At 41.1% G+C, this 144,179-nt stretch overlaps 1 protein-coding gene across 3 annotated transcripts; it reads right to left on the reverse strand.

The window, feature by feature from the left end:
- Positions 1–1,947: 1,947 nt before the first annotated feature.
- EPS8 (EGFR pathway substrate 8, signaling adaptor) lies at positions 1,948–64,442 on the reverse strand (the record flags this gene model as incomplete). 3 transcript variants are annotated; one of them, XM_080706609.1, is made up of 21 exons in its annotated part: positions 1,948–2,061; positions 3,775–3,904; positions 5,159–5,339; positions 12,606–12,831; positions 22,359–22,502; positions 23,815–23,923; positions 28,875–29,008; positions 33,769–33,952; positions 36,523–36,671; positions 39,806–39,880; positions 40,252–40,340; positions 42,381–42,507; positions 45,314–45,387; positions 47,634–47,770; positions 48,345–48,427; positions 51,760–51,909; positions 52,037–52,198; positions 53,371–53,438; positions 54,583–54,633; positions 63,167–63,243; positions 64,375–64,442. In XM_080706609.1, the coding sequence occupies 21 exons, from the start codon at positions 64,431–64,433 to the stop codon at positions 1,948–1,950; spliced, it is 2,523 nt and encodes an 840-aa protein (XP_080562735.1). The 3 variants fall into 3 exon arrangements, with proteins under 3 accessions (XP_080562735.1, XP_080562733.1, XP_080562734.1); XM_080706607.1 differs by lacking the exon at positions 54,583–54,633 and adding an exon at positions 21,168–21,203 and having other exon boundaries at positions 64,375–64,433; XM_080706608.1 differs by lacking the exon at positions 54,583–54,633 and having other exon boundaries at positions 64,375–64,433.
- Positions 64,443–144,179: the final 79,737 nt, after the last annotated feature.

Raw genomic sequence — 144,179 nt, forward strand, 5'->3', positions numbered from 1 at the left:
TGTTTTCTTAATGTTTTAATCTTGTTTTCTTTTATCTTTATGGTTTCCATGAATTTCAATAAGAGTTCAGCTATAGATACATGTTAGAACATATGAAACGTAAAAGATCTTAACTAATTCTTTTTTATCTTTCCCATGCTTGCTCCATTCTATTCAAAGGGTGGTATGATGGAGAGACAGAAATGAAAGATGAAAGATTCCCAGATCCTTCATGTTCTGGGGAAACTGAGCTTCTGGGAAGCAAAATCTCCTCATCTATAAAACTACAACTCACAGGCTGGGTGTGGTGACACATGCCTGTAATTCCAGTACTTGGGAGGCTGAGATAGGACGATCACAAGTTTGGGGCCAGCCTCAGCAACTTAGTGAGACCCTGCTTCCAAGTAAAAACACAAAATATAGCTAAGGGATGTAGCTCAGAGGTAGAATGCCTTTGGGTTCTATCCCCAGTAACACACACACACACACACACACACACACACACACACACACAACTCCCGGAATTATTATAGAGAGCTAGTGGTTTGTGGAAGCTCTCAGCAAACACAAGTATGATGTGAATAAGTTTTCACTACTGTTACCAGCTGTGACCTGATGGTAGAAGGAGATGGTGAAGAGAGAGGTGGAGAGAGGGAGGCCATAAAGAAAGAAACACCAAGCGAGCCCCTTCTCCCTACTCAAAAGCTTGCTTGGAAACAAGCTATTGTGTTTAGTTAACCTCTGCTTTCCCTGTTCCACTCAATCCTCATCCTCAGGCGACATCCAAAGATCCTTTTTGCCAATGAGACGGAAGCCATTTGTTAACATACAGCAAATACTGTTTATTGCAGACTCTCCAGCTGACTCGTGAAAAAGGCACTATGAAAAATTAATGACCGTAGATAATCTCTCTAAATGAATTTATGTTATAATATACAACATTCTTACATAACATCTGCTTTATATATGTGAAATAATATAACATTTAATGACAAAAATCGTGTTTCCAAAAATAACATTTGTTGAAGGTTAGGTTATCTTTCTTATCTTCATCTAGAATCTTTCACAAGATTAAAGTACATGTAAATTAGGTGTTTTTTTTTTAATTACCAGAAAGACTTGACACAGATAAACACATAAAATGGCCCCGATATCCTTTTCATTATCCATGTTAATATTCAGAAATGAGGCCTTCATTAAGCAAACACGGCAATGCACACCAAGTGCACGCTACTCCCTTTGACAGACTCTGAGTGTACATGACCTCTTTCCCCCTTGTGCTTTCTTATATAGAAGAACACAGTATACGTACACATAATAAGCAGAATATAAACTAAATCAAAATGCCAGCTGCCCAAGGAATTGCGGTCAACACAGCCATGAAAAGCAAAACGTCTTGGGAAACGCGCCATGACATCACATTTGTATGTCCGAGGCCTGACGTTACTAAAAGTTGATTCAAATTAATTTTTTTTAAAAAGGTTGGCATTTAGAACTTTAAATAAGTCTAGCGTCCTATCACTGAGCTTGTCAGAGGAGAGACCTAAGAGAGCAGAGGCCAGCCTCAGAGGGAATGGCAGACACCAGAGTCACAAGAAAACGGACACCGCGGAGACTTGGAATCACGGACAACATCTTAGGAAACTCCAAGATTTTGTTAGAGTGAATAAATTAACCACTGGCCAAAATATAATTCCTACTTATACAATGAAACGGGGATGAAATCATCTACTTTGATAATGTAGGAAAAATTATTCCCAAAGGTCAAAATAATTCCAGTGTAAAGTCTGTCAGTGTTAAGAGAAAGAAGGGGCCCAGAAGCAAGTCCTCTGCTAACTCAGGTCACTTTTTTTTATGGCGATAAATTATGTACACCAAGAAAAAGATATCTGACATTCCCTTCAAGGCTTCTTAAAACAAAGCATGTTGGACTGATGCCGAGAGTAATGGAGTTTCGACACAAACAAGTCAGTGGCTGCTTCCTTCGTCAAAAGATTCCACTCCTGAGTCACTGGCGGCAGCACTGATTTTTTCCTGTCGTCGTCGCATAATTTCTTGCAACTCGGAGCAGCCATTGCTGTCCTGAAAAATAACCATGGTTGAGACAAGATGGTTACCGGCTTGTATCAGTTGTGGGTTATGTAATCGACTGGTTCAGGGTAAAAGTCGGCTGTGGTTTTCTTCTAGTATTTCTTTTGGGGAAAAAAATTCCCTTCATAAAAGTGAATCTTCTGGAGTTCACCTGCATGTCACATTAATCACTGTTAATTTTATTTATTTATTTTTTTTTGCGGTACTGGGGATAGAACCTAGGGGCACTCTACCTCTGAGCTACACCCCCAGCCCTATTTTTTTTCCTTTATTTTAAAACAGGGTCTCCCTGAGTTGCAAAGGGCCTCACTAAGTAGCTGAGGCTGTCCTCGAATCGCGATCTTCCTGTCTTAGCCTCCCGAATGCTGGGATTCCAAGCGTGCGCCACCACGGCCGGCTTGAGCAGATTTTAAAGAAGGCTAAGTAGGGGTCTCAGAACATGTTTCCCTCTGTACAGTTCTGAGGTGCTATGATTATGCAGCCTTCCTTGTTTTCCAGTCCTACTTCTAATCCCTGTGTATCATTCTCTCTCATCAACTGAGGCCTCTGGCTACACAAGTGAGAAACGCAAAAGAGAAACAAGATTCAAGAGCAGGGCGAGGTGGGAGGTGGTCAGCCTGGCCTGGATTTATATGCAGGGGATAGAAGTGACAGCAAATGGCCGTGAAAGGACGTTCTAGAAGGAAAGAGTTTGAAATCTTAGGAATATAGAATTTTCTAGCACACCCTTGGGAGGGAATTTATAATCTCTTAACAAAATTCAAAAGGACAACGGTAACAAAACTCCTCGAGAAAAGACGCACTTCTTATTCACACTCAACATATAAAAAGCAATCACCAAACTCTAATTCACAACTCCCCAATCAATGTTGTAGAAAAAAAGTTCCAAGGAAAATATAATTTCTCTCAACTGAGAATGGATACAGCCTTCTAGGCATGAAGCTATTTTCACCCAGTTATTTAACACTTGAATTTTTATACCTACTAGAGATAATTATGCATCAATTTAATATCCATTTATTTGAGTCCAAGTATAATTTTCAGGAAACTATTAAGAGCTGAGATGTAACAACTGAAAACCTCCCTTACGGAGCCTATTTTAGGAAGTGCTGGATGCGAGCAGTTTAAGCATCCAATCTAGGTGACACCTGCTCTCTATTTTATACAGAGAACTATGATTAAATAGTTACTATCTAGGGTTCTCTGTTTCCAAAGATCTCTACCTAAGACTGCCACCTCTGCTTATTTAGAGACATAACCAGGCTTAAGACCCATATTCAGAGTTTTAAGATGTTATAAGTTACCAGGACCTCCAAACTAAATATCAGAAACACCTAAAAAGATTTCTGGTCTCTTGAGACATTTACCAACTCAGATGTGGATTTCCTTGATTTGGGAAAAATTAAAATTTCTATAGCAGTAGTTCATGCAACTCAATGTGGACGACATGCTTTCTGTAAAATATTCAAAAGTAAACACTCTAGTCTTGTTATGTGAACACTTGTAAGAATATCCTTGCCAATGCTCATTGCTGTTCTACAGAGGAATGTAGAAAAGTGGTCTGGTTTAATGGTGCTCTGGAAGGAAGGGAAACAGGCCAATATGGACACGTATATTGTTTGCAGAGCTTTCAATCTACAGTGTGCATTCTTTTTTCTTCTTGACTAAAGCAGAATCACGGCACCTTAGGTTGGTAAGTCTTACCTCTAGTGCAGCTTTCTGGACAGTGATTTGGCTAAAGACTCTGGCCCCTTCAGGACACACGGTCCTCAGTTCCTCTTTATTGAGAGAGAAAAGTTGTGCACCGTTTAATACGCCAAGACTATTGACAGTCCTGAAAAACAAAATTAAAAAATGAGAGCATTAAAACTATTGCTTGGGAAAAGGCAAAAGAGACCAAATTTTGTTTCTGCTAGTCACTTGTTTTCTTAAGTGTGCCCTGCATGGGCACTCTTACTAAACGCTGCTAAACGCTGAGCTGGACAATGAGGAGGCCTTCGTCATCATGACCTACAAGGTCACGGCTCTACAAGGTGACTTGTTCTGAAGAATGGAAGGGATCTAGCTGGGCTTACTATCATCATTCATGTGAATTCCCTGAAATCTGGTGTTTTGTGTGAGAAATAGATAGCTTCCATGTAATGCTATGCCAGTGGATTAACCATTATTCATTGTTCAATCGTGGTGGGTCAATGAGTTTATAATATGCCCAAGTTTCTGGAATATATATTATTCAGACAGTGGATGGTACCAACTACACATAAAATGTTTATAGACTTTGATAAATAAGTAGGACCTTTATCATGGGTTTACTAAAGGAAAAGCTCTATTAAGATTATAAGTGATGACAGGTAAAGTTACCTGGATTTTATTTGCTTGGGACACCATATCCTATAGTGGCAGCAAAGCTCATACTATATGTCCTGCATGGTCTGAGAAGTCCCACTAAGACCTCAGTCCTGCCCTGTGCAACCTGGGAGACTATGTAATGGAAGAGAAAGAAAAATACCAGTCTAAACAGCTGCTGATAGCTGCTTAAGGGATCACTGATGACAGATGCTATCAACTAGAAAACAGAGTAGCATCCCATAATAGTTTTTTCTGAGTCTTCCATATATATATATATATATATATATATATATAGTGTGTGTGTGTGGTCCTAAGGACATTCTATCTCTGAGCTACACCCCTAGCCCTATTTTTTATTCTTTATTTTGAAATAGGATCTCACTACATTGTATAGGGCTGCGAACCTGAGATCCTCCTGTCTCAGACTCCCAAGTACTGGGGTTACAAGTGTGCGCCACCGACTCCAGTTTATACATATATTTGTATATAATACATATATTATATATATGTGTGTGTGTGTGTATATATATATATATAGTGTGTGTGTGTGTGTGTGTGTGTGTGTGCGCGCGCACGTGTGCGTTTGAACTGTGAATCACTACTTATTTTCTGAGTATAAAACAAAGACGGCAGTCTGGGCTCGGCTACTTTGTTAAGAGTCATCTGGGATGTGTAAGTACCCAACCAAAAGCCAGGCACTTCCCGCACTGAACTACGGAGGGGCCACAGCCGGACTTACACAGGGTTGAACCCCTTCGACTGGAGCCACGTCTTCACCTCCTCGGGCGTGGAGTCGTAGGTGATGTTGACAACTGGCAGGTTCTGCCGTGGCACGTGAAACTTCTTCTGGGCGGCGCTCCGGCCGATGGTCAGCCTGTGGATGAGCTCGTCCTGCACTTCCTCCATCTGGGATTTCCTTCCTGGGCACCAACAGAGAGGACGCCATGTTTAAAAGGCTCTGTGTCCCTCTCTCTCTAGAACGCCAATCCTCATGGCGCTCTGAACCAACAGGGCTCTCTAAGTTGCTCCAGGGTTCTCGGCATCTTCCCTCACTTTTATCCTGACCCAGTATAAACTCCACGATCAGTTACTTAGACGATGCCCAGGCCACCTCTTCTCTTTTCACTGCACCACTTTGACAAAGCCTCCGCCCGGGGTGGGTCTACCATCCTCTGGACTCTGTGCTGCGTCACCAGCTGTGAGACGATGCCCGCGGTCACTCCATGTTGACTTCATGGCTACGCTCCCCGGTACATCTATGTTCATCCTCCCAGATAACTACATTTCCCTAGATCAGCAGTTATCAACTGTGGACATGTTTGACTCCAGGGACATTCATCTCTGTCTAGAAATACTTATGCTTGTCCCTGCCATGGGCGGTGAAGGGGGAAGGCAACAGCTGCCATGCAGAGGCAGAGACCAAGGTACGGGCAAAGTTCTAGGAGGCCCAGGCCAGCCTCCCTTTGCAGGGATTAAGCCAGCCTCACTGGCCAGGAGGGCCAGGCTGAAAGAGACTGGACCACACGTAGCTGCCCGCTGCCTCAGCCAAATGGTCACTGTCTTCCACTTTCTCTGCAAACCTCCAACCCCTATTCCCCAACCCTCACAATCTCACTAAGTCATTTCTGAAGACAATAAGGGAGTTGGGAGAGACCTGCCAGAGACCCCACATGCTCTCCTTCCTACTAGCACTTCCTAAGTGCTCTGCCTTCCGGCCTACGGCTTTATAGAGAGACAATCTGCTTCTACGCCCTCAAGGCTAGTCCTCCACTTGTGCACCAGACCCAGACCTATCAAACACTTCCACGGTCATTCCTCCTCTACTGCGAACTGATCCCGAGTTACCAATGGGCCCCCTTATGAGTCCTTTCATCGACATACAAATATGTTATTTTTTAGCTATTTTTTTTCTAATCATCAGATTGCCCCTTTCTTAGCAGGCTGCCTACCAGCCCCCATCCATTTCTCTACTCGCATGGAAGCAAAACTCTAGGAGTCGCTGTCTCCACGAGCTAACTCCTACTATCCTGTTCTGTTAGGTTCTTTGCAATTCATTTCTTCTGCCTTTCTCTCTCGACTTCCCTTTGTTAAGCTCCAGTGGCCAACCCCTTCCTAGCCCCAAATCTCGTTTAACCCATCGGCAATGTTTGAAGCAAGAGGTACCACTTTCTTCTTGGGCCCTTCTGTGGCCGGTGCTCACACCACTAACTGTTCTCCTGCCTCCCTGGCCGATGGTGACGCGCTCCAGGACACGGACTGCGGGCTACTTCTTGGGCCGTGCACACTCTCCATCGGTAATTCCTGCGTGTTTTTCCACGGCTATGTAATTCCCCAAAGTACTTACCACCTTCTAATCTTCCCCATCAATGCTACTGTTTATCTGAGTCTTTTTACTAAAATACAAGCCTCGGGACTAAAATAATCTTCTGATTTGTTTGCCTTCTACACCCCCAGTAATTGGAACAACTTAGTGACTCAATGAATACTCATCAAATAAGTGAGTGAATGAGTCATTCTCCTGAAAGGTTCACTGAGAGAGTCCTTGAAAACCATCCTGTACAAACCCCTTAAATACTCACAGAGGAAAAGGGAGGCCAAGCGCAGAAATGACACGTCAAGGTCACAATATCAGCTGGAAACAGAACTGACTAGAAGCGCTGCTCTGAGCTTCAGCGAGGGCTGCTTTATGGTCAGAGCGCCTCGGCCACCTGTGAGTAACTCACCGACTCCGTTCCCCTGGCTAGCTTGTGTTGATGGGAAAGGTGCCCATGCCAGCACACCAGTGTGAGGAAATTGGGAACGAAAGTACGGGACGAGGAGTATTGTGTGTGTGCGTATGCTGAAAAACTTGTGTACGCGTACCTAGGTTCGTTATCTGCTTACTGTTTTCAAGAATTAAGAACAGAGAACTGATATAGGAACCCAATTAACTAATGAACTTGGCAAATGACATGGACCCTAAGGGAGCTTTTTATGACCATTATGATGTTGTAGTTACTTCCTCTCTCCTCTTCCTCCCCTTCCTTCCTTCCTTCCTTCCTTCCTTCCTTCCTTCCTTCCTCTTTTTCTTCTTATTTTTCTCTTTCCCTCACCCCTCCATCCCTTTCTTCCTTCATTATTTCTTTCCAGGAAAAGTGTTTTAGAAATTGTTTCATGGCCCTGGAAAATAAATGAAAGTGTGATATAACCAAATAATGTTATATCAACATGTATATATATATTTTTTCGGTATTGGGGATGGAACCCAGGGGCATTCTACCTCCGAGCTACGCCTCCAGCCCTATTTTTTATTCTTTATTTTGAAACAGGGTCTCACTGAATTGCAAAGGGCCTCACTAAGTAGGCTGAGGCTGTCCTCGAACAGTGATCCTCCTGTCTCAGCCTCCCAAATGCTGGGATTACAAGCGTGCACCACCATACCTGGCATCAACATAATTTTTTAGTGCCTCGAGTATTTAGAAAACCTTTTGAAGAAAAAAGGAGAGGGGAGGATGAGAGAGAGAGAGAGAGAGAGAGAGAGAGAGAGAGAGAGAGAGAGAGGGAGAGAAGGCACAGGAGCTAGCGAGAATGAGAGAGAATATTATTTTTGATGGTCACATTTAGGTGACATACTTTTGCACGGCATTAGCTAAGTCCCTTAAATCACCACATCACACTTCCATACAGCACATGAGTTTGTTCACCTCAGAGGAGGAGGAAAGAAAAAGTGTCACCATGCAAAAGGATCTGCTTTCTTATCCACCGACTTAGCTACACTCCTCCAGAGCGCACCCGTCCACACCATAGTCTTCTTCCAGGAAATACAGAAACCTCTTTGTAATTTGCTCCCGGCTTTTGGTTTCTATTTTCATTGTGCCAGGTTGTAATAAACCAAATGAACTTCACACTTCTTTCTAAAATGACTGTCCTGATGGAAGAAGATTGAATTCAACTAAAAGGACCAACATTTCAGAAAAGATGGAAGAAATGTAAAGAGACCAAAAGTGTTGGTCTCTTCAAAAGGGGTCAGAGCAGAAGCTTTCTGGAACTTTCTGGAACTTTCTGGAACTTTCAGGATTCTGTGATCAGCCAGTGTGAGTGGCTTGAGTGACCCCTGGCTCCGGCAGCTCTTCTAGGTAACACATGGTAACGCCCGGGACAATAATGTGTTTGAAAAACAAGCCTGGTGCTTCTTGTCCTCGCATGGCTATTTGATGAAGTTTTTATGAATATTAAATTTCTAATTTCTTCCCTTTTTTTGTCTCTGTAAGAAGTTTGGACAATAAGCAGAGAATGTTTGTTGCACAGACAGATACTTTGAGAGAAATCTGGCTCTCAACAAATACATATTTAAACAGTTCTATCTGATTGTAGAAGTTGGTTATGAAGCTCTGCTGTTCATTCAGAAAACAATTCCTTCCCCCAAAAAACGCTATCAAGAAATAAACTGGTTTATTAAAAGAAACAGAAACCCAGCATGGTGGCACACACCTGTAATCTCCGTACTTGGGAGTGTGAGACAGGAGGACTGCAGGTTCGAGGACAGCCTCAACAATACAGCAAAACTCTCAGCAACCTAGCCAGACCCTATTTCCAAAAAATAAAATAAAACAAAACAAAATAAAACGGGGTGGGGGTATGGCTCAGAAGGTAGACTATTCTTGGGCTCAATCTCCAGTACCACACACCAAAAATGTTATTTAATGTCAAATACATTAATTTAATGCCAAAAGTATGCTATGCTTTTGAGATACCTTGAAAAGCAACTTAACATAAGCAGTTGCAAACTTCTATTATTTTAAGAAAGCAAATATGTGTGTTGTTTTGGGGCACAATGTTTATATTTTAGAAATCAGTGCCGCCCTTCTTCTTATGAAAAGCGGGCCGGAAGATGCTGAGTCACAATTATCAGGAGAATTCCCTATCTTCACAAGTATTCCGACTATGCCCCTTTCCCACCAGGTCATTCTTAGTTTCTGAGCGGAGGACAAAGAACGCGCTGTTCCAGCCCACGTACTGTCCCGCAGGGGGACTGGCTGCTGGTGAACTCTGCCCCAGGCTTGGAAACAAGAGGGCCTTGGGGTCAGCGAGGACCGTGTTGACGTATCAGGAGAGAAGCAGTGTGAGCTGGTGGGAAAAATAAGGGAGCCATTGCTTTTAGAGGAAGATTTCCTTAGGGAAAACAAGGGAAACATTTATAAAACTTCCTCATCTAAAAACTATTTCTTTGGTGTCTCTTTATAAAGTAAAATTTTATAAAAGTTTAGCAGCACATTTTATTTTCTGATCATTACACACACACACACACACACACACACACACACACACACACACACCTCATAGGTACACAGTTGTTTCTGCTGAAAAGAGTTACTTTACTTTTCCAAAATTTCATTTTTTCCTTTAGCTTTCTGATAAAGAAAAGATGTGAACAAGAGGATCGTTTTAATCAGCTATATCTTGAGAAGAAAAAGTAATGTATGAACATAGGCTTGTTGCCATGCCCGGCGGGGCATGCCTGTGATCCCAATACTTGGGAGGGTGAGACAGGAGAATTGCAGCCTCAAGGCCGGCCTCGGCAACGTACGGAGAGCCTTGGAGATTTAGAGAGAGCTGTTTAGAGAGGGTGTCATCCGTAGGAAGACGGGGGGGGGGGGGACCTGGAGAACACTACGGTAAGTGAGATTAGCCAGTCACAAGAAGTGAGGATCGAGGGAAGGGGAGGGAATGGGATGGGGACTGGATGAGGGCTAATTGGATGATGTGTGCTTGTATATATCCTCTCAAGTCTTATATTCCAATGTGATATATGATTACAATGCACCAATAAAAATAAATTTTAAAAAAAGTGAGGGTCAGATGCTTTCTCTCATATGCAGAAGCGAGGGGAGTAACCGAGCTACCAGAGAAACTTTGGAAAATGGAGGAGAAACCACAGCAAAGTAGAGACGGGGTTTGGGGGGCGAGGAGAGGGAGAATTAATGAAGGAAGCACAGCCACTGATGTTAGCACAGAGGTGAGAATATGGAGAGGGGAGGGGGGAAGCCAGGGGAAGATTCACCAAGGGCTGCGTGCATATATGTCCCTATCGCTACACACTCCACTCTCATGTGAGACTATAGTGCACCAATAAAAGTATAACTAGAGAGAGAACATAAGAAAAATTAAAATAAAAAAAACGTGGCTTGTGGCGTAGTTTGAAGGTAGAATGCCACCGGGTTCAATCCGCAGTGTCACCAAAAATCAACAAAATAAGTAGACCTATACTTTTGTATTTAAGCAGAATTTCTAGAAAAGTTAAATAAGTAAGTTTTAGCGTCTTCTCTATTGAAAATGGTTTTACCCCATTAAGAATGATCACACCTGAGTGGATGTGGCTCTAACTTACTGAGATGGAAAAGCGAGTGGGCTGAAAATGAGGGAAAGATGCAAGAATTTAGATCTGAACTTGTATCTCCGGCAGCAAATCTCAGCTCCAAAGATAACAGTTCGATCCAAGCATCTCCATGTCTGAGAGGAGGTTTGGTATGAAGGCCGAGTTGGGATCACTCCGTCTTCAATAATATAAATAGCATTCAATGAAATGGAAGTAGATTGATGATTTACAGTAGAGAACGTTTGTATGGATAAAAGAAAACCCCCTATCAGCAGAAAGACAGATGCCCATTCTAGACAGACAGACAAACAGAACAAATACACAAACACACACTCATTCTTTACGCGCTTTATCATAATGAAGATGTATGAAATATCTTCCTGGTTTTGGGATTCTAAGTTTCTTTTAATAAATATAGGCAAAGCAAAATGATTTCAGAACTTTAAAAACATACTTTGAACATTAAAATTAAACAGATATGCGATATGCTATAAGGCAATGCAAAAATGATCTTAGACCTACCTTCAGATATATTTCAAAATGTCGATCCTGCTCTTTCTTTCCAATGCTAACAAAGATATCCAAAACTGGCCAGTATCTTCTCTGCCAGTTTGTTTAGTTATTAATTTTATTTTTGGCACTGAGAATTATTTGTTTTTTGGTTTGGGTTTTTTTTTTTTTTTGTAGTACTGGGGTTCCTGGAAGCCCTTCCACCTCCGGGCTACACTCCCAGACCTATTTTATATCTTTTATTTGGAAACAGGGTCTTTTAAGCCAGCGCACTGACTTTGAACCTGCGCGATCCTCCTGTCTCCGCCTCCCAAGCGTGGGGATGACAAGCGTGAGCCACCACGCCCGGCCTTGGCACTGAGAATTGAACCCAAGACGTTCTACCTTTGAGCTACACCCCCAGCCCTTCTTAATTTTTATTTTGAAATATGATTTTGCTAAGTTTCTGAGAATATTACTAAATTACTGAGCTGGGTTCGAACCTGCGATTCTGCTATCTCGGCCTCCCAAGTAATGGGATTTCAGGCGTGTGCCACATGCCAGGCTCTGTCAGTTGATTTAAATATAGTTTTCATAGAAACCATTCTTATCGAAAAAAATCAAATTTCCATTAATGAAGATAAGAAGTTAAAGTCTAAACCCACGAACTCGATTTTGGGGGGTAAATCTGAGGTCATTGGCATGCCAGGTGATCCTAGGCAGCTGGTATGATCGTGTGTGCATCTGAGAATAGAAAAGAGGAGAAAGACTACGACTGCCGTGATGGTAATGGAGAAATCAATGGCGACCCCAGCGAGTGCTTACTGACCACTCCTAAAGCATCATACATTGCATTGGATCACAATCAATTGGGTTTTCAATCTCCACATTACTAATAAATAATTCCATTTAGGGGTGACACTGTGTGCTGGGGGATGTTGCTGAATCTTCTTGTCCCATTCCCGCTGGATGCCAGCCGAGCGCCCCAGGACTGAAACCAAACTGTGTCTGTGGACAATGCCCCATGCCCCCAGGAGAGGGACAGGAAGGCTGGAACCACTGGAAATATATATGTTATCTCATTAAATCTTCACACACCCTATAAAGCAGATCCCAGATGCTTAGCTATTCAAATTCCAGTGTGTCTGACTTCTAGAGACTTCACTCAATGTATGTGTAGAAATACATACATCAGAGAGCAGAGAGAATTTCCTGTTTCTTGGGCTTTGGTAGAAGATGAGAAATTAGGAAGAAATCTCTGCTATCGATAAAGTACCACGCAAGTATGAAGAGCTAGTGTTTGTAGTTAACGATATCTACTCCCACAGGCTCATGCACTTACGGTCCACCGGGAGCTGTTTGTGTCTCTGGCTGTCTCGCAGGATGCTGCCGCCGCTCTCACTAGAGCTGCTGTTCTGACGTGTCACACTTGCGGGGACCTTGGGCAGGGGCACGGGCGCTGGCATGGAAGGCGGCTGGGGGACAGGAACGACGGGAGCCGGCGTCGGAGGAGGTGAGGGAGCAGAAGGAGCCTCTGTAGGTCTTGGACCATATTCCATCCTTTGTTTCTATAAAAAGACAAAGCATTAACTTGAACTATAAAAACTGTAAACCTAGTCAAAGCAAATGAATTATACATTAACAGGACATCATTGACTATTTATTTTATACTTATGTGCAAACTTATACAAATTTGTGTGTACATGTGTGTGTGTGTGCATGCATGTACACGCACACTTCTAGTTTTATATGGTAGAAAACCAACCTTTAAATACCCTACCTGTTTGTTCTGATTCAACGTGTAAGTTTAAAGATTAGCAAGGATGCACCAAGAACAAACAGTTTTATGACAATAAATGTCAAGAAAACTAAATTCGACTTAAATAAGGCCAGGGGAGGTCAAATGATTTTTGACTTTTTTATGATTTACACTAATAATTACTTCCAACTGTACTAGAAATCATTGTCAAGAGCATTAAGCATCCCTTATTCCTTTAATTAATTAATTAATTAATTTATTTATTTATTTATTTATTTTGTGGTACTGGGGGTGGAACCCAGGGGATTTCTACCTCCAGGCTATACTCCCAGACCTTTTTTATACTTTATTTGGAAACAGGGTCTCACTTAGTAGAGAGCCTCACTAAGTAGCTGAGGCTGGCTTTGAACCTGTGTGATCCTCCTGTCTCAGCCTCCCAAGCTCTGGGATTACAAGCGTGCACCACCACGCCCGGCCTATTCTTTTATTTTGAATGTACACAATAATCAGATTTTTAGTTCTGTTGTTTCCAAGTAATTTGCTAAGAGGAGGGGAAATTATTATAGTTAATAAATAGACTTGACTTTAAATAATTTTAAGAATTTGTTATAATTTTTAAAAGCACAATCTTTTCTGCCACCATCTTAATGAGTTTATTAAAATCAGAACTTTTCATTGTTAACATACACACATACACATACACACATACACACATACACACATATACACACATACACATATATACACACATACACACATACACATATACACATACACACATACACATATACATACACACATACACACATACACATACACACAGTTTTTGGTTGAAGTTAATGACTATAATTCACAAACTAGACAAAAGGCATATGAAATTTGTATTTTAAAAGACATGTTTGATAAAATACATGATGCTTTTCAATCATTTTAAATCCTGATTAATAGACTAACATAAAACAGAATTTGTCTATTCCTTATATATTCCACAGCAGTCCCAAACTTTAAACATAAGGAAAATACATTAAACTAATAGACAAGAAGCTCCAAATTCTCAAAAGGTACATCTTGTAGAATCAAAGGTACAGGCAGCAATGACCTGTAACTGAGGTAAAGCTTAAATACTGCATGGGCACAATTTCCATTATCCTAAAATTTAGGATTAGCGTATAAAATGCAAAAAGACCTTTTGGTAATCCGGTCCTTCCATGAGAACAGCATTTACGTCTAAGTTCTAAATTGGCCCAAATATAAGGTCAGATTGATTTTAAGAGAGTCCTCCCCCATTTCCACAGAGATTAAAAACATAAGCGCACGCGTGCGCGCACGCACACACACACACACACACACACACACACACACACACACACACACCACACATCGATTTTATAACACCAATGTGGAGGTCGCCTTCACAGCAAATGGTGCACTGTGGAAAGAGGGAGGGAGCCTCACGTACTTCTGTGTCTTCCTAACACCCCTGCTCACCAACCAACCAGCGAGCAGGCGGAGGAGGTGGCCAGGGTGAAACCCAAGGAGGGAAGAGGGATTCAAAGTGGGGGTTGTAATGCTGCTGTGTGATAGGGGGAGAAGGAAGAGGAGGGGAAACCAGGGAGGCTTGGGTAAGATTCTGCTGTAAAATCAGCGGAGACAGAAACAGGCTGCTGATCCCTCTGCGGTCAAGGCTGGGAAACTTTTCTAATCTTTTTAATAATATACTAGAATGCATTATTACGATTAATGTCAGCCCCCGCCCAAAATTCTTCCTATATTTGGGCCAATAAGATACTTAAGGCAATCGAAATGCAGCACGCATCACCACAATGAAATATTTAGCACACACCAAGGTCGCCTGGATAATATCAATGTGATGTACCCTTGACAGAAATGTTCTTGGCATGTGATTTCAGAAAGGGTTTAGGAATCCTCCCCCACTGATGTTTTAAAGGTATCGGAGTTGCAACGATTGCTTTTAAAGCTTACAGAAAGCTTTGAGCTGTGAGGTCTACATCCTGAGATATGATTCAGATCTTTTGCTTTTACAAAAACAAGAAGAGCTAGCGTGTTGCTACCCCACAAATATTACTGTAGGCGCGCCTGAGGACAGGCCAGCCAAATGTTCTGCGCCTCGTTCCCTTCATCTGCCCGTGATATATAACGCAGTGTTACCGGTACGACCTCACGGAATAGCAGGCTTTAGAAAAACAAAGCCCATACGCAAATCTCCGACTCGGATGAACAGCCTTCATGACTCAGGTCACGTGTTCTATTTACTTGCTCTCTTCCTCTTTTCTGAGTCCTCTCTTCCTGCCCCAATTTCTGGCAGCAAAACAAAAGCAAGAAGTGTGTTCCTAGAGCTGTCGAGACCTGTTTTAAGAAGGTCACCGGGATGGCTCTGCTATGAACTGGTCTGTGGTCATGGGTGTGAAGGAAGCAGGACCAGCCCTGAAGGCTGACTCGCTCTTCTATCCCCTTCCTGGTTTGAATCCTCCTGTCACTTGCTGCCAGCTTCAGTGCCCTCCTCCACTGTCCCTGTCTGTTGGCTCATTCTGGTTGGAAGTGCTGAAATGCCGGCTCCTGTGTACCTCCGATTCATGGGATGCTTGCAAAGTGGCGCTGGACTCTCAGCCTCTTCCTCCTGCAGCCAGGGTGCTAACGCTCCAAGTCCAAGCAGGAGACTTTCCCAGCAATTAGCACCGAAAGTCCCAGGTCCCACGAGGCCCTTGGTTTTGGCCACAGAGGGCAGCCTGCTCAGCCTGGTGGAACCTAGTCCCACCAAAAAAAATTGCCATCAACTGCCAATTTTTTGTCTTCACCTGTTATTGGTCACAAACATAAAGTTCTGTTGAGAACTGGCTCGCCTTTTGTGCTTATCCAAAAGAAGTCAGAAATCCCGGTACCCTGGAGGCTGAGACAGGAGCATCACTTCATAGGTTCAAGGCCAGCCTCGGCAACTTAGGGAGACTCTTAACAACTTAACGAGACCCTGTTTCTAAGTAAAAATAATTTTAAAAAAGGCTGGGGTGGTATAGCTCAGAGGTAGAATGTCACTGGGTTCATTCCTCAATATCAAAGAAAAACAAAAGAAGAAGAAAAAGAAAAAAAGAAGTCAGAATTACTAGACCTCGTAGGAAATTTATTTTCCTCTCGATCGTGAAATTGGAATGAGTCATTTTTCTTTAGTGACTAAAGCCGAGTAAAATTTTCAAAGGTTAATGAGAGTTATGGAGAGAGAAGCTCCTGATTTGTGCTGGATTCGGTTTCTAAAGGAAAGTGTGCAGATAAGCCATTCAAATTGAACTGTTTTTGAATTTTTAATTTTTTCTGAATTTCACATCTTTCCTCCTCTAGATCTGGCCTCTCTGGAGCTCTCCAGTGAAAACTAAGCACAGCTGGAACATTTGGAGGGTGTTAAGTCCAGGGACTGAATTTTAAAAAAAACAAACAAAAAAAACTATATTATGAAGCAGTGCCAGGAGGGACGAAAGTGGGTTACCTCTGACAGCTCCCCAAGCAATCGCTATTAGGAAAACAGATCAAAACATGTTAAATGAGAAAATTAACATAAGAGATGGAACTCAAACAATATCAATTATAATTCACGTCAAGTATCGGAAAGCAGGAGTGAATGGGTTTTGGATAGTGAAATTACCTGCCCACACACCAGCCAGTTGAAGAAAGTTGTAAACACATGATGAATATCCCTCTTACCTAGCCATGTAAACTAAAACATACAGGTTACACTACAGTAGCCACTACTTGTGCACTACAGCATTAGGTTAAATATTAAGACGCAGATCCGTTCCGATCGCTTAGAAAGATGGCAACTGGAGTACTTTAAATGTAAGACTCCTTCTTGAGTAGGGATTCTACAAAAGGAAATATAAACATCACGGCATAATTTTAGTGAGCCCTCGTTTGAACCTGAAGGCAGTCTACACAGAGAGCATTTTATAATTGTATCCATGCGTATGTGGGGTAGCAGTTATATATTTTAGAGTGGTTATCAAACTGTACCCCAAAATAGCTGGAAAAAGTGCATACAATGGGATGAATAGAAAGGAGTCATCCTTAAGGTCAAATATATAGAAAAAGAGAATAACACAGTGGTTGCCATAGGTGGAAAGGGAAATAAGAGGGGAGATTAAGATCGGTGGTACCATATTGAAAACACATAGAATGAACAAGCAGAGATATCTCGTATAAAAACAAGGACTAGAGTATATTCAGGATTTTTGGTAAATGAATAATTATTGCTGCTCTTGGGGTGATGGGCAACTCTGAGATGACATATATGTTAATTTGTTTTACAATCATAACCATTAAACTGTATCGTATATGTATCACTTTTTTTTCCTTTTTGTGGTAATGGGGATTGAACCCAAGGACATTCTACCTCTGAGGTAAACCCCCCAGATTTATACTCATATTTTTTCGTTGTCTTGAAATAATGTTTCAATATGGTATCTGAGGCTGTTCTCATATCTGCAATCTTCCTGTCTCAGCCTTTGGACAGGCATGTAACGCCACACCTGGCTTGTTTATGTATTTTACAACATCATTTTGTGTACCTTAAATATACACAATAAAATTTATTTAACCAAAAAAAGGTAATCATCTAATAAAAATCACCAAAAAAAGGAAAGAAGGAAGGAGGGAAGGAAGGAAATAAAAAGGAAAGAACCCTGAGAATCCATCTGTTATCCAGATAAAATACTGCAAGGTCCTGGAGCACTCTATAACAACAATTATCCAAAGCCTGCCATTTCTCCATAATTTCTTCTAAGCACTGAACCCTTTTCCTCTCTGATTTTGCTCCATTTTTTCCTGCTCTGTACCTTTTATAAATTCTTTATTATTTTCCTCTCTCCTATTTGAGGACTATTGAAACCCTGGGGAAACATGTACAGTGGCGATAGCTGTTGAAAGCTGTTAAAAATTGCTTTGAATGTGAGGACTGGCGTCAGCCTAGTCTCTCGGGAAGTCTGGGGGCCAGGCAACACCTGAGCACTGGGGGTTCAGGTCAGTGTGACTGCTACCAGTACACGTCAGGCAGGCAGAGTGAGAGCCCAGCAGGCCTTCACCCCGGAATTGCTGTGATTCACGCACGATTCTCTGCAGGGGATGCAGAGGATTCTACCTCTGAGCTACAGCCCAGCCCTGTTTTATTCTTTTATCTTGAAATGGGGTCTAAGTTGCAGAGGCTGGCCACAAACCTGCGATCGTCCTGTCTCAGCCTCCCAAGTACTGAGATTACAAGCCAGGTGTGGTGGCCACACTTGTAATCCCAGTACTTGAGAGGCTGAGACTGGAGGATCACACAGGTTCAAAGCCAGCCTCAGCTACTTAGCGAGGCTCTCAGCAACTTAGTGAGACCCTGTTTTCAAATAAAATATAAAATAGGTCTGGGAGTGTGGCCAGGAGATAGAAAGCCTCTGGGTTCCATCCTCAGTACCACAAAAAAAATATAAGTAAAAATAAATAAATAAACCTTTACCACCATTCCTGGCTTACATTTTTAAAATATTAATGTCTTACATAAGTTTCGTGGAAATGGCTTGAATCTAATCCCCTTATTGCCAGCATTCCCAAATGGCTGCTTTCTACCTGAATCATAAAATTCAGGTTAACTTTCTAAATTATGAAGTTTTTTTTTTTTGCTTTTTTTGTGGTATTGGGGATGAAACCCAAAGGCGTTCTACCTCCAAGCTATACCCCCAGCCCTATTTTGTTGTTGTTGTTGTTGTTCTTTACTTTGAAACAAGGTCTCACGAAGTTGCAGAGGGCCTCACTAAATAGCTGAGGCTGACTTTGAATCTGCAATCCTCCTGTCTCAGCCTCCCAGTCCTGGGATTATAAGCTGGCACCAATAAGCTCAGCTCTAAATTATGTTCTACAAAGAAAAGAAAAATGAATACACAAGGCAAAAATCAAATTCTAAGAATGATAGCTGCTCAGATCAACGCTGATCACAGATGGCTGGTAACGCTCTTCTGAGAAAGGGCTACTTTAAGCATTTATATAGTGAAAAAAGAAACACCTAGGTACAAAAGGAGACGACAACCTTTGGTAAGCGCGGCTCCCTGGCACAGCAGGGCGCACTGAAGCCCGGGCTCTGGATCCAGAGGGTTGGACCATCCTGGTTCACACAACTGTGCAACGTGAATGAGCAGTTTTTCCTATCTCGTAAGTTCTCTATGCAAAACGGGCCCACTTGCACAGGAGCTTTAGGGACCTAGATGGATGAGAATCTTGGAAGTGTTGGGAGTGCCTGGCAGGGCGTGGGCACCGACCACGAGCACTGCCTCGAGACTGTGAGTCCTTGTGAGTTGGGAGCGGGCAGCCAGCTTCGGTCAGGAGTCAGAGATGTCCTGCTGCAGTAAAATACAGGGATCTAAACATCTCTGCTAGAAGAAGCTTTCTTACGTTTCTTCGCATTTTTTCTAGCATTGGATTGGAGAAGTAGATGGACAGAGAAAGTGCAAGGGTTCAAATGTGAAGAGGGAGGCAGGGGGCTGATGCTCTTGGTACATTGGTCCAGAAGAAAGCGGAATGCCGGGACAGAGGATTTGGAGATTTGATGCCTTCCAGCGGGCTTTGAGGGGAGATCTACTCAGCGCAAGGCTTTCTATCATTCTTTCTATCGAGTGCAAGATACTGGCACTTAAATATTTATGGAATGAATGCATGAGAAGATGAGAAGCCAGGAATTGCAATCCAGTTGAGTTTTATAAGGTGAGGGTATTAAGATCACCAGACTCTAGATAAACACGCCACTATCTTTACCGTCCTTCTGCAATCAGCTGTAGGATTTTCCTTTAGATGTTTTAGATGAAGGTACGTGTAACATGATTTTAAAAATAATCACTGGCATCTATTTCCAAGGATGTTTTCGCTTTATCTAGCTCAGTTTCTTTAAAAGATAGGTTATAAGTGCTTTGGGAACAGGGATCCTTGTAGAACAGGATTTGTGCCAGAGAGAAGATTGTCAAGCCTACCTTTTCAAATTTTACAAGATTTTGGTGCTTTCCTTGCACTTAGTCCAAAACTTTCAAGAGGTTTAGAAAGCCGATTGTTTTTAATACCTTTTAAAAATAGGACATCAGCAACCACCAGAGAGAGAGAGAAAGAGAGAGAGAGAGAGAGAGAGAGCAAAAGAGCGTCTATAAACATTTCTATATATACATCACTGCATTTATAGCTGTATCCAAAAGTTTTCAGAAGACAGTAAGACAGTGTTGAAAAGCTTGCAAGGAAAGAGGCCCATACAGGCCATCCCCACAGCAGACCACAAGTTTCTGTTTACACAAAGTAGCAAAACAAACTCCTGAAACTTGTGAGGACTTAAAAAGAACTCTTGGTTGTACCAAAGTTGACAAAAATAGGAGTTTCTGTGAGAGAAAGGAGGAGCCGATTCTATGTTCTTTAAGCGGGCTCCCTGCGCCTGGGACTCGTGCACACTATTTTGCTTTGGTTTCAGACAGAAGCGAGCTTTACACAGAAAAGTCAACTATGGCTCAGGCCAGGAATCAGAACTGGAGAACAAGAGTGAGGAGTAAACAGGACCTTGTAGCAGACATTAGACTCTTTCTTAGGAAATCTCAAATGGGGAAAATACTTATAATTTATAATATTATTTACAAGTTTAAGTTTTTTTTTGGAATTTGTCTATTCTTAGCAATCATGCACATCAGTAAAAACAAATGTATATAAACAAAATATAACAAAATATAAACAAAATATAAACCCTTGGCTTCTACTCACACATAAGATGAGAGATATTATCCTTTGTGGATAGTGCTTATTATAGCTTCTCTTGAGTTAAATATTAAAAAGAATACACACAGGTCAAAGAGAAATACTCTAGCAGTGTTTTCAGCATTTATTCTAAGCATATAGTCTACCACTGTTTAAGGATAAACCCAAAACCTTTATAGGAAAGAAAGAAGTTGATATTACAACAGGTAACCACATCTCAAACTCAGAAAAGAAGATGAAAGGGTGTCAACTAGACAGAAGCTGATGTTACTGCGGGTAACTACATCTCAAACTCAGAAAAGTAGTAATTCATAGCAAAGAAAAAGCTATAAAAAAAACTAAGTCAGAAAGGTCACTTCAACAAACCACGGGAAATGGAGATCATACCTTGAATAACTCAAACTCCTTCTTTGGCATCAATAGCTAATAACAAATGATGGACATAAAATCAGTACATAATAAATGTGCACGTCAGGCCAGGCAAAACACACGCACAGCAAACTGAGTTTCCAGTGCCACCGTTCGGAGTTACAGAGCTACGGGAACTATGCACTGATTCTTGTTTTGAAAGTGCTGCATGCAGGGGTTTTCGTAAGGCCTCTGGACAAGGGCAGAACCCACACTTGGCCAGAGAATCACCAGGAGCTGTTAATGCTGGGATAACTCGTCTCCGCGGCAACAGCACAGCCACTGGTCTAAGTCTGAATCGTCTGTGTATTATCAAGCCTAGATCTGGAATAAAAGTGAACTGTGCACTCTCAGAGGCTTCTACGTGAATCCGTGACATAATTATGGGGTTGGATGTGGTCTTTTTCTCAAGCCTCTGAAAATTAACAGACTTCTTCCTGGGGGGGGGGGATTGAGATGGAAGCCACCCTGGGTTCAGGGGCTGTCCCCGCAGTGTTCATCCATGCTGGCTCTGTTGCCCATTGTGGGTCTAAGAGCCCATGAGTTTAAGGGTGAGTGAATTCAGCTATCACAGTGAAGGAAATGACTAGGTTTGTTCACATCTTGAAAATCTTAATGATCTAGAAGCCTGACCTATCTAATCTATATCATAAATGTATTTTAACCTTAAAATCAAGACAAGAAAAATATAATTCAGCTAAACAAATATTCACATATTAGTCGAGAGCAAGATAAGTACAAACTCAAGGCTGCTGATGGTGCTTATTATAGCTTTTCCTGAGTTAAAAGCCTTGACTTTGAAATGCTACAACTCTGGCCACTGCCTTGAAGCCTTCTCCCCATCAAGGGGAGATCTAGCCAACAGGAACACCCTGGGGAAAGAGACAGAAACACTTTTACCAAATGTCAGAAATATAAGATGGGGGTAAAATCATTCAGAGGAACTATCATTTGCTGCTGAACATATTTAACAATTTTCTTAAAAAAATGAATCAGTAAACATGTAACTCTTCACTGGGTTTCTCACTATCATTTCTCATCTCTATTTTAAAAAATGAGAAATCAATTCTATCTCAAAACGAGTAGTATGTGAAAAGTAGCCAAATCCCGTTTTTAAGTGATGAGTCTGAAAAACTGTCAATATTAAGTGTTGCAAAGAGCCACAGGTACCTGGATGGTGTGCGTGTATGGCGGGTCAGCGCGTCCCGACCCAGGTTCTGGAGATCTCACGATATCCAGGATGTTATTTGGCACAAATCCAGAGTCTCCACTTGCATTTCGAACTTTCCACCACTGTTTTCTGTCGTCGAGTATCTGTTATCGTACGGGAGTGGAGGGGAGAGCATAATTTCCAGATGAAAATCAATGTATGAAAAAAAAATCCAACTTTTATTTTAGATTTCACCAATAAATTTTTTTTGTATTAGGGACTGAACTCAGGGATATTCTACCACCTCCAAGCCACACCTCCAGCCACATTTTATTTTACTTCATTGTTTTAATTTTAAAAGAGGGTCTTGCTAAGTTGCTGGGGCTGGCCTGGAACCTGTGGTCCTCCTGTTCTAGCCTCCCAAGCACTAGGATTTCAGGTGTGCACCACCTCACCCAGCTCGTTTTTGGTATGTGAACTTAGCATTAACATATTGTTGAATGAATGATTCTCAGGAATTACACTAATAATTACATCTACCAGTAGAGAATAGGTATGATCTGACTATCGTGAGTCTATCCAGTATCTCGATTACTTCCGTAAGAATAAATCTACATTGCATGAGGAACTTCATAGAGCACACAATTGGCCATTTTAGAAAGTTTTATTGTAGCCAGGTGTGTTGGTGCACACTTGTAATCCCAGTACTTGGGAGACTAAAACAGGAGGATCCGGATTCATAGCCAGCCTCAGCCACTTAAGAGAGATTTTCCGCAACTTAGTGAGGCCCTGTTTCAAAATAAAGAATAAAACATCGGGCTGGGCATGTAGCTCAGAGATAGAATGTCCCTGGGTTCCATCCCCAACATCACACACACACACACACACACACACACACACACACACACACACACGTCTTTATTGTCTTCATTTGTGGAATAGAAAGGAAAAGTGTGTAAAACATTTTTAACAAAATTTATTGTGATTATTCATCTTATATATTCAAGAAGATAAACTCTGGGTTTTAACTTAAGAATGGTATTTGGGTCTCATGGTAGAGTTTTCTCAACACCATTATTAGCTCAGGGATTTCTGGATATTTTTGTGCAAAGATACTAAGAAAGACAGAGGAAATGTCTTCTCTTATTAAAGTGTGCTGCATCTACATCTGAACTGATGGTTAGCCTGAAGCCCAGAAGAAACAACTCAACAACGTAAATTAAGAAATCCAGCCCACTTCCCCACATACACTTGGTAGTGTCTGCTTGAATCCATGACATTATCATGAGGCCAGATAAACAAATAACAGATTCATCCCTCTTAAACAGACATAGATATTTATAATAATATACTGCACCATTAGTCATAAAATATAAAGAATAATTTCTTGGCCTCAGCTCTCTTATAGGAAGGTTTAGAAATATACCAAATTAAAACAAGTGCATTAAGAGTATTCAAAAGGTAAGATTCTACTACCTCTAAGATATCATCCTTTAGGACAGAAAGCTCACTGTTGTTCCTGGCCACAAAGTCATACTTGGATCTGGCATATTTCTTGGGTTGTGTTTTCAGTGGTTCATAAGTTCTATAAGAAGAAAGAAAAAAAATTATTATTCTGTTGGCTTTTCCTAAGGGCTAAAAACAAAAGTTTTTAAAGGCAAGCCAAATCCTACCAGGAAACTTTCAGACAAATTATTTAGATGGCGGTTTAGTTGTACAGACTATGAAAAACAAAAAAGAATGTTAGAGTCTTTACTATTAAAAAGAACAAGCTAGCCTAAAGGGAAGCAAGGCTTCTGTGCATGTTTGCTTCTATGGCTTGGAACCTAATTGTAATATATGACTACAATGTACCAGTAAAAGTTTTACAACAGAAAAATAAATAAGAACACAAAGAAAAAGACAAAGAAGAAGGAGGAGGAGGAGGAAGAGGAAGAAGAGGAAGAAGAAGAGGAGGAGGAGGAGAAGAAGAAAGAAAAAAACAATAAAAATTATGGCTAGGCAATAATAAATAAAGCAAAACAGCAAGACTAGTTGATATTGAGCCAGATCTAGAATTCAAACCTATAAATTCTTTGTTTATGAAAATACACACATTGGATATTCTTTTATTAATCAACATCTCTTTTATCTAAGCTAGAATAAAAATAAATATTCTTATATAGCTTTATTTTTAAAAAGGAGACTGAAGATAATTTCCATAGTGGTGATTTAAGTTATATGTTGATTTTACTAATTCAGGTAACATTTCTTAACCATATAAATAGATTAAAAATTATGAATATGTGTCAGTATTTAGAAAAGCTTTGCCTAGATATCTAAAGTGCAAAGGAAGGTGTGCATTAAGTACAAAACAGTAGCACTTTGAAATAAAAATTTAATTCACTAGAGTTTTTTAAGTATTAAGAAGAGATGTATGGGCCTATACATTTTTAAGAGAAAACTTAAAAATAATCTAAATATTTATTCTAAGTAGATGTGCACTAGCAGATTAAATATTAAATAAACTTACTTTATATATAACACACTCAAAACCACATCAAAAAATTTTCACACCCTGTACCAAGTTGGTTTCATGCCAGGAAGGCAAGGCTGGTTCAATAGATGCACTGAAATACATTACTATTTTATTCATATATTTTGATAATAACCTTCACTCTTCTTTATTAATTTCACTATCTGATCTCCTCGATTTACATTCCCATATTCTCTCACATGTCTCTATAAGGAAAAAAAAAACAAAAAAACAGAGAGACCAAAGATGTTTGGTCACCTTTGCCCTGCCACGTGGCCTCCTCTGCTCACCGTGTTCTCTGGAACATTGAACTCTACCTGGGTCGGCTGTAGATATGAGTCATCCTCTCTGGTCACCACAGATATGTGCTAACTCCACTAGCACAGGGGGTCAGGGACAAGGGGAAAAGGTGACCCGTAAGTGGTGTAACCACTAATTCTGAGATGTATAAATGATAACTCTGTGACACATGTGTTTCATGGGGATCCATAGCTCTGGTGGAACGGCTGTGTTTTTTACCTACTTTATTTATTCATATTATATTAAAATCTCATTTGGGGAAGAAAAGAGATCCAACCACCCCAAAAATTAGAAAAATAACATCTCAGTTCTCTATCATTCTCTCTTCCCCCCAACATCCTCTGTCTTATGATCTAGAAAATAAACAGTATAAATAGAAAGATGGGATTACTATAACAAAAGAGTAGAATAACTTTCTGCCACTGGGTATTGGAATCAATGAGCTAAAAAGAAAGTTTTGTGGCAGTTGTCTTTGAAGACTTCGATATCTCGTATGCCTCAGGATTAATTACCCAGGGTATAACTATCAAGTGTTTAGAATCTACAAATATTTCTGGTTTCTGTTTTCTAGAGGCTAAATCTGAATATGACACTGACTATAGTTATTTTTTAAAAAACCACATATATCAAAGTTTATATCAAATGTTCCAAAGTTTCTTTAATAAGCTGGAGTATATCAAGATGCATGGCCTTTATTTCTGACTTGGAATAACAGATAAGCCACTTAGTATAGAGACGGTATAGAGACAGCAATGATCCGAGGACCTCTCTAAGACATAAGTTGTATCTATTTGGTAAACTATAATCCCTCAAGGGTTAGGAGTCTAAATTCAACCTGCAATCTCCCTAATGGCATGGTAATTCCACTGAATAATGAATACACTTCATATAGTACCTTTGGCATTTCTGCCACTTAGCAGAGTTTAAAGTTGATATTGACAATTAGAAAAACAATTTTCAAACTTTTATATATTTCATGTCATATCACAATGACTAATTTTCTTAGCAATACAGAACATCAATGATCCAAACACCTAGCGATGATCCCAGCTTCTATGGAGTCCAGCTGGGAGATAAGATCTGTAAGAACATCTGAGGTCTACAGTTGACCCATGACTCACTCTGGTGTTTAAAACTGCATTCTTCAGCTACCTTTGGGCCACGGTAAGGTTATTATCTCTTCATGGAACTGCCTTTACTATATTCTACTTAAATTTTCCATTTACAAAAAAACTATCAAAAATAGTCTTATCTGAATAAGGGAAGAAAATGTTATTAAAATAATGTTCTTTCCATCACCTACCCAATCCCATATAGGGTTCTATGAGACTGCTAGTTTTGAGAATTTAGTAGTAAAAAGCATGATTAATTATAATAAGTTATAAATACTTTACCCCTCTTAAGATGGCAAATGATTACCTTTTTTTTTCTCCTGAGAGCCAAGAATCTCAGACAAATCTGAAATTCAATTGTCACTCAACCTCTACACTTCATATAGTCTAATTCTTATCCTCACTCTAAATTGTTTAATATAAAACCTTATTTCATTACTTAAGTTTTAATAAAAACATTACTTGAAATGGGTATCATTTAAGCGAGCTGCCTATTTGGAAGAGGATGTGTTATAATGATAAAAACAACCAAGTCATTAATTTAAAGGTACTTTCTTCTGATATTCTGGAAATATCACAGAGATCAAGTTAACGTTTTAAAAGACATTGTGGTAAGCTGCCCCAAATAAATAGTAGCGGCTATTACACCAGTAACTCTATATCTTTCAAATTTTCTGGTGATGGGAATAACTGAAATGTTAGATATATTATAATTAAGTCAATCAATCAATCAATCAATCAATCAAATAAGTCTGTAATTCCTGAATGACCTCTGTAGAGGTGGTCTTAAAATAGATTATCTACTGTAACACTGAACACACGTGAGAAATGAACTCAATGGTTTTCTGGTGACTTGGCTGTGGAAAACCACCCTGATTTTACAGAATAATAGAATTAATAGAAAAGGTAAGGATGACTAATCTGAAATAATTTCTAGACTACTGATATCTAAGACAGAGGAGAAAAAAGGGAGTACAGAAAGAGTAGTGAGTACCTCGAGAATTTCAATGAAATAAGCTTAAAGTTTCACAGTCCAACTTCCACCTAAGTACTAACAATTAATGATATCATTAAAACTTGGAGTCACATACTGACATTTCCAACATAGCATGCCATTGCTGGCTTTTATATGTACTCGATATGTGAGTGGTACCCTTTGAGTAACAACTGAATCGTCTGTAGCCAACTGCTTAAGCATTCCCTCTGACTGATCATCCCTGACAAAGAATGAAAAATTCCTTTTTTTTTTTGGAGGTACTGTGGATAGAGAACCCAGGAGCATTCTACTTCTGAGCTATACCCCCAGCCCTATTTTTTATGCTTTCCTTTTTTATTTTTTGTGGTAGTAGAGATGAACCCAGGGGCATTCTACCTTTGAGCTACACCCCCAGGCCTATTTTTTATTCTTTATTTTGAAACAGGGTCTCACTGAGTTGCAAAGGGCCTCACTAAGTAGCTAAGGCTGGCTGCGAACCTGTGATTCCTATTGTCTCAGCCTTCCAAGTACTGGAACTACAAGCATGTGCCACCATGCCTGGCAACGAATAAAAATTCCAAATACCACAATCCTCAGATTCTATAAGAGCATAGATTGAAAACAAAGGGCAGGTATCATTTTTGTAAGACAGGCTCTCCTATAGGAAAGTGCTTGGACATGTCTCCATCCCACTCCATCCGAATGAGCATCCTCCTAGAACATCACCAATTTTCCAACTTTTTTTTTTTTTTTTGGTGGTACTGGGGTTCCTGTAAACCTTTCTACCTCCAGGCTACACTCCCAGGCCTATTTTATATTTTTATTTGGAAACAGGGTCTCAAGCCAGAGAGGCTGGCTTTGAACCTGCACGATCCCCCTGTCTTCACCTCCCAAGAGCGGGGATTACAAGCGTGCGCCACCACGCCTGGCTCCATTTTTCTCTTTGGTGTATGATTTCTATGTAAGCCCTGCTTTCTGGAAAATAAGAGTTTTTAAAAACTAAGTTTATACCAGTTCCTTTATTTCATCTTCATCTCCAAACATATTAAATTTTTATGAGTAAAAATACAAGAAAAATAAATGAAATATGAAACTGAAAAGCCAAGATAAAATATAGCAATATATAATGAAACATAATACTGGAAAAACAAAGATAAAATATATAAAATAAAGTGGAAAGGCAAGAATGACAAGGCCCTAGCACCTTTGAAGTGTTTAGTTATATCTAGATTAAATATTTCTATCTAAAAGAAGGCATGTTTGTTCTTTTGGATGCAGAAAAAGATGGAAAGTGTTTCCTTGAAAAGTTACAGGTCTGGAAAGCTCTTCAGAGACCATCTGGCGCAAACTAATAGACAAGTTGTAAGATCTTTCTTTCTCCTTAATGCATGCATTTCTGTCGATAGCATCTTTTACAAAAAGGACATCTTCCAAAGGCATTTAAAACAAGTGGGAGCTCCAGACGCGAGCTCCAGACATCTTCTGTTCTTCAGAGCCAGTTCTCTAAAGGAACAAGTGAAACTTTTTCCAACCATTAACAGATGAAAAGATAAAAGAACTAGCAGACAATAGACACCGTTGCCTTCCTTAGCCTTAAATCAGTTACGCACAGATGGCGCCCATCAAATATTACCTATCTACGTGGCGGTTCGGCGTTGGCTTAAACGCAGCAGCAGCATCCCCGTGGTCCAGATGGGGCCCCCTTGTGTACATGTTGTTACCGAATGCATACCCGTCAGATGGAGAGTACTCGGATACACTGGAATGCTGAAAGACAGGGCAGAAAGAGTCCAAGAATTACCAAGCAGTATTCCAACATGCACCAACCTTGGTCAACGAGAACCCTCCACTCAACTGCGGTCAATTTTCCCTTTCCAGTAATTGCCCAGTGTGTTATTAAATTATGAAATGGGAGTGATTCTTTTTTTTTTGTCAAAGACCTTCATAGTATAAATGAAAGCCGGGCATGGTGGCGCACGCTTGTAATCCTAGCATTTGGAAGGCTAAGACCAGAGGATCGCAGTTCGTGGACAGCCTCAGCTACTTAGTGAGGCCCTCTGCAACTCAGTGAGACCCAGTTTCAAAATAAAGAATAAAAAAATAGGGCTGGGGGTGTAGCTTGGAGGTCAAATGCCTCTGGGTTCCATCCCCAGACCTGCACACACAAAAAAAAGAATAAATGAAGTCATTAATGCATTTGGGCTACAAAAGCAGTAAATTTGCTGAGTGTGGTGGTACACGCCTGTAATCCCAGTACTTGGGAGGCTGAGATAGGAAAATTGGGAGTTCAAGGCTAGCCTCAGCAACTTAGGAGACCCTAAATTAAACTAAGAAAGAAAATGGGTTGGAGGGATAGCACAGAAATAGAATATCTGTGGTTCAATCCCCAGTACCACACATATACACAAAAAAAACAAAAAGTTCCATTATGAAGAATTTCATTAATAGATGACTTTGGTACTGGACTTTAACTCCTGCACAAAATAAAAATACGAGGAGAAAATCATCCCCTTAAGCGTTTGCTCTCTCTGTGTTCGAGAAAAACAGCTCTGTCACTCTATGAATGTAAATAACATTACGTGAAAATCTTTTAAATTCCTCTGCCAAATTCTATGCATGGAACTGTACCACCTTGTTTTTAAATTGTGCACAGGGCTCCATTTTTTAACAAATGGCAGAACAACTATCAGATTTACTGATAAGAGAAACTCAGAAAGATACAGATACATTATTTTGATGGTCAAGAATCCAAGGACAGATAATAATGGGATCATTTCTTTTCTGCAACTGATATAATCCAGACGTGAATGTCCCGGGTGCTACAGAGAGGGAGAGAGCTGAAGTCTGTGGGTCTCTGGTGCGAACCATGGTTTTGAAGGGATAGAGGCTACACATTCCGACCGGGGGCGGGGGAGCAGAAGCAACACCACGCATAGATTTCACGTGGCTTCCTTGTGTATCATGAAGAATGGGAGAGAATGACAGATGCTGAAGGGTCTGAATTCCTGGGCATGACCCTTGTTTATGGACTCACTGGGGCCAAGTCTCTGAAATGGGGAATGTTCCAGAAAAGTCTTCAATAGAGGGTGACTACTCCTAATCCCGATGAGAAAGTTGGCAAGAATAGGGCTGAGTCAATCTATAGACAGAGTGGGTGGTGTATAGAGGTGTGTTGATGTAAAATACTCCTGTTCCATTATCCCCCTGGGAGATTTTATATTTATATCTCTATCCCAGGGTACTGTACTTAGCATACTGCAGTCACTTTCAGCTGTTTTCAACCAGTTTGGTTTATCATTTCCGGAGACAGAGCAGAGATTTGATTAGGTAGGTCTGTGTGGAGGTCTGTTCTGAGAGGGTTGGGGTAGACACTGTTACAGTCATCCTACCCTCTGCCTAGTTCTGAGCCCAACAGGGCGGATTGGGGGCAGGTGAGACCTGTGACCAATGGTGACCCTGTGGCTCCGCTGCTGGCTGCTGGCTTAGAGGAAGTGAGGTCACCCACACCCGTCACCCACGTCGCCCTACCTCTTAATTCTCCACAAAATTACTAGGTCCTGAATTACCCAGGTCTGGTTGTACAAGAATTTATTATAGTAGCAATAAAAATAATGAAGTCTCTTTTCTAGGGGAGATTACACTTTTTATGCATTTTAAATTGCCATTCTTTGGCCTCTTTTCCAACAAAACTTCCAGGTCTAAAGCCCCCTAGAATGACCAGCAGGTGTTTTCCATTTCTTTCTTTTTTCTTTCTTTTTTTTTTAAATCTCTGGATGACCACTTAAGCTGTCAAATGGAAAGTTTACAACAGAAAAATGTTAACTTATTAGGAGGAAGGATTCTCAACCATTCTTTCCTTAAAATTATTTATTCAGAGAGAGAAGACAAACTTATATACCAGGAGCCCAGAACACAGTACTCTCCGTTTAAGTAAACAAACTAAATAAGAACTCATGGGGAAAAAAAAAAAAAAGAATTTCTGAGGTATACATTATACAGTGGGTAGATTTTTCTTATTTATGACTTCTATAAACTGGGAATTTTTATGACCAGAAAATAACTATAACTATAGCAACAGCCACTGTCTGATAATTTCATGTTTGATTATTTTTTTCTCTAGAAAAGCTGTTCTCTAAATGAAAATACAAGTCATGGGGATGTGTTTTGAATGATAAATTAGAGGCAGGGATGTGCACTGGCCAGCTAGTGCTCAGAGCAGAGAGGTCACCTCCTAATTAGCCATTCGGAGGAAGGTCAGGCATGGAGGTCACCTCTTATGAGTCACAGAAAAAACAGTTACACTGGAAAAAAAATCAAAGCAATATGTTGGCTTTATTTGTAAAATTTCAAGATTTTAAGCAACTTTTTGTATACTGTTATTGTCCAAAGAATGGTTCCCCCAAGGGAAAGATTTTAAGAAATTTAAGTTACATAAATGTTTCTCCTACAGAGTAGCCACAGGACATCACGTACTGGGGTTAGCTAATTCCTTCATATCATGATTGCCTCGGTACCTGTGGTGCTGTGTGCGTCAACAGACGGATGGATAACAGAAATGTCAGAGAGACGTACAGTGGAATTTCACTCAGCCATGAAGAAGAACACAAATATGTCACTTGCAGAAAAATGGATCTAGGGAATAGTACACTAAGTGAGATCGGCCAGTCACAGAAAGCCAAGGGGCCTATGTTTTCTCTCATCAGTAGAACTGAAAGAGAAAATGGGAAAGAAAAGCCATGTTAGATAAATGAGGAGACGCCATAGAATAGTGGACAGAGTTGGGGGAGGGAGGAAGTGGGGGAAGGAGAACGGATGAAGGCAGCGGTTCAAAGGATGCTCTATCGATGAGGGTACCACTGCCAATCTCCCTAACACGTATGGGGCTGGGGGTAGCATCTGGAGGGAGACACACCCAGTGCTGTGTGCATGGATGTTTGTGTCGCTTTCAATCTTGCTAGGATGTGTATTATAATGCACCAATAAAAGCATAAGGTAATAATTAAACATGAGCCTAGGGAATTAAATAAAGGGATGAATAGGACTCCAAGAACATCAATTGCTATTGACTGTCTCTTTTCTTTTGGTATTAGGGGTTGAACCCAGGGGGTATTCTACCTCCAAGCTATATCCCCAGCCCTTTTTATTTTTTATTTTGAAACAGGGTCTTGCTAAGTTCCTAAGGCTGGCTTCAAACTTGCCATCCTCCTTTCTTAGCCTTCTAAATACAGGCGTTACAGGCATGAACCACCACCTCGCCTGGCTACTGTTTCTCTGTCAAATTAGATCCCATCCATCCAATTTCTGGGTTTCTGATAATTCGATTCATATTCATCTCAGCTTTAATTGGTTTTCAATTTTATTTTCTAACACAACAAAGAGTCAGACAAAATCACTTATAAAAATGTGACATGATAATGCACCTAATTTCATTCCCTTAATTTGCTCCCCAAATAAAGTACAATCTAAAACTTACTAAAAATTTTTTTTTGGTAGTACTGGAGATTGAACCCAGGGGCATTCTATCTTCAAGTTACACCTCCAGCCCTATTTTTTATACTTTATTTTGTAACGGAGTCTCACTAAGTTGTGGAGAGACTCACTAAGTAGCTGAGCTTGGCCGAAAACATGTGATCCTCCTGTCTCAGCCTCCCAAGTACTGGGATTACAAGTGTGCACCACCACGCCCGGATCCTAAATATTTTTAAAATGTAATCAATTTTAGGATCTCCAGAGGATGCGATAGTGTTGCAAATGGTCATTGGAGCTGGAAGCCTGGAATTCTCTTAGCCAGGCTGACAAAACTCCAGAATTTAGAACTAGACAAGAAAAAGGAAAGAGAAAAAAGAGGGAGAGAGAGGAAAGGACAGAAGAAAAGTAGAAAGGGAGGGGAACAGAAGGGGAAGAGAGAGAGGGAGGGAGGAAGGAGACCTGGGGTGTTTAGGAAAGAGATGCTTGGGGGCAGACGTGGAAGATCTGGGTTGAGGGAACCATCTTAGGTGTCTGATGAGAAAGAAAGACAAAAAAAAATTCTCTAATGTTCATGATGTACATTAACAAACATATCACAGTCAATCATTAAGCCAAACATGAGAAGGAGGGAGGGGAAGGGAGTGGGGCGGGAATTGGGTAAGGGCTAATTGGGGGATGTGTGCATGTGTGCCTTCACCACCTTGTACTCCATTAAGCAGTATAACTAAAACGCACCAATAAAAAATTTTAAAAAATAAGCAAAGGTGATAACAACATTCCCTGACAGGAGAAGGAGAGGCACTCAGAAAGCCTCAGGACCACAGGACCAGGGCAGCAGCGGCAACAGGGATCCAGCTCAGTACTGATGGTCCTAGGAAAATGATTAAGGGCTGGGAAATGAAAACTGAGCTGGGGGCTCAGGCAGGACCAAGGCCAGCAGGAGAGGGTGAGTTTCTTCTGTCCCTGCTTCTCCGGCACGGTTTCCTGAGAGCTAAGAGTCGCCATCGCAGGTGAACTCACAGTTCACTGTCCCACCTACACGAGGCGGGAAACCGTACCTCCATGGACAGCCTCTTCAGGTCTTGCTTGCGCTGCTGCTCCGCCACATTGGCCACAGACTCGGCCAGATGATGCAGGTCCTGCTCCACCGGCGCGCCCAGCACGTTCAGCATGGGGGGCTCCCAGCCGTTGCGGAACCGGGGCACGTAAGGAGGGATGAACTGCTCCTTGGGCCAATCCGCTCTGGGGGACAGAGAGTCACGTGATCAACGCAAGAAGGAAAGGCGTCCACACCCACAATGTTCTTTTTTGTGGCCAGCCACAGAAAAACAAAACAGAGAGCACATAGAAAGACACACACCTCATTTGCCCTCCACGCATCCAAACAGGGAAAGGATGGACATGGCCGCCCTCCTTCTTCACACCAAGTAAAGAATGGGGAGGTTCGACTCTGTGGTGTGATGGGTGCTCAGTACTTTGCTGGAGTCTTTACTAAACTCAGCTGTTCCACATTGGTATAGCTTTTTTTTTTTCCCTAAAATGTACTTAATTTTTCTTCAATCGCTAGATGAAAGACCTATCACTTTGGCCTGCAATAGTCATTTGATTATTTTTCCATTTTGTAAATAACGTTAAGTTTTTTAAAGAAATAGTTATGTTCTGATATCAAACCAAAAAAAGAAAAAAGAAAAGAAAATGTGTGAAATGGACGTGTGAAGTTGAGTATTTGGGAGCGTAAACTTCTCCAGTATCTAAATTCCTTTCCGATTCTCACCTCTCCCCTTGCTCTCTGGAAATCACCACGACACCTCTGGACAATAGAAATATTTTGTACAAGAGAAACAGCCAAGCATGCCACTAGGGTTTATGATATCTTTAAAATGATGATCACGAAAATCAAACAGATGGCCAGTCTTACAAATTAAACGTTCTAGCTCAGTTCTAATCGGTTAAGTCAAATGATCTATAATTATGATCACTCTCCATTCACTGCCCAGTGACTTCAAGAGACACTCAAGTCTACAAGGTTCTGATGACTCACGAGCCATGAAAAGATCCAGGACAGGAATGATGGCTTTGCTTTAACTATCATATGTTGCTTCTTCTGTTACGCAGGATTTAGTTTTTCATGTCATATTTCTACTCTGATGAAATGAAACATCCTCCTCTGACCATTACGTACCTTTGTGATTCTTCTCCTTTTCAGAAGCTCTTAAATTAGCACATTTTCTTTTCTTTTTTCTTTTTTTTTTTTTTTTGGTGGTACTGGGGTTCCTGGAAGCCCTTGAACCTCCGGGCTACACTCCCAGACCTATTTTATAGTCTTATTTGGAAACAGGGTCTCCTAAGCCAGCGCGCGTGGCTGGCTTCGAACCTGCGCGATCCTCCTGTCTCTGCCTCCCAAGCGCGGGGATTACAAGCGTGCGCCACCACGCCCAGCAGCACATTTTCTTAATAATCTTAATCAGGATCTGAAACGACTCTTTCCTCGCCTTAATGACTAACAATATACTTCCTTTTGATGTAGTTTTTTTTTTAAAACAGTCATTACTTTTCTTATTTTAAGGTAAGACCCAAAATAAAGTATTGAAAGCACCTGAGCTGTTTTTACTCTGTAAGTCTTGACTTTAATAAGCTTTTTGTGGAAACAAAAGTGTTAAGTCCCACCAAGGCTAATCATAAAATAGGAACCTGCGTAAATCTAACAGATTTAAAAAAATCTATTGAACCAGTTCTTATACAGTATGACATACAAAAATGTGATAGGGTATACAGTATGATACGTTAATACCTAAATAATATATTAAATACATTTTAATATTATTTTCAACCTAAATAATATAAATACCTTTTAATATTATTTTCAATATAAAAACCACAACCACAGCACTTTTAAAGAATGTTTAGAGAAATAAACCATTTAAAGTATAGATGTTTTATGTATTATATGTATTTATGTATTATATGTATTTATGTATTATATGTATTTATGTATCATAAAGTATATATATGTTTTATGTATGTGTATATGTTTTGTGCATGTGTATGTACATATATCTTATGCATGTATACATATGTTCTATGTGTGTGTGTATGTTTTATGTTTGTATATGTTTTTATGTGTTTTTTTTTTTTAATTTTGTGAGTGTGGTACCAGGGCTGGAACCCAGGGACATTCCACCTCCGAGCTATATCCCCAGCCCTAATTTTCATTCTTTATTTTGAAATAGGGTCTCCTGAAGTTGATGAGGGCCTCACAAATTGCTGAGGCTGGCCAAGAACCCATGATCCTTCGGTCTCAGCCTCAAGTACCAAGATTACAAGCATGTACCACCAAGCCGGGCTATGTTTATAAGCTTCATGTATGCACATATATATGTTTATGTGTGTGCATATATGTTATGTATATGTGTATGTGCTTACATGCATGTGTATGTTTGTGTGTAAACATGTATACGTCTATATACGTATATGTGTTTCATGTATCCGTAGTAGTAGTAGTAGTAGTATTACCTGTTGCTGTTAACTGTCAGCTCTTCCATGGAAGCTGAATGCCCGCTTGCTTACCCGCTCCATCTTGCCAGCCAGTCACATTCTGCATGCGGCTCCCTCCTGGCATTCAGCTTGCCTCACAGCACACCTGTCTATCTCCTTCACTAGACTTAAAGCTTGTTAAGGGTTTAGGCTCTCCCAATCCATAACACCTAGTTTTTCATACGGGTTAAACAGATGCCTCAGCCAATCAATGCAATAAACAAAGAACAACACTTCTGCCACTACAGGTATTAAACGCTAATTCCATACGTGCTCACCTGGCTTTCTTCCAGGTGTCGCCCAGTGACATCCACAGCTGCCGTTCATCACTAGTAACCGTATAGTTTAAGAAGTCGATCGTGTCCTTAGTCAAAAGGGGGCTGAGTACCGAGCTTGCTAGCTCAGGACCTCCTGTTGCCTGCACCACCTAGAATAATAAGCCTTTTTTTAGCAAGAGATGATAATTTTTTGTATATTTTCAATCTCTGTAGACAAAAATCTAAGCCTTGTTTTTATAACTTCAAAACAAATTCTTTTATTTATGTGGTACTGGGGATGGAACCCAGAGGCATTTTACCTTGGGGCTACACCCCAGCCCTATTTTTTATTCCTTATTTTGAAACAGGGTCTCACTAGGTTGCAGAGGGCCTCACTAAGTAGCTGAGGCTGACCACAAACTGCGATCCTCCTGTCTCAGCCTCCCAAATGTGCGTGCCACCACGCCTGGCTTCAAATCAAATTCTGATGTTGTGCAACACACTCCTGAATGAAAACAGCCTGTCAAATCAATTTTTCAAGTTGACAGTGCCTTAAAGTCTAAAATGAAAGTTAACAGTTTAATAACATTCACAGCATGTATCTACTGGCTGCATGTGACTGCACTTTCCCTGAAAAATATTAATGGCTGTGCAGAGAATTCTTTGTCAGCTAATTTAACTACATCTATTTTTTTTTGTTATTTTAAATATATGTATCTGTACTGGTGAATCTATCATGCCAAACTTGAAAAATAGAAAGGTTCCAGAAATGAATACTGCCGGGAGAAAGGAACCTCAAGATAACAGCGCATGACTGTTTACTCAGACACACAAAAGTAAGAGGATCCAGGAGACAGCTTACAGAAGAATAAAATGGAACTCTGAGTCTACGGTATTGTCCCCTAGATTTGAATTCTAGGAAATTGACCTGATTTATAAATGGATAACTTAATGAGCAGCAAAGAGCAACAGGTGCGACTCTCTGATAAGCAAAGCGATCATAAGCGGATGCCCAAAGGCTGCTCCAAATCTACTCTCCAGAGCGATTTTCTGGCTAAGAGTGGTAGTTATCTCCTGGAGCAGAAACCAGAGATCCCGCCTTCTCAGAGATGTGGCACAAGGGGAAGGGAGATGCGTTTGAGTGGCTTCAGACCAAGAGGCGATTTGTCTCTCATCGTCTGGATGCTCTGTGCAAGCTCTGCCATTTTATGTCTCTGTGTATTTGCACGTGTTGGCCCCAGCTCCCCAGGAGGCTCTTCCTCCATCGCCTAGAACCTCACTCAGGTACCACTTCTTGGAAGCTTTTCTTTATCCCACAGCATAACCCTGATGCATATAGCCTCTCACCTTTACCCCGTGTCCTCGAAAAAAATCATGACTATTACCAACGCCTTCCATTGTAATTTATGGCTGATTTTTCAGTTTGAAGACTTAGACTAAGACTGATTTGACTTTGAATTGTGGAAGACATATATAGCCTTAGGCAAATGAATGAAAATAAATGACCCCCAAATTAGACCAGAAATTTTGCAACTACTAGAAGAGGGCATAGGACTAAATCTCCAACACATAGGCGTTGGTAGAGACTTCCTCAATCAGATCACTAAAGCTCAGGGAATAAAAACAAAATCAATAAATGGGATGGAGTCAGATTAAAAAGCTTCTGTGCAGCCAAAGGAACCATCAAGAACCTAAAATAAGAGCCTACAGAATGGGAGAAAATCTTTACCAGCCAATATTTTGCTTGAGGATTAGTATCTAGAATATATAAAGAGCTTAAAAAGTTAATACTAAAAAAAAACTCAAAAAAACGGGCAATGGATCTGCACAGACACTTCTCAAAAGAAGAAATACAAATGGCCAATAAATATATAAAAAATGACCAGCATCATTAGCCATCAGGAAAACATAAATCAAAACAACACTGTGATTTCAATTAACTCAATTTAGAATGGCAATCACCGAGAAAACAAATGATAATTACTGTTGGTGAGGATGTGAAGGAACAGGAGCCCTAATACACCATTGGTAGGATGGCAAATTAGTATAGCTGCTGTGGATGGTAAGCCGATGGAGATTTCTTAAAAGACTGTGAATGGAGTATATGACCCAGCTACATCACTGTTGAGATTTTCCCAAATAAATTAAAGTCAGATTGCTATAGGGATACATGTATTTCCATGTTTAAAGAAGTATAATACACAACAGCCAACCTACGGAACCAGCCTAGGTGTTCAACAACAGATGAATGGATCATGAAATTATGGAACGCACACACAATGGAATTTTACTCAGCCACTAAAAAGAAAACAATGACTGAGTAGAATTCTATTATGTACATATCCCACAATTTTGTAATACATTCACCTGTTGATGGACACCTTGCTGGTTGTATAGTTTGACCATTATTAACTGTGCAGCAATAAACATAGATATGAGGTGTCTTCCTATTACCTTCTAATTCTCCCCACTTCTCTGTTCAAGTCGCAAGACCTCTGTATCCCAAGAATCTGCCCTGCAATGTTGTTGTCGTAGAGCATTTTCACAAGCTGATCCCTGTCCGGATCTTTCTTCTTTCAGAAATCACTGACACTCATTCCTTACATCCCTGACCCCTGAGACATCCCGGGCGAGCATCTCCTAACCAACCCCATACACTACAAGGTTAAGTTTCAAGAGGGTAACAAGTCTTGCCTGTTTTGTTCCAATGAACTACTGTCATGAAATTATGTAGGCGGCTCCCAACTAGCACTTGCTGAATAAATACGTAAATGAATACACAGCTTGGGAAATGAAGAGAATATAGGCCCCAGAGAACTTTATAGAGCCAAGCCATCCACCCAGCACTAGCTTGTTCTGTGAAGAAGATTAAAATGCCTGCACTGTTCAAGACTCTCTATAGTCTATACCAGTGTGTACTGAAACAACGGGACCCAATACACATCTGTGTCTTACCATTTCTCTAGATCTGTCAGAAGCACCTGTTCCTTCATCTCTGAAATCAGGTGGACTTTGGGGGTTTCGTTTGTTTTGTTATTGCTGGTGGGTGTTTGTTTGTTTGTTTGTTTGTTTTGCAGTGCTGGGCCTTGCGTGTTCCAGGCAAGTGCTGTCACTGACCTATATTCCAAGTTCTCAAGAAGAACTGATGACTTCTAAGGTTCTTTTCAATTCTCAAATCTCATATTCACAATGTTTACACAGATGGTTAGAGAAGCAGTAGCCATGCCAGGCAGCGGATAAAACTATACTGGGGGTGGAAAGACATATGAAGGACGGTTGCTTCATTAAATGAACAAAAGCTCACCATACTTAGTGGAGTGAACAAGAAGTGGACCAAGTCTGAAGCACTGGGGTTTTGGATGTGAGACTTCAACTTGGCCTGTTAAGATTAAGAAAACAAATATTACTATGTGTAATCAAATGAAAAAAAATAGGCGCACAGAGAGGGCCAACAGACACTCAGAGGAAGCCTTTCTCGACACCCACTTCAGCTGCAGTATACTCATCAACACCAAGAGCGTGAGAGTAACAGAAAACAGCTGAGAAAACATTAGGGGTCATTATTTTTCAACTAAGTCCCTTAGATATACATGATTTACACTTTGTTGTTTTAACTGAAAGCCAATCAAAGCACACATATAAAGAGATCTATAAGAACATTTTTCTCTCTTAATTTCTGGAAACATCCTGGCTAGATTTGATCTTTTTTCATTCAATTCTTCTACTAATATATAAGTAAATTTCACTTACCAATAGGTTAAATCCATGTTTAAACTTCTGGAAACAGTCAATGAATTCATCAGGAGGTGGAGGTTTGGCCCTCAGCGTTAAAACACCCTCTATAGAAATAAATGAGGGCCAAATAAGAACCAAGTTCCAATAAAATTTATTAAGTGAAAAAAACACATTCACTTCTGCGAGTTTGATCATGGCCTCAGACCCAGTTACTCGGCCACATCTCCTACTCTGCCTTAACAAGTTAAGATGACCTGAAGTTTGTATAGATTCCCCTATCCTTCCTCACTACTGAAGATGATGCCTTCAATTCCATCAATAAGGATCACAGATCTGGCTATACCACTCCTGGGTATCTTTCCACAGGGGCCCAAATCAGAGAACTATACTAAGATATACACACCCATGTTCGCAGCAGCAAAATTCACAACAGCCAAATTATGGAACTAACCTAAGTGTCTATCAAAAGATGAGTGGATTACAAAATTATAGGATAACCACACAATGGGATTCTACTCAACGATAAAGAAGAAAAAAAATCATGTCATTTGCAAGAGAACGGAAGGACCTGGAGAACATTATGTTAAGTAACACTGGCCAGTCACAGAAAGGGAAGGGCCATGTGTTTTCTCTAATATGCGCAAGCTAAGGAGTACTTGGGGTACAAGAGGGACTCAAGATAAGGGAGGATAAGCCTCAGTGGAGCCAGGCAGGTGGTCCAGGGGAGAGGAGAAGGAAGACTGAGGTTCATTCATGGAAATACTACCATCAGCTCCCTGCACATTTGTGAAATACCAAGTTCAGTCCCAGTACTGTGTATCGGGAGGGGGAATGGGGAGGCCGAGTGCTGAGAGCTTGTATGTCATTGACAACGTGATTTACATTATGACCGAGACTATAATGTGCCAATGAAAGCATATTATACAAATTAAATAAGGATCATAGCCCTTCTGTGATCCTTTCACAGCCTTCAACTGTGAAGACTGTAAAAACGAGTAAGTTACAAGCCTTGCTCTTAAAGGCCTTAAAAATATAAGACAGACAAACAAAATGATGTTATTTGCCAGTAAATGGGTGGAATTGGGGAAAACGCTGCTAAGTGGGATTAGTGAGTCACAAGAAGTAAAATGGTGAATGTTCTCCCTCAAATGCAGAAGCTAGACAGAAACTGGGACACGGGAGAAACTCCGGACAAGAAAGAAACCTTAGCAGAGTGGAGAAGGGGACCTGACTGAGGGAGATAGGAGGGGGAAGAAGACTTGAAGAGAGCAACTCCTCAACGGGCAGGATGCACACACACAAACTCATCAAAGCCCATCACGGCGCTGAGCAGGGGAGGGAGAGGGAGTGGGCTGGCGACTGAGGGAGGGCTCAGGGAGTACTGTGTGCATGTATGTCTCCATCAGCCTGAAATGCACCCAGATTTTGTAATGCACCAATCGAAAAAAAAAATAGAAAATAATAATAAATCACGTACATAACAGTAAGGTCCCCGACTAAGTGCGAAGAGAAGAGACTACACCTAAGTAGGAGATGAGAAAACGTCTACCTAAATGTTGTTTTAGGAGGAAAGATGGGATTCAAAAGATCCCCATACACACAAACAGACTAATTTGTGGCAATCATCATGGAGTAATAAAAACAGTATATGGAAAAAGGCAATACATGCAACAATGAACATAAAACCAGAGACGCAGGAGAATGGACAGGTGGACCAAGGGTGGGTTGTGGATGGACGATCTTGATGTCCCAGGGTGAGGGGCTGGAATTTAATCAACAAAACAGGGAAGTGACACGCATCACTGTGGAGGAACAAAGCTATGGACAAAGTGCTCTGGGAGTTCTAATAATAAACATAAATTTACTTATATATTTAGCTAAAGTGGAGAAAGAATCTAGGATGCGCTAAGTCACGGTGAGAACTGGAGGCACGTGGTCATTGCCTGAATCTCAGGGTATCTGTGGTGAGAGGACTTGGCTCTTTCTTCAGTTACTCAACTGGAACCTGAAGTCACCTGATGCTGCCTACATCTCTGATGGGATCCCCAGGACTAGATAAGGGACCTCGGTTCATGAGGGCAGAAACTCTAGCCAGCACTGGAGGTTCTGAAGAATCTTTAGAACGTGAAGAAAAGCCCACTTACCTCCTGGCCCTTTCCTTTTGCTCTTCTTAGTCTTCTTCCTTTTAGAAAGCTCAGAAAATGCCTCAGCTGCTTTTTGAAGTTTCATGATAAAAAATTCAATGTCATCTAAGATATGGTTTAAGATTTGCTGAAATTAGAAATTACAGAGTAAGATGGAAGACAATGCAAAACCATTTTTACTTTAGCCATACAATGCTAGTCAGCAAAGGGGGGAGATTTTTTTTAAACAGAGAGACAGAAACACAAGTCCACCTCTAAGTTTCAAGTTGGCCACTAATTCTAAGAAAAATATTTAATTGAACAAAATGACCTGTGGCTAACATCTGACCTTTATATTTTTCTTTAGCTGCATTTTGATGTATTTTAAATAACACCAGGAAAGCATTCACGATATCTACTCAAATTATCAATTATTTTCAATTACTCTAATCTCTCACAGAGTTCTCCCACACAAAGTGAGGGGGAAAATTTTGAAGAAACATTTTATTAAAAGAGCGCTGGGTAGTTTTGTTTGGCTAATTGATGCTCCAATAAAGCCCAGATAACATTATTTCATGGAGTTAAAAGTAGGTAGAATGCTGAGGTAAGCCAATGGGTACATAGCTGATATACAATACTGGGCAGGAATAAGAGTTTCTATGTGGCGAGGTGGGATCAGGAATCTTTGGAATCATTTTAACTATATTACATACTGTAGTCTCAGCACCCTTTTTATGACATTTTCATAATTAACAGACTAGAAATTGAGGTTTCAATAAATGCTTAAGTATAGCACATATTAGAACATCATGTAAAAATTAAGTATAAATTTCAAATTCTTATAAGTATTTGTTTCTAAGTATGCTGGGAATATGTGTATAGTATAAAAAGTCATCGCATTAATCCTTTCTTATTGTATCAAAGATATTGTCGTTCTCTGAGTATATTAAAGAAATAAAAAGCTTTATCTATTATAAAGCATGAAATTACATATTCTTTGAAAATATCACTTAATTATCTTCCAGGCATTCTAAAATGAAATCTTAATAAACCGCATCTAAGAAAACATATTTAAAAGATATTTCCTAAGCTTCGAGTGGTGGCACATGCCTATAATCCCAGCATTTGGGAGGCTGAGACAGGAGGATCACAGGTTCGTGTCCAGTCTTAGCAACTTAGCAAGAACCTATTTAAAATTATAAATTAAGCTGGGCATGGTGGTGCACGCTTGTAATCCCAGCATTTGGGAGGCTGAGAGAAGAGAATCGTGATTTAAGGGCAGCTTCAGCTACTTAGTGAGGCCCTTTGCAACTCATTGAGACCCTGTTTTAAAATAAAAAATAAAAAAAATAGGGCTGGGGTGCGGCTCGGAGGTAGAATGCCTTGGGTTCCACCCCCAATATGGCCAAATTACAAAATAAATCGGGCTAGGGGTGTAGCTCAGAAGTAAATGCCCCTGGGTTCAGTCCCTGGTATCATATACAAAAAATATATATATCTGAGCTATGTATTATAAACTATGAGAAAAGAAAAACTAGAATATCTCTTAAATCTGATAAGTCAGGTTCAATTACTTTGGGTACTAAATAATGATGTGCTAATTCTTCTATCAAAGTCCCAATCTACTAGCTAAATACTGGCAGAAAAACAAAAATAGCTAAAGGGAAAAACAGTCATTCAGAGGCCATAACTGTCATTGGAAACAGAAAATATAATGTCTACATAAATCTTTATTTGAGTCACCTTCAACTTATCTCAAGGTATTCTTTTTCTTTTTTTTTTTTAAGATAAACTGGGTGTATTGGTGTACACTTTGAATCCCAGCATTTGGGAGGCTGAGACAGGAGGATCACAGTTTCAAGGCCAGCCTCATCTACTTAGTGAGGCCCTCCGCAACTTAGTGAGACCTTGTTTCAAAATAAAGAATAAAAAATAGGGCTGAGGGTGGAGGTCAGAGGTAGAAGCCCCTGGACTCAATTCCCAGTACTGCAGAAAAAAAAAAAATGAGTTAGTCACAAAATGTGAAAGATTGGATGTTCTCCTCATATGTGAAAGCTAGGGAGAAATTAGAACAGAGGAGGGACCCCAGAAAAAGGAGAAGAAACCTTAGTGGGGAGAGAGGAGAGTGAAGTGCGTGAGCCTGGATGGGAGAGGAACACTGGACGAGGACTTGATGGACAGTGTACACAAGCTTATCAAAGCCGGTCACTGCGCTGAGCAGGGGAGGTGGGGAGGGAGGGGGCGGCTGGGAACGGGGGAGGGCTCAGCAATGCTGTGTGCATGTACGTCTCCACCATTCTGAACATCATCAAGATATAGGATTGCGATGCACCAGTACACAAACAAACAAATAAAATTAATCTAAAAAAAAAAAAAGTTGGGGACTTTCCCGCTCGGGACCCCCTCCCCTTTTGGGGAGCTGTTCTCTCTCTCGCAGGTCGTGCTGGCCCTGAGAGAAGGCAGAGTGCATCTGAGGGCACGTGGCTCGGGCGACTCTCGAGTAGTGACCTGAAGGCCTCTGCTGGACATCATGGCTGACCAGGCCCCTAGGGGTGACCTGTACCTCTTTTCTGGCAGATCGCGTGGACTCTGGGAGAAAGTAGTTTGCAACTGATGGGCACTTGGCTCGGGCGACACTCGGGTAGTGACCCTGAAGGCAGCTACTGGACCCCGGAGTTCCGACCGCCCCTATGGGGTGTTCGGCCGCTTTTCTCTATTCCCTTCTGGCAGATCGCATGGACTCCGGAAGAAAGCAGCCTGCACCTGAAGGCAATTCGGCTTGGGCTACTCTCAAGGATTGTCCTGAAGGCAGCTGCTGGACCCAGAGTTCCAGCCCCTTTGGGGATGTTCAGCCACCCTTGCCCCCTTCCCTGCTGCTTCCAATAAACCTTTTACTCCCCTTCAAAAAAAAAAAAAAGTTGATGGATCACAAGCTAGCTGGGGGCTGTGCTTACCACATCCCTGTCGATCCTGGCGGCCATCAGCTCCGGGCTCTCTTCCTGTTCGTGATACGGTCGCGGCCTCTCAACTAGAGAAAGGACAATTATCATTCTTTCAAACTTCTTGCGAAAACAACTCCAGTAATGATCATTAGAACATGAAAACTGAACCAGGCGTGGTGGCGCACGCTTGTAATCCCAGCTTTTGGGAAGATGAGACAGGAGGATAGTGGTTCATGGACAGCCTCAGCTACTTAGTGAGGCCCTTTGCAACTCAGTGAGACCCTGTTTCAAAATAAAGAATAAAAAATAGGGCTGGGGGTGTAGCTTGGAGGTAGAACACTCCTGGGTTCAATCTCTAGCACCACACACACACACACACACACACACACACACACAACATTAAAAAAAAATTAAAGGACTAAAAATTAGGGCTGGGGATGTAGCTCAGAGGTACAATACTGTGGGTCCCATCCCCAGTACTGCAAAACAAACAAACAAACAATCATCTAAAAACAACATGAAAACTGAATACAGAACATTACATATGGTCGGCTGCTATCTTGGCTCTAGCACACTACAGAAAGCTGGAGTGGGGATACAGCTATTAGGAACCCCAGAGCATCCCCCAATAGCCTCAGTGAGCTGGAGGGAGGGTGTTTCTGGGACTCTGGCACATTTGAGGGAACAGGAAGGTCTTCGTCCTGGACGGGTTTCCAACTAAATGTGGCCTGAATCCAGACAGAACCTCATGTAACAAGGAATGTATTCTGTTTGGCCTGGTAGTAAGCCACAAGTCCTGAAAACTTCATCACAGTGTGATTTTAACAGATAACATTGTAGAGAATATTTTAGATGAGGATCTGAAATGTCTCCCTTTTTCGAAGGCAAAATACTAAGGATTTTGGCATCCAATTTGAAATTTCTTTTTTTTTTTTTTTTTTTGCAAGCTTAAGCAATTTTATTATTACAAAGGTAGAAAGAAGGGACAGAACAGTAAAGCACTGCCTCAGAGGGATGCAGTGGAGCGCCTCGAAAATGAATTTGAATTTGAAATTTGAATTTGAAATTTCAACATTTGTAACCTAGTCCTGCTTCAAATGGAGAGACTGGACCAAATTTATTTTAAGGTGTTTTCCAATCCTAAAAAGTTCAGATTCTAGTAAAATGTTGTGAGAAAAAAAGAGGCAGGAAAGTGTAGGGGTGCACTCCTGCAACCGCAGCACTTGGGATGCTGAGACAGGAGGATCGCAGGCTCGAGGCTGGCCCCAGCAATTTAGCAAAACTGTCAGCTGACCATATTTCCAAACGAAAAGTAAAGTAGGACTGAGAGTGTATGTTGGAGGTGGAACACCCCTGGGTTCAATTCCCAGTAACACCTACACACACACTATAGCTACATCAATTTTATACTATTATTATTTTTAAACCATTCTAAGATGAAATGACGATGTATATAGTATTTGTGACGAATTTAGCCAGGTGACAATGGCTGCCACCTCTTCCTCTACTGCCTCTGTCCAGCGCCTATCCAAGGAGGGACAGAGGTAAGATGTTACAAAATTAGAAAGAACCTTAAGTACTTTCTTTAAAAAAAAAAAAAAAAACCCATCTCATAGTCTTTTGTTTGCTTTATACTCTATTTCCATCTTTTTAACTGTCAGTCAAGTAAGAATTTCTTTCTTGGCATTAAAAATAAAAGACATTTAACCCTAACACCATATTTATTAAACCACTGGTGTGAACTCTAAATTTTTTTTTTTTTTTTTTTTTTTTTTGGTGGTACTGGGGGTGGAACCCTTCTACCTCCAGGCTATACTCCCAGACCTATTTTTTTATATTTTATTTGGAAACAGGGTCTCTTAAGCCAGCGAGGCTGGCTTCGAACCTGCGCTATCCTCCTGTCTCCACCTCCCAAGCGCGGGGATTACAAGCATGCGCCACCACGCCCGGCTACACAATCATCTTAACAGTGGTCAAGGCTTAATTCTTCTTTAAGATTAGATTTTTATAATGATGCTAACTTAAACTTCAGCTCCGGAAGCAGCATCAAAATTTGAAAGCAAGACCTGGGCGTGGTGGTACACACTTGTCATCCCAGTACTTGGGAGGCTGAGACAGGAGGATCTCGGTTCACGAACAATCTCAGCAACTTAGTGAGACCCTGTTTCAAAATAAAGAATACCAAATAGGGCAGGGGGGTATAGCTCAGAGGTAGAATGCCCCAGGTTAAATCCCAAGTACCACACACACACAAAATTGAAAGCAAGAGTGACATTTATTAGAACCCAGAGTCAGCTCCCACCCACCAAGAATTAGTTCTAGAAACACTCACGGTCTCCCTGGTCCGCTGCCCACGCAGACCAGGCGGCCACCCTACTTCTCACATCCACTTGGGTGACGGTTCCCGGCGGGGCAGGGGCAGGGGCTCTGGGTGGTGGAGGTATGCCTGGGTCCGCTTTAGAAATCATCCTAAGAAAGATTAAAAAGATTAAACTTTACCATCTCAATTTCTGTATCACACCATTTCTCTCAATTCACAGGATGAGTTCTTGAACCCCAAAAAGAACCATGTCCAGGGGGTGATGAGGATTTCCTGGCCACTCTGTGCCTGTCTGTGTAAATGCACACACATGAGATACAAAAATCAAAACAGATGAATAGTTGGCTGGAAACTTTCCCTACCCCGGGGTCCTCATGCGATTTGGAAAGGTAGCGGGACAACTACATGTCTGGTTGGCAGGACCTGGGTCCATCTACCTCTAGTAAAATATAAAAGACCATACAAAGCCAGGTGTGGCGGTGTACGCCTGTCATCCCACGACTTGGGAGGCTGAAACAGGAGGATCGTGGTTTGCGGACAGCCTCAGCTACTTAGTGAGGCCCTTTGCAACTCAGTGAGACCCTGTTTCAAGATAAAGAATAAAAAATAGGGCTGGGGGTGGATCTTGGAGGTAGAATGCCCTTGGGTTCCATCCCCAGAACTAAAAATAAAAATAAATAAAAATAAAAATAAAAGACCTCTTAATTTCCTTCCAGAGCTCACCTCAGGGCCTCAGGCCGCCGCTTCTGTTTCCCACCTTTGCTATCGCTGATGGCGCTCTCTATGTCTTCACTGATCAAGTTGGCCTGCAAAGAGAGACACGTAGTGAACTGGGAAGCCGGCGACGTTTCCAAGGGTGGGCAGGGCAAATGAGACAAAAAGTGATAGGGATTACGGTCATTATCTGAATCAGTAGACATCTCGATGCAAAAGAAAAGTCTTGTTTTTAAAAAATTCTGCTTTCAGAACATGACTCTTGAAAATCAATCAATCTATCTATCTATCTATCTATCTATCTCTATATATATAGTGTGTGTGTGTGTGTGTGTGTGTGTGTGTGTGTGTATGTGTGTTGCTGGGGATGGAACCCAGGGACCTTCTACCTCCAAACTACTCTTTTAGCCCTATTTTTTTACTTTGAAATGGGATATCACCAAGTTTTTGAAGGCCTCACTAAGGTGCTAAGGCTGGCCTTCAAACTTGCAATCCTCCTGTCTCAACCTCCCATGTACTGGGATGACAAGCGCGCGCCACCACGCTGGGCTCTGAAGGGATTTTTGAAGATCCTCTGATCCAGATTCCATTAATTCTTTTTTCTTATAAAAGCTAGCTTCCACAAAGGCAGAGATAAAAGGCATGTGAGCATCCTGAACATTCAAGCATTTGCTGGAAATGAAAGCAAGCACAATCTCTGTTGTGGAGAGATGAGGGGGTTGGAAGAGGCAGGTCCATGGAGAGAGGGCCCCTTCCCTTCTTCCCTGTAAGATCTGCTAACCAACCCTCAACCACAGAAGCAATTGCTGAGCCCCAGCAGAGGCCTTCTTAGTTGAGCACAAATCCACGTACTACAGTTTATATTCCATATGTCCCCAAAGGCTCATGTGTTGAAGGCTCTGACACCAGCTTGTGGCGCTCCTGGGAGGTGGTGAAACCTCAGGAGCTGGGGCCTAATAGAAGGCCTTTAAGTCAATGGCGTGAGTCCTGGAGGAGGATATTGGGACCCCAAGCTCACATGCCCCACCATGAGACATCGTGCCAGCACAGGCCCCGATGAGCCAGGCAACAATGCATCAAGACGTCTGAAACTGTGTGCCAAATAAACCTTTCTTCTTTATAAGTTTATTATCTAGGGTATTCTGTCACAGTGTTGGAAAGCTGACTAACACACCACTATAGCAGTCCACAGGAAGGACACCCTTCTGATAACCTCTTTATTTTGTCATTTCATGTAAAAAAATTAACTTTCTGCCAGTGATGAACTCTTCTAAGATTTTCCTAACAAGACTGATGATTAGCATTTTTCTTGGGAGCCAATGAGAGTTTAGTAGCTAAGAAGTTTATTTTGTGTGGTTATGAAGTTTATTTATAGCCAGTGAATTATTACCATATATATGATTACTGCTGATGTATTCATCTCTATTTTTGTGCCTGATTGTTCTCTGAGATTATGAATGTTTTTCGCACATGCATATGTATTGCACAGTCTTTTGCATTCAGCACTGATAATCGTAAGATTTTAGAGCTGAATGGATACTTTGAGACCCTCTTATCTGTTCTGCAAGTTTTTTAGTTAATGAAACAGGGATACTGATGGAAAATGGCCTGTCCAAGGTCAGACTGCCCGTGGATGAGGAGGGCCGATGCATCCTAGCCCAGCATTACTTCCACAAGAACATCCTAGCTTCGGTGAGACATTAGAAGAACACATCAAAGGCATTCTGTCCTACGCGATATTAAAACTAACAATGCGTAGGAAGCTTGAACTTCTTATGTGGAGATTATTATTTTTTTTTCTAAGACATATTTTACCATCAAGGTGGGCAGGACCACTATATGAAGTCCTACAGTAAATAGTAAAACTCAAATGTTATATTGCAAAATGATCCACATAAAGGAAATGATATCTTATTTACTAAACATATACATATGTTTTAATTGAATAATATCTTATGCAGGGTGTACAGCACCACTGAACGTTAGTCACTTAGTGGTACGTGAACTTGAGTCAGGACACACAGTACTCAGAAAGTCCATTTGGACCAATTGCCATTGTCATTCTGTATCAGAGGAGGCAAGCCCTTTCTTCTCCAAACTTAAATGAACACCTTCACTGAGCTCGTAGCTCTCAAGGGGACTTTATACAAAAAGCACAGATACAAATGCTAAATCTGAAATGTCTTTTGACATCAGACTCTGTTTGTAAACTGTCTGAATTAAATTGCACTGTATTTTCAGAGCAAAATTTCACGATAACATTTATTGATTTGAACACATCTGACCTTACGATATTCCTGCTATAATTTACCATTTTTATTTTTAAAAAAACTGTTGAGACAAACATACAAATTAACTAAATGCCACTCTTTTTTTTTTCTGTAGTGACGAATGAACTCAACAGTGTTCTATCCCTGAGCTACTCTCCCGGCCTTATTGTATCTATCTTTTATTTTAAAACAGGTTCTCGTTATGTTGCTCAAAGTCTTGCTAGTTTGCTGAGGCTGGTCTTGAACCTGCGAACTTCCAGTCTAGGATTATAGGCATTCACTACCATGCCCAGTTCATAGTTCCTTTTGAATAAGGTTTTCAAATGCCATCGACATAAGATGGAATTAGAAAATTATAAAATATACTACTTAAAGTGTTCATTTACCTGTATTTTATATCAAAGAAATATAGAAAAATCAAATGTTCCTTTATGCTAGTCTTTAGAATTTCTTGATAAAAATGACAAGCATACCTTATACGATCAAAATAAATCAAAAGTCAACACACAAAATGATTTTCCTTTTAGAGAAATCAACTCTAAATAAAGACATTCAAGGTTGATGATAACTTCTAAGGTCCGATAAGGCACCACAAATTATAATCATTCGAAAATTACAGTGTAGCTTGAAATATGGATTTACTAGGTATAACCTGTTATTACTGGTAACTGTACCCAACTATTTTCACATATTGCTTAGGGATTACAAATTCTCAGCAATTATTCAAGTCCCATAATTAAATCGTGAACTTTAAATCAATATCATGGGAAATGTCCAAGCGCTTCGTGGCAAAAATCCAATCTGTAGGATTAGTACAGGACAAAACAAGATAGAAGCATAATTATCTACTGACAACAAAGACTGATCTTTGAAGACGCGATTTCTCATTTTAAGTCAAAGGCCCTTGATGAGAATTTAATATAGTGCCTATGCTTTTTAAGCAAAGTAAATGAAATGCATCTGATTCTTTCTACTATTACTCTAACTTCTTTATCTGCATGCCATGAAAACCTTAAGACACTAAGGTATTTATTTTCCTTACAAAATTCCTGGCACTAAAATTCTAGTACCTAGTAGCCATATTATCAAGGTAGGTAGTTCAAATGCTGCCAGAGCATCTGCTTTATGAGGAAAATAACCTGCAATCCCTTTACCTTGATCTCATCACACTGAAAAAGATGCAGATCCGGCTTGCTTTGAGTTGGCTCCTTGCACACCAGGGCAAGAACAGAGTCGTAGTTGCAGGAATGCATCACAGCTTGGCAGTGCTGGATTGTGCTTAGTGGAAAGTTCTCCAATTCATTCTATAAATAAAGTAACAATTTCAGCTGATCCACCTTCCACCGTTTTCCAACCATCCAACTGGACAGTGTGCGTTACTGTCTGGGGCGCCATCTTGAAAATAAAAGCATCTCGATTTTGCAAACTTGCCTTTGACTCTAAATCGATGAGGCTCACAGCTCGGTCGTCCACTTGCAGGATCATGTCTTGGGTCCACACTTTGCCCTTGGCATCCAGCAGCTTCAGCTTCCTTATTCCATCATCGACCGTTATCATAGCATCTTTCCGATCCAGGACAAAGGTCGTCAGGTGCTGAAAGTTGGAAAAAGAAAAAAGGAAAAATACTTATAATACACGCACACATAACCTCTTAGCAGACCTTTTCCAAAAGAAAGCAGAATTCACTTTATAATTGAGCTGGGTAGCGGAGAACTGAAAGGTAAACACAAAGTCTACAACTCCTTGATTATCTCATTGAGAAAGAATGAAGTCCGGTGAGATTTTGTTGGTGGATACAGAAAATGATGTCTGGATTCATACATTATTTAAATCTGTTTCGTACTGAGCCATGTTGAACTCTGAGAACATGACACAAAAACAAAGTCTTTAACAGCTTTCCCTTATTTTACTGTATATCGGCTATTTAAAATCTGCACAAAGCCAAGCACAGTGGTGCATGCCTGTCGTCCTGGTACTTGGGCAGTGGAGACAGGAGACTCGCAGGTTTGAGGCCAGCCTCAGCAACTTAGCGAGGCCGTCAGCAACTTAGTGAGACCCTGTTTCAAAATTAAAAAAAAAAATAGGTTTGGGGATGTAGCTCAGAGATAGAAGACTCTTAGTTAATTTGCTAGAAAAAAAGCTGTAAAATAGAATGTGTGGCAGCAGCAACTCTTAAACTGTCAAGATTTTCATTCTACTCGAACGACTTACTCAAATAAAATGGCTTCAAAGTAATTAAGCATGCTTGGGAAAAGGTGAAAACTGAAAAAAAGAATCAATTTAAAAATTCCTTCCTGACTTATATACTTTCTCTTCTAAACAGAGGTCATCTACATTCCCACTAAAAGACGGTATCTTAAAAGATAACAGCAAAGGAAATACTAAAAAGAAGCCATTGCTTAAATAAAACTAATAATGACTTTAGATAAACCTAAAAACAAAGCTAAATCTCTCGGTGTCAGAGCTTCATTTCACGAAGGTTCTAGAGTAAAAAACAGAAGCCTCTGTCCTGTCTTAACTGAAATAGCTGACGGTGATCCATGAGCCACAGTCAGTGAGTTTAACTTAATCATCAGAAAAGCCGAACACAGACTCAGAAAATAATTGTATATGTAACACCTCAATTTCCCAAAAATCTAAATGAAAGGTCAGCACAACTTAAAATATGTCTTGTAAATGAAATAAAACATTATCCTGATTTTATGTGTAACTTTTATGTCTCTCAAGAGTCTTTCTAAATAGGAACAAACACCGAAGCAACTTACTTCGACTCGGTACTGGGATATATCCGACACACTGCTCACACTGTCCCTTGCATAATTCTTCCTTTGTTCTGAAAGATAAATTTCAAAAGCCATTATTTACCCACGAATAGGCTCAAGTGCATGTGTTGGTATCATGTGACCAGCTCTGAAGCTAGTCTATCTCACATATAAATACAGTAGTTGACAAATCATCGTTGTGTGCTACAGAAAAAAACACCCCTTATTCACAGCAAATCCAAGGGCCATGAGGAAGCCCCGATGCTAGACAAGAACCTTTTGACCCGAGAAAAATTTTCAGAATTCCAAATGCTCACAAGATGGTTTGTGTTTTAAGAAAAACAGTTATTTTATCTTAAGGTTTCATGAATCAGGGTCCTATTGTTGGGCAAATACAGAGAAACTTCCTTGTCAATTTCATCTGTTAAGATCAAAATACAATTGCAGAGATTGTCATAGATACTGTATTATATGAGGGCGTTTTATTCTACATTATTGGAATGACAGGCACGGTAAGGAGCATCTCCAACGCCACGTCCAAGCTATGGACAGTGTCAGAGGAAATTCAAAACGTGATTCCATCACACTGACAGCCATTAAATATTACCGATTTTCACAAACCAAGAGAACACAAATGCGTGATGCTCTGAAGTATAGATATAGCTAGTAGGAGAAAAAATGAGAAGTTAGATAGATATTTAAGCACAGAAAAAAGCAAAGAAAACCTTTTCATTTTCTTTTCTGAACTGCTGCAAAAGCAAAAGGTAGCATTAAAATAGAAAATATGTATTGGTGACTTGATATTTATTGCTTTCAATCCACGCAGCTTGCTCATTCGTAAATTCGGAGTCACCCTACGTATTGTGAAGCCAGATGCTCTGATTAAAAAAAAAAAAGCCACTCTAAGGGGAAATCAGAATTTTAAGTTTCAATTCCAGCTTCGGCTCTGTCAAAGCATTCAGTAGAAAGCATTCAGAGTTGGCTTTTAAATATTATAAATGTTGACACAGAATAATTTTTTTAAAACTTGGTGAATTTTATTTCACAACATACGAAAGTCATTAAAGTACCTCAAATTTAGTTTTAAAATTTGGGGTGAAAATGTCTATATTCCTGATATTGCTCTGACATCGTTCAACATATTGCATATTTGCTTTGGCAGCATGGACATTACTTAGCAAAAACAGACACACGGCAAAACTCAATCTCTGCTACCTTTCCTCTTCTGTTTGGACGACGATCTGAAGAAGTATGATCTGTCCGGACCTACCAAATAACGTGATCAGAGAGAAAGACCTGGTGTCGCCTCAAATTTTCTCTTCCAACATAACAAAATATAAAGATTTGCCACTGACTGTGTTTTCCACATACTTAAAAAAAGTGAACAACCATAACTCTTCTGGTGATCAGTTGATGATTAATCCATGTGAGATACTATCTCATGAATAACTGTTCTTGGAAAGACCACTGTGACTTCGGAAATACACAATACCATTCAGGGATAAATCTAGCAAATGCACTTCTAGAAATAATCACCATTTCACAAACACCGTTTCATCGTATTCTAACTCAACTCTCCAGGACATGCTCAGAATAAGAGAGAGAGAGAGAAAATTTGCTTCCTTCGATCTGAATAAGGACCACAGAGAAAATGGCCATGGTTGCCATGGTACCCAGTTAGGATATGGTGGCTCTGGGATGTGCGGATGCTTGACTGGGTCTTTCACATAAGTGACTAAAGAGCCAGACTACTGAGTACTCACGCTTGAATTTTCTCATTATGAAGGGGTAAGAATCCATTCCTCAGCTCTCCTGACACACATTTTTCACAACCCTACAGAAACATAATGTACAGAAACCTAAAAGATTATCTGATAGCATCTGTAAATAATAGGATATCAGATGATCATTCTGACTGCCTAGTAGGTTAGGTGACATTTCTAAAATTCCAAAGTAAGACCCAGCCGGGAATGGTGGCACACGCTTGGAATCCCAGCATTTTGGAGGCTGAGACAGGAGGATCATGGTTCGAGGCCAGCCTCAGCTACTTAATAAGTGAGGCCCTTCACAACTCAGTGAGACCCTGTTTCAAAATAAAGAACAAAAAATAGGGCTGGGGGTGTAGCTTAGAGGTAGAATGCCCATGGGTTCAATCCCTAGGACCGTGCAAAAAAGTAAAATTCCAAAGTAAGACCCATTGGAGGACTTACATTCAGCCTTCTCTCCTCTATTATACAATAAATAAGCTGCATGTGACTGAAAATTACCTTTCAAGGATCCTAAATATGTATAAATGCCATAAAAATCTGGTGAATCTAAGTCACTGAGTAAGTAAAGTTTAATGTTAATAAGCGCTTCCTTTCAAAATTGCCTAAAAGGCCATTGTAGTCCGTTTGTATTTTAGATAGACTCACAAGTATAGGTGTAAGTGTTAATTGTATTTCTCAGTTGAAAAATCTCACCTAAAAAAGTATCAAGACCTGCCGGGCGTGATGGCGCACGCTTGTAATCCCCGAGCTTGGGAGGAGGAGACAGGAGGATCGCACTGGTTAGGAGCCAGCCTCGCTGGCTTAAGAGACCCTGTTTCCAAATAAAAAAGTATAAAATAGGAGGTCTGGGAGTGTAGCCCGGAGGTAGAAGGGCTTCCAGGAACCACCCCCCACCCCCCAAAAAATATCAAGACCGAAATGAAAGCTTCCAGGTTCACTCAAGATAAAGCCTCTAATGAAGTCTACCACGCTCTCTAATAATGGTGCCCATCCTTGTCCACTTCTGAGAATAAACCTGAAAATACACTGTGAGGGTCCCACCCTGGACATCCTCCTATATCCAGTCCAGTGCAGCCTGGGCGCTGATTTTGAAATGAACCCCGGGGGAATTCTAATGTACAGCCAAGGCCAAAAGCAGCCACTCCACATCCTCTGCAAATGTCCAATCACCTACTGTATTAAATAAAAAATTCCAGTCAGGCATGGTGGCACACATATGTGATCCCCGCATTTAGGAGGCTGAGACAGGAGGATCGAGGTTCACAGACAGCCTCAGCTCCTTAGTGAGGGAGGCCCTTTGCAACTCAATGAGATCCTGTTTCAAAATAAAGACTGAAAAATGCGGCTAGGGGTATAGCTTAAAAGTAGAATGCCCCCTGAGTTTCATCTCCAGTACCACTAAATAAATAAATAAATAAATAAATAAATAAATAAATAAATATTTAAAATAGGACTGGGGGTGTAGCTTGGAGGTAGAATCCTCCTGGGCTTTATCCCCAGTACTGGAAAAAAAAAAATCCCTAACACACTTAAGTCTGTAAGTCATGGTTAAATTAAATAATAAATACGGGAAGAAATCTGGTAGTAGGGTTTGGGGTTTCAGTGTCACAAACTTCTCAACTCTCAATATAAAAGTCAGTGTCCGTTCAGCTCCGCTCACCTCTTTCTGAATCAAGTATAGCTGGGGGAAAAACTCTGCTTATAATAAATAACCTTGGTTCTTTTTCATTATTTTCCTTAGTAGCGCCCTACATGGGCCAGAATACACAAACCCATACAGATAGATCTAGGTGAATTCAGTAACCAATAATAAAACCCTTCGCATACCATTTTAGTGTTATTGAGTTGAAATGCTATTGCAGAAATTCAGAGTCCGCATTCAGCTCAAAAATACCATATTTAGGTTTTATTTAGCTCTTTCTTCAACTAGCACACTTGTGGCTACAACAGCTATGCTGATCTCAAGAGTTATAATTAATTGCTGTTTATCCACATTTTAATGCACAATACAGCAATATTTAAGCAGCTGATACTCAGCGATTAGGCTAATATTCAGAAAATTTTTATTTTCTCTTTCTTCTGGAAACCAAGTATTGCTTAGAAATGAAGGATTTGACCATCCAAGAGGAAAAAAGTTACCTAAACACAGCTGCTATTTCTTACTCTAAATAAATAAGCAATGGACCAGAGCTCTCGTTGGTCTAGACAAACAGAAGTTTCCAGTCACAGTGAGGAGAATTCCTTTCCCAGGAGTTCAGCAATCGCATCCTCAGAGGAGAGGTGCTTCATGGGAATCAGTAAGAAGCAAGACTTAGAAGAAACCACAGACGTTCACCATCAGGCGCCTAAAATCACAGTTTGGCAAATCAGTATCTGAACCAAAAGACCATTTAAAAAAAAAAAAAACAAAAAACAAGGTTATTTTCACAAAACTTCATTATTTAAGGACTAATTTTTTTTTTACTGGTCTGTTTGACAGATCATCAAAATAGCATTTATCATGAGAAGAAACCCAGCTTTAAATTTTTCATTTGAACTGGGAAAATTGCCAGACTGTCCTTTGAAGTCACCTGCTCTGCTACTCCCCGTGGAGCTGAACTCAAACACTGCCTCACTCCCTGATACTATTTAATTGTGGGTGGTTTATTTCTCAAGAATTTTTTAAACCACAATAGTTTGGTGTTTAAAAAAAAGATTTAAATGTTTTCTCTAAGTATAGTATACCCCCCAAAAAAGCTGAGAAAAGAAGAAATGGGGTTAAATTTCTAAGGGCCTCTCAAGCATGTAAGAGGTTTCTTAGGTTATAATTATTGCAGTTAGAAAGACTATCCTCCAACCAAGATCAGGAGATAGAGGAATTGAAAAGAAAGGAAGATAGGTACAATAAGAAAAATATGTGTAGCAGATAGCTGCTAAGAAGAGTAGAACATTCAGGAACATTCTATAAGAAAGTTGAGTTAGGCACTCTGTAAAAATACGGGAAAGTTTACACTATTCTCAGTTTTACTGAAAACTTTGCAGTGTATGGGTCACTTATATTTAGTTCTTACCCTGAAAGGAAAACTAAAAGCAGAAAAAACACAAATACACTCTTTTTGAACTTGTTAATTTCACACACAAAAATTCAAATCCAGGGCTAAAACGAGAGTTGGAAGAGTGCTGGTCTACCGTATTTATTCAACGTCCTTAAGCCTTCTGATAATCTAAATCTCAAAGTCACTGTTGATAATGACAGTAAGGTATTACCCTCTAGTAAGGCTTTGAAACTTGAGTTTTTCTGGCGATGAGATGCTTCTGAGGAAGCTGATTATAGTAATTGGCCATATTTGAAACTCTGCATTATCGAGTTTAAAGGGAAGTTACTTTTTCTTTAGAAGGATCAGCTGTTGAGAATGTAGCTGAAACCCCATACTTAAATAAAATCGGTCTCCTGAGTTGCCACAAGAGATGTTGCTTGTAATTTATATGTAGATTATAATGGGAAAGAGTCCCAGTTACTCTCTCTGAGCCTATTTACTAGCCAAATGATTTCACTCTGGCTTCCCAGCCCACAGAAGCCAGAACAACGCTAGAAGATGTTTTAATAACAGGACAAGGGACGGGCTTGGGGTACAGTCACGTGAAAATAGCAGATACAAATATACACAAGGAGACGGTAACTTGGCTTAAAAATAAGAAACATGAGCCAGGCGTGGTGGCGCACGCTTGTTATCCCCGCGCTTGGGAGGCGGAGACAGGAGGATTGCGCAGGTTCGAAGCCAGCCGCGCTGGCCTAAGAGACCTTGTTTCCAAATAATATATAAAATAGGTCTGAGAGTGTAGCCCAGAGGTAGAAGGGCTTCCAGGAACCCCAGTACCACCAAAAAAAAATGCATTTTGCATCCCATTAAGATGTATGAATATAATGCACCAATAAAAAATTAAAAATAATAAGAAACACGGCCCCTGCAGACAGGACAGTGGGCAGGCGGCTGGCACACCCGTGAGTCACCTCGAAGGTTACTGTGCCACACCCAGGGCAAGGAGTATTGAATACGCTTCACAAGTATTTTCCTTCAGAATATTTCAAATGTCAGTGCTTCAAGAATAACAGAGTTTATCCGGAAAAAAAAAAATAAGTAAATTTATTTCTAATTTGCTGAAACCAGTGGCTGCACAAAACGTTACTGCCATGACAATTTGTGGAACAGAAAGAGATTAATATTTATTTTCCTTAGCAAGTGTTGACTTTGTCACACGGGAGGCAGAGCCTTTCCTATGCTTTGAAAATTCCTTGTTATTAATTATGAGGAAATGGCAAAATAGAGTTATTAAGCTGAAATGTGCTTTACATATTTTAACTGTTTTCTTTGAGTAACTCATTTAAAAATATTTAATGTCATATAAAGCACAGTGCATGTTGGGAGATTTATGTAAAAGAGTTTTCTAGAGTATAATCAGGAGTAGCATTTGGAATGCAAAAATATATGATGAAAGGAAGTTACTTCTTGGTCCTGTGGAAGTATTGCTGTGGTAAGAAGTCTTAGAGCATGGTGTCTCATAACTTTAACATTAATGTACTAAATGAAACGGTCTTGAAAAATCTGATGAATCTGAGAACTCAGGACAGAAAGTGACTCTCCAGGGCCCTTTTAATTCCCGTGAAAGGGTCACTGTTTCTGTTTTCTCATATTAACTTACCATAGTATTGTTATCACTTCTATTTCATAGATAAGAAAACAGGAGCCAAAATTTTAAATTATTTGCTCTAAACAGCAGCCATTGGTAAAAATACCGGATCCGGTCCAAGATCCCTGGGTCTCTCGACCCATATGCAGTTGGAGGGTCTGAGCGGCCTATTATGGCGTCAGATCTGAAAACTGTGTTCAGGTAAAGGAGGAGGCTGCGGAATCCTCTACAGTGTGTGGTCAACACGAGGAACTGTGACTTTCATTGTAAAAATCACGTCCCAGGGAACTACACAGTATCCTGCTGCATGCACAGAAGTTCACAGACCACCTGTCAAGACAGATGAATTCTGGGGAGATTATCCAACTGGCTTCCTAATTGTGAACGGAGAAATTTTAAAGGAAAGAAAGGCACAGATTGGTAGGAAATCGAATCTATTACAAATCTGCCAAATTTCCAGTCACAACGAGAAAAAGTGTCTAGACTAGGAGACTAAACACTCCCAACACTGACTAAGATGGCTTTGACTAAAATCTGTTTATTGCAAAAACGTGAAATTTATTTCTCCACTGTCGCTCCACCACATCTCTACTCATGCCAGAATATTAACTGAGAACCTGTCATCTTTCCCTCAGAAAGCAAGCCCCGGGTGCGTGTGTAGTGTGTGGGAAGGGTGTGGTAAGTACTCCACACAGGGGAGCAATATGTGTAGCTCGAAACTGTCTTACTACTAAGCCCAACACGTTGCGACGTCACCCTTCATCTTTGAAAATCCCTCTTGCGTCTGCCCCTGTCCATCGATTCAGTATTCTCTTTTACCTACACACTGTGCATCTGTATCAAACTACATAAAATTAACACACATTTTTTCTTATAACTAAGCTTTTAACAGTATGCGACTTTGACACACCATCTAACCTTAAAAGGGGGCCTCGGATGACTTGATACATAAAAAAAAAAGGAAAGTAAAATTTATTGCTTAAAAGCTAAGGATCTAGGATTATTGGAATCTAGGACTGGAATGATTGGATCTAGGATTTTATGAAGTTGCTCCTAACACAAAATGAACATTAAAATTTATAGATGAAGCTGGGCGTGGTGGCGCACACTTGTTATCCCGGCACTTGGGAGGCGGAGACAGGAGAATCGCACAGGTTCGAAGCCAGCCGCGCTGGCTTAAGAGACCCTGTTTCCAAATAAAAATATAAAATAGGTCTGGGAGTGTAGCCCGGAGGTATTTTTCTCTTTTCTACCATTATTGCTTTCTTTGCACTCTTTGGCTCTGTGGTATCTGTAAGGGGATTAAGTACTCTTTCTCTTTAAGAAAAGTCTTAGGACTTTTATTAGTTGACTAACTCATCTATATTACTTAAAGCTGTGACTCATCTATTTTCGTTCACAGGTATCGAATCGATTAATTCTCAACTTTGCTAAGAGTGACCCAAGACGAAGTTCACCTATTACGCTGCTAAGGAAAGTACATCGAAGGCAGCTCATTGCTTATAAATGATGTCCAAACTCTTTAGAATGATTCTTCCTAATGTAGTCTGTGTCCATTTTTCCAATCTCCCAACGCACTATCTGGCATTCTCTAGTTAGCATTCAACGGCTTGCAGTCCATTAACTCTTTATATTTATTCTACAAGTGGTTCCTGAGCACAAATTATACATTAGCCACTGTGCTGACATGCATGGAGAACCCTAAAGTGAACAGAACACATGTGGGCCACCTTTGCGGAGTGGAGTCCAGCTCAGAAAGGTGGACAGTTGCCGTAAATAGCAACCTCCCATCCCCAGAAGCCAGCAAGGCACAATTTTCCTCTGGAAGCTCAGCTGAAAGCTTTTCTGTGACATTCCTGTTCACCCCCACCCCACCCTTAGAACACCTGACCTCTCCCCTCTCCCTGGCCCCTATCCCCATCCCGATCCAAGCACATTTAGCCCTTTATTATAATGATGCACTGACTAGTCTCAACAGAGTGTCCTATGAACTGTGACAAGCTCTTTTCCTCTTTGAAATGAGTGGGAGAATATGGGGAAAGGGAGACGATGATACTGATGGCCGTCCTCATGGCTTAGCACACTGATACCCTTGATAAATGTATGTCTATAAATGATAAAGTGGGGAAAAGGTAATTATTCTTACCAAAACTAAAAATCTCTTTTCTGTTTTCTTCAAGTCACTCTCAATATTATAAGTTTCTTAAAGTCAGGGATCATCTATTATCGTCCCTGCTCTGAGCATGTATTAATTACAAAATAAGTACGTGGTGAATACATTCTCTAGATCCCAAGTCACAACTACTCAGTCAGAGGAAGAATGCCTCAATATGGTACCCAAGAAACCAACACTAATCTGACTGACAGGGCCGTTTTAAACACTGTAATCATGTATATTATTAAATCGTTTTTATTAATGTATGATTTGAGTTATCCAGCCAGTTTACCAAGAAGCTAGGCAGAAAAATAATCACAAAACCTTCCAAATGTTTATTCTTACTATAGGCACGAAGTCGTCAATTAGATAACATAAAAATAATTCCCAAATTAAGAAAATGTCATTGGCTCTTGAAGTACACAATAACAATGATAACATCAACCATAGCAAATACACACAGTATTTTCTGCTTGCCAACTACTCTCCTAATTATTTTATATTTATTAACTTATTTAATTCTCATCTCATCACCACCAGATATCACCTTATATAGATAAACAAAATCAGGGTCAGGCGGATGAAGTGATGTCACAGAGGTAATAAACAGTAGAACGTATTTGAATCCAGAAAGTCTCTTTCCAGAGTCTTTGCTATCCCAGACCCTATACGAGCCAAAACCTTTCTAAAAATACGTGGTATATTTTGACACTCTTCACTTTCTTTTCTTATATATACTTAAAGTTGAAAACATATGCGTGTATGTAAGACAATTCTATTATGAAAGTAGAATTGGAGAGAAAGTTTGATTATTTTGAATAAAGAAATATGTAAGGGCTGCTAGTCATACTGTATAATGCTATTCAAAAAGGTTGAGAGCTATAAGAAAAGTTTCTATATCTGTCAGTCCACGATCAGCTGGACTAGTCGCAGAGCTGAACCACCATATTATAAATAACAAGTGGGAAATCCCATGTCAAGCACTGGTAGTATCATGCCAAGGACTTTGGAAAGCTCTGAGATACAGCTTATCTGCAATGATCAACTGCAGGACAGCAGGCACAGTTCGAAGCCTTAGCAACTTATGCTAAAACTCTAAAACAATTCTTATCTAGCCTTCACTGCTCCATTCCAAAAATAAAGTAGAATATGACTTTAGAAAAAGCGGTCAGGAGCACAATCATACCCACCACATGAGCAAACATACCATAAAGGGCCTTGGCATTTGTTTTTGAGCTGTGTTCTCTGTCCATCTGAGAGAAGGGGGGTGATGATCCGTAGCCACTGTAGGAAAGAATGGTCATCGTGTTGGGTTAAAGTCCAAAGTAAGTAATAAAACTTCAGAACTAGAAAATAAACATTCCAGTGGACTATAATCACCGTGTGTGTGTGTGTGTGTGTGTGTGTGTGTGTGTGTGTGTGTGTGTGTAATATTGCGTACCTACTGAGTTTGCCTACACAGCAAGGCCCCGCTCTGGTGAAGGGTGAAGAAATATACTGTAAACCACAGGCACCCAGTGGAGACCCAGGTGGGTGTGAATCCCAGCCTCCTCTCAAATGCCAAGCGACAATGACCTCACCAAGAGGAAGACCAAATGAGGCACATTCCCATCGTGTGCTGAGTGAAGCAGTCCTAACGTCTAGGGTCATTTATGGCACGTAATGATTCACTTTTTATCAGCACAGAAGACAATAACCCCTTCAGCCGGAGCTGGGCTTTCCAATTCTACCTGAAGTCATTGGGGTTGTTTGGTTTGCTGGATTTTTGTTTGGTTTACAGGATGGTAAATATCTTGACAGTCTGAGCTAAACGACATTTAATCCTTTTTATTATTTTATTTTTTATTTATTTATTTTTTGCGGGTCTGGGGGTGGAACCCAGGGGCATTTGACCTCCAAGCTACACCCCTTGACCTATTTTTTATTCTTTATTTTGAAACCGGGTCTCACCGAGTTGCAGAGGGCCTCACTAAGTAGCTGAGGCTGGCCGCGAACCGCGATCCTCCGGTCTCAGCCTCCCGAATGCTGGGATGACAAGCGTGCGCCACCACGCCTGGCTCATTTAATTCACTTTAAATGCCAGTATTTTACAAATGATAATAAGAGAATAATCAAGACACATTCAAAACTCCAAAAGAGAGTTTAGAAGAAGTAATTATACATGAAGCACCAGAATAAAATATCTTCCAACTATCCCTGGGACTAATAAAAACCATTTTATTATCAACAGATACAGTAAACTCTTCATGAGAACACAGTATACGTGAAAGAGAAATGAACTATATAAAGAAATACAAATCTTTTCATTAAAAATATTAAAAAATTAAAACCACCAAGTCATCCCCCTACACAGACAGACACACGCACATGCACACGTACGTACACACAAAAATAAATACAAGCCTTCCAACTCACTTCACTTGAGATGAGTACATTCCAAAGCCACTGGGATGGTTAGGAATATGACCATTCATCTTGGGTCCCACGCCTGTGGTCTAAAAAAAGAAATATACATATATTAAAGGCCATAAAAGGGGCAGGGCATTTCAGTTTTAGGAAGTTACTTATTCAACAAATATGTATTACGGCCAGGGATGGTACCAGACATTCACACACAAAGATCTCCACCCTCCAGGAGGAGGAATGCATGGGCGTATCAGCAAAGCTACAACCCGAGTTTAACATTAGCATATTGACACTGTGAGCCAGTTATGGTAAGAAAAATGGCAACCATTCAAAACACAAACAACAGATGCTGGCGAGGATGTGGAGAAGTGGGAACTCTCAAACATTGTTGGTGGGATTGCAAATTAGTGCAACCACTTTGGAAAATAGTACGGAGGATCCTCAGAAGAATGGGAACAAATCTACCATTTGATCCAGCAATACCACTTCTGGGTATCTACCCCCCCCCCAAAAAAAAGAAAGAAACCAAACTACCAAACTAATGTTCATAGCTGCACAATTCACCATAGCCAAACTATGGAACCAGCCAAGATGTCCATCAACAGATGAATGGATTACAAAACTGTGGGATATGTGCACAAAGGAATTTTACTCAGCCATAAAAAAAATATAATTGTAGCATTAACAGGAAAATGGATGGAACTGGAGGAGATTATGCTAAGTGAGATTAGTCAGTCGCAAAAAATAAGAAATCGGATGCTTTCCCTAATATGTGAAAGCTAAGGTGAAAGGGGTCATGGGAGGAATTCCAGATTAAAAAGGAAATCCTATAGAGGAGCAAATAAGGCAACCTAACTGTGGGGATGGGAGTGGGGAAAGGAAACTCTTTAAAGAACACAAGGTACAGCCGGGCATGGTGGCACACGCTTGTAATCCCTGTGCTTGGGAGGCTGAGACAGGAGGATCACGCAGGTTCGAAGCCAGACTCAGCTACTTAGTGAGGCTCTCAGCAACTTAGTGAGACCCTGTTTCCAAATTAAAAAAAATATAAAAAAATAGGTCTGGGAGTATAGCCTGGAGGTAGAAAGCCTCTGGGTTCCACCCCCAGTACCACCAAAAAAAAAAAAAAAAAAAGAACACAAGGTACGTATTCATATCGTCGTCAACCAACTGGCCAAGGCAAGTCAATTACGCCTCTGTCTCAGTCTTTTCATCAGTAAAACAGAGATATATCTTGATCTTGTTCATGTGCAAGGCCGGTAGAAAGATCAAACGAGACAGACGTGTGAGTTTCTTCAAAAGTTAAAAAAGAAAAAAAAAGAGGAAGAAGTGTTCTTTCAAAACCAGCTGGTTCATTCAGTATATAAATTCAAACCCCCAGGCTGCACGCTGATTTTGATCCGGTTTGCGTCTCAAAACCACAACAGCTGTTTTGAATGTAAAGCGATAGCCGCAGCTTCTCATCTCGGGGTGTTTAATTCTTCATGACGGTCAAAGACATGCAGGGGGTGCGTTTTCTTTTAAACCAGTCATCTGTCCGCAGAAGAGAATGTTCAGAACGGAAAGAGGAAATGTCAATTTACCTAGCTAAATTTTAAGTAGAGAAACTTGCCTCGGTGGGCCATTAGAGTTTCACTGGTGATAGTGGCTCACGTATCAATATGGGGGGGGGCTTTTAAATATAACTGATTGATTAATTGATTGATTTGATGGTACTGGGGGGTGAAACCCAGAGGCATTCTACCTCCAAGCTACACCTCCAGTCTTTTTTACTTTATTTACTTTTTATTTTGAAACAGGGTCTCACTAAGTTGCAGAGGGCCTCACTAAGTAGCTGAGGCTGTCCTCGAACCTGTGATCCTCCTGTCTCAGCCTCCCAAGTACTGGGATTACAGCAACACACCACCATCAAGGATTCATCTTTCTCAAATATCATGCACAAAGGAAACAATGCCATGTGTTTTTCTTTTCCCTTTAGGGTTTTAAAAGATACACCCCTATGCATAATTTAAAAGAAAAACCAACTCTTACTAAAACAATGTTTTATCCTCATAAGCTGTTTATATTTTCGTAAAGTGCTAACACAGCTAAAAACAACTGAGATAAAGTTTTCTTTATCATTTTATGGTCTCAGAGATGTGGTTAATTTTTACCAAATTTATTACTTAGTTCTACCAAAAACGTACACTATGACCATCAGGATAGCTTTCTACTATTTAAAGTAAGAGTTCCTATTTTCTTATGAAAACACTTTTTAGAAGTCAGAGCTGCTATAATTTGTTCTTATTCTCTACATAAAATAACACTCTTGGGGAATTACAAAGACAGCAATGATAAACTTAGCATCTAAGCACAGTAAATATGTCAAATGCTAAACATTTCCAAGAAAAGTTGACAGAAGATATAAAAATCACCATAAGAAGATATAAACGAGTCATGTTAAATTTACACTGGGTTTTAAATTCCCCAATATAAACAAATAAATAAAGTTTGGGATTTCCTTTTCTTTGCCTTTGCTTGCCTGAATCTGATATCACTTTGTTGGGATAGAGGGGCTCATTACTGAGCCCACGGTCACTCTACCTCTGAGCTTCACCCCCAGCCCTTTTTATTTTTTGTTTTGAAACAGATCTCCTAAGTCGCCGAGGGTCTCCATAAGTAGCTGAGGCTGGCCTGGAACTTGGGATCCTCCCGGCTCAGCCTCCCAAGCACTGGGATTACAAACAGCGCAACACCACACCCGGCTCTAATACCAGTTTTCAGACTCATGAATGACGATGTGGTCATGACTCACTGTGAGGATATTCTCTTTCCCAATCTTGTCGCCAGGCCCCTCGTCTCTTCACTGCCTTGATCTTTCAGAAAATGTCAGAAACTCGTTTTGTTTATTGATGCGCTCGTTTGGGTTTGGCAGAGGATCTTGAAGAATCTAAACCTAGAGGTCAATTTCACTTAGTGTATGTCTCAGTCTAAGTTACGGCCAAGAAGGGGTTTATCATCGGTACTGTGAGTTTTACTAAAATATTGAAATTTAATTTCAAATAAAACTTTATGACACTTTGTCAATGATTTTGGGTAAGGCATAAAATAACAATCCGCTTTAAACCTCCCAACACACACACTCTACCTCCTGCAAAGTACTGTAGAGTAACCACTTCTTAACAGCTCTCAAAGGACTTCCAATAAAGATGCTACTATTTTTCTATGTTATTTAGTCTAGTACATTTGCTGTAGCACATGAGGGCAAGATCTAATTAAATGCTTAGCTAAATTCTGTTGACTTACTTTACAAAAAAACTATAAAAAAATTCTTAGATATACAGAAAAGGTATAAAGATAGTACAGAGCTCCTACAGCCCCCATTTTCTTACTGTTAACAACTTCCACTAGGAGTGTTTTGAAGATACTAGTGAACCAGAACCAAGATTTATTATTCAGAAAGTCAATACTCTATTTTTCCCCCTCCCTCCCTCCCTCCCTCCCTCCCTCCATCCCTCCCTTCCTTCCTTCCTTTCTTTTCTTTTTTCTCTCCTCTCTTCCTTCCTTTCTTTCCTTCTTTCATTTTCTCTCTTTTCTCTTTTTTCCTCTTCTTTTTGTCTGTATTCCAGGTTCCTGTCCACACCACATTACACTGAATCCTCCTAACTGATGCTCCTCTGGACAGTGGGCATTTCTCAGATTTGCCTTGCTCTCGGTGACTGTATTACTAGTTTCCTGAGGCTGCCCTCACAACGTATCACAAACTGCTTCAAGCAACAGAAACATACTCCTCCACCAGCCTGGAAGGTTGCCATATGAAATCAGAGCGAATCTGGAAAGGCTGAGATATTCGCGGCATCTTTTCACTTGTAGATGAATCACTCTGATCTCTGCCTCCAACTTCGCAGGGCCTGCTCCCACTGGGTGCCCGTGTCCACATTCCCCTCTGTTTTGGGGACAACAGTCACTGGATTAGAGATTCACCTCCACCCAGTATGACCTTAACTCCATTTTCATTTGCAAAGCACCTATCGGGGGGGAGACATTCACGGGTAGAGAGTGGAGGAGGCGGACATATTTTATGGGGAGGACACAACTGACAACCACCGCCTTAACAGCTTTGTGAGGGCTGCTGAATTCTGACCTGCTGAGGCGCTCCCTGGGCTGGGGTCACCCCGTTTTCCTCACAGTTGTACTCCTGAGGTTGAAGGAGGAGCCTGGACAGGCACTCGTGCGGAAGTCCACACTGTGAGCACGACTTACCTCCTCCACTCTCACCAGAATCACTGGCAGGTGCCACCGGCTCCCCTCTCCCCCGCCGCCCGGGACTGTTTGGAAGGAGGCAGCAACCTCACTGAAGAGGCAGAGATACCCCCACCTCGCTGAGGGGGGAGCGCCCGCGTGAGTTGTCTGGAATTCTTTAGTGTGGGAGGTTTGACTCTGCCCCACTGACTCACTTCTCATTTATTTATTATTTATTCTGTGTTAAAAATATGGAGATGTATGACTACAAGGCACCAATAAAAGAAATCCATGAAAAAAAATTAAACGGAGGCAGGCATGTTGGCGCACTCCTGTAAGCCCAGGACTTAGGAGGCTGAGACTAGAGGATTGCAGGTTTTGAGGATTGCAAGGCCAGCCTCAACAACTCAGGGGAACTCTCAGAAAACGAGGAGACTGTTTCAAAATAATAAAAAAAAGGGGGGGTTGGGGGCGTAGCTGAGAGGTAGAATGCCCCTGGGTTCAATTCTCAGTAACATATGTGTCTGTGTGCACACCACACACACACACACACACTCACACACACACACACACACACACACACACACACATGCATGCACGCACACACTGGACAGTAGCTCTCAATGATTTCTCCTCTGTTAAGCTCCTGTTTCAGGTGATGCTGGGCTACGCTTCAGTTCTGCCCAAGATCTAGACTACTGATTAAAAAAGGCAGCGAGAGAAATCAGGACAGGAGCAGGAGCGACTCTGAAAAAAAAGCACTCGGGCTAACACCACCAAATGTCACTCTCTCTGTGAACTACACCAAGATGCCAGACCATCAGGCTCTAATGCGCAAACAGAAATAGAAACGGACAGTAGACATCAACTAAGAGGTTGGCATCTTCCTGGAAGCCCAAAGTCATCAAGTGTGGATTCTCAGAAGAGGCAGAACACGCTCCGTGGGTATTTTCTCCCAAGAAAAGAATAAAAACTAGAACTTTTCTGCCCATCCAGTTTTCAATGGAACCCAACACATTTCAGGGGGAAAGGACTTTAGAACGAGGAGGAAGGAAATCCACTCCACCCCCCACGCCCCACTCCACCCCCTGGTAACTTTGTACAGACATCTTACTTCTTATAAATCCGTCCTGAGAGTTAGTTATCTCTGATACTCTGAGCCTCGTGGAAAAAGGTTCCTAAATTACACGTTGTGTCATTGAGCAGTATGCAGTCAAAGTCACTGGGAACAGTCAGCTCTCCTTTTCCCATAGAAGCGCCATATGTTAAATCTGTATGGGTCAACATATTTGCTCAACAAAGACAAACAAATACAGAGCTATCAGGGCCTGACGTAACCCAGCTGGGTGGGAAGACAGACAGACATAAAGTCCTCTCTAATAAGATTAAAACTCCTGAATTCAAATTTCACTCTGATGTAATAAATGGCCTCTAAAAATAGTAAGTCATCCAACATTACAGAGAGAGTTAAGAGCGCTCTCACCCACAGATGAGACATTCTATTTTAATATTTAACCGCCATTGCCACATGACCGCCTCCCCCGAGTTGCCTAGAGCAAAGGACATTCCCAGCCAATAAAATCCTGCAGGCCACTCTTTATCCTAAAGACCACCCAGGCCTCACAAAACCCACCACGTATTTCTGTACATGGTAACAATCTACAAGGTGGGAAACGTCACCCTTAAGGTACATCTTTCCTGAATTCTTTTCCCTTATCTGAATCACAAATATATCTTTTTAAAGGTTATCACCAGTAAATCTTAATTACTGAACCACAGAAGACTTTTTTTTTTTAAGCAGTGGAATTCTACTTTTTCAGATGCTATTTCATTACCTGGAATTCAATTTTTTTCTGGCTGCCATACACCTCAAATATTGGTGATTTTTGTAGGAGAACAGGGAGGTATTCCCTATTGTTGCAATTTGATTTGTATGTTTTTTTGTTTGTTTGTTTGTTTTTGGTGGTACTGGGGTTCCTGGAAATCCTTCTACCTCTGGGCTACACTCCCAGACCTATTTTTAGGTTTTTTATTTGGAAACAAGTTCTCCTAAGCCAGCATGCATGGCTGGCTTCGAACCTGCGCGATCCTCCTGTCTCTGCTTCCCAAGCGCGGGGATTACAAGCGTGCGCCACCACACCCGGCTGATTTGTCTGTTCTAAGCAGGCAACACATGGCTTTGCAGACCTCATTGATGGCATAATGGCAGGTATTTCACTCTACTAGAAAAATTTATATGCCTGTGTACGTCTTAAGTATATCAAGTTCAAGGGTATGACTTTATTTTTTAAGTTATGTAACATTTATTCATGTTTTCTTCTAATAACGTATAGTTTTGAGATATTTTATCGGTGCCTTACAGTCATACATCTTAATGAGTACAAGAAGACACAGGTGCACACACTGCTCCTTTAGCCCTTCCCTAACTCCACGCCCCCCACCCTCCTGTTTGGCTCAGTGATTGGCTTTGATGTGTTTGTGCATGGACATCTGTACATTGGGGAATTTCCCTCTTCCCCCTACCATCACCCCCCCAGCTAGGCCTCTATTTGCTCATCTCTGGCTTCTCTTCCTTCATCTAGAGATACTCCATGACCCTTTTATTCCTTAGGTTCCATATCTTAGGGAGAGCACCCAATCTCTTACTTTTTGTGACTGATTAATCTCACTTAATGTTCTCCAGTTCCATCGATTTCGCTGTAAATGACGACCAGCCAAGATGTCCATCAACAGACAAATGGATTACAAAACTCTGCGATATGTACACAGTGGAATTTTACTCCGCCATAAGAAGAACAAAATATAGAACTTTATAAACCTAATGGGAGCTCAGGAGTAGGCAGATAAGGCAAAACTCTTGAATCAATCCTTTCTTGAAAACTTTCCAATCTGAAGACATTTTTAGGGGAAAAACAAAAAGCATATTTAAAAAGAGAGCATACTGTAGACAGTGCAAGGACTACAGAGCCTAAAATTTAAGATTATAGACCTAATGTGGTGAGAAACAGTCGGTTGGAATGAATATCCCATACCACGGTGGGAAGCCAACAGAGACATCACATTCTCATTAAACCAAAATCTAGTGCTTGCTTATTATGTCTGTGCATACATGATTCCTCTATCCATCTGTTACTAGTATATTGAGATAAGACCTTGTCTTTTGCCTTTCACATATAACTTTTGCCTTTAAAAACAGCTACCTTCAAAACAGGGGTGGTGGCGCACGCTTGTAATCCCAGCATCTGGGAGGCTGAGACAGGAGGATCTGGGTTCGCAGCCAGCCTCAGCTACTTAGTGAGGCCCTTTGCAACTCAGTGAGACCCTGTTTCAAAATAAAGAATAAAAAATAGGGCTGGGGGTGTCGCTTGGAGGTAGAATGCCTTTGGGCTCCATCCCCAGTACTGCAAAAAAAAAAAAAAATAGCTGTCTTCTCAGCTTCTAGTTTTTGTATGTGCCGGCACCCCTCTCTCATCCTCACCCAAAGGGGGGGGGGGTCTCCCTTCAACTCATGTAAGCCCTGTCTGCTTATCACGATGCTGGTGTGTTTATGCTCCTGCAGGCCTGGCTTCCAGGTGCCCCCCTGCACCTGCTCCATCTGAATAGATCACTCTTTGACCTCCTGAACAACGTTTGTTACAGGATCCGAATCTGTCCTTCAGCCGCACACCCCTCCTGGTCTCCCGTCAGGAACCTCTGCTTCCTGGGTTCTGAACCTCCCTCTTCTATGTCTAAACTTGGTCTTATTCTGATAGAATGGGTCCTTCAGAAACTTCCGGAGGAAGAGTGTTAAAAAATGGTAACTCCTCAAGCTTTACATGACTAAAACTGTGTTGGCTCTACCTTCACCCAGGCATGCTAGTGCACCTTGGTTTCCAATTTTAAGCTGGATATTATTTTTATCACAGAATTTGGAGGTCACGCTCTTCTGTCTTCAAGGTTGTTGCTGAATATCAGGTGCCATTCTGATTTTCAATCTTTCATACAGGGTTGATTTGCTTGTTCTTTTAAAAATTCAATATATTGGAAACTCATTAGGACTTTTCAAACTTGAAAACAAATCACTGTCCTTGACATCTAGAAATTTTTCTTGTGTTATTTCTCTGATAGTTTCCCCTCCTTTTTCTAAAACTTTCTATTATTCAGAGCAGGATCCTTTGGCCTAAGCATGCTTTTCATCGGTTCTCTTTGGTTTTTTTCATTTCCTGTTATTTTTCCTTTACTTTCTGGTGGTTTCCCTCACCTTATCATTAAAATACTTCGTGTGTTTTTAATTTCTCTTATCAGTTTTCAATGTCTAGACATACACTGTTGGACTCTAAATTTTCCTTTTATTAATACCTGTTCTTATTTCATGACTACACAATATTCTCTGACCTTTTTGAGACTCTCAATGATACTATTTTAGTACTCTTCTTCCTTCTTTGTCTCAATATTCTTTCCAATTTTCTTACCCTTTCCAGGTTTGTTTCGGCTTCTAAATTGCTTCAAACACCTGGAAATGATGGGTCACTCGTCATATTGCAGATGGATCACTACAAAGCTGTCAAGAAAGTCTTTGTAGCTGAGCAGAACTTGCGATCCGGTGGGCTTCAGTGTAGCGCCACCCTGCATCTGTGGGTCTTCTACATAGATGGGTCATATTCTTCAAAGGAATACCTTCCAACTTCATGCCTGGAGGTGCTAAAGCTGACTGCAAAAATTTTTACAATAAGTGGAAGAAGGCAGAGGGGGAGAGGATTATCTCACTGTTTGGTATTTCACTCCATACCCTGCCCTCTATCTGTGCTTTGGCAATCCCCTCTGAACTCTCTGGTTCACCTCGTTCTTAATGTAAGCTACCAGCCTCGCCGGCATGTGGGAAGCATCAGGGCCTAGATCACTTAAACACGTTTCTGCCCGATCCTGATGTGTTCAGCCTCTAGAAGGTTCTACGGTAAAAATCAGACTGCTTGTCTGTGTCTCCCAGTAGCAGCTTGGGTTTCAGCCTCTCAAAATGTCTAGGTCAGTGACAGTTACACCCTGGGCTCTCCAGAATCCCCTTGTCTCACTGGGTTTCTGCATTTTTTTTTAAAGATCCCTTTAACTGTTGTTTTAGGAATAAATATATATTCCTAATCTGCCATTTTTCTGTAGATATTATGATGGTCTAAATTTTAATGACAACTGCTAATGAAAAACCAGGAAGAAAAATTCAAGTCACCTCTAATATGAACTTGAGAGGTTCAGGTAGACTCTGAAACATGAACACAAGTTTATACTAAAAATAAAGGAAGCCTAACAGCCGGAGAGAAAGACACACACACACACACACACACACACACACACACACACACCCCAGAAATTTAACTTAGCTAAAGTCAGCTGATATTTTGGTAGTATATGATTAACTACCTTTTGTTATTATCACAACAAATGTTGTTTTGAATTCCAAAACAGTAACAATACTACAGTGCATGAAAGTAAGCCAAGATCCCCAGCTGAAATGGACATTATTGTTTATGAAGAAACTCAGACTTTAACTACTTTTCTATAAGTTAAAATATAGCTTGAAGCCGGGCGTGGTGGCGTACGCTTGTAATCCCTACGCTTGGGAGGCAGAGACAGGAGGATGGCACAGGTCCGAAGCCAGCCTCGCTGGCTTAAGAGACCCTGTTTCCAAATAACAGTATAAAATAGGTCTGGGAGTGTAGCCCAGAGGTAGAAGGGAACCTCAGTACCACCAAAAAAATATATGTGTGTGTGTGTGTGTGTGTGTGTGTGTGTGTGTGTGTGTAGCTTGAAATGTACAACAGAGTTAAGTCTTAAGTGAAACCAAATTCATCTTTAGGTAAATAACTCCTTGATTATTCAGATTTTTTTTAAAGATACTATTTAAAAACTGCAATATGGAACAAATTCTTTGTGAGCTGCCTCCTCTAAACACACACACACACACACACAGACACACATACACCAGAAATAAATGTCTGTGCATTAGTGCATTAGTCTTTGTGTGTGTGTGTGGTACTGGAGATTGGACAGAGGGGTGTTCTACCTCTGAGATATGTGCCCAACCCCTCCCTCTTTTTGCTGTTTTTTTCTTTCTTCTTTTTTTTTTTTTGTATTTTGAAACAGAGTCTCCCTAGGTTGCTGATAATCTCGCTAAATTGCTGAAATTAGTCTTGAGCCTGAAATCCTCCTGTCTCAGCCTCCTTTTGCAGGCACATTCAATCACACCCAGCTGTGCAATTGGTCTTTAAACTCAAGTCGTCTAAAGGGGCCTGTCAGTGACAATGGTCTATATACTGACCTGGTGTTTATATGGATGTCCACTTTATGTAACTAGAAAGGATTCTCCCCTGTTTCAATTTAAATAACAATATATTTTCTAATCAGAGAAAAACAATCAAGTTGCCTAAATATAGAATGAAACTTTTTTGAGTTTTACACAGTTATAAAAATTAAACAAAGGAAAAAGTTATCTCCAATGGGGATATTTTATTTATGGCTATTAATTCATACTTAACAGGCAGTAAATATAAGTTTTGATTGTGGATAATAATACATCTGAAAAACATCTGTTAAATTATAACAATGAAAGTTCTCAAAAGTAGTAGTAAAGTTCCACATATATGAACTGGGGTAAATTTAAACATATTTCATTATTTCACCATTGTAAAAATAATAATGTTCCTGTATTAAGTACTTTAGTATATGATCCACTATGCCAAGCATTCTGTACGCATCATTTTACTTCATTTTTGACATGCTAGGAAAGTATGAGTTTATTCTCATTTTAATGATGAATCTGACAATATTCCTTAAGAATATATATATACTACTGAGGTATATATTATACATATAAATATAAGTAAATATACATATATATGAACAAAATATAAGTAAATACACACACACACATACACACACACACATATACACACACACACACACACACACACACACACACATAAGATTATAAGCAAAGGTAACTTGGTTGTGATATCAGCAACTAACAATCATCATGTCTAGGATTTGAAATACAAGTCATGCTTTTAAACACTATTATATATAAACATTTTCCTTTTCCTAATGGTAAATCCAGTATTTTGAAATTGACCAGGGAAATGTCAACAAGGATTAATTAAAAGTCAGAATGACCTTTATAAATCATTATTCAAACAGGAGTCACTCTACATGGACTGGCACCGGCTGATCCGAGCACTACCTCATCCATTTGTTCATTTAACCATGACCTGCCCGTCCCGGTTGTCTGTGCACACTGCCCAACACACCTGTCTTTCATGAGGTCAATGTATTCCATCAGCCTGTGCAATACAGTCGCTGAGCCTGAGTGTTGGCACTTCAAATGTGGCTAGGGCCATGGAGGAAGCAAGTTTTAAATTTCACTAAATTCAAGTTAGTTTGCATTCAAACGTAAATAGCCACATAGGGCTAATGGCTACCACACTGGACAAGAGAGTTCAAGATACTGAACACACAGTTAACCAAACAGACATGGGTTTTGCTAAGTATTAGATAAATGTTCCCCAAAGGTCCCTGTGCTACAGGGTTGGTCACCAGCTTGGACACTGTGGGAGGAAGTGGAACCTTGGGGAGTGAAGCCTAATAGTAGAAGAAACTGATGTCACTGGGGAAGGGGTGCTCTTGAAAGGTATGCTGGGACCCCAGCTCCTCCCTGTCTTGGTTTTCTTTGCCAAAATCTCCCGTTATGATGTACTGTTCTACCTACCACAGGTCCAAGAGCAACAGAGGCAACCAATCATGCTCTGAAGCCTCTAAAACTGTGAGCCAGAATCAACCCTTTTTCTTTATAACCTGCTTAACTCAGGTATTTTGTCACAGTGATGGAAAGCTGACTAACGAAGCTCCTGCTTTCACAGAACTTAAAATCGAATAAAAAAGCAGCATGAGAAAAGAAAACTTTAGACACCAAATAGGCCAAATTGCATTAAATGCTTAGAAGGGAAAATAGAAAAGACAGCATTTATCAGGAGACACACACACACTGAGTTATACATAGCTATGACTTCTAAAATGTATGGGGCAGAGAGAATTTTGATGATGTTATCTCAAGATACCCTCATTTAAAACCCAGGATAATTAGCATAATGAATGTATGCCTGTGTTGAAAATACCGATGTGAAGCCAGGCATGTTGCTGCACAATTGTAATTCGGGAGGCTGAGACAGGAGGATCGTGGTTCGCAGACAGACTCAGCTACTTAGTGAGGCCCTTTGCAATTCGGTGAGACCTTGTTTCCAAGTAAAGAATAAAAAATCGAACTGGGGGTATAGCTTGGAGGTAGAATTCCCCTGGATTCCATCCCTAGTACCCTAAAAAATAAAAATAAATAAAAAATAAATAAATAAATAAATAAATAAAATGCTGGTGCGCAGAGGCAGCCCTTTGTTGACAAGGAAATTGGTGCAAAAGTAATTCTGAACAAGAATGCTGTTATGTTTCCTATTTTAGGTTAATAATCTGAATATAAAGAACAAAATTAAGGCAAATAGAGATAAAGAAACATAGCAAGAAAAAAAAACAGTAAAATATGCAAAACATTAACTTCACATCAGGCTTAAAAGCCTGGGTCTACCAAGTTGGGAAATTAGAGAAAAACAATGGGCAGAAATGAGCTTCTTTATGTAGCATATTAATTTGAGGGCCAGTGTCTATTTATAAGCCCCAAAAACATTTGCCAGAAATCATTTTCTTGGACTCGACACATCTACAATTGAATCAGAGCAAGAACACATCCCTCCACAGTGGATTAATAATTGAGTAAAAAAAAGCTGTTTGGATCCACAGGGGAAGAGAGAATCATTGAAATTTTATGCTCCCAGATCATATTATGTGGATTTCTGTTGGGGAATTTAAGACGGGTTCTTTTGAGCAAGTAGGCTATTTGAGGTCAGAAGGAGGGAAAATGAAGGTGTAATTACTACTAGGGCTGGTCAGGCTACGTGTGCCTTTCTTTCCATTCCCAAATTGTCTACCTCTAAGCAACTGGGAACATGGCTCTCGCCTGCAGGAAGGGCAACTAGAGGAGAGGCTTGATCTGATTTATTGAAAACATGATGCTCATAGAAAAAGGTTTACGTTCACTCTTATACATAACCCCCTACATCAACTCCAGCTCTTGGTTAAGTACCCGGGTATCACTTAGCTAGACGTAATGGGCGCCCCCATTTGAAGCTAAGTGACTTACTGAAATAGATGCATAAGCCACAACTATTATGGCTGATCCTAGTGACAGAGGAGGAAAAAGAAGAGGAGGAGGAGAGGAAGAGGTGGAGAAAAGGACAGGGAAGAGGAGGGGAGGAAGAAACGAAGGGAAAGGAGAAGGGGGAGGAGGGGAGGAAGGAGGAGAAGGAGTAGGAAGTCCAAAGTACGCGGGGCAGCACTCGACGCCAGGCAGAATTCTATGTACTCTACGCCCGTTATCTTCTCATTGGTACACCAACTCCATGAAGTAAGAACTTTAACTCCATGTCATAGAAGAATTAGGATAGGTACAGATTTTAAAAATATTCCCCATGCCCAAAAGCTAATAATAACTAGTGGATATTAAAAATAACTCAACTACTTTACCACCTACAGGCAAATAATGGCTGGAGAGTTTTTAACACACACACACACACACACACACACACACACACACACACACTCACACTCACACACCTCAGGGTCCCATAACATCAAAAAATAACATCAAAAAATAATTAGAAGGCTATTTTGCTATACAAATATTAGAAATGACAGCCCATACATTTGAATCAAAAAGAACTGAGGGTCTAGTTTTACTGATAAAAAGTACAGGGTTTGGGGGGGACAACTCTGGAAGTTTATGAATTAAAGGCAGGGGATAATCAGGGTAACCAGAAAGAGAATCAACATAGAGGAAGAGGTAATGCCAGGACAATGGCGGAGGGCCCTTGCGTTCCAAAAGGACACCCGATTCTGAAGGGCAGAGTGTGGCCGTGACTTTTATTTAGCAAAGGTCATGCAGGGCACAGAGCCTTTAATAAAGGAGCATATTTCCAATCATATAATGGCAATCCCTAAAGCTACAGTAGACTTTCGCCATCTTTAAGACAATGTGTTTTATGAGCATGGAGGCAAAATGATAGAGCTCCATTGTTTCTAAATGGCTTTTTTAAAAAAGAAATTACTCCCATAAGTATTTTGCTTACTTAACCAAATGATGATGTTTATTTCAAGTCTTCTTATAAGACCAAATGAAACGATGTTCTGAAAGCAAAAAAAAAAAAAAAAAAAAATACAGTAGAATATGTTTTATTTAGTTGACTCAAAACCAGAAAATATGTAGTGTCTAGTTTATCAAAAGCAATGCAAGGAAATGGGCAGGAGTATCCCCATGCTCCCAGCCCCTTCTCCCTCTCCCCCTTGACCACTCTTGTTGCCAGCCATTTACTTATTTTCCTAAATGGAGTACAGAAATAAGTTCAGAAATAAGTATTCTAACTAACTGTATCTTGTTCCTCCTCTAGTTCTGTACAGTCTGAGGACAAGCATCGAACCTACCAGAACCCAAACACTTTTCTCTGCGAGTGGCTGAAAGCGCCATTTTGGGACTCGCTTTCCTCTGTTTGATTTATGAGACTGGAGAGAAAACTGGATGCTGAAGCAAACCCAGTCCTTGCTTTCCCTTTACTACCCCAAGCTCTATGCTCTGAACATGACGCTTAAACTCATGGGCTCCCATGACTACTGATTCAACTGTGTCCGTGGTTACCATAGCTCCGAAATCCTATGCATTGGTCTGGTGACATCAGAGACAAAAGCCAACACATTAGTTTGGTGACCTGTCTTTGCATATGAATTTATCTGCAGAGACAGCCTGCCGGTGCATATCAGAGGAAAATAATACCTATGCTGTTATCTTATGTGTGAGGCTCAAAGTTACATAAACGGCTATCTATAGCTATTGCCATGAACCCCAAGCTTGCCTGCAAAGGAAAGTGTGGGACACGAAGACTCTGTCTTTCTCCCCCTCCCTACCTCCTCTCCTTTTAAACAACTTAGCTGTTACACAGCCTCAGGAACGGAGAGAGCACACAGCACACAGGTGAACTAGTTATCTGGAACACAGTTGTACATGGGAACTAGTTATCTGGGACACAATTGCATATAGGAACTATTTATCTGGAACAGAGTTGCACATGGGAACTGGTTAGCTAGGACACAGTTGCACACAGAAACTGATTAGCTGGGACATACTGCACATTGGAACTGTTTAGCTAAGACATGGTTGCACACAGGAACTAGTTAACTGGGACACAGTTGTACAGGGGAACGAGTTACTTGGAACATAGTTGCACACAGGAACTGGTTATCCAGAACATAGTTGTACAGGGGAACTAGTTACTTGGAACATAGTTGCCCACAGGAACTGGTTAGCTGAGACACGGTTGCACATGGGAACGACTTATGTGGACACATTTGAACATGTGAACAAGTTAGCTGGGGAGAATTTCCCCCGCTCTCCTAAGGATTGAGCTGTTCCTTTCCAGGATGACAAAAAGGAATTTTTTCTAGGAAATAAGTGTCTGAGTTATATGATAGGAGATTCGGTATCTGTAAGAATGGAGTTTAATCTCAACTGTCACTGCTGAACCTCAGGGAAGGCCAGCTTTGCCAAGAGCCACAGGCTGCTTCCTTGCCTGGCAGGAGATAAGATGAGAGGAGGCTACGTTCTGTTTAAGGACTGCACATGCCACAGAGAGAGATCAATGATCCCAACTAGTCAAACACAGGCATCTTTGGTTTAAAAATAAAAAAGGAAAATGATAAAGGATCTACCTACTAATGGATCTATTAATAAAAATGAGCAAAAAACAGTACACACTGCTACCACAAAGGGTCCCCAAACCTATCTAACTGCAAACCTTGCAAAGACTCAGATGACAGTCATTCTCCTCAGACAGCAGATCTGGTCCTCCTGCAGCTGCTACCTGAGCAGAGCCCAGCAAGCCCGCTCACACGGCAAGCCCTTGGCACTGAAAGCCCCCCTCCAGTTCCTAAAAGAGCAAGTAATACTTCTTCCGAGAAGGAAAGTACCTTTAAGTTGTTTTTCAGAACTCAGAAACAATAAAAACTTTCGGAATATATCCCAGTGCTTGTATTGTGGCCCTGTGCTACAGTGCGTTAGAATGAGCATGGAGGTGTGAGTCTCTGATGTAAAGCCTGACCCCACCACCTCGCCGCAGCCTGGACAGGCTGTAATCCTCCCTGGGCCTCAGTTTCCTCCTCTAAAAAACGAGGACAAGCCTGTTAGGGGCTTGTATGCAAGAAGGTACATAGAGCATTTGAGATATATTTCATACCTACCTCCCTACTTATCTACTTAACAATTTTTCTACTTTCCTGAAGAATTATATGATAGAGACAGAGACTTTCTCAAATATTCATTCTACAGAGGCACTCACTGAAGGGAAAAACAGTTGCAGTGGACCACATACAGCTCAAGAAAAATATATGACAGAGTAAACAATTTACCAATTATACTGTTATGCCTTAAGAAAAGTCCTTAGCTAATCATTCAAAGTCCCCTACAAGTTTGCCTAAAATAACTTCTCCACTCGTCCATATTGTTACTTGTTCCCCCACATACAAACCCTCCCTACCACCATAACCCTTCCTGAACATGCATATTTGTACCAAGTCACTAGGACACAGTTGCACAGAGAAACTAATTACCTGGGACACAGTTGTACGGGGGAACTAATTACCCAGGACAGAGTTGCACGCAGAAACTGGCTAGCCAGGTCACAGTTGTACAGGGAAACAAGTTACCTGGGACAGAGTTGCACACAGGAATTAGTTAGCCAGGACACAGATGTACAGGGGAACTAGATACCTGGGACAGAGTTGCACACAAGAACTGGTTAGCCGAGACACAGTTGTATAGGAGAACTAGTTACTCTCAAAACTCTAGTTCTTTCCACCATTGTATACTTACCTGTCTAGCAACTGTCAGTCCTGCAGTTCCCACCATCCTTTTTCAAGTCCACCTGCCCAACATTAAAGATAACATCTAGTCCATTGGTAATTATCATTTTTAACATTTTCTTTTTTGTGTATGTGATACTAGGGATTGAACCCAGAAGCATTCTATCTCTAAGCTACACCTCCAGCCTTAGTTTTTATCCTTTATTTTGAAACAGGGTCTCCCTGAGTTGCCAAGGGCCTCACTAAGTAGCCGAGGCTGGCTGTGAACCTGTGATCCTCCTGTCTCAGCCTTTCAAGTGGTGGGATTACAAGTGTGCGCCTCCACACCAGGCCATTTTTAACATTTTCCAATGTGGCTACAAAGAGTCACTCTAATTTATTCTTTTGTATCTCCTACATAACTCTGGGGTGTGGCAAATGGGTTCAGCTTTTTATAGAATCATTCCTGGACTGTGTCATAGAGTAATATACACATGTGTTACAAGAAGAGTCATAGAATCTTAGCAACCAAATTGAATATTCATGCCAATATAAATTCCTCTAAAATGTACACCCCTGACCACCTGGACCCCCTCCCGTCTGAAGCCAAACTGGTGTAAAACAGAAAACAAATGTAGAGGCACATAATTAAACTAAATTAAAAAAAATCAAGTGTACGGATTAGACTCCATAGTCACAATCGGTGAGGATCTTCAGGGTAAAAATTGAGTGGAAATACCACCGAGGCCCGCTCGAGCCATGTGTCAACCACGATTTTAACATCTGATCTGAAAAGCAGAACTTCTGGTCAGAGTATGCCAATTTATATCAAGGAGGTTCAAAACTGACTCAGAGGAAAAAGTATTCTCCTCTGACTCACCAAGACCACTTCCTGAAACACCCAGTGTTTTTCTTGGAAGGAAGTCCATACAGGCGCAGTTTCTTCCACACACTGATTAGACAGAATTGAACTTTAACACAAAATAGACAAAAGGCCTATTTTCCAAAAGATAGCCAGGTTTCAAAGTAGAGGGCATTCATAAGCATGTAGAACCTGATTGTGAGAAAGAAGGCTTTAAAAACAGTCTTTGGCATTAATAATCCAAGATATAAAAGATAAACCACTATCTATACATAGTCTTCTTTATTTAGAATATCTTAGTGATGAAGAAAAAAATACCGTATAATTGGACCCCAGGACGTTAACTAATGTCTTTGGCTTCAAAAGAGTGACTTTTATTTTCAAGATAATTCTTTTGTCCTCTTTGAATGAAATGTGTGGCCAATGTCTAATAATAATTCATAGAAACAATAAATAATATTTGTGAAGTTCATATACGTCTCTGTATACACTGATTTGATTGGTAACCACAACTCCTCTAAGAGCTGATCTCTTTCCAGACGAGAAAACTGAGGTACAGAGTGAAGAAGTTCCTTCCCTGCCATCACGGTTAGCTAGTGGTCAGACGTCAAAGATGAAGGGAACAACAGAAGACTCCGACTCTCAGTCTCGGTGCTTATGTCCATGTGTGTGAGCTCTTCCTCAGTTAGAATGCTTGTTAATAAACGCCACAATTACACGCACACAGGTACGTATGAGCATTTCACGTGTACTTAATCTGTGCCTAAATACAAATGTGTCCTTCTCATGCATTCATTTATAAATTCCAGTGTGACTATCATATCAGTAGGACTTGGGTACAAATAATCCTAAACCTTCAATTTATAACAGCTGCTTGGCGAAGTTCTGAAATATACTGCTGTCCAGTTACATTTTGTGCCAGTCTCATTTGTTTATGAGTTTTAAAACACTGGAACTATCTCATAGACCTATAAGAGAGAGATGATAGATAGATAGATAGATAGATAGATAATAAATGAAAGAGAAATAAAAAGAGATGAAAAAAAGAAAGAAAGAGAAAAGAAAGAAGGAAAGAAAGAGAAAGACTGAAAGATAGGAAGAAAGAAGAAAAAGAAAGAAAGAAAGAAAGAAAGAAAGAAAGAAAGAAAGAAAGAAAGAAAGACAGACAGACGGAAGAGAAAGACTAAAATGATATTGCCCTCAACACAGCCCTTGGGGGAGAAAAAATGCACATAACATTTCCTCCTTCAAAATAAAAAGCAATTACACTGCATCTCGCTGTTTGCTTCCTCTTGAGTAATCCAACCTGGCAAAGGTTCAAATATCTGACTCGTCAGGGCTTTGCTTTCAGCAGGAAAAATCTTCCATACCCTAAGTCGGTTCCTATCTATGATTTGTTCATAAGAGTGAATTTAAATATTAAGTGCTTACCTATTTCTATTTGAAACTTGTGAGAAGGAAGTTTCCGGGTAGCACCCTGACATAAGCTAGATCACCCTGACCTGCAGCTCAAAAGAAAAAGGAGAATTTATACGTATTTGTCCCAGGGAGTAACGTATTCAGAGAAGCAGCTGAGGAAACAGAAAATTCCCTACAGAGATGCAAAATATTCAGACATGTTCTTAAAAGCCTGAAGCCCAGTGTAACTTTAGGGCAAGGAGTGAGTCACTCTGTTTCCTTAAAATATATCATTTACCCAATGGACATAGTTAATTAAAAATTTTACCACTGGAAATTTCATTTGTTGCTTTGGGTTAAACATTTTATCCCAGAACCACTTTAAAACTACGAACACTTTCTGGAACAATAATGTTACCCCACAAACATTTAAGTATGAGTTATTGGACACTTTTTCCTACAATAGGGGGGCTTTAGGGTGGTGTGAAAATTCCTAAGAAGACATAGACTTCTTTGCCCGGAAATGTAATAAATCTGTATAGATTCAGAGCAGTGGCAAGCCACTTGGAGGAAAATCGCTGCTTGGTTGGTATCCCGACCAATCCAAAAGCCACGTCCAGTGTAACACCAATCCCTGAGATTGTGGAAGGAATCCGGCTTACATGTGCAACAGTTATTTATCGGAGGCCGACTTCCTATAGAGTGAGTGAAGTCACAGAAGAGATTCATTCAGTATTTGAGGGGAAAATTACAAGCTATTATGCTTCGCCTGAGGATTTCTAACAAACCAAACATGGTTCCTTTCTTCCAGCAAAGCAGACAGGCAGGGATCACTATGGCACGTTTTAGTCAATGCTGTTATAGGGATGGAAAGTGTCTACCGAGGGCATCTGGAGGCAGGTTTTGGATAAGAAGAAACAGCAGAAGCAGGTGTTGAAAGACAGAGGACCAGGCCAACTGGTGTGTGTTTGGGCAGTTAGCAGGCAAACTAGAAAACATAGTACACGCAAGTTCACAAGTAGCATGGGCTAGTGAGATATTTTATTCAGTGTGTCTGCAATGTAGGTTACGTAAGAGGAGGATCTGGTAAGAAATATTGATGCAAGGTTGGGATGGGGCCTTCTAGAACATCCACGGGATTTTTCTGGAACTGGAATGTCAGCAGAGGAGTAACAGTTATATTACTGTTTAACAAAGATAACTATGGGGGTAACTTAGTTTTGTGTTTGGTTCTGGGGATGGGACCAAGGCCTGACACATACTAAGCATGCAGTTTACCTCAGAGCTACATCCCCAACCCCTGTGGCAGTATTTTGGAAGGCAGACAAGATTGGGAAGAAAAGTTTACTAATTTTGAGATAATTTCAACTATTTCTTTCATTCCTTTGGGAATCTTCCCAACTTTTTTCTGCTCTATGTAACAAAAAAATAAAAATATAAAAACTCATCTATATTATTCTCACAATTTCTTCAAACTCACTTCTTCTATGAGAAACAAATACACACACACACACACACACACACACACACACACACACACACACTTTTTTTCGTGGTACTGGGGTTCCTGGAAACCCTTCTACCTCTGGGCTACACTCCCAGACCTATTTTATATTTTTATTTGGAAACAGAGTCTCTTAAGCCAGTGAAGGCTGGCTTCAAACTGTGTGATCCTCCTGTCTCCGCCTCCCAAGTGTGGGGATTACAAGTGTGCGCCACCATGCCGGGCTAGAAACAAATATTTTAAGTCATGTGAAATGTGCCCACTAGTAAGCCATAAGGACATGGTCCATGTTTCCTAGAACTTTTTTAGTTAAGTAAGAAATTCCACATTCCTATGAACTTCTTAGTTAAGTAAGAAATTCAATGAGGATATTCTATTCTTCCTAGTTTAGAAAATTTTGCTTTAAAATTTGAAAGGTTAAGACAACGGAAAGTTCTTATTATCACTGGTTTTTGTTTTGTTTCAATTTTTTTCACTTAAAAAACATTCCCTTAAGCAGTTTGATTAATGTGGAAAACAGTACAATCTTTTCTCAAAGAAAATATCAAACATGGAATTACTACGGTATATGCTCCAGCAATCCCCCCTCGTTAGTATAGATGCCAAATAACGAATAGAAGAGACAGGAGCAGATATTGGTATGGTAACAGCATTACTCACACCAGACAGAACATGGAATCAAACCAGGTACTGTCTTCCCAGGAATGATCACAAACGTAAAATGTGGTACATGTATATACTGGGATATTATTCAGCCTTTAAAAAGAAAAAAAAAAATTCTGACACATGCTATAATATTAATGACTCTTGAAGCCATTGTGCTGAATGAACAGCCAGTCAGAAAAGGACAAGTGAGTTCCTGAGCAGAGTGAAATCCCAGAGACAGACATGGCGTCCTGGTGGCAGAGAATCCAGGGAACAGGAAGTGAGAAGCTACCCAGGGATTGAGTTTCACCTTGAGAGCACAAAGCAGTCCCAGAGATAGTGGTTGTACGATAATGTGACTGTATTTAATGGCAATACATTATCTACTTAAAAATGAGCAAAATGGTAAATATTATGCTATGTATATTTTACCACAATACTAAAACAAAACAAAACACCAGAAAATCTCAAGTTCTGAGTGTCTGGAGCCCATCAGGTACAGCCTCCTGGTCTATAATGAGGGAGCTTGGATCCAGGGAGAGACCTCCAGAGAGTACACTGGGAGATTTAAAAAAATCCACTAAAAACACACACAGGCCAGGCGTGGTGGCGCACGCTTGTAATCCCAGCATTTGGGAGGCTGAGACAGGAGGATCGCGGTTCACAGACAGCCTCAACTACTTAATGGGGCCCCCTGCAACTCAGTAAGAAACCTGTTTCAAAATAAAGAATGAGCCGGGCGTGGTGGCGCACGCTTGTAATCCCTGCGCTTGGAAGGCAGAAACAGGAGGATCGCGCAGGTTCGAAGCCAGCAGCACTGGCGTAAGAGACCCTGTTTCAAAAATATAAAATAGGTCTGGGAGTGTAGCCTGGAGGTAGAAGGGCTTCCAGGAACCCCAGAACCACAAAAATAAAATAAAATAAAATAAAGAATGAAAAAAATAGGGCTGGGGGTGTAGCTCGGAGGTAGAAAGCCCCTGGGTTCCATCCCCAGTAGTGCAAAAGACAAACACACACACACACACACACACACACACACACACACACACACACACAATTAAAACTGACTTTATAGTCCTCTGTGTATATGGAGGACACACAAACACATATGCATTTGCATAGATAAATATATGTTTGAATTTAAACTAATCTAGACTAAGATTATACTCCACTGTACTAAAAAGTCAAACCATATTTCACTAATTTAAGAGAGATGCATGTCATCTGTAGACCTGAAGATGTAATCATGATTTTATTCCTCTTAAGAATGAACCACATTGGCTCTCCCAAGCACTGGCATGTGCCCTTTTCGAACGCTGTTTCTTACTGGTCCTCAACTTTCATATTACTCAAATGGAGAAAGGATCCTTGCTCCACCCACACACATATATACACATATCTCCTAGTACTGAGAACTGGTAAGATAAAACAATACATGCATAAAATTACTTTAAATGTATATGATGATTAGAATGGAAATGCTATTTTACAAATAGATCTTTACTTCTGAAATACCTTGAAGAATTTTTATAGGTCTGCACTTTTTTACTTTCTGGTTGAGTTGTTAAACAATGCTGTCAATATCCAGACTCAGAGGAAAAATATCCACTGAACAAAGTAAAATACACAATTTAAAGAAAAATCCATCCAATAAGATAGTTTCGGGGTCAAACTGTTAAAAGTGAGAAGAGAAGAAAATATTTACATTTGGCTGTTATAACTACTCCGTCCATTATTGAGGTCCACCAGATGGAACTTAACTATAGCAATAGGCAATGCACAATGATTTCAACAAAAGTACTTAAGACTCACCTAAAGACCTAAGGAACAAGGATGCCACTTCTTTTGAACACGTATTAAATTTATGTTTTACGGGAAATCTATGGCTGACCGTTTCTGGAAACAAGCCACGTGGCACTGGTGATCTCTAACTCAGGAATTCTAATTCCTAGAAAGAAGCCACATCGAGTAAACCACTAAGAGTGTTCACCCATCAGCGCCGCTCACCAGCTGCCTGACTCCTATGGAAGTCTTTATCTTGGTGGAGGTCTTCTTTCTCGGTGATCAAAACAAAACTTCCAACTCTTTGTAAATATTTACCTTATCAACTAGCCAAGATTACCCTGTGTGTAAGAAAATGAATTTGGTCTCCAGAAAGCGATTCTTTAAACATCACATTAAACCCCAATAGTCTGATCTCATTGCACTGAAGTCTGCTAAAGTTTAAACCTAAATAAAAAAGCACAAGCATCGTTAAATTCTTGTATAATGAGATTTATGTCTGCTGTTGTTACCACTTATCTATTTTTTGAACCTAAAAGACTAGCCTTCAAGAATAACCATGAATACATTTTTTCTTTCCTTCTATGTCCTTTCTTTTTCTCACCTAAAGTTACCTTCTCTCTTTCCTTAATTTTGTAAATTTATATTTCATCTTCATTCTATGGCAAACATTTTAGAAAATACCCCCTCCACGACTACTATAATCTTATTACACAGATTTGGGAAATGTGAATCTCTCTATCTCTCTCCTCTCTCCTCTCTCCCCTCTCCCCTCTCCCCTCTCCCCTCTCCCCTCTCCCCTCTCCCCCCTCTTCTCTTCTCTTCTCTTCTCTTCTCTTCTCTTCTCTTCTCTTCTCTCTTCTCTCTCTCTCTCTCTCTCTCCCCCCTCCCTCTCTCCCTCCCTCTTCTTCTCCCTCCCTCCCTCTTCCTCTCCCTCTCCTTCTCCCTCTCCCTCTCTCTTCCTTCTACAGGATAAATTCCTCAAAAAACACAAACATATAGATAAAATTATCTCAATTAGGAAACTCAAATTTGCTTTTTATGAAATAATCTTTTTTTCTTTGTAATAGGAAGTAGTAACTTCTTTATTATTAAATCTGTAGGTCTGATTATCGTGTGTTATCTGGTCTTCAGGGATCATCTATGCCACCCAGGATCATGGGTTCTCCTACCAAACACTCTCCCTCAGCTGGTTATTTTAGAAAAGTGGCAGGAGCCTCTCAGATTCAGTCCTGACATCATAATATGAATTTATTTTTCCTGCTCAGGATGGATTCAGCCAGAACGCTCATGTGTCATTTCCTATTTCTGCTGTTTCTGTGTAGCCTGTCTCCAGGTTCAGCTCCATTCAGACACTCTCTCAGCAGTTAAGTTTGAGAGAGCTGGCGGAAAGAGGTCTAAGGGAACCTGAGATTGCCAAAAGCATCAGCAGCTTAAAGAAATTAGGGTGGCTTCCAAGAGAGGAGGATGGCAGTCTTCACCAACCAATCCCTGTACCCACACTCGGGCCATGACTTTCCCAGTAAAATGCCCACTTACTATGTTCCCCAAAATATACTGCATGGAGAAATAATAAATATCTGAACGACTTGCCTGCGGTCACCCTATTTACAAAGCTGGATACACAGTGATGAACCAAACAGGTATAATTCCCATCCTCAGATTTTCTGGGAGATACAGTGGCCTTCTTTGAAATGTCCCTGACTATCCCCAGCCCTTCCCTCCTCAAGCCTAACACGCTCTGTCTACAATAACTGTCCTTTATGTCTCTGCCTCCCTGACTCCTGTACCTCAGCCTAAAAGTAGACCCTTCTTTGGGAAATCATTTCCTGACAGACTAATCTATCTTACACTCTCCCATTATATATATCATCACAGCAACCTGAAATCTTCTTCCTAAATCTTTAAACATTTGGGCTAATATGTTTATATCCGCCCCCCACCCCTTTTGTTTTCTTTTGGCTTTAAAACCACTGTTAGGAAGATTGCAAAGTAGTTTAGCTTACTGTCTTATCCTTAATTTTCTCATAGTTTAGCTAACTGTCTTATCCCTACTTCTCTCAATTTTCTCTCCTTTTTTACTTTTAAGTCCCAGGTAACACTCTGAGTCCAGCCAGTGTCAGAATCGGTCACTGCTCTACCTTTAATGATGTGTGTATCCTCAGCCTGACCCCCTTGCTTCCCCCGCCTCTACCACAGACTCAAAATGGCCTGTGACCCTAGTGGCAGGTACTAAGTACAGTTAAAAGATACACGTGGAAGTTATTAACTGCAATTTGCAAAGTACTATGAGGCCACTGAGGTCGGAGGGACAGAAATCTAAATAGACCCAAGAACCAGCCCTGCCAGTTATGACTTCCTGACTCTGGGCAAGCTCATTTACCCTGCGAAGACTCATGTCCTCATGTATAAAGTAAAGACAGTATAATGCCAACTTGATGGGTATTTGTGAGGATTCCACGACTTATTCGCTGTTGCACATTTATCAAACAAAGATCAGAACAAAATAAAAGCTCAAAAACCTTGAGCATAATTATTATACTTAAGGATAGGATGTATTTTACTGCAGGGGCCACAGTTATTAGATGCTTACTTTTCTGTCTGTATATACTTTTAAGACAATCTATTTATTCCCACTAGTAAATTTATGTCTCTTTTTTTTAACAGTTTTAGTTAAATAAATTCTTTGGCTTTTTTCTCTGTTGAATTCTTTATCACAAGGACTATTTAATGTCTCACTATTAAAGGGAGGGAGAATAGAGAGAAGATTCAAACCATACTCTACCGATTAATACAGTAAGTTCCGCTGTAATGTGGTTTACATGCATCCCTTAAAACCATGATGCTAAGTGAAGCCACTTATCTAAAACCACAAGGCTTAAGGGGATAAAAAAAAAAAGAAGGCTAGAGGCATAATACTAAAAATCCTTTTAGTGACACATTTAAAAATCAAAGAACCTAAGGTGGACCCATAGCACAGTTTATATATGTTAAATGCTTAAATTTTTGTTTTTAGTAAAACCCTACAATAGCCAGGTACGGTGGTACACACCTACAATGCCAGTAACTCGGAAGCGTAGACAAGAGGCTAGCAGGTTCAAGGCCAGCCTCTGAAACTTAGCGAGACTCTATTTCAATATTAAAAACAAATCAACTAGGGGTAGAGGGGCTAGCTAGCTCAGAGGTAGAGCACCCCCAAGTTCAATCCCCAATACAAAAAAAAAAAAACCTACACTAATACAACAGCTTACTTTGATAAAGGTCTGGAGTCTGTGAGTTAAGTTGGGTGTTGCAGGTTGCAGCTTGTGAGTGGCTAGAGAGTGGTAGAGGAAGGACCACTGTCTGAAGTCAGACAGAAAGTTATAACCATGCGATGGTGTGGTCCATGACAGCCAAAGAAACAAGGCATCTGGATGAACAGGTGTGAACGTGGGGATTTGAGCACTACTCTTCAGCCAAGGGAAGCTTACTCTGCTCACCTATGCTCCTGAGATGAGATCACGCATAAGAAAAAGTGAGATTCACATCATCATGTAGGAACAAAATCCCATTTCCAAAACCAGCATTAGATCAGAGCTAACTGCATTTATTCCTAAACAATGAATTCAAGAAAAATGTTCTCTGAGCCAGAACTCCAGTTGGTGTCTGCAAAGCCCGTCCTGCTCTTCGATTTTTTATCAAGCTGCCTTCTTTACCTAGAGAGAGCTGTTCTTCCTCTGTCAGTAATGAGCCACCGGGGTTACGTGATCCCCAAACATTTCTTAACTACAGCGCAGATTGTTTCTTCAGCGATCTCTCCTAGGAAGAGCTCTAAATCAGAACTCCATGGCACATTTCTTTAGACCTGTCTCCAAATGCCCATTCCAATAGAGGAGTGCAATATCTACTACTCAAAGGCTCCCTACCATAGCATCCCAATTACTGTCACCAAATATTTATATCGAGCATCTAGTGAAATAAAACAAGTCAGAGAAATGAGGTAAAAACACCTCCAACCCACGGTGACCTAAATAACCTAATCATTTAAGACTCCATCAACACCGTGGGAGAAGGATATATGTAAAAATAAACATGACACGAGACAGAACAAGAGGCGTCATAAGAAAGTGAAGAAAAAACAAAACATTCATTTTACCATTTGGACAAAAGGCCAAGAGACTTGTGATGGCGGCGGGGCCAGCAGACCTTAAGAAAGAGGTACATTTTGGTTGTGAAGCAGAGGCTTTCTAGTTGTAGGATGAGTAGAGGAAAAAGTGGCCAGAGATGGGAAAGTATCCCCCATAGAGAACAAGAAGCTTTAGGCTGAAAATTAAGACAAATGATTAAAGGGGACAAAGAACACACTCTCCAACGGGTTGACAGGATGGGAAAGGGACAGTCCAAAGGACAGTGTAGCCAGAGAACGTGGGATGAGTTAAGAGGAGGCAGAAGGAGCTGGCTTGAGGAATGCAGGCCTCAGATAAAGAAGCTGGAGAATTCACGTAGAGTGCTGGATCACCAGCCAGAGAAGCAAAGTCTCTTTCTTTCCCAGACGGTGTTCCAGGCTTCGTGTCCAATGCTGATATTTATGGCTCTGATGTTTAATGAATGTGAACCATGTCATTTAGTCCGGCAAATTACAAGATGGCGGACTAAAGAAAAATGGTCTGCAAAAAGGAGAACACATTTTTCTTTTTTTTTAGAAACAATAAACAAAAAAAGGTAAAGAATAGAGTCTTGTTAGCAGAGCGTCAATTCTGGTGATTGGGATCTTGTAGTTAGCAAAGCTGAACAGCCTTGTCCTGAATTGCATCAAAATATCTGATACAAGGTATTTTTGTAATCAAGAAGACAAATACCCCCCCCCAAAATAAATAAACCAATGTTCTCACAATCTCAGCCTTCTTGGACAAATGGTGATATGATATCTGAAGCCAGTGTAGGAAACTCACCCATTATCCTGCTCGGATCTCACACACCCAAGTACACTATTTCACAAATGGCTCTCAGATTTTAGAAAATGTATAATCAGCACTTAAAGCTATCACAAGTTTCTTCTAATCACATTTTCCAGTTGAGCTACTACATTTTACACCCAAGATTCTGAGTATGAACGCCACAAATTTTAACCAAAATAACGATGACAATCTCTTCAAATAACTCCAAGGTCAATTTGTAAGTACTTATTTGCCAAATCAAATAACTAAAACACATATACAAACCTATACTCTAAAGTAAAAGGGAAACTTAAAGTATTTGTTTACTTAAACTAGAAATATCCTATAGGGGCAGTGAATGCTCAAAAGACTACATTCTAATCCCTGTCATTACATTCCGTGTACAAACATTTTTACACAAGGTCAGCTATTCAAAAGTCTGATATATAACACACTTGTTTGGGCTCCTTCAAACTCTAAGCAGCTGCCCACACTAAACTTCATGCTCACCTTGATGAACCAAGGACATCTGATGTCACTAAAAGTAAACGGAAAGGGGTACTTCTCTATACAACTTATTTTGGAATTATTTATATAGAAACGAGACTAAACAGTACGTCCTCTTTTCTGTCGTTTCTTCTTATATACAATTTACTTAAATTGAGGAAACGGTTTTCAAGCTGCTGAAAAAACTGAAGCCTCTTTTAAACCACTCCAGGTACAGCCAAAAAGACAGCTGAGTCACAGAATAAATGTTTTACAAACCATTCTATGAGAATATATGGAGTTTATACTCCACCGGAGACAGATATCTGCCTTCGAATCTGCTCAGGAATGCTCACCAAAACTTGCTAGCCAGCCAGGGTTAGAGTAAGTCAAGCCATAAACACCTCTGTAGTCTACCAAAAGCAGCACCCAGTGTTCACATGTGCAGCTAAATGTTGTGTCCATTGACAATGCCCCTTATGGTACAGATGATTCTTCAAAAATTACAGCCACATCACAGGCAAACGAACACATACAAGAATATATTTCAAAGCGGGATCGATAAGCCATAACCATGGCCTTAAACTGTATTTTCAGCACCACAACAGTGACCTAACCTGTTATTTCTTTTCTGTCTAGTATGTTCAGACACAATGTTATCAGCTCGTGTTTATTAGTGTCCAATAGTACTTGCATGTAGTTATTAGTAACAGAGTGATAACATGAAATTTTGGTCTAAATAAGACTAAATGTAACAAATGAACCAATAAGCACCACAAAAGTAAAAGATACAGGAACCCCTATATATTAAGAATATTTGTGTTTGTTATTAGCCTCATATTTGGTATTTAAAACACTGGAACTCTCAAGTTGAATGTTTTTAAAAGCAGTTGTTCTTTAAAAACATCTATTAATTGACTTTTAAGACATTTACAAGTTGAATTAATATCCATGGGTTTAAGTGTAAAAAAAAAACTTTAAATACACATATTCAGCTACATTTTGGGTCCCAAGTGAAATGTTTACACAGAAATTTGGCAGTGTTAAGTCTGTTGACCCAGAGCCAGTAACAACCTAAGAAGGCTCAGCCTGGTTAACAAGCAAATTTCCATAGTACAACTAACACTGTATAAATAATTCAAGGCAGTCAATATTTACAGGATAATCATACAAAATTGGTTATAGATGTATGTAAGGTTAATTTCAAGGTGATTTTAAGAAAACTCTAAGAATCTTTCATGTTTGTGCATTCCTGTTAATAGTCAACAGATCTCCTTTGAGCTACAACATGAAGGGGAGATTGCTCTCTTAACCACCAGAACCCAAGGGAAGGGAATCCTTTAAATGCTCAGCTCTGTAAGCAAGAAGACAAGAAGCAGGACCCTGTACAGACTGAGGTAACAGTAATTTCACCCAGCTTAGAATCCACTTAGAATATCAAAAGGGAATTTAAAAACTTGTCAAAGGGCTTACTTGGACTAAAAATACTCCTTACAGGTTTCAAAGTCTACAAACACCTTCTCTAATAATTATGCCTTTGAGGGCCCTCCTTAGCAAAGAAAACATTCACAAACTCAAACTCACCTACCCACAGGACTCAGGCAAAGCTCCTCCAAGTGATCCCCAAGGCGCAGTGAGAGGGCGCTCCCCGCAGCCAGCAAGTGCCAAGTGACCTTTGGCTCATCCACAGAAAGGGTGGGACGCCCAGCTTCAGTTTCGGTATTGTACCACACTGAACAGTTTCTCCTTTGGTTTCTCTAGGGCGTTAACTAAGACTTCCTCTTCTTGTTAAGTAAGTAAACATCTAGGGCTAAGGACTTCCAACTCTTCCGTAAGGTGGTTAAAAAGGGAGAGAGAGAAGGTGGCAAATGGTCAAATAACAATGGCCGCATAGACTGAGAGTTGGCTTATGTGTTCTAAACTCACACTAGGCAGATAGTGGCCATGATTACCTTCATGCTAAGGAGGCATACTCCGAGGAGGAGTGTTAATGAGTAACTTAAGGGGATGGTAATGGTCAAAAGAGCTGAGGGTGGTGAAGACCGTCCACTCAGCAAACACGTTGAGAGAAGAAAATAAGTGCAACAAAAACTAAGTACATGCTTTGCTTGCAAAAACAGAAAATGCCTTGGTGCTAAACCACACCTAGAGCCCGTGCCCAATACCAGTTCCTTCCTTCCCAAGAGCACTTGCTAATCAAACTTCCCTGCATTGATTTCCATGCCAAAGCCTGCTTCCACACTGTAACAGAAGAGAATCAGCAAAAAGTGTGGCCGTGGCCAGAGACAGATTCTCAAGGGTGTGGGAAGAGATCTCAAAGCCAAGGGTAAGAAGAGTAGAAAGCCCAGAGGAAGTCTTTGATGAGAAGATGAGTATTACAAGTAGCAGAAGGGACAGCCTGAACGATATAATCAAAGGAACAACAATGGAATCACAAAACCCCAATGCAACGTTTCAAGGTAACCTTGTACTTGAAACCTGAAAGAGAAACTGAGAAGGTGTTCCAGTCCCAACCCATGTCATTTTTAAGATGCTGTCTCCTAGGCCCATGGGTTTGCCAAATTTGTGTGTGTGCATCACAATCACTCAGGGGTCTCCCTCTTTAACTCCTCCACTCCCCTGCTCCCCGAGTTAGACGCCCTCCTTCACTCCACTAAGGCTTCTCCTCCTTTGTCTAGGATCCCTCCCGGGTCCCAATTTCTCCCTAGCTCCCATTTTTGAGGTTGAACATCCGAACTTTCACTCTTTGTCACCAAATAATTTCACTTAGCTTAATGTTCTCCAATTCCATGCATTTCCTGCAAATGACATAATTCTGTTCTTTATGACTGAATAGAATTCCATTGTATATACGTCCCATAACTCTGTAATCCATTCATCTGTTGATAGACACCGAGGCTGGTTCCATAGTTTGGCTATTAAGAATTGTGCTGCTATAAATAAAGGTATGCATGCATTACTAAGGTAGTCTGGTCTCGGTTATTTTGGGTGGACACCCAGGAGTGGTACAGCGGGATCATTTGCAATCCCACCAATGAATGTATCTGCCTTTCTTTCGTTCTTTCTTTCTTTCTTCTTTTTTTTTTTTTTTGCAGTACTGGGGATGGAACCCAGGGGACATTCTACCTCCAAGCTACACCCTCAGCCCTACTTTTTTTTCTTTATTTTGAAACAGGGTCTCACTGAGTTGCAAAGGGCCTCACTATATAATAGCTGAGGCTGGCCACACACTGTGATCCTCCTGTCTCAGCCTCCCAAATGCTGGGATGACCAGTGTGGATTACAAGCGTGCGCCATCACACCCGGCATTCTAACTTTCTTAATGGAAGTACTAATGATTAAACTAAAGTACTAATAATGAGAGTTTTATCTAAAAGATCTAAAAGGGGCTTCTAGGGAAAAGTTTCAGCATACATTGCCAAATTTCAATAATAAACATGCTATCTACATTCATAAGACACAGCTACCCACTAAATGCTGTAACAGAGTTATCTGGAAAAGGAAGAATAGATGTAACATAATTGATTGATTGGGAAAATCATATCTAACTACAAACATACCATAAGCACGCAAAAAGACAAGTTAGCCCAGCATATAAATGAGCAGAAGAAACAATTTGTTCATATATTTTTAAAAAACAGAGAAATTAAATGAGTCACTGTGGGTGTGGTACTATTACTTAATCATTGAACCTGGATTAAAGGCAGGTAAATAAAAATAAAAATAAATATACAAATGAATGCTTCATGGAGTAAATAAACCATGGGCCAACACAATTTACCCTTCACCTAAGTCATTTAGAGAAATGAAGTCATGAGTAAATCTTCAAGTCTACAGATGGCAGGTATCTCTCTTAAGTGAATGAAATGCCGACTTGATAAAAATGAGCTGCACCAGAGGTAGAATGTTCTTGGGTTTAATCCAAGTACCAGAAAGAAAGAATAATGAGCTTCAAAATTATGTAACAGGATAAGGAGGTAAACAAAATGGCACTTTTGCCTTAAACTGGCCAAGTCTAAGGAGAATACCTTATAAACATCTGATTAAGGTCTTAAAATATCATCTTTGACCTGAGAACCAATAACATTTTATTTGGCAATTCTAATTTAAACATTCAACAGATTTTCGAGAAAAAAGAAACAAGAGTAAAAGCAAAAGAAAAAACAGATTTCTCATTCCCATTCACATCCTATAATTAGAGATACGTTGTAGCGCCTGAAGCTCCCAGCACCAAGAAACCAAAGGCTTGTGTTTACGCCAGGACAGCCACGTACGTAATAGCTCTGTGACCTTGAGTGAGTAAGGTAAGCTTCGTCCACCTCCATCTCAGAACCCGTAAGATGAGACCCGCTGCGAAGGCCTCATTCAGCTGGAAGTGGTGGGACAGCCGGGAATCCCAGTACTTGGGAGGCTGAGACAAGAAGATCACGGGTTTGCAGCCAGCCTCAGCTACTTAGTGAGGCCCTTCTCAACTTAGCTAGACCCTGCTTCAAAAAAAAATAAAATGGGGCTGAGATTGTAGCTCAGAGGTAGGATATTCTAGGTTCAGTCCCCAGTAACACACACACACACACGCACACACACACACACACACACACACACACACACATTAATAATAATAATAATAATAATAATAATAATAAATAAAAGCAAAGTCTCATTTAGATATAATGCTCTAGAATGTTTTCCTAATTTAAAAACATAAAAATCTACTTTTATTGAGTGCAGCTTACACACAGTTATAGCAGTTTTACTCTTCAAGAAAAAATGGTAAATTTTCAGAAAAATGAAATGAGTAGACAGCCGGAACACCCAATGACGAATGAGGAAAAATTATTAGTTGCTCTGAGGAGATCTATAATTTCACTTTCCGAGTAACCAAATAACACTTTCCATAGACCCTCCTAATTTTGCTGAAAAAGTCCCATTTACACAGACTCTCCTAAGCATAACAATGGACAAAGAAGTCCGGAGAGGTGCGTAGCACCAATGCACCCATGATTAACATTCTGCTTACTTCTCCCGTGCCCCCTGACGCAGGTAGAAGTTCCCTGTAACTGACGTGGAGGGCGTAGATCAGAATGGCCACAACGCTTCTTGTAAAATAGCATCCTGAAGCTTATAATATCATCCTTTAAATGATACTTTCCATAAAAAGTTAAGCTCTAAAAAAAACATTACCACTTTAGCTTATGAAAATCATGAGCCATGGGGTTTCTTAAGTGCCGTTTGGCAAGCGCCGGGGATTCCAAGTAGAAGCAGTGATCCTTCCTAGAGTATTTTTACTTCTGTAATACAGGCAGGAAATTATCATATTAGCTTGATAATAGGATTACCCTGGCCTGTCTATAGTTAAGTGCTATAATACAAAAAAGGAAGAGATGGTGACAAGCCAAAACAAACAAAAAAAAGGAATTGTGCATGCTGATGAGGTATCCTCTTAAAAATATACATTTGGGGGTGGAGGGTATTGGAGATTGAACCCAGGGCATTCTAGCTCTGAGCTCACTACATTGCTAAAGGGCTCTCTATATTGCTGAGACTGACCTGGAATGGATGATCCTCCTATGTCAGCTTCCTAAGTGCTGAGATTACAGGTACACATCATCATGCTTGGCAAAAAAAAAAAAAAATGGTGCATTGTAATTCTAATTGTACATTATAGTGGGGTTCGAAAAGATACAAACAAACATACATGTACGCAGGCCTTGGTGGGTTTCCTTCAGATCCTACATTTTTCCTCTTCCGCATGCACATAAGTGAGATTGTTACTGATACCTTCATAAATGGACACAGCTATTATTTGAACTGTTTTCTTCTTCGATTCTTCTTTTTCCCCTCTCTACTCCTCTCCCGCCAGCCCCTTGCACTATTCGATTGATTTCTCTCCCTGTTAGCAAAGACTCAGGAGAAATGCCCAAGTTAAGTTCCAGAACGAGGACCTTTTGTTGTCTGTTTGTTTGTAGTACTAGGGATGGATCCCAGGGGTTTTCTACCTCTGGACTATCCTCCCAGACCTATTTTATATTTTATTTGGAAACAGGGTCTCACTAAGTTGCTGAGAGCCTCACTAAGTAGCTGAGGCTGGCTTGGAACCTGCGCAATCCTCCTGTCTCAGCCTCCCAGGCGCTGGGGTTACGAGCGTGCGCCACCATGCCTGGCTCAATGTGGCCCTTTAAAAACACTGCAGTGTCTCACGAGCTAATATTGAGCGAGCAGCCTTACAACGTGAATCAGGAAACATTACAATAAACAGAACAAGATGCCTGCTCCCGGAGCAGCGATTCAAGAAAAGCTGTGTAAACAGTCGCCAGGATGATGGACCTTGTGTCATCCTTTGAAATAAAACCTGCAATTAAATTTGCACATCAAATGATCCTTGAAGTTTGTATGTTCGAAATAAAAAGGGATGACAGAGAAGGCTTAAATCACACAAGGCCTGTCAGTGACACACAGAGCTGCAGTCACATAAAAGAAGACATTGGAGCCACACTTCAAACATGACCTGGAGCTGATGATGAATTGTCAGAAGACATACGTCTTAAAAAAATCATTTAACCAGCCAGGCGTGGTGGTGCACGCTTGCAATCGCAGCATTCAGGAGACGGAGACTGGAAGATAGCGGTTTGTGGCCAGCCTCGGCTACTTACTGAGGACCTTTACAACTCAGTGAGACCTTGTTTCATAAATAAAAAAGACTAAAAAATAGGGCTGGAGGTTTAGCTTGGAGGTAGAATGCCCCTAGGTTCCCATCCCCAACAAATAAACAAACGAACTAAAAAATAGGGCTGGGGGTGTAGCTTGGAGGAAGAATGCCCCTGGGTTCCCATCCCTGGTACCGAAAAAATAAAAATTGTTTACCCAGCTGGGCGTGGTGGTGCACGCTTGTAATCCCAGCATTTGGGAGGCTGAGACAGGAGGATCGTGGTTCGAGGACAGCCTCAGCTACTTAGTGAGGCCCTTTGCAACTCAGTGAGACCCTATTTCAAAATAAAGAATAAAGAATAGGGTAAGGGTATAACTAGGGCGTGGAATGCCCCTGGTTTCCATCCCCGGTACCACAGAAAAAAAATTCAAAAAAATTGTTTACCTTCTTCGCCTAGCACTGGACTCCGGTTTGCCTTTGGTTGATAATTATTGCTATAGTAAAGTTTTACCTTAGTTGGGCTAAATAGTAAAAGCCACTTTCAAGTTCGTTTGCAGGAGATAACACGTCGGTTCTCCAAGCCCTTTCCTGATCTTTGCCTATTCAAGACTTGTCACGATGATTCGAACACTGGATCTGAATTCCCTCGTGTTTTTGACATGGATCTAGGCAAATCAGGTCAAATAAGCCTATTATCAAAGTCACTGTCAAAAAGAGCCACGGATTTGAAATCCAAACCTCAGTGTTCCCCAATGGCTCAAAATTTTGTATCACATGACCTTAAATAAATCATGAATATCGGCCATAGTGCGCAGGCGCAAAGAACTCGGATTCACGTGCAAAATAGGTTCAAATGCCACTGTGTTATTTACAGCTGTCAGTCTGTCTGCCTGTCCATGACATGCACGCAGTATCTTCTTCACGAGACTTAAGGAAGTAGTGTCTGATGAAGAGCACGGTGCAGTGCCTGCTGAACTGCACACAGCAAACACCGGGTTCAAGACACCCCAACTTCAGAGCATCCTCCTCCACGGGACTCAGAGGGTCTCTCTTGCCAGATGGCGCTTGGGTTCAGAACTATAACGCAAGTTATAACTCTCCCTTACTCCAAGGTGACAGGGAGCATATCGGTCCTACTCTGATGTAATCAGAGCATCCTGGAAAGGCTGTCGCTATCTGGAAATTGGGACTTGCAGCCATCTCCCCAACGCCCATAAAACAGCATATCCGATTGCACCATTTACCTAGTTAGAGGCTTTTAGTGTTGTCTGAATGCTGTCAGAGTAAAAACCAAACTTGTGCAGGATGGGGACACAGCACAGTGGGAGAGTGCTTGCCTGGCGTGTGCGTGACCTGAGGTTTCATCCCCAGCACCATGAAAAGAATAAGTAAATACAAACCCTTGTACTGCCGCCTCAAGAGCCTTCGGGGTCTGGAGTTGGCCTCACTGTGAACCCCTCTCCCGACTCTGCCCTCCCTCCTTTTGTCCCCGGCTGGATCTCTTTGGGTGTGTGGGTCCCTTGTCTACAAGTCAGTCTCCCCACTGTGTACAGCTTCCCATCCCTACACTGAGCTTACCCCTTGCTTAAGAACACCAGGCATCCACATAGAAGATCACCCAGCCCTAACCCGCCTCTCTGCACTACTTCTATAGAAAGGGCTCTCTCTCTCTCTCTCTCTCTCTCTCTCTCTCTCTCTCTCTCTCTCTCTCTCTCTCTCTCTCTTTTCTTTTTGTGGAGCTTGCTGGGGATGGAACCCAGGGGCATTCTACCTCCGAGGCTAAATCTCCAGCCCTAGTTTTTATTCTTTATTTTGAAATAGGGTCTCAACTGAGTTGCAAATGGCCTCACTAAGGAGCTAAGGCTGTCCTCAAACTTCCATCCTCCGGTCTTAGCTTCCCAATTGCTGGGATTACAACCACCATACCTGGCATCTTTTTTTTAAGTACTATTTTTTAATTGGTGGATTGTAGCCTCACATCATAAAGCAGATCATGTTGATAGAGGCATACATGCACACTGTACTTGGTCCCCTCCCCACCTCATTTCCCTCCCTCCCAAAACCAGGTGTCCAGGGTGACAATGTTCTATCCTCATGTATATGCACAGTCACAGGTAGCATTTCCATTAAGGAACCTCAGCCCTCTTCCTCCCCTACCCTTCCTCTCTGGCTCCACTGAGGATATGCTGGCAAGGATGTAGAGAAACGGGAACTCTTCTACTCTGTTGGTGGGAGTGCAAACTTGTTCAGCTGCTATGGAGATCATATGGAAATCCTTAGAAAACTGGGAATGGGCACAGCATATGACCCGGCTACACCACTCCTGGGTACCTTCCAAGGGGTTTAAACCAGAGAACCACAGTAACATACACATACCCATGTTCATAGCAGCACAATTCACAATAGACAAACTATGGGACCAACCTAGGTGTCCACCAACAGATGAATGGATCGCAAAATTACGGGAAATACACACAATGGAATTCTACTCAGCTATAAAGAAGAACAAAACTATGTCATTTGTAGAGAAAGGTATTTCTTATTTTCTTCCTACTATTTAATATAACTAGTGATTTTATACATTACATTTGGCCTGTCCTTTCAACTACTCTCTTCCCAGCACGGCTAAAGATAAACAAATGCACACCCAGGTATACTGGGTTAGAAAAGAATGGAAGAGAAGATGGCGACTGAGAAAAGCGGGGCTTAAGAGCTCCGCTAACAACCAATCTCTATTACCACAAAATCAGCGCCTTTCATAGCCAGAAAACACCATCACCAGAGAAACAAAAAAATCACCAGCCCCAGAGAGGAGGGGGTCTCATAACAGAGCTCAGAGCCACAGAGGATATACGCCAGCCTCACGGCCGAGGACGCAGCAGCAGTGCCTTGCTGCCGGTGGCAGCAGCGAGCTCACCGGACGGCACCAGACCAACGCATTCAACAGCCCACCAGGCTCCAGAGAGGAGCGGCGGACAGCGAGCTGAGGTGAGCTGCTGCGGAAGAGCCCGGACAGCAAGCCAAGGTGAGCCGCTGCGGAAGAGCCCGGCGGGATTCGGCAAATTTTTCGGCGCAGGGAGCATCTAAAGCTCCCAGTGCCTGGGCTCAGCACACCCTGCAGGGACTCAGAGCGGAGCTCAAAAACAGAGAAGAAATACGCCAGCCTCACGGCCGAGGGTGTAGCAGCAGCGCCATATTGCCACCAGCGGCAGCAGCAGCGAATTCACCGAGTCCACTACAGCTCCATCTGCGTATTCAACAACAGTGAGTCAAATTGCGGGCCCCAGAGGAGAAATCCCAGTACTGACTCCCAGGGACTTGACCCAGTTGGAGAGTGGCGGTGGCAGAGATATCACAACATAGGAGAACGTGCAACTGGGCACCCCCCATAGTCTAAAGCAGCCTCTATTGACTCCCTGGGTCTGAGACTGTGCAATACAACCCAGTAAAGGAGTAGTGGTGACTGAGATACCACAGACTCGAGATCCAGAGCACCTTAAGTGAAATCATAGTGACCCAAGGGAAGAACCCAGAGAAGGCACAAACTCCCGAAATCACGGGAAAGAGGAATAACAATGGAGCAATGAATGCCCACAATCCCACAACATCAGAACCCGATAAAACAGAAATTCAGAGATTTCTAGAAGATCAAATCAGGAAAATAACTTTAGAAATAATAGAGGTGTTTCGAAAAGAATTCAGAGAGAGCCAAAAAGAGATAAAGGATGCAAATAATGAAGTAAAGGCCTCAATTCAAAGTACAAACAACTGATTAGACCACATGAAGAATAGAATCTCACTCTTAGAAGATGAGCAATCCAAAAATGAACGCATAGTTTCTAATCTAGAAAAAAATATCCGACAGCAGGAATCTGACACTGAAGAAATATGGGCCCATTTTAAGAGAGCTAACCTAAGAATAATTGGAATAGAGGAGGGAAAAGAAAGTGAAACCAAAGGGATCAACAATCTCTTCAAGGAAGTAATAGCAGAAAATTTTCCAAACATAGAGCAAGAGGTTGATACACAGGTCCAGGAAACTTATAGAACTCCCTTTAGACAGGATCGGAGAAGAGGATCCCCACACCACATAATTGTCAAAATGACCAATGTGGAAGCCAAGTAGAGAATCTTAAAGGCAACAAAAACAAAGGGCCAAGTGACATTCAGAGGTAAGCCAATTAGAATCACTCCAGACTTCCCAAACCAAGTCATGAGAGCCAGAAGGGCTTGGAGTAACATATTCCAAACTCTGAAAGAAAACAACTTCCAGCCCAAAATTTCCTACCCAGCAAAACTTTCTATCAAATTAGATGGAGAAATAAGAAGCTTCCATGACAAACAGAAACCGAAGGAATTTATGTCTTCAAAACCAGCGCTAGAGAAAATACTCAAAGAGATTAACTACAAAGAAGAAATAGGTAACACACACAAGAACCAGAGAAACAAGATTTTCCATCCAACAGACAACTAAGATTGGTTATCTGTGGAGATTCATTATTTATGTTAGTCTTTTACCTATCTCTAAATTGTATTGTTTGCTTTTATTGTTGCTAATTTTTAGGATTTCTAGTTGGAATATTAATATACCTTCAGATATAGCATTTGGAAATATTTTATCCCATTCTATCAGTAACTTTTAACTTTGTTTACATTGTCTTTGGATATACAATATTTTATTTTTTAGGGAGTTTGTATACCCTTCTGTTGCCTGTGCCATTGAAATCATATCCAAGAAATCACTGCCAATTTCAATGTTGTGAGGTTTTATGACCCAGATTTTCTTCTAAAAGTTTATAGTCTTAAGATTTATATTTAGGTCTTTTATCTATTTTGAGTTAATATTTGTATATGTGTTAGGTAAGGGTCCAATTTTATTCTTTTTCATGTAAGTATTATTTTTCAACAATATTTAGTTAAAAGATTATTATTTCCTCCACCAAATGTTCGTGGAAACCTTGTCAAAAATAACTTGACAATATATGGAAGAATGTATCTCTAGGCTTGTATTTAACTCCAATGGTTTATATATCTGCCTTTAGAACAGTACTATACTGTTTCAATTATTGTAGTTTTATATGGTTTGAAATCAGAAAATATACATCTTCTAGCTTTGTTCTTTTTCGAGATCGTTTTGGGTATCTAGAGTCCATATTCCATATTAGGATAGATTTTTTCTGAAAAATGAATATATAAATATATGAGAGTTTCACCTAAAAAAAAAAGAAAAAAAATATTCTCTGGTAAGAAAGAAAGCAAAAAGAAATATTGAAATGTTATCTTTATGTTATCAAAAGCTTGTATCAGACAAATGAAACTGTTATGTGAGATTATCATTTTTAATTTTGGATAAATTGCTATAATACTAGATGTCAACCACTAAGCCAAGCATGGGAAGAAGGGATGGGGAGGGAATGAGGTGGGGATCGGGTGGGGGCTGACTGGGCGATGTGTGCATGTATGTCTACAAAAGTTGTTTTTTTTTTTGTATCCCACTATGATGTATGAATACAGTGCACCAATATAAAATTTTTAAGAAGTTAAAAAAAAGAAAAGAAAAGAATGGAAGAAAATGTTATTGCCCAAAAACCAGGACAGAAGCACACATACTGTTCCCATAAACATTCCCAGAAAACCACCCAAATGCAGATATGCGACACCCGTGCTGGTCCTCGCTCACAATTTACACCCAACACGCACCAAGTAGGTTACTTTTTAACTCACAAAACCAGTGTTTTTTTTTTTTTAATCTCAGCAGCTTGTCTCCAAACTTTTTCTACATAAATGGTATGAGACAAAGTAAAATTGGAAAAGCGATGTAATACTCAGAGTAAAAGGGGAAAAAAAAAAGTTTCGTGAAACTCAACAGAAAAGTCATCACTTGGAAGCCGTCACTTCTGTGAACTGAAAGACCCAAAATCTCATCTGCAAATCCTGGACCAGCTGTCCAGGCTGAAGGTACAATTCAAATGTCAGATCAAATCATTGCTTTTGTACTTTGGGAATAGTAAACTTTATTGATTTACTTATTTTTGTAGTCTATCACTGAGCTAAACACTCAGCCCTCTTTTTTATTTTGAAATGGGGTCTTGGGAAGTTCCTGAGGCTGTCCTCGAACCTGTGCTCCTCCTGTCAGCCTGCTGACATGCACACCCTATTGGCTTTATTTTTCCTTTCTTATGCAGAATATTGTTCTTGCCTTTGTCTATGCATGAGGCTAAAAGGATTTTCCTGAAAGTAATAAAAGCACACTTCTACAATGAATTCCAGTTCAATGAATTGAAGGTTTCTCATTAGTCTTCTGTAGCCTTATACAAGGATACTTTAAAGGACTGTGTAGCTAATCTTTTTATGAACAGCCGTAATGTTTCTAATACTTCTTTATCATGAAAATCTGTAACTAGCATCCTGTACCAAAATCTTTCTACCCATTCCTGAGTGTTTTCATAGAGTAAAATTCTAAAGAAAATACCAAGTAAAGGGAGATGCTTGTCTGTGAGTTATTAGGACACTGTCAAAACTGCCCTCCAGAGCCGGGCGTGGTGGCGCACACTTGGAATCCCAGTGCCTGGGAGGCTGAGACAGGAGGATCGCACAGGCTCGAAGCCAGCCTCAGCTACGTAGTGAGGCTCTCAGCAGCTTAGTGAGACCCTGTTTCCAGATAAAAGTGTAAAATAGGTCTGGGAGTATAGCCCGGAGGTAGAAAGCTCCTGGGTTCCACCCCCAGTAAAACAACAAACAAACAAACAAACAAAACAAACAAACTGCCCTCCAGAGACGCAATACTGGCTTATACCTGTCTAGTCCATTTGGGTTCCTAGAACAAAAATATCTTACACTGAGCAGTTTAAAAATAATAGGAATGGACCCTTCTCAGTAATGAAGGTTCCAGTGCATCTGCTTCCTGAAAAGGGCTCTCTGCCTCCAAGAGAATCTTCCAGCCGCATCACCCATGGCCAATAGATGAATACCTCATTCTTACCTTTTTTAAGAAAACTAATAGCCGGGCGTGATGGCGCATGCTTGTAAACCCAGCATTCGGAAGGCTGAGACAGGAGGATCACGGTTCGAGGACAGCCTCAGCTACTACTTAGTGAGGCCCTTTGCAATTCAGTGAGACCCTGTTTCAAAATAAAGAATTAAAAAAATAGAGCTGGGGGTGTAGCTCAGAGGTAGAATGGCCCTGCGTTTCATCCCAGTACTGACAAAAAGAAAAAAGAAAACGAATCCCATGGAACAAGCCCTTAAAAGCCCTAATTCTTAATACTATCAGAGTCGTGGGTAGGTTTCAACATAGGTTTGGGGAGGGGGCACATTCAGACCACAGCACCTCGCATTAGTAGTAGATGAGACTTTTTTTTTTCTAACTCACACTCTCACCGGAATATTTAATACCACTTTTAAAAAAATTATTTTCCAACCTACTGGAGAAAAAAAAGTAAGCATTTCTCAATTCAGTTATGAGGTTGATCTCTCCTTAAAAGCATCTGCCCTGATTTTTTTCAATATTTTCCTGCTGATTTTTTTCACCGTTAAACTTTCTTTTAGATCTACGGGAATCATTCTATTAGTTTTTGGTGTGGATATTTCATTACATATGGATGAGGCATAAATATGCCTAAGATTTTTTCCTCTAGACCAAAATAAACATGCATCTGGGATTTATGCTATCAGTGTCAAGAGTTAGCTCAAAAATATAATGTGGATCTAGTCTATGTGTGCATTTTTTTCACTCAATAACAACAAACATTAGCTCTAAATTTAAACCACATCTGAGCCGGGCGTGGAGGTGCACGCTTGTAATCCCAGCATTCGGGAGGCTGAGACCGGAGGATCGCGGTTCGCGGACAGCCTCAGCTACTTAGTGAGGCCCTCTGCAACTCAGTGAGACCCGGTTTCAAAATAAAGAATAAAAAAATAGGGCAGGGGCTGTAGCTCGGAGGTCAAATGCCCCTGGGTTCCATCCCCAGACCCGCAAACACACACACACACACACACACACACACACACACACACACATATCTGTTTATCTTTTTATATAGTTCATGTAAGAGATAATCTTTTCTATACATCTCCTTCTATTATTCTAACTATATTTACTAGAAAAACAAAATTGTCTTTTTTATCAACTTCCAAGTAAAGTCATTTTATATGTAAAAAGACGAAGTTTTATACATTAACTACCTTTCCAGTCCTAAACAGGTTACACATTAATTTTTATTTCAAACACAGAATTAAGTTTTAAAATAACCTGTACAGGAATATCATTTTATTTCTCTAAATGACTACTGTCTTTATTTCTTATTAACTTTGATTATTCAAGTTTGAGCACTTGAGAGAAAAGTTTAATAGCATCTTAAAACACAATAAAAGTATCATCAATGAGTCTGCCAGGCAATCCCAAGGTTTATGAACTTACAGACTTTGATGTCAATATTTGATCTCCATCTTTGATTCCCAGGATAAACTATATGCTTCACATATATGGCATATTTCAAGTATTACCAAAGTGTCTCCTTTAATTGACATCAACATTAGGTAAATATAAGACTTCAATAGAAAAATAAAAACAAAATGTGTTTGGAAAGAAGTTAGTAGTCCAAATATGAAAAAGCTTTATCAATGTTATCTGTATATCTGAATAACAATATAACAATTCATTTAAAGTAAATACAATTCTGTTATAAAATTTGGTTGTGATCCAGGCGTGGTGGCACATGTTTGTAATCCTAGTACTTGGGAGGCTGAGTCAGCAGGATCACAGGTTCACAGCCAGCCTCAGCTACTTAGTGAGGCCCTCCACGACCTAGTAAGGCCCTGTTTCAAAATAAAGAATAAAAAAATGCCCCTGGATTCCATTCCAATTCCACCAAAAAAAAAAAAAAATTAGTTTCTGGCTGCTATAGTATAAAAATACTTATTAAATAGCTACTTTTTATGGGTTGTTAAGTAGATTTCTACATGGGTCTTTTAAAAAGAGAGGCATATATATCACTCCTCCACAGTCTCTTAGCAATGCTCGGTTTGTAAGGGGGGGGCGGTGTTTACAGACTTCTCCATATCTGCAAGTATGGATATCACTTTATTTTTAAAAACCTATCAATCTTCATACTCCTTTTCTCCAAAAAGCTAAAATAGCACACGATACGTCAAAATCATATGTCTTCAGTTCACTTCTGTCACTCTGAGTCTCTTGACAATGAGTACAATTCAGCATCCGCAGAGAACCGCCTACTCCTAGGTGTTCTTTTAGAAAACATTTTTCAAAATCCACTCCATTTACTTTGAAGTAAGTATTACCCTGCATTCCATTAGGATACTGCCGGTCCGTCCACACCCATAAATCAGGATAAGCCAGGAGGCCTACCACTCAACTGCCAGATATCTAAACTAATTTCCGCTCACTTATGGAGACTGTCGGGAATTTTTGCAGCAAGATTCTTCTTATACCACTCACTTTATATTTCCTGAAATCATTCTCAGAGATCTCAGGGAAACTGTGTGCTCACACACACACATTTTGTAGCTTTTATATCACACTGACCTACACTATTCTTAATCCTCATCCTCATTCTCATAACCTTATCAAAAATGATAAAATAGGCCCACGGAAAGGCTCTTAGTCACATGGTAATTCACTCCATATACATGGACCCTAAACAGCAGACCTGTAAGAAGTTTGTTACCACACCCCGGATTCATCACCAAAGAACTGAGAGATATGCAAGGAGAAAAGTATGATTAAGGGAAAAACAATTTTTAAAATTCACAGGGTTATCAATAAACAAGTTTTTATTACATATTCATTATTTCTGTGTCTAAGCATAGGTTGAGATTTCTCTTGTTCTACCAGGAGGTTGACTGCTTTATAAAAAAAGGTGGAGAATTTCCATGTTAGCTTGATCTAGACTACAAATACAGATGTAGATACATGTCTTAAAAGTAGCATATATAGGGTGTATTCGTTCAAGTCACCCCTCCATGCCAGTCTGGTACGGAGATGTACCTATCCTCTGTATTTCTATCTTTTAATAAACTTCTTTAAATCTTCAGCAACTGTCCAAAAAAAGTAGCATATATATGCTTGTGTTAAATTTTAAACCTAACTGAAATACCTTAATTTTCTTGTAATGTTTCTATATATTAACAGGTGTAAGGCAAATGACAGGTTCCTACAGCTTATGGAGAAGCAGTAAAGCAAATTATACAAACTATACATATATATATTATACATATATATATATATATATATTATGCTATTGGATATATATCTCCTCTATTGGACACATATATCTATATCTCCTCTGTTGGACACAAAATGCAGTCCCAGAACAGGAAGGGAGGGAAATCTTAAAGCCAAATCCCTGGGTAAAGCAGTACTGACTCAATCGAGTTCAAAAGGTGCTAAAGTCCAAGGAGAACTGAGAGACAAAAGTCCCCTAGTGATGCGTGCAAGGGGGTTTACTATAAATGACCAAGAGGGGCGGGCCAGGGTTTGTCAAAAGCCTGGGTGTGTAGGATGACAGTGAAGAATGAGAATCCACGCAGAGCCATGTGCACAGGATGTTTTCTTGCCAGAGACTGCAGACATAGTAAGCAAGCTTCAAAATAGGACAGCAAAAAAGAGGCGGATTTTGAAGTGACGATCTTAAACTTAGTGTAAAGTGGTCATGAGTTACATGGCCCACCTCCTTTGCCTCCTAAAATAAAAATTAAATATTTACTAGATGTTACTAAATGGCCACTTTGTACTGGGTAGTATATTAGGCATAATAAATGAGGTGAAATCATATATTCATCCAAGAGGCAGAAATTATTGTGCCTGTTTCATTGATGATCTGGAAATAGAGACAGGAAAGTATCTTTAATTCAAACCCAGTAAGCTAAAAAGTTCACTTGATTTATGAGTTATGAGATGTGTGTGTGTGTGTATATATATATATATATGTTTATGACATATACATATGATATATATGTATCAATATATGTGTATGATATATATATATCATATACATATCATATATATCATATCTATGTCATACAGATATATATATTATATATATATATATATATATATATATATATATATATATATATCACTGAGAGAACTGGACTAGTCTAAACATCACTATATATGTCTACCTAGATTCACACAGTTAAACAAAAGTGATTGAGATTCATCAAGTGGTATTTTTTTTCACTGTTTGAAATTCACTAGCCTTTTTAAGTCATCATTTCCACCCAGGAAATCTTATTCATTTTACTTAATTGATTTTAGTTGGTACACAGGTAACTACAGTTTAACTGTTTACACTCCCCCGTGCCTGTGGCCCCGGGGTTCTGCTCAGTTCTATGGCTGGCGTCGTCTCTACTGGAGATGCAGGACCTCCTGGGCTAGATTCACTTGTTGAGCAAGGGCACCAGGCGGGTATCTCTCCTGTCTCCAGCCTGACCATTTGGCACAGAGGACGCACGTATCTCCAAATGGACTGTCCACTTTCTTCCTCTAGATGCCTTGTTTTAATTGTGTTCATTCCTTCTCATGCTTCTGGTAAATTTTAAACCTAACTGAAATACCTTAACTTTTCTTTTAATGTTTCTAGATATTAACAGGTCTAAGGCAAATGACAGGTTGCTACAGCTTATGGAGAAACAGTAAAGCAAACTATACAAGCATTGTCTCATTGACATAAAGACCAGGTAAGTCTAGCTCCCTCGCCAACAGGCCTTTCCCACTTTTCTTTTGCCTCCCCCATAATTCTTTAATTATAAAAGAATGTATAATGGCAGAACGGGATTACAACGCCCTACCAGCTCTGATTGTGATAAAAAGCTTTGAGCTGTGTGAAATGACTAAGCTCCTGCTAGTTAGCACTGAAAGAAAACCATCAACAAATTCAAAGCTTTGGTGTAGCTAATTCCACTAAATTACTCGCTTTCCACTCTACCTACTTGTTTTTTAGTGCTGGAAATTTAATTGTGGCCCAAAATTATGGTCAACTGGTCATAAGAAAACACAGGTGACCCAACCCGGAAGAAGCGTGTCAACCATAAAACTAAGGGGCCGGTTCATCACCATGGTAATAATTCACGGGTTGAGTTCCAGTTTCCATTTTGAAGCCAGGGTGTAACTTGAGGGTGTGCGTGAATGTATTTAACATGGTGTTCTATGGAAAATCATCTGTAGCATCTAAGAGATGAAGAAAGGGGACAACAGTGGCCCTTTAGTATCGTTGGGTCCTGAAGGATTCAATGGCTATCTCCTCCTGACTTCCGAATCTTAGAGGATGTTACAGAAACATAGCAACAGTAATGGGGACATCCTTCCTGGTGCTAATTTGTCAACTGGATTTGAATGGCCAGGCATTGCTCCAAACAACACCATAAACAATCTGCCTAAGGAGAGCACACATCTTGGGCAGGAAAATACACCACCCTGAAAACACAGATTTTGCTATTGAATGTTAAAGTTAATGTGCCCAATGTTAATGTTTTATGACTTTACCCTGAATACAAAAGAATATCACCTGAGATTTCAGTAGCTGACCACAGTCACTTCAGAGAACCTATTTCTAGAAATATTTAAAGGACAATACATTTTGCTGCCAAGCTTTGGTAAGCAAAATATTCAAGTGGAAAACAAAATCAATTAAATAAAAATGCGCTAATGGGCACAATGAAGAAAGTTAACAGACAAGCCACAGCCTGGCAGAAAATATCTGCAAATCGTATTTTAGAACTTCTTGCAAGGTAGTGTATTAAAAAAAAAATTCCAGTTGTGGTGCTGTTGCTGTTTGGTCTGAGAAAAATCTTTGTATCTTCTTTAATGCGTAAAAAATCATTTTGTTGAATACAGAATTCAACATTAGTGATGTGGAATTTTGATCTCCAACAATTTAAATATTTCACTCTACTGTCTTCTTATATACATGGTTTCTGAAGAGATGCCCAGTATAATTCTCGCCCTGTCCTTCTAGTGGAAAGATAAAGTCTCCCACACCCTCTGGCTTCTTTAGAGATTTTCTCTTGTCTTTTAGATTTCGGTCCTTTCAATAAGACATGCTTATTGACAATTTTGAAGTCTTTATCCTGAGTTTGGTGTTGGTCATTGATTTTGGAAAATCCTCCACTATTGTTACTTAGATATTTATTGTAATCCTTTCCCTCTATTTTCCTTACCGTGTTTCCAGTACGCTTACGTTACAACCTCTACACTTCTGTTCCTTGTTTTTTTCATTCTTCTCTCTCTTTGCTTTTTGGTTTGGAAAGTTTCTATTCATTCATCTCCACACTCAGCGATACTCTGCTTAGCTCTATCAGGCTGCTGAGGGCATCAGTGGAACAAAATCATGCTGCATTTTCCTCCTCCTCCTCCTCCTCCTCCTCCTCCTCCTCATCATCATCATCATATTATTATTATTATTATTATTACTATTATTATTATTACTATTATTACTTCTAAGCCTGCTTTAGTTGTATCCCCAGAATTTTGATATATTTTGTCTTCATGTTTATTCATTTCAAAGTATTTTTTATTTCTCTTGAGACTTCCTCTTGAATCTATGAACACTTTATCTACTTATTTACTTTTCAGTGGTACTGGGGTGGAACCCAGAGGCTTTCTACCTCTGGGCTATACTCCCAGACCTATTTTATATTTTATTTGGAAACAGGGTCTCACTAAGTAGCTGGGGCTGGCTTCGAACCTGCGCGATCCTCCTGTCTCAGCCTCCCAAGGGCGTGGATTGCAAGCGTGCACCACCATGCCCGGCCTCTATGAACACTTTAGAAGTGTGTTGCTTGGTTCCTAAGTGTTTGGGGATTTACTTGTAATGTGTCTGCTACTAATTTATAGTATGATTCCAAAGTGTTCACAGAATGTATTCTATACGATTTCAGTCCTTTTAAATTTGCTGAGAAGTGTCTTAAAGCCAAGAATAAGGTATGCCTTGCTGTGAGCAGTACCTTCATTTAATGCTTTAAGTATGATTAACTCGTCCCACACACTATATAGTACTTCCAAATTGCTCCTTTTTAAAATAGACACTTTAATCATTTGCATTGTACTCCCGGGAACCAAGTACCTCAAATAGCTCCCAGCTGGCTATCCCAACACTGGGTGTCAGTTTGCCTGCCTGGCTTCCAGAGATGGTCAGCATCCGTGACTTTCTCTAAATCCCCCTTTCTATATTTTAGCTTCCCAACTTTAGTTTATATTTGGTTCCCAGTCCTAAAATGACCCCTCCTGCCTCTAAAACCATCCCCTTCTTTTGTTTGCAACTTTAAGGCCTAGCTCAAGTTTTATTCTTCCATTAGAACCTCAAGGACTCTTCCGATGCTTAGAGAACTTTCCCTTCTCTGAACTCTGAAGAATTTCACACCATTCACCAGCATACATTCTCATTCCATTGACGTATTCTGAGAGTCGCTTTTTATTCCTCGTCCTGTTCCAAAAGGACTTAAAGCAATGAACATCTACATACTAGGTACTGCTCGCTACCTCATTTAAAATTTAATTCTACCTCATTTAATTCTACCTCATTTAAAATAATTTCCCATTTTCAGCTTTCAAAAATGCTTCTCCGAAATCAAATATAGCCCTCAAGTTAGATTTTTAAAGTAACACTCTACCCATGGCACGTGATTTTTTTCTGGGCATCGCATCTTTTGGGTCCTATTGATTTCGATAGCATCCTTTACTTAATACTTCTGTAAAGCCTGGCATTGTGGTAGACACCTGAAATCCCAGGACTTGGGAGGCCAAGACAGGAGGATTGTGGGTTCAAAGCCAGACTCAGTGATGTAGTAAGACCCTCAGTAACTTAAGGAGACCTTGTTGCAAATTTAAAAATAAAAAAGAAAGGACAGGGGGTTTAGCTCAGAGGTAGAATATCCCCAGTACCCCCCCAAAAAAAAATTTAAAGGCGCTTTTGTAAAATACACACATACATACTTGCACACACATATGTGTGCATGTCTACATTATCATTTATACATTCAACAACCTTATGAGATAGATGTAATGATCCTGACTTAAGGAAGTAAAAGCTTGGAAGGCTTAGTACTTGCCCAAGGTCACAGAACATAAATAGCAGAACCGGTTTCAAAATCAGGGCTTGATAACGCTACAATTTCTACTGCAAACCTCCATGAGAAAAACAAATGCATCGCTTGAAGTTTGGGCACTCTGGTCCCACGCTGACAGTTTAATTTAAGTAATATTTTAGAGTCTATATTACAAGCACCATGCTGGGTAATTGAAAAATAAAGATTCGTCAAGATACACTGAAATTAGATTATTCCTATCTGCAGACAGCTTAAAAAAACTAGGAGGGCTTTCAGACAGATGAACTGCAATTTGTAAATGAAACTGTGAATACTCTGAGGGCAGGGACCCCACCCCAACCCTAGCATACCGCTACTCCATCTTTTCTACATGGGTCCCTGTGCCACGAAGAAGCACAGCTTGACCACCAGGCACCCTGAGAACTTATGTGCATCAGTATCGCTGCTCATCAATTCTTCTCTTATTGAATATATTCTCAACAATGGCCACATTCTCGAGTTATAGTAGAGTCCCTGTTTTTTTTCCACCCCCTCAAAAAGTAATTGTGCCCCCCATCTAACTAAAACTATGCAGATAAATGGCGCTGACCTCCTTTATCTACATATAAATAAGAAGATCTTTGACAGCACAAAAGATTACATGTCGAACATCGCTCTTCAAGTGATTCACAAATGACACATTTCCACATGACCATAACGCTTCAGATATTCCACTTACTCATCTCAGAAGTCAATCTCAGGTGAAAAGTTCCATCAACAATAGATGTTATAGTATCTTAAAGGCTCGTCTTTATGTGGCATGGGAATTAAGCCTTTGGGGATCAGAAGGTCAAAATTTTCTGGGGGAATGTTACAAAGACTTTGAGCTGTTTTAACAAAATCCTCTAAACAAAACCCTTGTGAAATATCTATTCTCTTTTTAAAGGACTGTGAACAGTTAAATTGAGGACATGAGGCTTTGAAATATGCTTTCCCCATTAAAAATATTTCACTGACTCAGGGATTTTTCACTTCGTGTGAATGCTATGCTAAAAATTCACAGAGCTAAAATATTTTTGAATGGGAAAGTTTTTTTTTTCTTCTAGTACTCTTTTATTAAAAGATTTCCTTTAGTTTTCATACAAGTCAGTAATTTCAATTATCCCGCAAACTAGCAGCAAAAAAGTTATTCTATATGCTATTATCTAATTCTAGATTCCTACACTCATGCTGAAAAATGCAAGATGGAAGATAAAATGTGTGTGTGTGTGTGTGTGTGTGTGTGTGTGTGTGTATGATTAATCATTACATATTTCTGTATTTTTTTATCTTTCAATTTTTGTTTCTTGGAGGTACTGAGATTCAAACCTAGGACCTCGCACTTGCTAGGCAAGTACTCTACCACCAAACTACACCCTGAGTCCGATATGTTTGCTTATTAAAATTTGAATTTATGGAAGAAATTTTCACCTGATCTATAAAAAGAACCACAACTGTACATTTTTTAAAAATTGGTAATTACATATTTTTCCAAGGTAAATAAATATAACTGTCTATTTCTAACTGGCAGTAAGTCTAAAGTTCAATTGTGCACTTCATAAAATTTTAACAGTATTTCCAGAAACACACTAGTGACCAATTAAGCTGTAATAGCTAGCTTTGCATCTCTGAGACAAACAATTGAGAAGAGGAAATATTTGGGGTTGGTTCCTAGTTTCAGAGATTTAGTCCATGGCCGGCGGGCCCATTGCTCTGACCCTGCGGTAAGGTAGGCCTTCATAGAAGAAGAAATGGCAGAGAAAAACTTCCCAGCTCATGGCAACCCGGAAGCAGAGAGAAAGAGAGAGAAGGAAGAAAGGGCAAAGGACAAGAAATACCCTTTCAGGGCAAGGTTCCAGTGACCCGCTTCCTCTAGCCACACCCCACCACCTATACTTTCTACTTCCTCCAAAAGTCCACTCAAATATCAGAGGGTTAATCTACTACTGAGGTCAGAGACCTCATGAGCCAATCACTTCCAGAAGCCCCTCCTCTGAACACTACTGCACTGGGAACTACACCTTCAACACATGAGACTTTGGGGTACTTTTCAGATACAAACCATGGCATTTCACCTTTAGTCCCCAAAGGCTCACGGCCATCCCACAATGCAAAATAGGTGCAGTCTATCTCCAAGGGCCCCTATGATCTTCACAGTTCCAGGGTTGCTTAAAAATCCAAGTCCACAGTCTTCTATGAGACTCAAAACAAACTCTCATTTGTGAGCCCTTTTAAATATCACAAGGCAAATCATGTGCTTCCAACATTCAATGGCACAGAGTCAGCATTCCCATCCCAAAAGGGAGGAATAGGGACTTAGAAATAAGGTATGAAGTCAAAGAAAGATGAAAACCGAGTAAAGAGAACAATAAATCCTATAATTCCAGGTCCAGCATCTTGGGCATGTGGTAACAAGAGGTAACCCCAAAGAGTTGGGCATCCCTTCTCTACAGCCTTGCCTGATGCAGCCAATATGCCCACAGCTTTCCTTGGCAGACGTTTTACGCTCCTAGCATCTCCAACAACTTGGGGTCTCCAATGCAGTTTCATCTCCACTTTCATAGATTCACCCACGACTTGCTCTAAGGCTTTTAGCAGGTATTCTTACCCTGGAACACATTGCCTGGCCTTCTGCCTTTCCTTTGGAATGTGTACAAGAGCCTCCATGACCCATAATTCTTGCATTCCTCATGCCTGAGAAAAACAATGTCATGTGTATGATGCCAAGATCTTCTGCTAGTGGGAGCAGCAGGCAGGTCTCCTTAGACCACAGCTACATGAGCACGTGGATGGCTGAGCATGGTAATATGAATCCTGAAACAAATTCCTAGGCAGCCCTGTACGAGCAGGGCATTCCAGCACTCTGTTCTCAAAGCAGAGTCTTTTAAGTGAGTTTATACTTTTAGATCTTTGAGACTAATAACGGGAGAGGCCTGGCTAATGCCTACGGTGCCCTCTAGGCAAGTTTCCTATGAGTCCCTCAGCTTCTCTTTAGTGGTGCCACACTCTCTCTCATCAAACTGCAAATTTAAAAAAAAAATCTTTCTGTTCTTCCTGTTTCCAAGTCTCACTGCAAACCAAGCTAAAGGCCACCGACAATATCCATACTACCGCCTGAATGCTATGCCTCGTTGAAATTTCTTCCACCCACCATATTTGTTAGCCCGCCTTTGCTAAATTCAGCCTCATGGAAAGTGTTCAGTCATGGACAAAATGTAGACAATGCCTTTGCCAGAATGTAACATGAGAGCTCACCAGTCCCTTCCCAAGAGAGGACTCATTCCCATGTGGGACTCCATGAGCACAATTTTTCACCATAAGCATTTATGTCAACATTCTGTTCTTCTGAGGTCCCACCAGAGCTTCCCAGGATCCTCTGCTGACAACATTCTAAGGCTTCTTAAGCCTCCTGCATCTCTAAACCTTTCCAAACTCCTCCTGAAAACAAGTTCCAAAGGCACCCGAACCACGTGGTCAAGTATAGTCATAGCAATGACCTTACGTGTGTGTGTGTGTGTGTGTGTGTGTGTGTGTGTGTGTGTGTGTTCAGTAGTGCTGGAGATTGAACCCAGGGCCACGTGCATGCTAGACAAATGCCTTACTACTGGGCTACATCCCAAGACCCAGTGACCCTAATTCTTGGTACCAATTTTCTGCATTAGTCAGCTTTTCATCACTTTAACAAGTACCTCGGGAAAAAAATAAATAAAAACTTAGACAAGGTTTAGTTGAGCTCAAGTTTTCAGAGATTTCAGCCCATAGTCAGTTGGGTCTATTGCTTTAGGACTGAGACAGGAAGTTGTTAAGCTGATGGGAGAAGAGAGAGAGAGAGAGAGAGACAGAGAGAGAGAGAGACGAAGAAGAAGAAGAAGAAGAAGAAGAAGAAGAAGAAGAAGAAGAAGAAGGAGGAGGAGGAGGAGGAGGAGGAGGAGGAGGAGGAGGAGGAGGAGGAGGAGGAGGAGAGTATTAATAGTAGTAGTAATAGTAGTAGTAGTTGTTGTTGGGATGAAATGAGAAATACTCTTCCCACACAAGCTCCCAGTGATCTACTTTCTCCAAATATGTCCCGACACCTATGCCTTCCCCCTCCTCCAACAGTTAATTCAGCTATCAGTGGATTTGTCCATCAATGAAGTCAGAGCCCTAGGATTTCATCACTTCCCAAAGTCCTACCTCTGAGCACTGGGGACCAAGCCTTCAACACACGTGACTTCAGGGGACATTCCACGTCTATATGCTGCTATCTAACCCTTACAGCTTATGTACCCACAGCCCAGCCTGACCTTTAAAATCTGATTGCATGTTGGAAATGCTCATCATAAGAATAAAAAATGAAGTGGTCATTTTTTTCCTATTAAAGTGGTAGCTATATTTTTTTTGCAATGGTAAAATGTATATATATATATATATATATATATATATATATATATATATCTGTCTACTCCTAACAAAGGATAAGTCTAAAGTAAAGTTGTGGATTTCATAGAATTTTAACCACAATCCCAGAAACACAACTTGTTAGGGACCAACTGCCCCATGTCCAAGTGTGTGCTGTAATATCAGATAAGCTGACACATCCCTAGGTCTGGACTCTCATCATAACGCAGGTGAAGGATGTGTCATAGAACCCATAATCACACCCAATTTCTCGAGTGCTGTACTGTCATCAGAGATCTTTATCAGCTCCACATTCCATTTTGAGCAAGGCCACCTGTACAACCACCCCTTGGGCGGTCACTTGTAACCACGGCGATGATGGTAACGATGAGGAAGAGAAATCAGTGATGATAACAGTCACTTATGCACCTATGCTATCTCATTTAATCCTTATAATTCTACATAGGTGTGGTAATATACCATTTTATAACCATGCAGTTAAAAATGCTTGTTTGAAATTCTCCGAGTACTGGATGATGAAGATTATGAAATCCAGCATTTCTAAGCATTTCTTCTACATCCTACCCTTGCCAAGACAAGAAGCAAGTGGTGACTGTCCCCTGCCTCTGTGATTCTTTGGCCTGATCAAATGACTTCTGGGAGAAGCCACAAAGGTGACTTCTAAGAGAACAACAGTTCTTAAAGATACAGAAAAATCTCATTTGCAACAGTGTGAGGAGAACACAGAACTTATGAGTCAGCTAACAACCACTTAAAGGTTAAAGTGGACCCAAAACTAAAAGTGTTGAGGTGGCTCTAAAGAGGAGATGCTGTTAATCATCCTTAAAGGCCTGAACACACCCACTTCATCACTAAGAAAGGAACCAAGTAGACTGCACGAAAAAAATAGAACAGTTTAGTACACAAACGATAACCAAACACTAGCTACAACAGTAAACACTAGAATTAGACAATACCTAAAGAGTAGAGAGTGGGAAATCATTTACTGCCAGTCTGTATCTCCCCAAGCATAGGGATGAGAGAAATATATATTAACACCATTCACTAAATAGTACTTAGATGACAGTATATGAACAAATCTCAGCCCAGAGAGAGAGGCGACCGCATGTGTTTAGTGGGTAGGAAAACAAGAGTAGAAACAAAGAAAGTTTAAAATAAAACTAAGCCAACAAAAACACTGATAGAGAAGCCCATTCCGGCTTATGAAGCACCCTAACACAGACATCATGGTATCCGGATGAAAGGCTCAAATTCCAGAGCAGAGAAAGAAATCCAAAGCTGGGTTTTGTTTTGCAAGCAATGCAAAGATGTTGAAAATAATGCATGTAGGATTCTGTCAGATCGTTTTTAATCATCTATAGGTTAATACTTCCAAATGTTTCCTAGTAAGTGATGTGTAATGCTAGAAACACCACTGCTTTCAGGACTACACAACTGGTTGGGTCTTTTCTTCTGCAAAGTTGTTGCTGCTGCTTTCTTCTTCTTCTCCTTCTTCTCCTTCTCCTTCTTCTCCTTCTCCTTCTTCTCCTTCTCCTTCTTCCTCCTTCCTCCTCCTCCTCCTCTTCCTTCTTCTTCTTCTTCTTCTTCTTCTTCCTCTTCCTCTTCCTCTTCCTCTTCCTCCTCTTCCTTCTTCTTCTTCTTCTTCTTCTTCTTCTTCTTCCTCTTCCTCTTCCTCTTCCTCTTCCTCCTCCTCCTCCTCCTCCTCCTTCTCCTTCTTCTCCTTTTTGCCAGTTTATTCTAAGACAACAGATAGGATAGCCCTGTCTCCCTATTGTCTCAGTGGTAGTAGACTACAATAACATTCAAAAATTTCATGCTTAAAAAGATTCTCTGGTCAGGCGTGGTGGCGCACGCTTGTCATCCCCGCGCTTGGGAGGCAGAGACAGGAGGATCGCGCAGGTTCGAAGCCAGCCGCGCGCGCTGGCTTAGGAGACCCTGTTTCCAAATAAAAATGTAAAAATAGGTCTGGGAGTGTAGCCCGGAGGTAGAAGGGCTTCCAGGAACCCCAGTACCACCAAAAAAAAAAAATTCTCTGCATGTAACTGTTAATTCCCATTTAATTCACTGTGACAGCTCATAATATCAACGCCTCTGCTTGACAGCTTTCTTAATAAAACACTTTCATATCTGTGATCTCAATTTATTCTCACAACATGGAACTTGGATGGAAGGTAAGAGCAATACAAAAGTCCTACCATTTGTATTTTTAAAATAGACACACTGAGCCAGGCATGGTAGTGGATGCTTGTAATCCCAGCATTCTGGAGGCTGAGATAGGAGGATCGCAGTTCGCGGACAGCCTCAGCTAGTTGGTGAGGCCCTTTGCAACTCAGTGAAACCCTATTTCAAAATAAACAATAAAATATAGGGTTGGTAGTGTAGCTCAGAGGTAGAATACCCATGGTTTCCAGTCCCCCCCCAAAAAAAAATAGACACACTGACACAAAGATTTTGGAGAGCCAGGGCCATAATACCCAAGGATCTTTGTGGTAGGGCGAGATGTTGGCTAGGATCTCCAAACCCCTAGCCTGAGACTCCTGCCTATACTCCACACTAACAGCATTTTGAGGATAATGATTGCAGTATTTCCTTAAAGACACACAAATAATAAAGTTGCCAAGAAAAAATCAGGCTGCTTTGAAATATACTAATTTTTCTATAAATGGACTCACCTCAAAAGCAAAACTGAGTTGCAAGGCTTGTTTTTACTTCAGTCCAGTGAGGGCTGTGTTACCGGTGCCCTGTGTATCAGAATAAAACATAAGGGTGCATTATTCATCTGTAGGCACGATATACAAGGAGAAATTGCTTCTGTATAACAAATGTTTTATTCTCTTTCACTGACACTTTTTCTTCTGTTTATCAAGCTTCAGAATTATATGGGTGGGAAAGATCAAGGAAAAAGGATTGCAAAGGAAGGAATAGGTGCATCGGTGGTAATGGCATTTGACGTAACCCTTGCAAGAAATCTGACTTAAAGTTGGATTTGAACCCATATCTAACGCTAAATGCCTCAAAATTCTTTTTTTTTTTGCATCTCTGAAATACCTTCGAGCATTTTATAAACTAAGTAAAGTGCTGATTTACTTCCTATACATAGTTGGTAAGTATATTCAACTCACAGTCTTAAAAAATACCGCAACCTGGTTATTTAAATTGTATACCTTCTTAATAGTGCACGTTATTAAATATGATCTATATCTGTACAATTTATAATAGTGTAAAATAGATTCTGATCGTCAGGTATTTAAAGGATCCATCAAGTTGGATAATTTTTAAGTTAAAATAGACAAAACTGCCAAAAATGTCGATAAGGGGAGAAAGACAAAGAGTTTGTATTCTAAACTAAAAATAATACTATACACTTAAAGAACTGTAATAATTAACGGGATTAGCTTATTTTTCACACGACTCCCGCAGCAGTGATCATGGGTATTAGAGAGGTTTAGATTTCAATCCCAACTCTATAACAGAATAGACAGTATGGAAATATTAAAGACGATCATTTCATTTTTCTGTAGAGACAGGCTCTAATATAATAAAATCTCACTTGCCTAAAGGCCACACATATATAAGCACCTCAGCAAGTCACAAAGTAAAGTTAAAAGAGATATGATTAGCTAATTAAGTGTCTGTAGCCTGTGTGCCAAACATCTGCCTTAGACTCACACAAGATGCCCTCAAGCTTGGCTTAGATCTCTAGTCTTTTTATAAGTTCTAATGTATTAGAATCAAATCAATCCATAGCAAGTTAAATACATTAAATCTGAAGTTAGGACACGAGGGTTGCCAAATATAGCCGAAAGAAACAAAAGCAGAAAGGAATTGGTAGTTAATGAACACAAGAGCCTGGCGTACTGGTGCATGACTGCCACCCCAGTACTTGGGAGGCTGAAGCAGGAAGGTCGCAGGCTCGGGGCCAGCCTCAGCTACTTGGTGAGGCTCTCCACAACGTAGCGAGACCCTGTTTCACTACAAAAGAATAATGTAGGGCTGGGAGTGTAGCTCAGAGATAGAATGCCCCCAGGCTCAATCTACAGAAAAACAAATAAATAAATAAACACAAGGAAAAATAAGATAGAAGATGCAAAGAAAAGACGTATAGGGCCTCCTGAGATTATGTGGCATAGAACCATACAACCAAGCATACATCCACAGTCTTCACAGGAACTCTTGATTGTAACCTAAATAAACAGTATGCCCAATGATTAATTTATTTTATTTGTAAGAATCAAATCAATCAATAGCAGGTTAAATGCATTAAATCTGAAGTTACCATCTGGTGGTGGTTGTAGCTCAGTGATACAGTGTTTACTTAATGAGTCCTGGGTCCTGGGTTTAACCCCATGATGTAGAAAGAAAAAATCCTAAATATTTAAGAAAAATAAGTAAACCCCTCATATTTAAAGAAATGTACTTAGCCGGGCATGGTGGCACATGCTTATAATCCCAGCATTTGGGAGGTTAAGACTGGAGGATCGTGGTTCGCGGACAGCCTCAGCTACTACTTAGTGAGGCCCTCTGCAACTTAGTGAGACCCTGTTTCAAAATAAAGAATAAAAAATAGGACAGGGGATGTAGCTTGGAGGTCGAATGCCCCTGGGTTCCATCCCCAGACCTGCAGAAAGAAAGAAAGAAAGAAAGAAAGAAAGAAAGAAAGAAAGGGAAATGTACTTTAACTTGTAGCTAGATAGCTAGGAAATTCACTTGTTTGTGAACTTAAAAATTATATTACCAGATAAACCTGAAAAATGTGATATCAAGTATAGCTAATAGAAGAAAAGTACTCAGATCTTAAGTCCTATAACTAGTACCAGGCAGCGAATTAAACACAATAGTAACAGCTAAAATAATACTATCAACGTATGCAAAATCACTAATTCCAATCCCAAAAACAATTAAGGAGAAGGAGAGGCACCTGGAGGGAAAAGCACCAAAAATTGTGTGCATACATTTCTCTGTCACTGTATACACTGCTATGAGGTAAACTTACAATGAACCAAATTAAAAATTAAAACACACACACACAATAGTACAAAGTGTCTTCCCTTCAAAAGCTCACAGCTCTGCAGAAAACACTATTTATAGAGATTGGTGTTAATGCTATCTATAGCAGAGGCATGGACTCAGCAAGAGAGTTTGAGCCCTCAGCATCACCACACTGGCACGCGATGCCTAGACCTACCTCTGTTTCAGTAGAGGTTGCAAAGTATGATGTTAAGAAGCTTAGGACACATGAAATGAAAGAGGAAAAAATAGATGGCAAAAGCAAAACTCTGTCACATGGATAAAAATAAACATCAGAGGGCCCCTCTCTTCTTTCTACAAAGAACACTACTGACACCCACAATGGCACTGCTAAATAACCCAGGGAGCACTGGCCGAGGGAGCACAAACCCACTCCCTCCCTCCTCGCCACCCTGGCGGGAGCTTTTATCACCCTCCTCATGCGGCACAGGGAGCATCCAGGAACACGGGCATTCAGGAATGAGCCCAAGGCACCACAGTAAATGAAGGACCGAAACGAAAACTGGGAGTCTGGCTGCAGAGTTTCTGTTCTTAAAGTCTTCAGTTCCTAAGGATTACCGGATCCTTCAGGATGCTGCTGCTTTCAGGCACTGAGGTAATACCGAAGCGATTCTTTGTCCTAAGACAGTTCCTCTGTGTTCTAAAAGGGCTTTGCATCAATATATCAGAATTCCCCCACAATGGCTCCTACCATTAAAAACACAGAAATTGTGAAAGAATCGAGCATATGTACAATTTTTTTTACAAATGTATAATTACTGAAATAGTAAATGAGGGTACGTTTTTCTTTATGAAAGTATTCCAGATACTGAAGATAAAACTAACAATTAATAAGCCATAGCTTTTAAAACTTCTGGTGAATGAGAGTATCTAAGCATAACAGCAACAAACCAAAAAAGTGACATTATTCCATGTCTTCCAGGGGAAGAAGATGAGCACCCACACGGTAAGAAGTAATGAGAAACAGGGACATGAAGAGAGAAGAAAAGGAAAGAAGGAGAAGAAGAGAAAACCAGGGAGGAAAATCCCCCAAATAAGGTGCCCCTCTAGACCTTTTTACTACTGCGTAAAAACTACACAGGACAGAGGGACATGTCAAACTAGACACCTGACCACATGACCCAGATGATGGCGCACACTTGCAATCCCAGCATTCGGGAGGCTGAGACAGGAGGATCACAGTTCGCGGCCAGCCTCAGCTACTTAGTGAGGCGCTTTGCAACTCAGTGAGACCCTGTTTCAAAATAAAGAATAAAAAATAGGGCTGGGGTGTAGCTCAGCGGTAGAAAGCCCCTGGGTTCCATCCCCAGAACCACATACACACAAAAAAAACACACCACCAATCATCCATCTACCACAACTAACTTTTACTGACACTACACACGCCACGCGTGCCACTAAACACTTTACAAGCTTTTGTTCCTGGGATCTTTACAACGCCCTGCGAGTGTGTCGCAAGTGTGTTCCAGGTGAAGAAGCTGAGGCTTACGGGAGTAAGAAGACAGGTTCAAATGTCCAAGGTCACAGAGGAGGCGGGAGCAGGGCCAAGCTGCCTGCCAGCCCACACCCGCCTGCCCTGAGTGTGACTGTGACAGGTGCCACGCTGAGGCCTGGGGAAGAGTCCTGCTGCCGGGCGTGGCCAGGAGGGTGTTTCCAGAAGAGAAGGGCCTGTGTGAGTCATGGACTGTGTGGGAGAGAGATGCCCGGCACCGGCCAGTCAGCTGGAGACCAAACAAGGGTGAATCGGGAATTCTGACTCTCCGCCAGAATCCCAGCATCCATCCTCTCTTGCCCTTGTATGTCAACAGAGTTTTCTGCCTCTTGGACCCTGGCTCTTGAACTTGCAGCCCCCGGGCGCTGGCCTTTGTCCTTAGACCAAGAGTTTCTCCTCTGGCTCCTAAACTTGGGCTGAGCGGCGCTAACCACCCTCTTTTGTTCTCTGCTGATGGTAGAGCATCTGTAATCAAGTGGGCTGATCCCCATTTAAATTCCCTCTCAGCACCTGGGAATCACCAGAGTGTTTTTTGGGGGGTTGTTTATTTTGATTTTTGGTGGTACTGGGGTTCCTGGAAACCCTTCTACCTCCGGGCTACAGTCCCAGATCTATTTTATATTTTATTTGGAAACAGGGTCTCTTAAACCAGTGAGGCTGGCTTCGAACCTGCGCGATCCTCCTGTCTCCAGCGGGATTACGCAGAGCAGCGTGTGCGCCACCACGCCCGGGGTTAATGAGCTATTAAGTAGCAATGTCTGCTCTTGTGGGAGTCACAGGACTTCTCTTTCCTCTGTTCTCTGACACTCAGAAAACACGAACCAACAGAAGTTACTCTGAGGTGGCAGCAAAATCAAGGATGGAAATCGTGAAAATCAGGCTGCAAGAAACAAAGTTGAATTGTCTAAAATGCTGGAGAATGAAAGACTAGGGAGCCTGGCGTGGTGGTGCACACCTGTAATCCCAGTACTGGGGAGGCTGAGACAGGAGGATCGCAGGTTTGAGGCCAGCCTCAGCTACTTAATGAGGCCCTCCGCAGCTTAGTGAGACCCTGTTGCAAAATAAAGAATTGAAAACAGGGCTGGGGGTATAGCTCAGAGGTAGAATGCCCCTGGCTTCAATCCCCAGCACCACACACACACACACACACACACACACACACACAGGGAAAATAAATAAATAAAATTTAAAAGACTGGGCAGCTAACTCAGGGATAGAATGTCCTGGGGTCTGATCCCCAGTCCCACCCCTCCCCCCAAATTAAAAAGAATAGGGGAAAAGCTCAATCTGTAGATATACAATCTTCTTGTACAACAAGCCAAATCCCTATTAGTGATTAAAATTTGGATAAGGCTTAAAAACTACAGAGCACTAATAAGTACATGCACTGAATGCCTGAGGAACCAAACGACCACCACAGCAGAGAGCCGTGACTTTAAAACTGCCATTACAGCCAGGGGCAGGGCCGCACAGAATCCCCACTCGGGAGGCTGAGCCAGGAGAATCCCAGGCTCCCAGCAGCCTCAGCAACTTAGCGATGCCCTCGGCAGCTTAGTCAAACCCAAATGTTCAGCAACACCACTCCTGGGCGTCTGCCCAAAAGAATGGAAGCCGATCTACCAAACTAGTGCACGCGCATCTGCGTTCAGAGCTGCACGATGCACAGCTGCCACACTATGGAACCAGACAAGCTGTCCATCAACACACGAATGGATTACAAAACGGTGGGATGCATACACGATGGAATTGTACTCAGCCATGAAGAAAAACACAATTATGTCTTTTACAGGGAAATGGATGGAACTGGAGGACAGTATGCTAAGAGAGGTTAGTCACAAAGAGGAAGAATTGGATGCTCTCCCTAATATGGGGAAGCTAGGGAGAAAAAAAGGCCATAGGAGGAACTCCAGATGAAGAAGAAGCTACAGAGGAGGAAATAAGGCGACCCAACTGAGGAGATGGGAGGGGAATGTTGGGGTCTGCTCAACCGCCTGACAGTACTTCCAGTGAATCAGCTGCATGTAGCGTCGAGCGCAGGTCTGCACAACCGCCTGAACTTCCGATGAATGAATCTACAACGTGTAGCGCCGAGCAGATACGGAGGGCGTCACTACTCTCCTTGCCCCGCTAGCCCATTTGGTAATGTTGAGCCTTATTGGCTCAAATAATACTTCCCTGCTCATGAACCCCTCGTGCATTGGACAATGATTGACCGCAAGTTATGTGCTTTGCGCATTCAAGAGTGACCTTTAGCTTGATAGGTTAGAATAGTTTCCTGTTGGAAATCCCCCTTGCGGCTTTTTGCTTTAAATTGGGTTGCCTGAGAGAAATAAACGAGATCCTGCTTGACGCGTCTCCCGGCTCGGGTGGTTCTGTTCGGGCCGTCGGCACCCACCTTCCCGCTCAGCCCCACCGCTGACGGGCTGGACCTGTCAGGGGAAGAGGGAAATTCTCTAATGCACATGATGTACATTCACAAACATATCAAAGTCAGTCAGTAAATCGAGTATGAGAAGGAGGGAGGGGGAGGGGTGGGGAGGGAACTGGGGAAGGGCTAATGGGGTGATGTGCGCATGTGTGCCTCCACCATCTCGTACTCCATTAAGATGTACAACTACAAGGCACCGATAAAATAATTTTTAAAAATAAAATAAAATAGGACTGGGGGTGTTGCTCAGAGATAGAATACCCCTGGGTCCAATCCCCAATACAAAGGAAAGAAGGGAGAGAGGGAATAGAAAAAGCCAACATGATCAGAATGTGCTAAGGAAGAACAGATTCCTTCCCAAACGTAAATCTCAGCCCTGTGGAGTACTTCAGGATTTGGGGAACTATAAATAACCACACCTCTCTGGTAAGAAAATGAAGGCAAACATGGTCCACGCATCATGCCCGCAATCACAAGGTCAGGCTCATCTATGTGGGCTGCCAATGGTAGGGGGGAGAGCTAACACCCTTTGAGAGAGAGAGAGAGAGAGAGAGAGAGAAGTAAGATATTGGTGTCTCTCGTGACCTGGATGTTCAAAAGGAGTACCGGCAGAGAAAATTGGCAACCGAAGAGAGCGGTCCCCAAACTAGATTTGCAGGCAGCGCCACAGCACACGCGGGTGACCTCAGCCAGAGGGAAGACGCAGAAACAGCGCTCTGCACCAGCGTGGCTTCTCAGGTTGCGCCAGGACAGTCACACCGGATCCTGTGTCAGAGCCCCAAGAACCTTGCTTTGTGTTTATTTATCTGGAAAGTCCTACTGGGGATCTTCTGCCTCTGAGCTACACGCCCCCAGCTCAATTTTTAATTTTGTTTTTTTGGAACAGGATCTCCCTGAGTTGAAGAAGGCCTTGCTAAATAGCTAAGGCTGGCCTTGAACCTATGATCTTCCTGTCTCGGCATCCCAAATACTCAGATTACAGGCATGCACCACCACGCCAAGCTTATACTGCAATTCTTTTTTTTCCCCCTTTGGTACTGAGGATGGACCCCAGGGACATTCTACCTCCAAGCTACACCCCCAGCCCTATTTTTTATTCTTTATTTTGAAACAGGGGCTCACTGAGTTGCTAAGGGCTTCACTAAGTAGCTGAGGCTGTCCTCGAACCACAATCCTCCTGTCTCAGCCTCCCAAATGCTGGGATTACAAGCCTGCGCCACCACGCCCTGCTATTGAAATCCTTAATAACTTTATATATAAGGGGTTTTTCGGAGGCGGGTATTAGGGAGTTGTATGCCCAGCCCTATTTTCTTTCTTGTTTTGAAACAGGCTCTTGCTAGGTTACTGAACGTCTCGCCAAGTGGCTGAGGCTGGCCTCAAACCTGAGATCCTGAGATCCTCGTGTCTCAGCCTCAAGTACTAGGAGGACAAGGATGTACCACCATGCCCAGTTAATAACTGTATCTTTGTGTTTGCATGTTCTACATAAAGTCCTATGGGATATCAGAGCCTGGCCTAGCACCGTGGCTTGGGTGGGCTTCCTCAGCACCTCCCCACCAGGACAGTAACTGGGCCATCTCCACCCTGTGCTGCCCGGGGGTGTCTCCCTTTAGATGGGTGATGCGGTGAATCCTTTCACCCACTGGCGGCACAGGTGCCAAGTGAATTCTGGTCTGAGTATTGGGGGCTGACCCCCTGCGGTTTGGATTGGCAGTCTGCAGGAAGGAGAGGATGAACACCCCAAGTTTCTAGTTTGCTTCTTCTGGCAATATGGTAGCCCTGGACGCATGATCTTCCGCTACGGGCAACAGTGGGTGCAGGGCGACAGACACTCTTTGTTGTGATGCAGGGTTTTAGGTAAGATTGCACATTTAAATATGTTTATTGGAGAAAAAGGGGCCTCGCATGGCTCTTCCTAGGGCTGGAAGAGGTCTTCTCGCAGTGAGCCAGTCCATACTTGTTTCTTAACCAGCTGCCTCACTTGGTGACACATCGAGTAGATGACGTAACTTTTCCTAGAAGCAGCAACCATGCAGAGACTCCTGCAACTAACTAAGTGAAGGGATGAGTCCCACGTTGCACACTATCCTGAGACTTGAGCCTCCTTATCTGCAAAGTCTAATTGTAAAGTTTAATTGTACACCCAGCCCAACGTTGCTGCCTGCCTAGTGACACCCTGCTTCTTGACGTTCTAGTGTGTGTGTGTGTGTGTGTGTGTGTGTGTGTGTGTGTGTTCTGGGGACTGGACCCAGGGGTGTCCTACCTCTAAGCTACAACTTCCTCCCTTTTTATATTTTTTATTTTGAAACAGGGTCTTGCAAAATTGCTGAGGATATCCTCCAATCTGTGATCCTCCTCTCTCTGCCTCCCACGTACTGGGATTCCAGGCACGCGCCTAGCACAGGTTAATTTATTAATGCCCAGCTGAAGTGAATATTCTATACAGTCAATGTGGTTCCATGACAGTATTTCATCTTAGTTCACTAAGCACCTCCTTTCCCACTTCTTAGATTCTCAGCTTACTTTTCAACATCGAAATATATTATTCTATGAGGAGCGAGTTAGTCGCAATAGTACCAGCTCAAAACAATTTTATGAGTTAAACTGTTTGTGTGAGCTGTTCTAAAACACTCAGTTCACATTTATAAACCTGCATTCGTGGAAAGGCAGCAAAGGATGAAATCCTGAGTCCAGGGGAGACGCCCGGACATGCTCTCTTCACAAGCGCTTCTTCAGTTCACAAGAAGAAGAAATCAAGGGCACAAATATCATTCAGTCCTCCAGAAGCCACTGTAGTAGTGACCTGATACGGAACTTGGGTCAGACAAAAACAGTCATGTCTTTTAAGAACAAAAGCAGCGCCTCATATATCCTAAAGAAAGCACAGCACTTGCCATCAAAAGGCCCTTCCCAAACCTCACAGCTTTACAACTCGAAGTCTTGTCACCTCTAATTCTCAGATTCCTTATCACAAAATGTGGATAATCATAATACCGGCCCTGTCTGCTCTGTAATACCACGGAGGCTCTGGTGATGTCATCAAGTAAAAATGTTTGGAAATTGCAAAGATCTTCCGAAGTACAGAGTAAAAGATCACCCAAGCAACATTCCTGAGTCAAATGCTCACAGATCACATTGGTCTATTATCAGGTAAATCTACCTAGTAGGAATACTGCAATGATTAGGACTGGAAAGAGAAGAACTATCCTTGGTAATGTTCACTTTCTAAGTCTGCTTTTTAAACTTTTTTTTTTTTTTTGGTAGGGCACAAAATGCTCTACAAATAATTTGAGGCAGTTAAGTATAATTTCCAAAGGTCCCTTGATATTTACAACTCTGGAACTGAACAACCCTATCAAGGTATAAACAAGCAAGTTCTCATTTATTTCATCTGATAAAAAGAATATATATATATATATAAATATTTTATGTATAATATATATATATATATTTACACTAGATATACAATTCTATTCTGTAACAAATTATATGGCAGGTAAAGACAAAATCTAAAGTACAATGGACCTAAACTTTTTTCTTTCATTCAGATTTCCTCCTTGCAATGGAAGGGGATAGAACATGGTTTAGTTGTGCCTGCACACACCTGAGCCTAAAAAAGGTGAGGCCTTCATGTCTATGCAATCTAGTAGACTAGCCAAGCGTGGTGGTGCACGCTTACAATCCCAGCATTCCGGGAGGCTGAGACCTGAAGGATAACCGTTCATGGCCAGCCTCAGATACTTAGTGAGGCCCTTTGCAACCCATTGAGACCCTGTTTCAAAATAAAGAATAAAAAAATAAGGCTGGGCATGTAGCTCAGAGGTAGACTGCTCCTGGGTTCCAGCCCCAGTACCTCAAATAATAAAAATAAAAATAAAAAAGTAAAATCTAATAGACTCTACTACTTCATCTAAGAGAACCCAAGCTCCAACCTTAAGACAGTTACATTTCAGAAGCCTCAAGCCTGCTGCCTTCTGCCCTCTGGGTCTAAGATTTCAGTAGACAACCTTCCAGCTTCTTGCTGCTGAGAACAAAGGCCTCCAGGAGTGGCCTCTGTCCTTCCCAACCAGCTGGGTGTTTGGATAAAGATAAGGAGAGCAGCTGGGAGCCAGGTGACACTGATTTCCCACCTGTGGAGACACACCTGCCACTCCGTAGGCAGCAAGCGTTTTCATGGCGCTGCCCTAATTCCAACTCTAGTTTTAGTTCAGAGCTGGCAGAGACCACTGTCCTGGGTTAGCGAGCCCGCCTTCCACGCTGTCCTGTTCAGACACACCAAAAAAGAAATTATGTTCTCCTCTAAAATGATACTTACTGCAGTCTGGGGGTGGGGAGGACTTGATTCCATTAGTACTCAAACACTCAATGAAAATAAACCCTAAAAAGCCCGGCGTGGTGGCGCACACTTGTCATCCCCGCGCTTGGGAGGCGGAGACAGGAGGATGGCACAGGTTTGAAGCCAGCCTCAGCTACTGAGTGAGGCTCTCAGCAACTTAGTGAGACCTTGTTTCCAAATAAAATATAAAATAGGTCTGGGAGTATAGCCCGGAGGTAGAAAGCCTCTGGGTTCCACCCCCAGTACCACCAAATAAATAAATAAATAAATAAACCCTAAAGAAGACGCTGCCTTGCACGCAGCTGTCAAGATGAACTCTCCCTCCCGACCTTGATCATCTGGGTTGTATCCTACATAGTTTTCACTTCCTGGGAGCGGTGGGGTGTAAAAGGGACACGACCTCACTATCTAAAACAGGTAATGCCGGAGTCCAGAGGTGCGAGGACATGAGAGGTGAATTCCACACACAGAAACCCTCGCTGTGGTACCCAGCACGGCTAAGGGCTCAGCACCGCAGGATGCTCAGGAAAGCCGGGAGGAAGCCAGCTGTGGTGTCTTCTCTCACCTGGAAACCACAGCGTTGACACAGGTGACATCAAATAAAGACATAGCTCTGGTATTGCCAACTATACTCATGTCGACCGACCACCCATGTAAGAGTTTTCTAACTGCATGTTCTGGAAACATACCTACCAAGTCAGAACCTGGAGGTAACCCAAAGAGGAGCTCCTAATTTAAAAATTCCCCTTCTTTTTATACTATCCGAATAATTTCCTCTCTGAATCCTTCAGCTTACAGAACACACTCTGAGAACAAAACTCGTTATTACATTAGACGGTAAAAGTCAATAAAATACAAAAGAAATCTACGCCTCTTTTTGTTAAAATAAGGAGCGATCTTTAGCCTTCAAGAGTCTATACTTCAGCTTTCTAGCCTCCACTCCAACAATCCCAATATTTACTCATTTGTCAAATATTGTGACAATGGAATTCTACTCAGCAATAAAGAAGAACAAAATTATGTTATTTGTAAGAAAATGGAAAGACCCGGAGAAAACCGCATTAAGTGAGATCAGCCAAGCACAGAAAGAGAAGAGATATATGTTTTCTCTAATATGCTCAAGCTGGGGGGTATGAGGGATACCAGAGGGACTCCAGGTAATGGAGGGGAAACCTCAGCAAAGCCAGGGAGGAAGAGGAGGGGAGGAAGAAGGCTGAGGTTCATTAATGGAGATGCCACCTGCGACTACGTGCATACATGTGAATATAACGTTGTCCACCTGGACACTTGGTATTGGGAGGGAGGGAAATGGGGCGGTGGGGCGGGGGGACCAAGTACCTGGCCTGTATGCCATTATCAATATGATCTACATTATGATGTGAAACTACAATGCACCAATAAAAAGAAATAAAATCTGCATTTTGATATTAAAGATCAAAAAAGTGCCCCCCAGTTGAGCCAGTCAACTCAGCCTATCTCCAAGTACCCACTCAATAGTACTGGGTACCAAGTGCAAGCACCATCTCAGACACTAGGGGTAATGGAGTGAGCACTGACATGAGAGTCCTTGAGAATACAGATATATATACACCAATCCCTTCTTGGCTTTATGCCTGGGACGTGTTTCCCACTCTTCTCTACACTTCTCCCCCTCCTCAGTAACAGTCCTACCTAATTTCGGTTTAGATACCATAAAGAACGAGCTAGGTTCCCGAGGCAGAGACTGAGGCTCCCGCAGGGCTTCGATCTGGAGAGCGGGTGGGGATGGGGAAAGGGCGCCAACCAAGGTCAGGAAACCGAAGAAAAGTAAGGGATTCAGGGCAGACGTTTAAAGCCAAGACAAAGGACCAATCCTGGAAATCAGTGCTTGAGGTGTAGTGGAGGGTTCCTTCACATAAGCAAGACAGAAACGCGAGTACCCGAGTGGGACTCAACGTTAATACAGACTGAGCAGCAATAGTTCTTGGACAAGATAAAAGCTCCTACCCTGAGCCTGGTGCTGCACACTTGTAATCCCAGTACTTAGGAGGCTGAGACAGGAGGGTCGCGGGTTCACAGCCAGCCTCAGCTATTCAGTGAGGCTCTCTGCAAACTAGTAAAACCCTGTTTTAAAATTAAAAATGAGAAATGGGAAGCCGGGCGTGGTGGCTGATGCTTGTAATCCCAGTACTTGGGAGGCTGGGACAGGAGGATTGCAAATTTGCAACCAGCCTCAGCAACTTGTAAGGCCCTCTGCAACTTAGTGAGAACCTGTTTCAAAACAGGGCTGGGGGTGTAGTTTGGAGATAGAATGCCCCTGGTACCCAGTAGGCATTCCATCCCCAGTACCGCAAAAAAAAAAAAAAAAAAAAAAAAAAATGTCAGTCCTGCAAATCTCGATAAAATATTCTGGTGGTCAAAAGCACCACAGAGGCCCCAACAACCGTGTGGGTTCAGTCTAACTCCTATCTTTCCCGCTCCCTCCCTCTTGCCCACTTCGGAAGCTCTTTACGTCGAGAAGTTGGTCTTAAGTGGATCCTGATCCTGTTATTTTATCAAGTAACCGGAGGCTTTCGTAATACTAGCAAAACCATACAGGCAGTACTACAGTTATAAGCTTAAATAAAACTATGTAAATATTAAGTAACGGTGAGGGCGACGATTGTTTGTCCGGGCTCCCTCCTGCAGGGAGGAGACAGCTGGCCATTTTATCTGAGACCCGCGGAGGCTCAGGAGTGGCCAGCAACAATGGTGGACCTGCGAGGTCGCCATCGGGCGCCGGCCCAAGCGGGACAGCAGACCTTGGCAGGGGAGATGCCGTTTGTGCGTCCAGCTGGACGTTAGCTTGATCCCCATGGACGCTCTGCGGGCACACAGTTTCACACCATTCTTCTGCTGTGTGTGAATTCTCTCTGTGTGCCAGGGAGGAAGAGGGGGAGATTCTGTCTCCCTAGGTGGCTGCCTGACCTCAATTAAGACACTTGTTCTATTTGGGGGAAAAAGAGCTTAAATGCCTTCTATTTTATAAACTCCCAGTGCACGCAGAACCCAAACGAAACTGTGGGCAGAAAAAAGAAAATATGGTGCTGGCCAGGGTTAGAAGCTTGGCAGGAGAGAAGCGGCCGGGATGGGAACCTGAATGTCCTCGCCCCGTACCACCACGACTCTGAAACACAAGGAGAAAACCCAAGAAGGATGAGTCACGTGACAACACGGCCCAGATTTTTGTTTTGTTTTGTTTTCTGGTACTGGGAATGGAAGCCAGGGGCATTCGACCTCCTGGCTACACCCTTAGCCCTATTTTTTTCTTTATTTTTGAAACACGGTCTCACGAAGTTGCAGAGGGTCTCACTAAGTAGCTGAGGCTGACCTCAAACCTGTGATTCTCCTGTCTCAGCCTTCCAAATGCTGGGATTACAAATGTGCACCACCATGCCCGGCTTTTTTTTTTTTTTTTCTTTTTTGGTACCTGGGGTGGAACCCAGGGCCATTCTACCTCTGAGCTACACCCCCAGCCCTATTTTTTATCCTTTATTTTGAAATAGGGTCTCACTGAGTTGCAAAGGGCCTCACTAAGTAGCTGAGGCTGTCTGTGAACCGCGATCCTCTGGTCTCAGCCTCCCAAATACTGGGATTACTAGCGTGCGCCACCACGCCTGGCTTTTATGCCACGACTAAGCTGCAGACATCCTGATTGACACGGCTTGGTAGCAAATGAAGAAGAAGTAAACATGAATCTTTTCACTTCTGGTCTAGTAGTAACACTCACATATGATACCAGACATAAAGACACCTAAAACAACGCCCCGGCCCTTTCTCCCTAACTGGAAATAATTCCGCCTTTCCCTTAATACCCGGCCCCTTGACTTGCAAGCTCAGTCTCCAAGGTGCAACTACAAGTGTAAGTGAGCTCTGGGAAAGAAACACAAATTGCCACGACGGGAGCCTGCATTTTTCTCAAGGGTGAGAAACAGACCTGTGATGTGGCTGTGCAATGCAAGATGGAGGGATGTGCGGAGGCCGAGGTGCTCTTAAAGCTCCCAGGCTGCTGTTCCTGCGTCTGGGTTCCTCTCAATTCACCTCCAAGGCCTGAAGGCGGCACTGAACGCTGCTCCTGAGCCAAGACCTGAGTCCATGGGGCTGTAGACCCTCCCCCATTGCTGCTCCTCCTACCCAAACTCCATGGTGGCCTGAGGTGCGCACCCCAGAGAGCCCCGCGGTCGCCAGTCCCTAGATCCTGGTGGTTAGAGACGTCAGGGGAGCCGCTGCACTGTGGTCACATCTGTCGCTGGCTGCAATGGCGAACGCCTATCATCCTGGTTACCTGGGAGGCTCAGGCAGGAGGATGGCAAGTTGGGGGCCGGGGGTAACTAGGTGAGACTCTGTCTCAAAAGAACAGTAATGATATCATCCGCGGAGATGTGTAGATGACCTCACTCACCTGGAGACACAATTTCAGAGAACTTTCAAAGAATGTCAGCCCATCAGCTCTCTTTTTTGCAAGTTTTCCGGCCTTTTTTTTTTTTTTTTTTTTTCATTTTTGGTGCTATGGATTGAACCTAATTACATTTTACCCCTGAGCTACAGCCCAGCCTGGTTTTATTTTTTATTTCAAAACAGAGTCTCATTAAGGGGTTGAGGGTCTCGGTGAGTTGCTAATGCTGGTTACAAATGTGTGATCCTCCTGTCCCAACCCCCCTAAGTCCTGGGACTATCGGTGTGCACCACCGCGCCCCGGCCCTCCTCCACGCTTCACTATAGTTATTTTGAAACCACCTGTCAGCAGCCACCTCACATTCTGCTGAGTTCTCTGCTGGGCAAATCCTTAAATTGGTCTCTCTTTACTAAACACCCAAATCTACCACGCCTACATGCCAAAATTCAACAGGCTCACCCCCCACTGCCCCTTTCCTGTCTGCTTATGCTAACGTTTATCCATCGCTCCCCTCCTGCCTTTAATCTTTATTCTGCAACACTGCCCCATGTCTTAAATGCAGTCCGCCCTGTTTATCCACAGGTTCACAGATTTAAGCAAAATGTTTTGGAGAAAAACATTGCGTACGTACTAAACCAGCACAGACTGTTTTTCTTGTCATTATTCCCTAAGCAACACAGTATGCCAACTGTTTACACAGCGCTTAGATTGTATGAGGTATTATAAATAATCTAGAAATGGTTTAATGTGTACAAGACAACGTGCGTGGGTTATATGCAAATACTCTACTATTCTGCAGAAGGAACTCGGCATTGGTGGATTTTGGTGTTGGGGGGGAGTCTGGACCAGCCCCTGTGAATGCCGGCAGATGACTGTGGCCCCACTGTCTTACTGCATCCTCCCAAGTTACACAAGTAGGTCTACCACTGCCCGCCTCTTAAATCTCACACTCTGCAGAACTCAGAGTCGGATTGCTCTTTCCCCAGCGAGATGGCATTGCCCTTCTGTTTCTGTTCTGAAGCATCTCTGTCCACACTTCCCCTGTATAAAGATATAACACCGTTTATTTTATTTTCTCTTATTTTATTTTATGGTACGAGGGATTGAACTAGAGGCATTCTATCTCAGACCTACACCTCTAGCCCTATTTTATTTACATTTTTACTTTGAAACAAGGTCACACTAAGTTGTTAGAGGGCTTCCCTACGTTGCTGAGGCTAACTTTGAACCTGTGATCCTTCTGACTCGGTCTCCCAAGTATTGATATTACAGGCATGTACCACCATGCCTAGCTTGTGCTGTATTAAATCAAAAGGTTTGTTTTTGTCCTTTTTTTTCCCTAATAAAACAGGTCATAATCATGCCTGGACAGAACAGGTGTGTATGTTAATAATTAACAGTGACATCTAACTGGGTTCAAACACTAAACTTTCCAAGTTGATATTTTAAAAGGGCAAAGCAATGAAATATGGGAGACAGTATTGAAGGACGTCACGTTGGGGTCAAAGCTCTGCTCTCACACAGAGGACGGTGCAAGAGAGCAAAACAGGGGCTTCCAAACAAAAGCACAGTCCCTCAGGCCACAGCCCCTGACCAGATGGGTCTCTAGCCACACCCACCTCCTGCGTAACCACCCAGTAAATCCATTACGAAGGATTTATCTCCTGATGAGATTAGTCATATCAGTTCTGAACACTGAGACATGAGCTCTTCCTGAGCATCTTAAGTCTGACCATAACAGGGATATCAGAAAATCAAGGACCACACTTCTTCCTCATCTGCGGAAGCTAGAGAGAAAAAGACAGAAAACGGGCCTCACAAAAAAGAGAAATACCAGTCAAGTAGTAGAGGGAAGTCGGGGAGGGAGGAAAGAAAGAAGGAGGCTGGGGAAGGAAAAGGCCAGATGATGATGCTCTGTGCACGTGTGAGTGGACCGCTGTGAATCTCACTATCATCCATGGGGAGGAAGAAGGGAATTCTGGGGAAGAAAGTAGACCACGTTCTGTTTTGTACATATATGAATATATCACTAGGAATCTCATTATCATGCATGCTTACAATGCACTAAAAATTAATAAAAATAAGCAATTGACCAATAATAAATAAAATCCTGCCAGGAGTTCAAGTATTTTGACAGTAGTGTTTCAGTTTTAGATACACTTGGAGAAAAATTTTAACAGACAATGGGTGTTCTTCAGTGATTTAATTCAGTGTTAAAAAAATTAATTAGCAAATAAGAGAATATAATTTTGATGACAAGACTGTTAAATGTCTAAAGATTAGGCTACATAAACCAAACTTCTTTTCAACCAAGCTCACACCTTTCATACTGGTCAGGAGCAATGGATCATTTAAACATATCTCAAGTCAATTCTCTGAAATAAGTGACAATTATTTAGTCACTGCTACCAAAAGGGATCCATCTTCAATTCGATAACTACCTACAATATTTCAACACCAAGTCTAAAATTCACAAGTTGATCAAAGAACAATCTCTGGGATTTAAACACAGACTTATACCGGTAGTGGGGAGGGAATGGTGACGAAGACGGAAAACAATGGCCACAGCCCATGAGCCACGTGTGTCCAACAAATAATGGGGGAGACCACGAGTATGTGCATTTCCTTCTAAACGTCCAATCAGAAAACACGTCTGTAGGATGGTTAAGGAAAACCTGTTTAAAATATATCCACGTTAACAAGAAGTTTATTTTATGGTACTCAAGGGCACTCTACCTCCAAGCTACACCCCCAGCCCTATTTTATTTTGAAGCAGAGTCTCACTAGGTTGATGAATCTCACTACTTGTTGAGGCTGTCCTTGAACCTGTAAACCTCCTGTCTCAGACGCCCAAGTGCTGGGATTACAGGTATGCGCCACCGCTTCCAGCTTACAAGAAGTTTGTAAAATAGAAAGAAAATGAGGTGTGAATAGAACCAAAGAGAACAGCCCCCCCCCCTTTTTTTCTTGCAAGCTAATTGCATAAGAACAGGCTACCTCTACTGAGGCCTGGAGAATAGTGTGCGCTAATGGCATTTTATACAAAAAAAATTGTTTCTGTTATAAAATTTACTCTGAAGCTTTCTGTTCAAAAGTCTCAATCGATGGCACACAGAACAAAGACATTAGATGATAAAGAATAGAAAAAAATAAAACCCTCTTCTAGGAATATTTTTATTGGACAGAAGACACAAAAGTTCAATGTCAGGTCACTCTTAAGCCATAAAAAAAAAAAAAACACTTCATTGCCAAACTGTTACTCTGTTCTCCAAAATGGAGAGCTATTTTATGCCCTATTTTTCCAAAACATTGAAATATTTCTAATCACCCACATCTTCCAATGCCAACTATTCATTTCGAACTATGATACATTTCTTTCTCTTCTATGTGTGGATTTTTTTTTTACAAAAATTGAAATGGTTGGAAACTACAACACTTTTTCCACGAATACCTGTCAAATGCTCATTTCTGTCTTGGGTGATCTGAAAATCTATTTCCCCACTAGAATTTCCCAAAGTAAAGGCAATTGCACTGGAAAATATAGAATTGTCTTTCCTCAGAGAATCAAAGTGAGGATATTTTGGGAGGGCTTTTACTTTATAAATAAAGTTGGCTACTAGACTTAATGCAATGTAAAGAAATGGTAAATTTTACCTTAGGAATTAGAACCAGCTAGGCATGATGGCACATACCTGTAATCCCAATACTTGAGAGGCTGAGACAGGAAGATTTTGGGTTCCAGGCCAGCCTCAGACTCAGCAATTCAGTAAGGCCAGTCCTAAAAAGTAAAACCTTGTTTTAAAAATAAAAAATAAAATAGAGCTGCGAATGTAGCTCAGAGATAGAATGCTCCTGAGTTCGATTGCAGGTACAAGAAAAAGAAGGAGTGGGAAGAGGAAGAGGAGGAGGAGGAGGAGGAAGAGGAGGAGGAGGAGGAGGAAGAAGAGGAGGAGGAGGAGGAAGAGGAGGAGGAGGATAAATTAAAATCTTGCTACTCTTCCACTGTAATTGAAAACTGACTTAAATAAAATTAAAGTCTTAAAGACTATTAAAGTTGGAAGGAGACTTGAAAAAAATCAATAGAAAATCAATAGAAAAAAATCAATAGAAAAAAACTGTTCTGGACTATGTAATTGAGTAATTCTAGAAAAAGATAAAAGATTGGGATTTAAGAATGTTAAGAAGCCAGGCATGGTGGCACACACACCTTTAATACCAGTACTTGAGAGGCTGAAACAGGAAGGTCACAGGTTGGAAGATAGCCTCAGCAAGTTACTGAGAACCTGTTTCAAAAAAAAATTTTTTTAAATGGCTAAGGGTTAATATGCCTTGGGTTCAATACCCAGAACAACACACACACACACAAAAAAAAAAAAAAAAACAGGAGAGCAGAGATAATAACAGTCACCTAACGAGGTTTTCAAAGTGGGGTATGTAGCATCTGCCAATTATCAATTAATGAGGAGACCACTTGAAAAGTTGGGCATGATGTTTACATCAAACAATGAACAGAAACCAGTTTTTGAGAAGGGGGAAGAAATAATATTTTCTAATATTAATCTCAAGCAAGTATAATTTCTTTCCCTTTTGCCAGGATGTAAGTGTATGTGTCCACATAACTATGCAGACAAACCTTTTCCAGCCGGTATGGGCTGGAAAACAGCACCCTTAATGTCTAACATCACTACCGTATTGACACTGGTCCTGGGACGTCGCCTTAAGAGTGCTGTCAGGGAGAACAGGACCCGAGAGAAGACAAAAGACCAGGCCTGGCGGTCTGAAGATTTTTCAGATTTACACAAATGTTGATCCAATTAGAAAAAAAAAATAGAAACGAGCCTACAGGGGCCAAAGACATTTCTTAGACATACTCTTTTTTGTTTTCTTTTTTTGGTACTGGAGATGGACATACTCGGGGGATTCTACCTCCAAGGTACACCCCCAGCTCTATGTTTTATTCTTTAATTTCTGAATCAAGTTGCCGATGACCTCACTTAGTAGCTGAGGCTGGCTGTGAACCTGCGATCCTTCTGTCTCAGCCTCCCAAGTACTGGGATTATAAGCGTGCACCACCACTCCCAGCTTAACATATACTATATATATATATATATATATATATATATATATATATATATATATATATATATTGTGTGTGATACTGGGGACGGAACCCAGGGGCATTCTACCTACCAGCTACATCCCCAGCCCTACTTTTTATTCTTTATTTTGAAACAAGGCCTCACAAATTGCTGAGGCTGGCCATGAACCTGCGGATCCTCCTGTCTCGGCCTCCCAAGTACTAGGATCTATTTCCCCACTAGAATTTCCCAAAGTAAAAGCAATTGCACTGGGAAAATATAGGATTTTCTTTCCTCAGAGAATAAAAGTGAGGATTTTTTGGGGGGAGGGCATGCATCACCACACCCAGCAACATACACTATATTAACCATAACTATATCAACATTTTATAAATGAAATTATCGTGTGGACCTGTAATGTAGAAAATATGAATTATGCCCAGCGACAAGCTGTTCAAAATTGCAGTGGCAAACAGTTCTTTTACAAAATATTTAAACTACCTGTGAAGAAATACCCCCATTCATTTTCTTCATGCTCCCAAGTGAAATCTAATTTCTCTCCCTGCTACCCGGTGATATCTCCCTGCATGTTCTATTAGTCAAGATTGCACAAAATAACTCCAAGTGAAAGAACAGGAGTTCTCTTCTATAGAATAATGTTGGCAAAATAAATTGGTGTGTGCCTGCCAAGAAGCACACAAAATAAGAGGAGAACCAGGCAATTGCTGTAAGTCATTCTCCCATTATGACACAAGGAAGCAATTCTACTTCTGTAAATGTTATCAATAGGCTCTCATTAAAATAAATGTCACACTTGGTATATACACATATATATGTGTGTATATATCAAGCCTGAGAATGAAATAAATGAAAAATACATTCTCAGGCACCTGTTTAGAAGAGCCATTCTGAATTTTAAATAAAGTAAGCAAGCTAGCATTAAGGCTATTAATTAACTTTTTTTTTTTTTTTGGTGGTACTGGGGTTCCTGGAAGCCCTTCTACCTCCGGGCTGCACTCCCAGACCTATTTTTACATTTTTATTTGGAAACAGGGTCTCTTACGCCAGCGTGGCTGGCTTCGAATCTGCGCGATCCTCCTGTCTCCGCCTCCCAAGCGTGGGGATTACAAGCGTGCGCCACCACGCCCGGCTATTAATTAACTTTTAAAAGGTTGCACAAATATGGTATAAGACGGTAAGATTGGCAAATATTAGAATAAAACATTTTTATGGAAATATCTCAAGTATCCTTTCTAAAAAGCAAAACACATTTAAGTCATGAATATATAAGATGCCTTTATGATTTCATAATAGTCACTATAAAGTGATTTCGTGGGTCACGAGAATATTTGAGATCGCAATGAACTTCTCCCTGAAAAAGAAATATCTCTAAATAGTAACCATATTTTCAATCCTTTGTCTGACACTGACATCCACAAGGACCTGATTGCAGAGCAAAACAAATTGAACACAGTACGAAAAGTTCCTGGGCTTTCTCACCACAGCCAGGCTTTAGTATTTTTCCACTTTTTGCAGCTCTGTTTACTTTATTCTTAGCAGCTGAATAATACCTCAAATATCTTCAGTGCCATCATCCTTTATATTTTGCATATTTTACTTCAGTTGCATTCATTACGCAAACCTGGATTAAGAATCGCCTCTTAAATAATGGTGCAGCAAACAGCAATGGATCCCGTTCACCAAACCAAAGGGAATTGTGCTAATCCATCACGCAGGGCCAGGGAAAGACAGAGAACATTATAAATCCTGCTAAAAACATTGATAATCACAATAAAGACGAGTGAAAACATGGCATTATGGCTCTTCATGGGGGTTTAATAAGAGGCTCAGAAAGATCCCACCGCCTACTCCTGAGTTGGTTTTATCAACAGTTCAGTTCCTTTAAGGAACAAGCCATGAGATGCCTTCAAAACAGGCATTTCTAATGAAATATGCGAGAGAATAAACATAGTCTGCCCCTAAAAGAACAAGAACTTTCTGCCAGTCAGAGGCGGTGTCCTAAATTAACACAGCCCATCCCGGCTGCCACCATGATTAAGCCTCCCCAGAGGATGCCGATTCGGGCTCAGTGCCAACTGTATCCAGTATTATTATCAGGTTTTCAAATGCAGTCGTGGGGAA

This window comes from Muscardinus avellanarius, assembly GCF_963383645.1.
Source record: "Muscardinus avellanarius genome assembly, chromosome: 11".
Lineage (NCBI taxonomy): Eukaryota > Metazoa > Chordata > Mammalia > Rodentia > Gliridae > Muscardinus > Muscardinus avellanarius.